This window comes from Nesoenas mayeri (genome assembly GCF_963082525.1).
Source record: "Nesoenas mayeri genome assembly, chromosome: 14".
In the NCBI taxonomy this organism is placed as follows: Eukaryota; Metazoa; Chordata; class Aves; order Columbiformes; family Columbidae; genus Nesoenas; species Nesoenas mayeri.
The window spans coordinates 5058232-5186892 of NC_137556.1; the positions used below are offsets into that span (position 1 = coordinate 5058232).

At 45.7% G+C, this 128661-nt stretch overlaps 6 protein-coding genes across 9 annotated transcripts; 3 read left to right on the forward strand and 3 right to left on the reverse strand.

The window, feature by feature from the left end:
* Positions 1-2140: 2140 nt before the first annotated feature.
* THG1L (tRNA-histidine guanylyltransferase 1 like) lies at positions 2141-7100 on the reverse strand (the record flags this gene model as incomplete). The annotated part of the gene is made up of 6 exons (XM_080353541.1): positions 2141-2302; positions 3239-3346; positions 3922-4010; positions 4726-4895; positions 5357-5533; positions 6928-7100. 6 exons carry the CDS (start codon positions 7098-7100, stop codon positions 2141-2143), a joined length of 879 nt encoding a protein of 292 aa, XP_080209667.1.
* A 26-nt stretch (positions 7101-7126) lies between these two features.
* On the forward strand, positions 7127-14754 carry SOX30 (SRY-box transcription factor 30; the record flags this gene model as incomplete). The annotated part of the gene is made up of 5 exons (XM_080353319.1): positions 7127-8063; positions 9298-9537; positions 10594-10773; positions 12377-12869; positions 14382-14754. 5 exons carry the CDS (start codon positions 7127-7129, stop codon positions 14752-14754), a joined length of 2223 nt encoding a protein of 740 aa, XP_080209445.1.
* Positions 14755-21383: 6629 nt separating this feature from the next.
* On the forward strand, positions 21384-53272 carry ADAM19 (ADAM metallopeptidase domain 19; the record flags this gene model as incomplete). The annotated part of the gene is made up of 23 exons (XM_080353117.1): positions 21384-21444; positions 21677-21762; positions 24413-24483; positions 34347-34425; positions 35749-35825; positions 37253-37445; positions 37912-37977; positions 39505-39576; positions 40419-40585; positions 41707-41791; positions 42037-42176; positions 43490-43667; positions 44348-44437; positions 45660-45855; positions 46110-46218; positions 46746-46950; positions 47487-47567; positions 48546-48654; positions 48756-48891; positions 49122-49188; positions 49729-49944; positions 52322-52468; positions 53198-53272. The coding sequence occupies 23 exons, from the start codon at positions 21384-21386 to the stop codon at positions 53270-53272; spliced, it is 2706 nt and encodes a 901-aa protein (XP_080209243.1).
* A 4411-nt stretch (positions 53273-57683) lies between these two features.
* On the reverse strand, positions 57684-65409 carry NIPAL4 (NIPA like domain containing 4; the record flags this gene model as incomplete). Its single annotated transcript, XM_080353211.1, has 6 exons — positions 57684-58288; positions 58389-58549; positions 59650-59740; positions 60759-60815; positions 63500-63748; positions 65373-65409. The coding sequence occupies 6 exons, from the start codon at positions 65407-65409 to the stop codon at positions 57684-57686; spliced, it is 1200 nt and encodes a 399-aa protein (XP_080209337.1).
* A 9679-nt stretch (positions 65410-75088) lies between these two features.
* CYFIP2 (cytoplasmic FMR1 interacting protein 2) lies at positions 75089-117497 on the reverse strand (the record flags this gene model as incomplete). Of its 4 annotated transcripts, XM_080353471.1 has the most annotated exons (30): positions 75089-75256; positions 75794-75941; positions 76429-76667; positions 80568-80662; positions 81172-81244; positions 84336-84466; positions 85147-85237; positions 86792-86935; positions 95168-95255; positions 95743-95942; positions 96623-96742; positions 97092-97200; positions 98178-98254; positions 98810-98906; positions 99587-99743; positions 100288-100441; positions 100771-100918; positions 101186-101352; positions 101608-101733; positions 102361-102480; positions 103337-103454; positions 106076-106167; positions 109233-109337; positions 110698-110826; positions 111484-111580; positions 111872-112053; positions 113277-113378; positions 115091-115168; positions 115247-115336; positions 117381-117497. In XM_080353471.1, 30 exons carry the CDS (start codon positions 117495-117497, stop codon positions 75089-75091), a joined length of 3762 nt encoding a protein of 1253 aa, XP_080209597.1. The 4 variants fall into 4 exon arrangements, with proteins under 4 accessions (XP_080209597.1, XP_080209599.1, XP_080209598.1 ...); XM_080353473.1 differs by lacking the exon at positions 115247-115336; XM_080353472.1 differs by lacking the exon at positions 115091-115168.
* On the forward strand, positions 93724-94386 carry FNDC9 (fibronectin type III domain containing 9; the record flags this gene model as incomplete). Its single annotated transcript, XM_080353381.1, has 1 exon — positions 93724-94386. One exon carries the CDS (start codon positions 93724-93726, stop codon positions 94384-94386), a length of 663 nt encoding a protein of 220 aa, XP_080209507.1.
* Positions 117498-128661: the final 11164 nt, after the last annotated feature.

The following is a 128661-nucleotide window of genomic DNA, read 5'->3' on the forward strand; positions in this document are numbered from 1 at the left end:
TCTACAGCTACGAAGTCATATATATGACTATATGCATGAGGGTACCACAGGGAGTTCCTTTCTCTAGCATTTATATTAATATAAATTAAAGGCCATGGCTGTACAGACAATCCACATCTTGGTTCCAAAGCCTGCATCCACAGGTAAAGAGATACGTTTACTTATTACATATTATTGTAAGGATAACTTAATTAGAAAACACTCTTAAGACCTACTACATACCCATTTTTTATACACAATGTACATACATTCTACAATATATTTATGTATCAGGTACTCATAACATATATGATAAAAAAACTACATACTTTCCATGCATGAATCATAGTTGCCAAAATAGTTTTTCATCTTTAGTCACACTGCAAAATCCGAACATTATCACCTCTGGAGCACGTGCTTTCTAAGTAAAGTCTGAAGTCAGACACCAGGTAGTTACATATGGCATAGCAAGTCAAGTTACATTTGTGTTACAAGACTAAAAAACCCCAGCTAGACGGATAGGAAGTTCTTAGCGGTAAATGACTGGTGCAGTAATTCATTCAGAATCGTCATCTCACAATCTCTCATATCCTCTTCCTGGGAATTACCCAACTCATTCTACAAACTAAAACTGATACATATTCTCTCATTGAACTGACTTAACTGCTCAGTATTTGCACACAGCAGCAGAGGGGAAGTCCTGTGCTATTTTAAATTCATAGAATCCTTGTTTATTCTCAGGAAGAAACTGCAAACTAGTGGTTTACATCAGTATCTGTTTAGGGGTTTGGTTTTTTTAAAAACACACACACAAAATGCACATTTCCTTAAATGTACAGGCTCTTTCTGTGCGGAGGTTGAAAGCAGCGAGTAGCCCGCTGTGTGAATTCACGGGAAACTAACTCAGTACTCATCTTCTTCAGTCAGATTTGATCTTCTTTCCATTTTGATGGCCAGTCCCAACTGCCGATTATCTATCCCTTAGCAACACCTTGCCAGCCAGATTACTGTTCTAACACCATGTTTTTGAAACTAGTATGGTTAAAAGCAGTAATAATATGCTTATAAACACCCATTATATCATTATAGTTGTATTTCTATACTGAAATAGGTTATTTCCCTCAAATTGCAGTTACATTGGGACAAGCTCCTTTACATTAGCAGAAATATTTCTGCTCTGAGAGCTTGTGCGATTTGACCGTTTTGACGAAGGGGTTTAACTGTTAAACCAGAACAAAGTTGTGCGTAGATCAGGCAACACACACGTCTCCCTTCCCTCTAACCAACACGTACTGTCAGGACCGCTACATCTGCATCATCCCCAGGAAAATCAGGGAACAGCAATGCAAGCTGGTGTCAGTTTATGTGTTGCCACCCTTCACTCCACTGGAGGAGACAAATGACTTCCCAAGCCATGGATGATGAGAGAATGTCTACCCACATCTTAAGAGAATCTGAGTCTGTACAGTATCTTTATTATTACCTTAACTGTTTGGAACCTTCACCAATTACTAGTAAAAGTCCCAGGAAAAAGAAAGGCCAAGTAATAAACACAGTGGGGAAGATCTTTTATTTCTTTTTTAAAAGCATAAAAATCCTGTACATCTGACAAAAGCTTGTAAAAATCAGTCATAGGAAACTGCTGGGCTACTGCCTGTCCTTTCTGTAAGAATCAGATAGTTTGTCACTAATCTGACCGAACACACTGGGATTAGAGTTTAATATCAAATGCCAATTGAAGTATTCTGGTCTGTCTCCGTTGAAACAAACAAAAAAGGAATTATTTTCTTATCTGCTTTTAACTGTTCAAATATACAAGCTTTTTTTTGTAGCTCAGCAGTTCAGTAAGATATCTCATGGTTTAAATGCTATAGAAATGTATGAAATTTCTATACTCTGTTTCTACAAATACACATGTAGAAAGGAGGAGCGGTCTTAATTTATGATGGGTTCTTAACATTCAAAATACAAGGATATGCCTATATGAAAAACTTATATTGTATGTCAGACAATATATGAGTGTCTTGTTTTCAGGCAACAACATTGCTAAAACCAATGTAGTTGCTGAAGAGGGTCACAGGTTCAACTGAACCAGCCACCAGTCATACTTGCCAACAATGCCAACAGAGCAGCACGTTATAGTCAGTTACACTCAGAGGCATCAACTATCCTCAGCCAGAATTTCAGGATATTCCTCCCAGAACTGGTCCCCGATAATGTCACAGTGCAGGGGAACGACTTTAGTCCTTGTCCGGGTCACTTCAACTTCCTTTTCTTCTGCTTCCTTTGGCAGTTTTATTTTCTTAGTCATGACTTCATTAATCTGAAGATACAGTTGACACATAAACAGACATATAAGGCTCCAGAGGGGATTCACAAATGGACAAGAAACAAAGCTACAACAAAAGCAACTATCAACACTATAGCATACTGCAGAATTTGAACACTGAATGTTTTTTAAGAGAATCTTCTCAGTTTAAAGACTGATACATGAGCAGTTGAAACTGCATGTCATCATCACATGGCTTGAAGAAATTACCTCCAAATTCATATAACTGATTGCAAGTATTCTTGAATAAAGCACAATATTTAATTTGGAGCTATATAAAGCAAACAGGAAACCGTGCAAATGTCTACAATTACCAAGGAAAAAACATGCATAAGGAACAAGTGCGGAAAAGGACCAAGCACACTATGAGCTGAGCTACCTTACTGAATGCCAATTCATAATTCCTTTGCAGTGGAAATACTTGGGAACTAATCCAGTGAAGGGCCTGGCACAAGCCTCAGTGATTACCATATCAAACTGACAACAGTCATTAAAATGCAATTTTTCAGGAAGCAAAATGCTTCCTCAATTTTCAAAGCTGCTAACAGTAAGAAACCAACTGTATGATTCATTAAACAAGAGAGATGTATCCTACAAATACATCAGGCTTGGGAAATTCTACATATACATTGTCATCTGTTGATACATGTTTTGTTTCAAGTCAATCTGTACCTAAACCAGAGTTCAGCAACTAGTTTTTGTACTATGCTCTGTATATGTACTATATGTACTATACAGATATCTCAAAACCACCTCCAAAACAATTAATCATCTTACACATCATTACATGGCAAATATGGTTAGTTTTAAATGTATGTCTATATATACATATACTTGAGATACCTCTGTTGATCTTACAGTGTAGCTTGTTTGACACAGTGTAGCTGTTTAAAACATACGCATGAAGCAAGTGGTAATATAGTTTTTTACCTTCTGCCATATTAAGACAGTTCCTTTTCTATACATCAAAGGTTCATTGTTGTAGTTGATGTTGAATTCAGAAAATAAGATTTCATTCTTATCTCCAGCCAAAGTTCCCTGCGAGGAAATGAAAAGAAAAAGTACTTTTACAGAAAACAAACAAACTGAATCTCTAGGGCAGAAGACAAGTGAATATTGGAAGAGTGACATTTATGCAGGTTTTTCACCTTTACATTAGGTGGCTTAATTACCTCTCACAACAGAGGAATTGTTTCCAACTGCCAAATGAAGATATTAAAGCAGAGAGGCTTTTGATTACATTTTCAAAACAAGCAAAAGAAAGTTAACAGACACCAGGAGAAAACAGAAATAATCTGCTCAAGTCTACATAACGAGACAAAACTCTATAGAAGGGACTGGGAATCAATTGTAGCTGAATCCTGCTATTGTACTTTGTGCTTATGGTTACTGGCTGTTTATATGATATTTTTAAGATTGCTGAAATTGTCAATTAGGAAATAAAAATCCTGCTAACACCTAACCACCACCAAATGATTTGCTAATCACATTAACATCTGTTGAATCTACAACAGCAAAATTATTACAGGAAGAACAGACGAGCCAGTCAGTGCTGCTGGGTAGACAAGACTCTTTGGAGCTAGGACAAAAAAAAGACCTCAAGACAGTCTTACCTGGAGTCTCTCCTGTGCTTGCATGGGTGTCAAACCACTTCGCTGTACAAGCATCCAAAACACTGTATTATAAAGGTTATTAATATGGCCTGCAGAGGAAGAGAAGAGAGAAAGAGTATTTACCAAATTTGAGTTACTACTCAAAAAGAACACTTTATTTCCAAAGTCATATCTAAGAAATAGCCAGGAATAAAGAGGAATTAATAATATCAGTTGCTTGAGAAGACACAATCTTTCTGATTCATTTTTAAGGTACTGCATACCATACAAATGATTAGAAGACAAATTCCATTATAAAATTCTGACAAGTGAGAACAGAGGGTGAAGGGTGTTTATGTGTAACGTAAACTACCTTCATTTAAGCAACACGGACTAGGTACTAACAAAAACCTAGAGAATAAATCCAACGGTCTGCTCTAATCTGGAATAAAGAGCAGTTTTGACTGCTACAGTTTTGCTACATGGCCTGAATTTGAACATTCATATCTCTTCAGTAAAGATTACTTGGCTAGACAAACTCAGAACATAAAAAATAATAAATAAATTAATAATTCTACTATTTCCTGGGCTGAACTCACTCCCAGGATGCAACAAATACAGTTGTAGCCTGAAGACTCAGAATTTCAGAGTATTTCTACATCCATACAAAGCCCCAAACAATTCTAATGTTGTTTATTTAAAACTGTGACCATAGCTGCTCTTCTTTCACTGATAACCTATATCTACACACTGGAAATAAAGGCATTCTATTCAGAGAAGAAGATAACTCAACTGCACAAATCTCCGTTTTCTAGAAACGCTTACAATCTGCTTGTCTCCAGCTGAGGTAGTCCTTCAAATTTTGGTTGCTTGGATACAACACAATTCGTCCATCAAATCCTGGTGGGTACAGAAGCTGCTGGTCCTTAAAGTAATCCTTCCAATAGAAAACGTAACTTGAGGCAAACTGGGAGACCACGTGAGTCATGAACTTGCTTGCAAACACAAAGCAAAAGGAAAAAGAAATAAATACATCAATATGATTATATGTATATAAATATCTGTGATTATCTGAGTATCAATAATTTGGTGGACAGCAGCTTTTCTTAAATAATGGCTCAACAGATCAGCAAGAGCGTAAGAGTCTTAAAAAACAGCAAGTACTGAGAATCAAGTAAAAGACGTCGGAAAAGGTAACATTTTGTTAGAAAAAAGTTTATTCCAACAATGTTCGTTTCTAATGTTGTTCTATGAAAACTTTTAAAACTCTGCATGACTAAACATATTTTCCTGCAAGATCACATGCAAAGAGTTCCCATGAAGAACCTGAACTAACTGTAGCGTCTATGCCCAAACACAGCCCTATTCCTCACCTTTGCGTGTAGGTGAAGGCAAATCTAAATTATAGAGTTAGAGACGTTAAACAAGTTCACTTCCATATCAAAACATCTGTTACCTTGCTCTTCTTTTAAACCATCTACTCTTCTTTTTGAAAACAAAACTATATTCGTCACTCTGTCCATAAGCAATAGCAATATCCTCCAATTCTTCCATCACTGTCTGGGCACACTTGGTCATCAGCTGAAGAGCACGGTCGTCATTTGGCTTTTTGAACTCGTGCTGCTCAGAAAACCTTCAAAGCAAAAACAGTTGAATAAGAATCCCTTAAACAGCTAAAGCATTCAGTTTCATATTTGCTTTCTGTGAATATTGATTTCCAGTATCCTGTCAATATGGACACAGAAATCCCTCCAGGTATGAAAAATAGTAACAAAAGGTCCTGTTATAATTCTGGATAACCCATTCTCTTTCCCATCAGTATCTCACCCTAACCAGTCCTTCAAAACAACTGGTGCTCCTAATTTTTTTGTAATAAGATGACAAATACTATGTTCTGCAAAATCCCTTTTTCCCAGGGTGTCTTTTAGTCCAACAAGGGCAATATCACCAGTAAAAGTGTCACAATATGAGGGCTTTACCAGGCCTGCATGTGACCGAACCAGAGTCCAAATCACCAGCAAGAACACATCACCTACCACTCAAGAGAACTGTGTTCTATTAATCCCGAAGAAAGGCAAATGTCACATACACACACTGACCCCAAACATCAATGGCCCCTGAAGACAAAACACCAGTAGTTCTCCTGTGCCCTGGAGAGGCCAAGTGAAGGGCAACAGTGCATCCTGGCAGCCGGACAGGCTGTGTCCTGGGTGCATCCAGCACAGCATTGCTGGCTGGGTGAGGGAGGGGATTGTCCCGCTCCACTCTGCCCTGGTGCAGCCTCACCTGAAGCACTGTGTGCAGGTTGGGGCACCACAGGATAAAAAGGATATAAAGCTACTGAAGAGTGTCCAGAGGAGGGACACGAAGTTGGTGAAGGGTTTGGAGAAGCTGTATGAGCAGCAGCTGAAGTCACTTGATTTGTTCAGCCTGGAGAAGAGGAGACTGTGGGGAGAGCTCATAGCAGTTACAGACTCGCCACAGGGGCAGGAAAAGAGGCAGGCACTGAGCTCTTCTCTCTGGCAACCAATGACAGAACCCAAGGGGATGGCAGATGTGCTGGGGAGGGTCAGGTTGGGCATGAGGAAAAGGTTCTTCATCCAGAGGCTGCTGGACACTGAACAGGCTCCCCAGGGAGGTGTCACAGCCCCAAGCCTGACAGTGTTCAAGAAGAGACTGGACAACGCCCTCAGACATATGATGTGAACTGTGGTGTGACCTGTGCAGGGACAGGAGTCAGACTCGATGACCCTCGTGGGTCTCTCCCAACTCAGGACATTCCAGGGTTCATCGGGATTAGGGAGGAAAAGGAGGATCTGTAACCCCCGCGCCTGCAGAATTCGCAGAGGCCGGCAGGGAACAGCCCAGGCCAACCCCACGGCACCCGCCCGGAGCCTCCTCCCGCCTCAGCACCCCCATGTGTTCCCCGCCGCACCACAACCCTCCCCCCCGAGCTCGCTGAGGCGTCGCCATAGCGACCACCCCGCTATAAGCGCCCCGGCCATTGGCTGCCCGCCCGGCCTTAACCTGTGGAAGTTGCGGCCGTCCAGCCGGACCACTATCCAGCAGTTGGGCAGGCACGTATCGTCCGCCTCAAAGTCTCGCACGTACTCGAACTTGCTCTTCGCCATGGAGACGTGGCGGCGGCCGCTGCCGCTCACCACAGCGATGGCTGATGCCGCCCACCGGCACCTCAGCATGGTCAGAGCGGAAGCGGAAGCGCCCTATGAGAGCGCGGCAACAAGCCCTTCTGGGCGACCAGGCGGACCTCTCCATGGTTTCAGCGGGTGGGCGGAGCGTGGCGAGGGGCGCACGGCCGGGCCCGGGGGCGGGGCCTCCGCCAGCGGTCTCCATGGCGACCGCACTGTGTGGCGGGAGGAGGGCTCGCTGCGCGCTCATTGGTGGGCGGTGGCGGCGCGAGGGCGCGGCGACCGTTGGCGCAACGGCCGCAGGGGATGAACGGCCGCGGCCGATGGAGCGGGGACAGCGGCAGCGGCGGCTCCGCCCCGGGGCTGCCCCGGAGCCGCCCCCGGGTCTCCGCCGACCCCCGCCGGAGGAGTCCAGGGGTCCCCCCAAGCTGCTTCACATCAAAGTCGAGGAGCCCGAGGCGGAGGAGGGAGATGGCCCGGCCTGCTGCGTGGACAGCAGAGGGTCAGCGGGCGAGTTCAGACGCTCCCCGTCTCCATGGTGGGGCAGAGAGGGGAGCCGCGTTGTCACCAAGAGAGAAAGGGACCACGAAAGGGGCAGTGGAGAAAACCAGAGTGAGGTGAAGGTGCTGGAGAACAGGGGCGATGGGAAGGAGCCCTGGAGAGCAGCTGCTGCCAAAGCAGAGCCGCCTCCCGCGGCCTTCGAGGTGAAGTTGGAGAAGGACGATGGCCCGGCCGGCTCCCCATGCGGCCCCGTTCAGCCCAGCCCCACTGACCGCAAGGCACAGCTGTGCCAGGGCTTCGGGATCCGCCCTGAAGATCTGAAGCTCCCGGTTGTGTTTCACCCCTTGCCTCCTGGAACCCGCATTCAGATCCAAGGGCCTCTGCCGCCGGAGCTCATCCATGTGACCAAAGTGCCGGTGAAACAAGTGCCGCTTAAAATGCAGTCTTTGCTGGAGCCTTCCGTAAAGATTGAAACTAAAAACGTTCCCCTCACAGTACTGCCCTCTGACTCAGGTATTCTATTAAGAAAGCTTGCCAGGGTTCAGTAAGAGGCACACAGCTAAGTTATCAGATAAGAGAACACAAGTAGGAATGTCGTGTTGGAGAACCATCCCTTTGAGTAGACTGGAGTTTGTGCAACCCTCTAGTGTAAGATGTTAACATATGGGAGCAGAGTTCTCTATCGGTTTATTAAAATCAATGCAGTTTTGTCCACTTGCTCCCTGACTACATTAAACCCCCTACAGGAGTGTTCAGAATCGCACCAAGTTGTGATTGCAAGTTTAAGGTCAGGAATCTGCTTGATTTTTAAAGCTATGAAACATTCGTACACCTCTTTGAGAAAATCTGGATCTGTTAAATCAGGAACATGTTGAAACATCTAGATTAGAAGCTTACTTTTTTTTGACAGATATCAAGGTTTTCAAAATTAACGACTTAAAGTGAGCGTTTAAATACTAGAAGTCTTTTGCCCTTTATTGATAATGTGAAAGAGTTCATTTCTAAGCCCTTTTCACAGAGGAAATTGCTTGCTCGGGGTTCAGTTGTGAGTGGTCTGGGGATTCATCATGTCACCAGCTCAGTTTAAATACAGTCCGTATTTAAAAAGCCAGTGCAGGGTGTCATGTAACAGCTGTTTGGTAACACAGGTTCCTACAGCAAAAAAGTGTCAAAATCTGAGAAAAGAGTGGAGGGAAAAATAAAACCCTCAACCAGAAGCCCAGAACAGCGACAACCTCAGCTGGGAAGCCAGAGGCTGCACCAATGTGGGACTGAACTGCTGCACCATCACTGGAGCTGGTCCCTGCATCATTAGAGCTTTGGAGACAGTTCTGGTGGTGAAGACAAATTTGCAGTGATATGGTCTATACTATACGATGTTTAGTTTATAAACTCATAAGTTTATTGATTAGTAAGAAAACCATCTAGTCAATTGAAATCCAAACCAGTGTGTTAGCGGTCCCATAGGCTTATTTTATCGTTTCTTTCCTTTTTTTTTAACATATAACAAAAGCCAGGTAAATGATTCCTTGTGCAGTGGTTCAGCAAAGGTTGCCAGAGGATGCTCCCTTAGCCTTAATTATTTTTCTAGGAACTGCTCTCCAAACGCCCATCAAGTTTCATGTGTTTCAAAGCTCTAGTGATTCTTTTGACTGTTGCCAAATATCCTCTTGATGTGCTATTGAACGTAACCTGTATTGCGTATATGGTCTGGAAGATGATCATCTTTCCTTGTTTCATTGCATAGGGATGCCAGATACTCCATTTAGCAAGGACAAAAGTGGCCATGTAAAGCGTCCAATGAACGCGTTTATGGTGTGGGCAAGGATTCATCGGCCTGCCTTAGCAAAAGCCAACCCAGCTGCCAATAATGCGGAAATCAGTGTTCAGCTTGGACTGGAGTGGAGCAAACTGACTGAAGAGCAGAAGCAGCCCTATTATGATGAAGCTCAGAAAATAAAACAAAGGCACAGAGAGGAATTTCCTGGTAAATACATATTTATTTACTTGAGTGCTTTAGAAGTGCAACACTTTTGAAAGATGGATCTCTTTCATTAGAGCAAATAATAGAGTTAGGAAAAAAAAAAGCACCAAAATTTCAAGCACACAGTCCTTCTGTCAGCTTTCTAGTGCCTGAAAGTATATGAATTTTTTAAAGCATCCAAAATGATGTTTCATAGGCTCTGATGTTTCTTATGGTCCTAAACTACTGCAGCTACAGCAGCTCTTCTGAATGCTTTATGGCGAGATACTGAGTTTAGTGTGAAGGGGGCCTGTTGCATCATTTTACATGCTCCAGAAACTGCTGCCCAGGTGGCCTGTGGTGACACATGCGTCCCTTCCTTAGAAGCAGGAAAGGGAAATGCCACAGCAAGCACGAACAGCACTGTGTTCTATGGGATTCAACATGGAGACTTGGGATTCTAAAATAACATCATGGAAGGTGTTTCTCAGCCTTTTGTCAAAAGATTTAAAAATTTGTACCCTTAACAAATTGCTTCTCCATAACAGTGCAGTTCAATAAAACAGATGATAATTACTTTGAACAGTCTTTTTAAAAGCTGTTGAGATACCAGGTGTCGTGATCCTTACTCTCTCTGTTGTCATAATCTTGCTGGTTCAGGATTATGGCTAATCCTGGTAGACAAGAACTGACAAATCTCTCATCAATAAGCAAAAGATAAGAGCAGCAATCTCTCTCCTACCCTCCTTGCACCATTAAAAAGAGAAAAGCTTCTTTAAAGTTTCATTAGGAGTTAATCTATGTTAACTCCTCCCTACTGTTCTGTATTTCCTTGTCTCACAAACAGTTACAATTTAGTAACATAAAAACAATGCCCAAATATGTCCATTTTGTTTCCACCTCTGATTAAATGCCCTATTTGCTAGCTCACTGAAACAAATGGAGTTTTGCTGTTTACTATAGGAGCAGGGTTTGGACTCATTTTTTAAGATACTTTAGAATTACGGATATCATGGCTTTACATAGTGAATGAGACCATCCCAAAAACTGGATGTCTGCATCTCTTTTCATCTCTGACAGGTTGGGTTTATCAACCACGACAGGGCAAAAGGAAGCGTTTCCCACTGCCTGTCTCTGCTGTGTTTGCCGGCGCTCCTCAGAGCATCATCACCACGAATCCAGCTGGCATTTATCCCTTCCAGCCGCCTGCTTACTCTGTTGTCATCCCCAATGTTAAGAACAGTATTGGACATCCAGTCTGTGAGTTTTCAGTAGTAAATGATTTTAAAAATTCAGAATTTACCTGTTGTAGTAACAGTTATACGTATGGCAGTGTAGATATAGTTGAAACAGTTTCTCAGTCTTTCTTGACACCACTGTTTCTATTAGTCCTGCCCTGCACTGAACCTCTGCACTGTTTCCTCAGCTTCCTAAATTCTTCCAGCTGCTTCTTCATTGCCCACAGATCTTTGTCTTTGTAGCTCCTTGTTACCTCCTGATACCTCTAAATCTTTTTTGATCTCTATTACTATTACAGCTTCAGCTGTTTCTTTTTCTTGTTCTGTCTCTGCCTCACATATATCTTACCTCACCAGAAGGGCAGTTTGCAGGGTGTTAGTAACACGTGTGCTGCAATATTAAAGTAGTCACTAAATCTGAAAAAGAAATGTTTCATTTGTGCATTTTCCATGAACAGTTACTTAGGTATCTGCACACCTGGAATAGTTCGATATGGGCAGTGTAATAGGTTGTAGCGTGAGAGCCCACAAGCAGCTACAATAGTTGCTGTGCAAATTTTGTGTTGGAAGAAGTTTATGCACAAATAGTGGATTTCAACAACAAATAGCTTAGATCCAGGCAATAGCGTTTTTCTCTAAGCATACTGACAAGGGCTGCTCTCCTTCTAATAAACCAAGAAAATGAAAATGCCTGTTTATGCTGTGTGGCAATATTCAGACATTTAAAAGAGAGCACTCAGCTTTGTTCTGGTGAAGTTCTGAGAGATGTGATCCTTTCCCAAATCCTTCTGTAAATTTGACTGAATAAAGTTTTGTGGGTTTTTTTTACCCCTAGTATATTTTGTAATGTTATATTGTCCTCAGATGCTACTGTATTTCTTTCCAGAGTTTACTATCCCATTGTGGTTGAAATGATTCTTAAATACAAACTATAAAAATGTAGACACATTTAAATCCTGTTGACTCAGAATTGAGAGTCTTAGAGTAGGTAGTGGGGGTTGAAATTACCAGTGCAATGTGTTTTGAAATCTTTCCCTATGAAGGCATCCCTGTGGATGTGCCACAATTTGGAAGTGTACATTCAAGTGTATATTCTGCAAAACGTTTCAAAGTGAAATGGGCCAGCTAGTGTGTTTGTTGGTGAAACAAGTAAGAAAACAGACTGGAGAGTGGAGTGTTTTAACTGTTGTTTCTGCTCTTCGCTGCTGCTTTGGTACCACACAGATTTGCTAACAATTTGGCTTACTCCAAATCAGCTAGTAGGTTTGGGAGGTCTTCTGAACTTCAGGTGCTAAATGCACAATCCAAGCCCATTGTGTGGCCATATCAGGACAAGACACAGCCCTCAGCAGCCTCACAGCCTCACAGCCTCACCACTCACTAGCCAATTCCTTTGTCTTTCACCGTTGGGTTTCTGTAGAAGGAAGCTTAGATGTGTGGGATCGCACCCCATCTGTCAGAACACATGTAGGTCAGGTGGTGTATGACTGTGAGTTGCAGGGAAGTAGTGCTAGAAAGTGGTTTAGGGGAAATGGTTCTGGCTCTGGCTGTGGTTTGCTACGTTACTGTTTATGAAATCTCTTCCTCTGTTCATGTCTGATAAATAACTGTTCTGTTTCCTAAAGGTGAAGCTTCTCCCGCGATCCGTCTGCCGGCTTCTTCCATCCAACATGCTGGTCCAATTACTCTTTTCCAGACTACTAGTGCAAGCACCACACCAGTGGCTGTTCCAGCTCCAACCCTGCCCCTGCGCCCTGTCATTTCACCACAGCACTTTGCTGAACCTGCTCAGACAGAAGCTCTTGATGTATCATCTGGGCTCAGTTGCCCTCCTAAGAGACCTACCCCAGTTTTCATTGAGAGCTTCAGCAGAAACCCAAGTAACGCAACCAACACCAATGGCAGATTTTCTGTCTCTAGTAGCGAGCCCCCAAAGGAGTACCCAGGGGTTTCTGTTTTCCCTAGAGGTGTTCCTCTTCCCCAGGCTACTCCTTTTCTTCACTCACATCTTTGTGAGTCTTTTCCCATCAGTCAGCCACCCAGTCTGTTTGGAGTGCCTCCTCGCTTTTCATTTTACCACCCTTACTTTGTACCTGGACCGCACTATTTCCCCTCAAGGTAATGAAACCCTTCTTTTCAATACCGGTAAGAGTAAATACTACACATTTAGTATCTCATAGGTATTTCCTAAGCTAAGCAGGCACAGAAAGGCCCAGTGCTCTCCCAGCAGCAGCTGTGCTGGTCAAACACAAGAAGTCTGGTAGCTGACTGATGTGCTCTCATTTCACAAACCCATGGCTATGCTTATTCTTCATGAGGCACCATTTTTCTTTCAGGACCATGCAAAATCAAATGTAACAAACTATTATGACTATTAGACTTAAATTCTGCCTGTTTATTATTCCTACTAATAGCAACAACCAGTATGTTCCTACAGCAATAAGACTAACTGGTCATGAATTAGGGCTGATAATGACCCATCAAACTCCAAAGAACTTAATGAGCTGATAAGTGCAATACAATATATTTCAATTTTTGAGGTCCCTTAAAGAAACACAGGGCACATATTCCCCAAATTGCTAAGGATGAACTTAGCTTAGCCCTTGGTCTGTGAAATTAGAGTTTTGTGAGGCCTTTGTGGGGGAGAGGAGTGTTCTTCTTCCATAAAAGACCATTCTGAGTTCTCACATTAATGGACTTCTGACAGCTGCCAGCTTTGCTAATGCCAGGATCTTTCTAATACAATGATTTATAAATTCACTTTCCTATAAAATCTTTTATTGCATACAAGAACCATCATTTCTAAGTAGCATTGACAGTGCAAAGACGTGTGCAGATTTATGCACTAAAATTTCAAATGTTAGACTGGAAAGCTGAATAGTCTCTTTGAAAGCTCAATAGACACTGTATCGATGTCTTTATAATGTCTGTACTGTAGAGCTCTGTTACTTCTTCACATACTTTGTTTTCTTAACAATGTAGTTCATTTCTGTAACTGTGTGTCATTCTGCATCGGAATGAAAATTCAGACTCCTGACACCAGAGGGATACAGTGACATTTGACACAGTAACTCCTGCAATCTACTGGAGAGTTGCTTTTGAAAGATTTATCACTGTACATTCTTTAAATAGTAACATTGTCAAGCACATGTTGGGCACAAGGATTCTCTCACAGTCTTCCTGTTTAATAACAACGTAACGGTGCAAGAGCTCCCTCTGAGAATGAATAAGAGCGTTTTACCCCAGCTCTGTCACAAATTTTGGCATACAGAAATAACACAAACTGACTTTTGATGCTTTGTTTTACTCTTCTATCAGTTAACATAACGCAGGCTTATCCGATGGTGGTTTATCCACATTATTTCATTGATAAATACAGGGGGTTTGCGTTTGTTCTCAAAGCAATGTCATGCATGTATCTAGCATGAAAAGGTGCGTGTATACAGATATGGAATCTGTGCACGACTGTTGTTATGGACCCAGTGTTTAGAATAGGCATGGCTTAAAAATATACATGTTTTTAATATTTCAACAGGATAAGCTGACTAGCAAAGAACATTAGTGTCGTTCTGGTTCTCTTAGCTGCAACCTGCATTACTGAAAGCCACCTTTCCATCTCTTTCATTGCAGCACATGCCCCTTCAGCCGACCTCCATTTGGCTGTGGGAATTTCTCCAGCTCAGTGCCTGAATGCCTTGGCTGTTATGAAGACAGGTACCAAAGAGCAGAGGTGATGTTTTCGGCTCTGGACGGAGACTATCCTTTCAAGGAATACCCAGAAGGAATCGTCCGTGAGGAGCCCCGCAGCTGTGAGAGCCTTGACGTGGTGTCCTGTCACAACAGTGGCAGCGAGGAGCAGTATTTAAGCCCCCTGCCACAGCTGGATGTTGGAGCGTTGGAGGAGGTTTTGTCAGCCACTCCATCTTCTCCTTCCAGCATCCACCTTATCAACGTAACTGACAGCGACGAGGAAGACGAAGTAAAGTTGTTGCAAGAATTGTAATTTTTAAAACCAATTTAATCCAGAGAAGTATCGTAGAATGGGAAATAAGTGTTTTCCTCAACGCTGCCTTTTCAACCAGCGTGTTCAGTGGAAAACCCATGTAGCTTGAGTGAGCTGTACAGGTCATTTTGAAGAGTCTGGTGACCTGTTTGTATTTTGAGAGGTCACACACAGATCTGGGGAGGAGAAAAGCCCCTGGAGTTTCACCTGCTCCATCAGGGAATTGTTTGGGCTCTGGCTCAAGAAAGCACTTACATAGGAATTCAGCTCTGTGATAATGTGTTTTCCTGAGGAGAGCTGTGTTTAAACACATCCTTTTAATGCCAAAATAAGCATTTTGCCATAATTTTGTAGGTATTACTTTAGGAACTTTAACAAGTGAAGTAATTCTGGTTTATGACTGTACTGTAATTCTTGCTGCAGTAAAAAACTAGAAAGCCTGGAGAGTGAAGTCAAGAATTATTCTACAATGCTTTATTTTTTTCCTTTGGTGAGACAGTTTTAAATGTATTTTGTTTAATTTTTGACTGTAGTTTGTATTTGTGGTACAACTGCTATGTAACACACTGAAAATGTACATCAGTTTCAGTAATACCTTGGTCTGCAACCGGTTCCTTTAATAAAAATGGGATTGTCCAGAAGCTGTGGTGAGTTATGGTAGCACATAGAGACAGAGGAAAATGGATGGAATCTGGCCCTGCGACCTACTCTAGTGGGCTGTGACTTGATTCCTGAACGTAGTTATTACTGTACAGAATTCTACAGAGAATACCAAATTCTCTGAAGAATATCAAAGGCTTTTAGCAGAGACGGTATCTGTGCTGAACTCAGTCATGAAATACAAAATCTTTTGGCCAAAATTTGTAATTTATGTTAATATTTTTTTCCTCCCTTGTTTTGTGGAATAGAATGTCACTTTCTTCCAGAAATCCTATTATTTTACTGTTGTTCCATTTGAATAAACTCACCTGAACAATGTACACCTGGTGCTTCATTTTAAGCCATGGACAATGAACGGAGTGGGAACAGATAAATAGTAATGTGTGGAACCCACAGACATACTGTGCCTGCAGTGATACTAGTATTGATAATTTATAATTTATTTATAATTATGTATTTATAATTATGTATTTATAATTATTTATAATTATGTAAATCCATCTACCAGAGAAATATGGGAAGAATTGAAAGCCATGGTCAGAGAAGCTCATCCATGCTGGGCTGCCAGAGAGTGCTAAGGAGCGATTCAGAGGGAGTTTGACCATCTCATACAGAACATCCTGTATTTTATGGGTTATCACACTGGATCTGTTGGACCTGAGTGTCCTGTCAAACCTGAGGCTTCGTCCCCCTTTATCCATAGGGTCTGCATTACTGATGAAGACAGGTACAAATGAAATTTCCATATGCCTCAGAAGTTAGTCCTAAGTCAGTGTAGAGTAGATATCTTCTGGCTTCTTTGCATTTTAAGTTTTTAGTTTTGTATCAACATTTTCATGCTTTTCTGCTTCTGTGGGGTCATAACTCCATTTTCCAAGTGCCCAAAATAACACCGCTCATTTGAGAACTACTGCATTTTGTAGTTAAAGAACACAAAAGCATGAAAAATCCTGGCTACCCTACACATTGCAACCATGTTGTAAGCAGCCTCCTGCCCCCCCTGCATCTGCAATGCAGATGAGTCATTAAGATTAAAGTCTTATAAATAGTAGAAAATGCCTGTTTGTTTCTAAATTGTCGTCTCACTGAAAGCTGATCTGGCTTCCAGGAATGCATGCGGACAAATGCACTAATTCCTACACAAGTACATTTAAGGGTATAAAACAGCTGTTTGTGGGATTATTCTCTAGGTCTAACTTCCCTCTTATCCTATTTTCTTTTTATACACTATGGTACAATATAAAACATATTGCAGTGCACCAGGATCTAGAATGGTTGCTTGCTATGGATAATACAAGTTTACTTGCTCCTGTCTGGGGGTGTCAGCACTGTTTGAAGGAAGGTGCCTCCAAGCTGATCACTTGTACCTGGTGCTTGTTGTGAACCTGGTGCTGATGGTTCTGAGTGAGCTTCAGTGGACTGAGGGATCCAACATTTGCTGCACAGCATCTGTCCGCTAATGAGAACTTCACTGTTTGTTTAGGAAAACACCGTGTTATACCCTCAAGTGGAAATCTGCTATGTTTAATACCACAAAGGCCAGAAGAAGAGAGAAGACTGAGGTTTAACACATCCTGGATACATCGATGTGAAACAAAATGTAGGGCTGATCTCTCCTTCCCTTCCCAGCGAGACCTGAAGTCCTGAATCTATCAGACGGGATCTGTGCCTGCAAGGCTGTGGCGTTGGACTCAGCCCCCAGCTGAGCTCCCTTGAAGACCATTGTGTCTTGTCCACAGCAGAAGTGAAAATCACATGAACAACCCATCCAAACCTGGCTTCCTCTGAGTCATTCCTTAGCATGCTCTGGCAGCCTCGTGTGGGGGAATTCTCTTGTGATCGAAGAGGTTTTTAGATCCCATTTTTAGGTAGTTTTCAGCCCACCTTTGAACTTCTCTCCTACATGCAGCCTCCTGAAGTGCCAAGTATCTGTGCTGTTCTTTCTCCCCTTGCAATGTGTGAAGCTGGTCACAGGGAGGGCCAGTCCCATGGTGACCGTGTGCTCTCCTGCTCCGTGATGGGCCAGAGGGTCCTTGAGACATGAGAAACATATTTTACTCTCTTCTAATGTTTTTTTTTTCCTTTTTCTCTGCCGTTTACCTTAATCTGAACTAGAAGTCACCTTGCATGCTTCTCAGCTTGAAAAACAAATCGGACGCGACTTTTCCAAAATTCGTTTTCCTCCTGCTGCTGTAAAGGTCTAAAGACATTCAGCAGTGCTGCATCGCTGCCTCTGGCTATCTGTTTGCAGAGATGAACTGCTTCTCCAAAGTTACTGTACAGTTTTATTGATCGGATGTTACTAAAAACCCTTGTGCCTTTACACTTGTTGCCCTTCTCTTATGAGAATTAACATTAGAGCATTGCATTAGAGAAATCTGCAGGCGGTGTGGCAAGGGCTACAGTGCTTTACATATACAAATATAGTTAAAAAGATGAAACGTGTCTGCATAGACAACCCTCTACCATTAAGCTCACTTGCTTGTAGGAATGAAGCAGAAGTAGCAGCAGCGACCCACCCCTTAATAAAAGCAGAGAGAGTGCTTTGATATTATTTTACTAACAGCACATCGGGACAAGCCCTTGCCTGGTACCTGATCATCTTACAGCACTGCTCCCTCTTTGGCAGGACAGCTGCTCCAAGGCTCTTCCAAGTGTTACCGCTGTCCTACATGGGTGGTGGAAAACCAAAGCTAAACAGAAGATTCTGGGTCAGCCAAAGCTGTTAAGACTCAGAACAATGAAGTCCACTGTTAAATCTCCAGTTCCTTAGTGGATTCACAGCCTTCCTCCTTTGATCATTTCAAGTGATCTGAAGGAGAAAAAATGTTCTGAAAAATGGGAGATTTCACATTCCACTGAAGTCAGCCGAAGACATAAAATTTCTTTAATCAGTGCATATGTCTGAAATGCAGAGGTCAGGCAGGACAAAAAGTCTTCTACCTTCTACTTCTTTGATTCTTGGTAACATTTTCTCTAGTGTCAGCAGGAGTCTTTTCAGAACAGTTCATTCAACAACCTTTCCCATTTCTGAAGAGAGAGTTCCAATGAAATATTACTGAGCCTTTAGTCTGATAGGCATTCGAGTCATTCTCTGCATGTCTGTTTCTTCAGCAGGTGTTCTCCTCTCTATGTCTATCTCTTTCCTTCTAGGTGGCTAACTCCTAATTTACCGTGAATATAATGAGAGAATCATCATATTTTGCTCCCCAGCTGACAAGAGCAGTGTTGGAACACCTTGCAAACTGTCCAGTAAGTGCAGAAACCCCACTGCAAAAGTATTCTCAGCAGCTTTGACCTCGGAGAGCTGAAACACCTAATTTTCAAACCTAGCGAAGGACCAACACTTGCTCTGGGTGCTGCATGGAGGCTGCAGTTAATATGTCCATCCCTTGATCATGGGGGATGCAATAGATAAGGGAACAGAGCTCAGACTTCCAAATTCCCAACTGATACCTTTAACGAGGCAATTGCAATCCTGGAGGAAATGGGTCTGAGTCTGTGTAATTTCTAGATAACCCAAAGCCTGACCCTGCTCTTTGAATCAGATGAATGTCCTATTTGCTTCGATAAGAGCTTTTTGAAGAGATGGGCACAGGCAGGATCTGACTCATCCTGTGCCAGAGGCAGGTAGCGTTACAGCCTCTGAGCATGGTTAATAGGGCTGGAATATCCCGAATCTTTCCATGCAAGGATGTCCCAGCAATGTAAGTGATATATCATATATCTATAGATAGATTAAACTATATATAACTGCACAATCTGTGGTTATATTTTTATAGAGGGAGTTTCTGGTGATTACAAATTAAGATACCAATTCTCATATTACCAAGATCCAAATATAAAAATATCGCTGTATAACAAATGCAAATATTGTCTGTAGTTCATTTTTATTAGGGAGGAATGCTGACAAAAATCACAATCAGATAGTTATTGGCCTAAGTATTTTAACAGTCTTTAAACAAGGCTCCTTTTATATAATTGTATGCCTTTATATATATATATATAATCTTCTTATAGAGAGCTATATGGAGCAGTCCCTGTGAAGATTTGTTGTACTGGGAAGATTTGTCACAGTCTTTCCATTCAAATATACACGTTCCTCACCAAAGTACTTTTCTTTCCTTTGGATAGACAGAAATTTTATGCAGAGATGAAAGCAGAATAGCTAGATTTGTGTCTAAATTTGGCTTGCATTTCTCCTTATTTATAGTAAAAGCACAAACAATAGTGCTGTTGTTTTCATCTATATTACAGGCAGCTATAAATAAATGGGAAAGTTCACAAAAATTCAATATTTCCCTTCAGGATACTCCATATGATTAGCAAACAGCTGACATATGGTCCCTGGATTTTTGCTCTGGGAAATAACTTGATTTAGTGGTGTGATGAAAATTTGTGACCTGTCTGTGGGTCAGCCAAAATATCATTTATAGCCCACTCACCCTCATGGTTCCCTCCAGGTGTCCCCAAGGTGTCCTAGCTTTCTTCTGCCAGGATGACATCAGGAATGAACTGGCCTTCGCAAGATCACAACTGTTCATCATGTGAAGTGCTGGGGTGTGGAGTGGACACATATGAAAGTCAGAAACCAAATGGGCATCTACAAATGGAAACAGTCACGTTTCTTTTGGGTACAGCACAGGAACCAGCAAAGACCTTCAGCAAAGGAGACCTCAGTGGTTTCAATAGCATAAATAAACCTCTGGACAAGAGACAAAATTACTATTATCTAGCAAACCTTTATTCTAAACAGAATATTAATTTCTTATCGGCCTGATTTACTGATACACTCTGAAACATAGCCAGGTGCAAATTCTCCCCATTTCTTAAGTTGATTTCCTACTGGTTCACTTACAGAGGCACTTCAAGGAAGAGATGAATGGAAAGGGTGTCAGACGATGACTGTCTGACGAGTATGACTAAGAGGTGATGCCTTTCCTTGCCATCAGTCCACCCTTGCGGCTTTGCTAGCATGGCTGTAGCTGAGCTGGCCAAGAACCACAGCAGAAATACAGTGACACAAGGGAAGTCAGGTGCTTTTCATGGGCTCAATGTGCGCAAGGAGCATCTACAGCACCATGGAGCTCAGATGTTTGCAGCTGGAAACCTCAGCATGACCCCACTAACTTGGAGTCTCCTCTCGGTGTGACTGTGACCCCACTGGGTCTGGTGAGCCCCTGGGTGCTCATCCCCGTGAAGGGCGGAGGACCAGCAAAGAGGTGATGTAGGGACTGCAGCTGCTGGCTCAGCCCTGAAGGATGCAGGAGAAGACAGGGATGCTCTTTTGGGAGCCTCATGGGAGAGAGTGGATATCCATGAAGGGCAGCACAGGGAATATGAGCAGTGGATTCTCCCAAGCCCTTCTCCAACCCCAGCCCATCCATGTGTCTTAAGGGAAGAGAGGCAGTGAACATCTTTTTGCTTCTTTTTGCACAACAAATTTCACCCTGTATCCCTTCAGCTGTCCAGGGGCAATACACCTCCCAGGAGCAGAGGGATTTAGAATGGCTCTGGAAACATGGGTTCAGCCAGGAATGATTTGATAAAATTACACATAAATAGAACAAACAAACAAACAAATAAACAAAGTCATAGCACAGCTCCTACAGAAGCCTCTTGACAACTGTTTGGCTGCTGCCCTCCACCAGCGTTCTCTGCTAGCTTTAGAGGGACAATGGATTTCCCTGCTGGTAAAAGAGCTGGGATGTGGTGGGGCGGGTTTGCAGGGGAGCCCCAGGGGGAAGTGCTCAAGCTTCCCCCTGCCCCGGGTACCGGCGGGCGGGACAGCTCAGCCCTGGAGGACAGAGCCGCGATTGCAGCCGGGGTGCATCCTCCAGGTGCTGCCCGGGGTGGGGTGGAGGAAGAAGAGGAGGAGACACCCCCACCCCCAGGCAGGGGGAGGAGAAAGCCGCGCCGGCGGTTTTATAGGCGAGGCGGCGGCGCAGCGGCGTGTCCTGCCCGGAGCCATGCGGGGCCGGGGGCTGCTCTGCGGCATCGCCCTCTCGCTGCTGCTGTGGGCGCCGCCCCGTGAGTGTGGGGAGGCTGCAACGGGCACCCCAACCCTGCTAAAGTGCCTCTGGCTGCACGAACCCGCGGGGAGGGTGGAAGGGAGGGCAGGGGGTGGTTTGGTGGGGGGATCCTTCTGCTGCCCCTCCGGCCAGCCCAGAGCTCTCCCCTCCCGCCCCGGCTTCGTGTTCTTTAACGCGTGGGGGTGCGGATGGGGTGGGGGTCCTGAGCGGCTCCTCTTTTGTCTCCCCAGCCGGAGGGGTCGCCGCCGGCGCGGAGCCGCAGCCCGGGGTGGTGGTGCCGCGCTGGGCAGCCCTGGGCACCCCCAGCAGCCACAAGGTAGGTCGCGCCCGGCGCTTTATTTATATTTTATTTTCAAGCCTCTGTCTCGTTTCCAGGGGAGGACCGATGTCGCGGTTAGCATAGGACCATGCGATGTGTGTTTTGTTGCAAGCTGAGCTCACTGACGAACCGCAGGGATGAGCCAGAAAGCCCATCTACAGCACTGGGGGCTGCGGCGGCTCCTCCAAATCCCAAGCAGGGCTGGGTGAGCTCGGGTAGTGAGTGTGAGGCCGTTTCCAGCTGCTTGCGTTCACCCCAAGCAAGACTTTGTGATGGTTTGTCCTCTGCCATGCCTTAAAGCCTAGATCAAGTCTACCTGATCTATATTTGTAGTAGTCAGTTGTATTTAGGGTGCAGCCTAGCATAGGTATCTGCTTTAGGAGGAGAAAAATCTCAGCTGTGTTTCGCAGAGAAAGGCCAACCAGCAGCTCAGATGTGTCTAACTGTGTCTAAGGCATGATATGTATTGATACAGATTGCATCCCCACTTATCTTACGTGGAGAGATGGTGTGCCTGTTATCTGCAGCCCTTCTGAGAACTGCAGGGCTGCCAGACTTCAACATCAACCACAAACCGCAGTTCAACTTCCCAGCCTTTGCATTGCCACAATCAAGAAGTTATCAGTTGCAAAATCGGATGAAAGAGGAAAATCCAGCTGGTGTTATTTACGTTGTGAACCAGAAATAGGGAAGCCACAGCATTATACTAAAGAAAAATCGTGGCATCTCACCAAGTGGTGTTGTTTTGGGGTTTATGTACTCTCCATATGATGAGACATTCTAAAACTTTTTGTTATGTCCTATATAAAAAAAAAAGTTACAATGACTCCCTCATGATCTTAATTCTCTGAAAAATGTTGTCGCAAAGGTGCCTGGTAGTTTTGATTCTGTCTGTTTTTGATAGTGATACAAATACATCTGGACAACATTTCCACTTATACAAAGTTACTGGGTCTCAGGGGTAGTACTTGGTTTGTTTCAGACAAATTCCTGTTGGCTCTAAAACCAACATTAGTAAAGCTTATGTACAGCTGGGATATTTCAGTTACACAACAATTGATGGACTTTTAAGTAGTGAGACTATTGAAGGAGAAGGGAAAGTGTTATTAGTAATAATGATGTTTGCACAACCTTTGCAAAGAGAGTTTTATGATGATGGGGACTCTCAGGCTCCCCCAGGTAACCTCCATTGCTTCCATGCTAGTTAGCAAAACAACAGACCTACCCTTGGATGTACTGAGCACCTGTGATTCAGTAAACTCAGCTCCTGGGAATTAGCCCTTGTTGCGTATACTAAATGTATTAACTTATTTTTCATCATCTGTGTGGGCCTGATGTGATATCCCAGAAACCAAAGGAAAGATGAGCAAAATTCAGACTATGAGCAGGGAGCTGATGAAAGGAGAAATTTGTAACTGAGCTTGGAATTGATGAAGTAGCACCCGAGCATTTCTTTGGGATGATGAATCTGTCAACAGAACATCCTGTTCAGTCAGCCTTGCTTTATTTTGCTTTCAGTTGATCTGTTCTGCAAAATCCCTTCCAATAATGAATTAGGAAATAGTATGGGTTGATCATCTCATCAGGTTTTTATTATTTTTCTTCTTCCAGCTGAATAGAGAAGTCTGTTCTTATCGCGCAGGTTATTTGTCTTCTAGGGAGTTTATTTGTCCATTTTCTTTATGCGAAAACACTTGGACTGAGAAATCTCCAGCTGACCTTAGCTAGTGGTCCTGCTTTGAGGGAAGTAAAACTGGAGACTTCCAGAGGCCCTTTATGTTGGGCCTATATTCTATACTTCTGGTCTCTTGAATTATTATTGTTATTTTTAATGTTAGTTTTAGTGTGTGCATTTGCCATTGCACTAAGAAATGAGGGTCCTTTCTGGGAACACCAGTAAGTCTTGGGGAGCCAGCTGTCTTGTGTCCTCATTCGGAGCTGCAGGCAGATTGCAGACCCGTGCTGTGATCATGTGCTTGAACACACTAGAAAGTTGCTGTCATGGTTTCCAGTCCCTTGACAGCCTGGGGCTCATCCAAGAGCAGCTGTGAAATACAGTCTGAACAATGGCTAGAGCCTGAAGACATCTAGGGAACCCTGCTGCATGCATCCTACCAGCATTTTCTGAGAGTGAGGGAATTCTGTGAAAATCTCTTTCAGAGGCGTGATTCCTTTTGTCCTGAATGAGGCTGCTAAATATGCCATTTTCTGCTGAGAAAACAAAGGAGTCTTTGGTTAACTAGCTGATATATTTGACTCTGGGGCAAGTTGGGGTGTCCCATGATGTGCTCCTGAGCACGGTGTACAGGGGAAGGAGTGCAGTGCACCCCTCCCACCCAGCCAGATCTCTAAGCACCCCAGCACCAGTACTTGCTGCCACGTCCGAGCTCATCCTTCCCCCCTGAGTCACCAGGGTCACCAGCTGGAGTATGGCATCCCATCCGTGTGCCCGTGCTGGGAGCCGCCACAGCCCGTCCCTTCCCTCCCCAGCACCCCGGGTCTGAAGGTTAAAGCTTTCCCCTGTGAAGGGAGGTGAGAAGTGGTTTAAGGTCAGCTGTAATTTCCAGGGGAACCATTTATGTTTCTGGATGTGTTCATAATTATGATTATATGTGAGTAACAGGCGCTGTTTCTCTTTGGCACGCAGCATCCATTCCGAGCTGAAGTTAAGCTAAAGGCAGAAGGCCAGGAGCTCACCTTGGAACTGGAGAAAAATGAGTAAGTGTGCTTCTGCCTTGCATTCTGACTTGTGGTCTCACTAAAATAATGAGTAAGGATTACAGTGAAGTCAACAGGAAAACCTCCACTGACTTCAACAGGGTTTTGAGAAAGACAGGATGAGGAAGTCCTTTTCTGGATATCCAGGTTATTCCAGGTCTGAGTCCCCACTGATGTTAATCAGCCAAGCAGAGCTGACTGTAACAGAGCTTTGTCAGCAAAAAGCAGACAGTGACCTGGCCCTTCCTTTATAAACTTATTTTTGCATCATAATTCTTACTACATTAAGTAGAAAATGTTGCTGATATGAAATGCACTATGTACCAAATGTCTCAATGCTTTAAAATCGGTGAAACCCCAAAGAGGACTTCATTTGCTGTGATCTGAAGAGGACCTTCTCTGTTTCCTAGGAGAAATGATCTGACAGTTTAAATTCTGTTAGTGCCATTCATGCTAAAGTAGACTGAGAAAATGCTTTTGCATTAACTGAAATGCAGCCTCCACTCAGGCATAATGCAGAAATGCTGTGGGATATCATAGGGCATGATGTGTATTGAATTCAGCTGAAGCTGCGGGAGATTAAGGTAGGTAGAAGGATTCTTGTCTGGAGGTTTGTTCCAGATGTTCTCTGCCCATTAGTTTCCAGTTGTGGAACAACAGCTGGCAATTTAGCTGCCAAGAAGTTTGTCTTTGCTAAGCAGTCCACTTGCACTGTTGGTATTCTATTTAGTTTTAAGTGAGTATGAAGATTTGTCTATGCAAACACAAGCAAATGTTTATCTACTAGAACCAGTAGGAATAAAAACCTTGGAATTATGACCGTGGTTATATTTTAAATATTATTCATTGGACATCCCAACCACAGAGCTTGGGGGCTCAGCTTTCCTCCTGAAAGAGTGAGGTGTCAGAAGATTGTATTAACTCTGATGACAGTGCATAAACCTTAATGATATTCAGCGCATTTTGGAGGAAAACCAGATTTTTCTTGGCACTGTTTGCAGTAAAGACTGAAATCTGATGAAAGGTGTGTGTGTCCTGTAATAGACCGCATAAGCTACTGGGGGTTTCAGAGCTGCAAAAGCTGGACACGTTTTCCAGGCAGTTGGGCACCTGTGTAGAGCTAAACAGAAACAGCTATAAATTCTGTGTGTTTTGGCACCTCTCCGCTGAGAAAATAGATAAGTGGTAGAGGAGACCAGGCAACATAAGCATGGCTGTGTCCTGACTAATGTGGGAAAAGTAGCTATTGCTGACACGAGCGGTCAGTATTGCCCATCTCTGAACTGAACTTGGAAGAGCAGACCTGCTGGAGCTGCTGGGGGGCTTCCTGGTGGAAAGACTGTTGGGTCTTGCATGTTCTGCAATTGTTATGCAAAAGTGGATTTATTTCTGGCACAGTAGAAGCTGGCAAGAGCACAGATCCTTGGTGAATTAATCCATTTGTGCTTCCAGCATGATGTAACCTCCAGGTGCCTCGTGGGAGATATTTCTAGTGCAGACAAACTCGTTGCTGGTGTTAGTAAACAGAATTGCAATAATAGAAGGTTTCTATTGTGTTTATTTCCTGAAATGTATTTTCATTCATTGAGACGTGTACACACAGGCTTAAGTGTGCACACACACTTCCACTGCAGGATGAATCACTTTACTAGGACTGATGAAATACAGCAAGTGATTTGGAGTTTCTTATTTTTATTTCTGTGGAAAATACAAATGATTCATAGATAGCCATGCTTCACCTGGGAGTCTTGCCAGGCCTCAAGTCCTTGTTCAAGAAAGGTGATGGCATGATCCCAAAATACAAGTCTGAACCTGATTAGATGAGAGGCTCTGGAGAGCCACCACTTTTCAGAGGCTTGTGAAGGTGCTGAAGTAGTTTAGAGAAGCTCAAATTAAAAGAGAAACGATGAAGCAAACAAACACATGAAGTCCTTGTGAGCCCTGTGGATGCTGTAATTGTTAGCATCCCTAGAGCACTTCTAAGCAGAGGCAAACCACTTCTCATTGACCAAGTGTGCAGCAAGGCAGAGTCCAGCCTGGCTCCTCAGGTCACCAGCCTGAGGTTGCTCCCCAGTGCCTAGGAGCTCACCACTGCAATTGCTTCTCTCGCAGGACAGCCTGAGGTCCCAGCTGAGGTTTGGGGTACTGAGTAGTTTCAGCATCAGAGACTTCTTATCTGAAGGGTTTGTTGGGCGCCCAGGCAGTGGGAGAGAAGATGAAATCCCCCAAGTGGGAAGCATCCCTTCAAAGCTGTGGGAAACCTGGCCGCTCCTGGTTTCGGGTTCATGTGAAAGTGCGTATTACAGAACTGCAACTTTAAGGAAGGTACTTAGGGCTTTTTAAATTAAAATGAACCCCAGAGTTCTGGGCCATTTAATTGATCCAGTTTAGAGGAGCCTCTGGAAACCAGCTTTGCTGCCAAGGTTGGAGCTCTGCTCCTACCCTGTCCCTGACCTCAGCATGGGGCTGGCAATGTATCCACATGGCTCCTGTTTTACTCTTGTATCCACATCCCAGAGTCCCACCACTCCAAGAAAGCCTGGAATGATTGGCATAATTCAGGTCTGGTTGGGATATCATTTACCCAATGGCCTCCAAAGCCAGAAAGGAGATATGCTGAGCTAGTGGAACTGTTGTGCGTGGTGTTCTTGGTGGACTGGGCAGCCTCATTACACATTTGCCACTCTCCTCATGGAGAGACAAAGCTGATGAGAATATGAGCTTACTTCGAAAGAGGGGTGGGGGGTAAATGGTCGTAATCCCTACAGCTTTGGTAGGGATGCACCAGCTTTGAAAGAAATGTGCCATTTTCAATATGCAGAAGAAATGTTCACACCAAACCTGTGATGTCATATTCCATAAGAAAAGGACATTGTGTTCATCCACAGAGGTGAAACACAGAAATTATTGCATCTCTTTCTTCAGAACTGTGCACAACTGTATTTTGTAATAAGCTCAGCACACATCTGAGTTTGGGCTTCATATATCTACAAATACAACTATTGCATTAGCTGTAAACATAATATTGCATTATTTCCTGTTTAGGAGTCTGATCAGAATGTGGAACCATACTGTAGTTCCAAACAGAGTTCACAGCGCTATTTAACATTCCTGAATAACTATAAAATTATATCCCCTGAATGACACTTGTTTTAAATGACTCAAACCCATGTCTTGCAGCTGCAGGGTTGGAAAGCTCAAAGCTGCACAAACAACAAATATATGGAGGATTGCCTGTAAAGCAGCTTTAAATTTGGCTGTGGTTTAGGAACGGAAGAATGTGAGTTGCAAACTTTGGATGAAAAGTGACTTTTAAAAGGCATCTGCATTTGTTAATAAAAAGCGGCTTTGAGCTAAGCAGGGAGGGGATGCTGAGATGCCCTGAATGTGTGTGGCATTGCTGCTTGGTGCAAGCCTTTTCTTCATAGCAATAGGGAGAGCTCATATTTGCACAGCAGAAACCTGCATGGAATTTGACTTCTCACCTGAGTTCACGAAAACTATCAACACGACTTAAATCCCTCTTATCCTCTTCCTCTTGTGTCTCTTCATAGGGAGACCAGACTTGGGAAGGCTCACTTGGCTGCAAGGGGCAGTGGAGGATTCTCCAGGAGAAGTCACCTTCTCCAGGGGATGTCCCTGCCTGTGAGTGTGTCTTGTGGGCAGTGTGAGGCACAGATGTGTGTTTTAGCAGCGTATTTTAGCTGCTGCCTGCCCACAGTAGCAGCAATAGCTTGGGGCACTGGGTGGCAGAGCCCAGGTGGAGATGTGCAGCAACTGGCTGAGGACACAGCAAAGAAAGTTTAAAGCTTATCCTGTTTGACCTTGGGAGCAATACAGAGAGCTGTTTTCAGCCAACTGTATCTAACAGGGAGCAGTATCATTTCCAATCTCTTCTCGCCCCACCTGTGTAGACAAGCACTCACCCTGTTCAATGCTCTCAGTGCTGCGATAAGAGATCTATATGTCACTTGTATTTTACCATTTCCTGCTTTTACTCATTTCTACCAAGTGAGAAAGAGGAGAAATTGCTGCTCACCTCCGAGCAGGAAGGATATATGAAATTTTTCCACTGATGGGCTATACATCATCAATGTCTGATGGGCTTCCTGCATAGGGAGGGGGTAAGGGGTATGTAAAGGAGGGAATTTGAGTGTATGCTGCTCTACTGGATCTTAAAGTCATCAGGAAAACAGGGTTGGGACCTGGAAAGCCATAGCTACTTTTCAGCCTCCTGATTCTCTTGGGATATTCAGTGATTTCTCTGTTTACGGCAGGAAGAGATGAGGAAGTGGAGTCCTTTAAATCTTTTGCTCCCTGACTCATTATCAGGCAGTTTCCCATTTGTTTTATTTCCTTTTTCCTCTCCAGGCAACTTTTATGGTTTCCATTGGTAAGCCAAGGGACTATGTGACAAATTTTGCTCTGGTCCTGTAACCTGATTTATACAATGAATGTCACAGATAATGTGGGTGGTAAAAGGGGATGGAGAGTCTTTAGCCTGTAATATTTTCCCAGGCATTACTAATAGCTAGTTTAGTTCTACCTCAATAGCTCGGAAACTACTTTTTCCTTCCAAACTGCTGCTGTTCACACAATAAACATGTTCTCAGATATATCAGCAAAGGCTCTTGAGGAAGGGAGCTTAAGAGCTCCAGGCTTCATTTGGATGAAACTCACCAAGAAGAAAAGCTTTGGATTTTGTTGATTTTCGTGGAGTGCCAGGTTTTGGTCAGAGGACTCCGGAGATGTGAAATCTGTGATTTCCCACTAGTGGTAGATAAGGAAAGCAGGCCTGCCTGCTCATGTTGTCATGGGTCATGTGTTGGTGGTGTCCAAGCCAGCGTCACCTCAGGTTTTAATGCTCAATTCTGACTTTAGGGAACATTGAAGTGACTGGGAGGTAAGGGGTCAAGTTCCCCTTCTTACCCTGCTTGGATCCTGTTAAGAGGCAATGGAGTGGGACCACAAGTTGTAGATGGAAATCTGATGTCTAAGCTTTCTTGGGAGAATCAACTCCCTCCACCCCCAGATCCTGGCAGCCTGGCCAGACAGATTCACTGTGATTTGAGGAAAGGGAGAAGGAAAGAGATGTAAGAGACTGCAGGCTTCACTTTTCTTGGTCCCATGACTAAAAATTCAGAGTTGATGTTTCTCACAAGAGCTTCAGGGACCATTTGGCTTTTGTTTTTTGGGAGGAAATAAAAAACAGTCTGTCTCCCAGATACTCATGGGTGTTTTTAAATTGGCAGCTGCCCATGCAGACTAGCCTCTTTGTAAAATGAACCCAAACAAAGTTGCTAATGGGGCTGAATTATAAAAAAGAGAAGACTTTCTTGCTCCAATTAGCAAGAGCACTAGTGTGTTGCCAGGGCCCTCCCAGTGCCCACGGGTGATCTCTGGCTGGTGGAGCCAGGCGTGTCCATGGTGGTCCTCTGGGGTGGGTGGCTTTGAGCCCCTCTGAGGCTTGTGCTAACAACTGATGTTTCACAGGCAGGAGAAAACTGCTCCCATTTATGAGGAAAATAGGAGTGAGGTCCTCTGGAGCAGCTGGGAAAAGTGCACTCCATCAAATGAACATGGTCATGCAAGAAATGCCTGAGCTTTCCTTCTGCTGTTTTTGGGAGCACTGGGTGTGCTGTGCAGCTCGTGTCCCCCAGCTGCTTCTCTGCTCCTCTGCAGTGGCTGGCTGAGCTGGAGGCCACATCCTTGCCCTGTCCCCAAGTGCCACAGGGGCAGCTGCTTGGCAGGAAACCTGGATTTTTTGCCCCACGCCCTCAGCCTGCCTCTGCCATTGAACACCATCGGCTCATGTGGGCAGTATGTCACCTCCGCAACACGGTGTCTCCATGTGGCAAAACAGAGCCATGCTGGCTGCCATGTCAGCTCTGTGTGGCAGGGCCCCGCCGGGGAGCAGCACAGCGGCGTGGGGAGGAGGGTTTTGTTTCAAACAATGATATCATTGACAGGCTGGAGTGGGACCAAGGTCGCTCCATGTCGGTCATCAGCAGAAACAGTCTCAAGCCATCTGTACATTATGGCACGGAGCCACGCTTCCTTCGTTTGGCCTCCTTGCCTGTATTTAACCCGGCTCCCAAGGCTTTCTGGGGAAACCCTGCCAAGAGCAGGCTATTCCACCCTGAGCTGCATGCTGAGCTGGATCCTGGGGAATGACTGATCTTGCCGAAAGCTGCTTGCTGTTGGAAAGGTGTGAGGTCTTCTCTAGAACATCCTGAGTGCTCATGTGTAGCTCACCTTGGCCCCACACAGCCCCATGTGGCTGCAGCTGTGATTGAGGTTTAGCAAAGGAAAGTGCTCCCACCCCAAAACAGCTTTTCCTCTGACTTCATCAATTCTTCATGCTGATAACTCCTCTAATGATGGACTCCATGCTGCCTTTTAGGAAGATGATGCACGCTAGCAATCTGCCAGCTGCCTGACCGTCTCAGAAGCCTTTAAATGGTATTATTTGGCATCCAAACTTCTGCAGCTTCATCTTGAGCTGCTGAAGAGATAGTCACTGAGACATACAATGTAATAGAAAACAAAGGATCACATCATGCTGTTTGTTTGCGGCTTTTCTCTTCCAGCAAGGAGGTGAGCTCTGTGCTCCTCTTGAAACAGTGGATCAGATCCATCAGCACTTTGCAGGGCTGAGCTCCCCTGGCATCAGCCCTTCAGCCTGGCAGTGACGCTATACAGAAATGATGGCAGATAAAGGCCACTGCTAAGGTTTTGGGGTACTTGTGTCTCACTGATCTCCCCTGTTTATACAGCAACTGCTACACGTGGAGAAGAGGGACAAGAGTGACTGATAAGTCTGGTACACTCTGAGATTTACAATTTGGTGGAAAGCTTGATGCTCGCTGAGGAAGTGAGCTGGGCTGGGAATGAACTTTCACAGGCTCTAAAGTGAGGATAGCACCCCAAGGGTGTTGCAAGATGTCCTGTTGTGTTTCCTCTTTCTTCACTGCCGTCCCCACCGCACACCGTGCAATGCACAGTGATTGCCCTTCTCAGCGGTGCTGCAAGGGCCCCCAGGCTCCTCTGCATTAAGGCAGGGGAGGGCCTTCAAAACACGACTGTTTCAAGCTCAAAATAAGAAACTGGTTTTTTTGTAGACAGCCTGCAATGTGGAATAGGAGTGAACTGGTGGAGAGAGGCTTCAAAGTTGTGACATGGCACCACTTGGCCAGATAATACATGCTTTGAGCTCAGCAGGTGCCTAAGTACCCCTAAAAATTCAGGCAGACATATCAGCTCCTTAATCCACCGTAGGAGGGGATAGAGCCTGAGTCTGCAGGTAGGAAGAGATGTGCTCACACTGCGTGTTGTGTGGCATCATCCTGTGCCCTGAAGCGTGGTATGCCGGGTTCTGGTGCTCAGCATGGCCCAGCTCAGCACTGGGGCTGGATGGCAGCACTGGGGCTGGGTGGCAGCACTGTGGGCTGGGCAAGAGTCAGAGCACTGAGGATTTTTATCTTGGGTGGTGGAGGAGAGATGAAATAGTTATTCATAGTGATTGCTTTCCAAGAATAAAGGAGCAGGAAGAAAACATAAGCAAGCTTGTTCGGAAATGAAACAAGTAGGCTATGCAAGCCTCAGCTACTGGAAATCCATGGACTGGTGCCTAATTCTGCCTTTAGTAGCACTGGGCAGATGCACATTGGTTTAGTGTCTACTCTCGAGATGACAGTCTCTAACACAGACCAGATACCTGCCAGAGCACGTTGCTCAAGGCAATTTCCTGCAAGTTAATGCAATCCGTTGATTAAACATTTGTTTCTTGCAGCCTCATGCTGAGCAAGCTACTACGGTCAGGGAGATGCAGTGAGTTATTTTTTGTGGGATGGTGCTTCTGTGCTTATCTTCAGTTTACAGACCCAAGGTAGCCGAAATGCAGTAATCTTGCCTTCTGATCACTGACAGGATCTGGTGATGAGACTTAACACATCAGAAAGAAACAAAATGAGCCTTTCTGGGCTACAGTGAACTTTGCAAGTGGAGATAAAAGCTGTTGTATTCCCGACATCAAATGCTGTGAATACCACAGTAACACACAGTTTTGGCCGACACAAAGCCATTGGTACTTGTTCAGGTGTCTGAGCCTCTGGATACCGGATGGGGGAAGCACTTTCAAACGCTGATAAAAGGTTGTGTTTCCTGTTGCTGTGGCCTAATTTAATTAGATATCACAAGCACTCAGTCCCTTATGCAGAGGCTTTTTGAGATAGATTAGACCTAACTGCCACATATCAAAAACTAAGACAGATGGAAAAATCTTTGGATTTGCTTTTGATACAGCTTTCTTCATCCAGCCTAAAGAAATCAAGCAAATAAAGGAAGAAAGCTTTTTTTCTTTCTTGCAGGCCATAGTTTAAAAAATCTGGTGCCTGAAATGCATTGAACAGGGCTACAGAAGGACTGACCTGCAGCCCTGCTGGCATCGCGCTGCTCAGGGTACACGTGGCATCCTCGTGACGTGGCAAACGTGATGCTTTGGTGGCCTGACAGCACCGCAGGGTTGCTGCAGAAGCATGTTTCATAGGCGGGGCATGTTCTGTGATCCTACTCCAAATTTTTGGAAGTGAGGCCACTGTTTAAAAAAAACCCAACTGTTTCAAACCTACATTTTCCTGCTGCTGAGATGGACACAGGATGTAACCTTCTTGGTTTGGCCCAGATTTTGACATGCTGTACTTTTTTACATCACTTTAGCAAATGCAGATGTTTAAAAAGAAAGGGAAGGCTGTTTCCTCTGGAACCAAATCAAAATGCTTACTATTCAGTGCACAGGAGTGCCTTTTGTAGACTTCTGGTCTGATTCTTGGCTGAAGACAGGGAGAATATTGTCTATATGAGAATGACATGAACAAATTCAAATGGGGATATCAGCATTTTCCTAGGGCAAAGATGTGAATTGGTTTCTGGGCAGAAGTTGAAAAGCAGATGCAAATTGATTTAGAATTGTGCTCAGTTTTGGGCACTAGAGTGGGTCTGGATTTGAGCTGAGAACTCACTCCAGTGCCCAAATGTATCCTGAAATGACCTTTTGTGTTCTTGCTACGCTGGTCTTGGCGTGCTGAACCTAATCCCAGCTTAACTGGGCCATAACTTTGCAGTAGTAACGGAAACTCCAGTCAGAGACTTGCACCCGCTAAGGGAGGATTATAATGTTGAGTTTCCAGGGCTGTTTTTAGGTTTTTAGTTACAAATTGAATTGTATACTTGCAGTTATTGGAACTGGATCTCGATGCCTAATCAAACTCAGGGACAGGCTCTATTTTATTATTTTAATTTAATCAATGTCTTGAAAGAGCACTTAGGAAGATTGCTCACTGCACTATTTCAGAGTGAGTGTACTCCATAAGAAGAAGTGCTCAGCTCTGGCCAGGGCAGCGGATAGATGGATGTGGCAAGGTCAGCTATGCTTCCACCTTCTGGCCCTCTGCCATTGCAGTGTGCTCTGCCCAGGCAAGCGCACCCTGCGGCACCGGTGCTGCAGCAGCTCCTGTGGCTTCAGGGCCACCAGGGACAGTTGTTAACAAGTGTCTCGCAGGCAGAAAGTGATGATCTGGAGCGGAGTGCAGAGATACAGCGTCCTGTCGGTTGGTGTCCCCCAAATCCCTGGCTCCTGCCTCTCTGTGCATTGCAATTGGTTTTGCACTGCAGGTAGCAAGCAGTGATCTCCTCAAGTCCACAGCAGTGGTTCACAGCAGCAAGAATATTTACATGGACTTCAGAAAGAGCTGCATCTAGTCAATTTTCTAATGCATGTGGGAAACAACAATCCAGGTCTAAAGAAAGGTTTTATTGTCTTTTTTTTTTTTCTTTCTTTTCTTTTACTCTCCCTATATCTGCAGAAACCTCTTTGCCCCAGGCTATACTGAGACACATTACAGCCCAACTGGACAAACCCAGACCACCTCTTTGACCCACACGGTGAGTGCACAGAGATCTTTCCCTTCTGTGGTGTGAAGGGGAGACCAGGCAGGGGGCCTGGAGAAGCTGGTGACCTTTTTTCTCTAGAGCCTTTTTTTGAGGCTGTGGGTCTGATTTAAGCTGAAGGGGGGTTGCAGTCTGATTCTCTGACCTGGGGTTTCCAGCACCAAAGCTTGCCCATCCCTCAGCAATGGTAGGACTTCTTACTGTTTTGCCTGAGCTCTGATACAAGAGCCCAGATCAGCCTCTGGCATCGCTCCCCTCTCTCTGGGTGGTGGGTAATTGCTTATTCCTCCCTCTGCTCATCCTCTTGCTTTTAGTTTTGCCACTGGGTACTCCATGCTGGGGATGTTCCCAGCCTTTGGGAAAACCAGCCTGTGTAAGCTGGCTCCTGTTCAGTAAAAATCCCATGAATTACGATCACACGCGGGCCTTGGCTGACTCTCTGCTGCAGTGGCACAAAGATGTGCATTGGTTGCGATGCAAAAAATAAGAGATGAAAACCCCATGAGATCATCTTTGCTGATGCTGCCCTGGAGCAAGGGGACATGATGAATACGTTGGTGTTCCTGCCCCAAAGCCTCCTTGTCCCTGCCAGAGGCTGCCTTTGTCTTTCTAGGAGCCCCCAGATGGGGACTTCCCCACTGTCCATGGCGTCACCCTCTCTGGGGATGAAGGCAGGTCCTTTGGGGCCTGACCCAGGGCCAGCTGCCATCGACAGGCAGCTCCCATTACAGGAAGAAAGCTTTGGTTCAGCCTTAATGCTGCAGCCATCTGTGTTGCTTCCTTGGGGATTCTAAGCTTAGTTTTTACTGGCAAAAAGGAGCCATTTGATCCACTCACCTAGGCCAGGCATGTCGGCTGAAAAGCCAAATTTCAATGCAGACTCAGAGATTTAGTTGTGACAGTCAACTACCAAATGCAGTGGAAAGAGAACAATTATGGGAGTATTGGTTGCACTCACATGGGTCTCAGTGATGCCTAAATATGGAATCATAAAGTCATTTCAGCTGGAAGAGATCCTTAGGATCATCGAGTCCAACCATAACCTAACCAAACTCTAGCACTAAACCATGTCCATAAGAACCTTGTCTAAACACCTTTTTAAACCCCTTCAGGGATGGTGGCTCCACCACTGCCCTGGGCAGCCTATTCAATGCCTGACAACCCTTTTCAGGAAGAATTTTTTTGTAATATCCAATCTAAACCTCCTCTGGCGCAACTTGAGGTCATTTCCTCTTGTCCTATCACTTGCGACTTGGGAGAAGAGCCTATGTCCATTCTGAAACTGCATTGCCAACTGTGCTCCCCTCTGCTTTCCAGGACCACTGCTTCTACCATGGGGTTGTGAGGGGCTGGGAGGGCTCCAGCGTCACACTCAGCACATGCCGAGGGCTGCGGTAAGTGCCGGGGGATGCTGAAGCTGCAGGAACACCTCAGCTCGGCTCCTCAGTGTGCTGTCATGCCAGCTCGGCTCCCCAGGAGCCTGGTTGCCTTATTTCTTCCTGAGCAGATAGACCTGTTCCCAAATACCACCCAGTCAAGCATCCTGACTCAGAGCTGCATCCCCTACACACATAGGGGCAGGACTCATCATGTCCCAGCCCAACACTCTACAGTAATGCAGAAACCACCTCCTTTCCCCAGTCTCTTACAAATGGCAAGTTTTTGTGTGTGTTTTGGGGCAAAGTCTTCAAGTCTGAACTTCCTCCTGGGTTGTCAGCCCAGCTCTCTGCTTTCTCCCTGGGTGGTGCTGAGGTTGTGTGTGTTATGCATTTAAAACCTTCGCTTTGGTAGTAATGGAGCCTTTGGCAGGAAAAGACGGTCTGTATCCTCAGCAGGAGTAAATGACATGGCTTGTTGCGACCAAGGAGCTGCATTCAGTTACACCAGCTCAGAGTTTGTTTCCAAAGCACCACATGGGCTTTATTGATATTAGTGGTCATCTGCTTTCAAGCACTGATTGGAAACTGTGCTGATGGGACTGATTCCAACCAGGAAACAGCCCGTGCCAAAGCAAACCCGAGACATCTCGAGCGAATGTAGCACAGGCCAATGAGCCCAGTGAGATAAACAGCACAGTGCAGCCACCTGTGGTTTCCAATAAATAAACCAAAAGCAGTCACAGGTGTGCCCTGCTTCTGTAAGCTGGTATTTTCCTAGGAGAGGAGATGGAGATGTCCCAGTGTGCACATGCAGTGGCCTTCCTGCTCCCCTGAGCTGGCAGCGTGTGCTGGCAACTCCTCAACATCATTTCTAATTGCCAGGAAGGCACAAGAGCTGAGCACACATGGCTGTTTTCACGTTGAGCCTACACAAGGAGGGGTGCTGCCTATTGAACCACACATCTTGCAGTGGGGATCAAGTCCAGGAGATTTCCAGGTCTTGTGGCTGTAAAAGGCTCATTGAGTAAACTAGAACCTTATGGCCACATGCAAGTCCCAGAGAGACCTGTGTTTTTTTCCGCTGACAAAGTCTTCCCATTTTTTAGGTCTGTTGTGTTAAAGACGAAAGCTTCCACTGCCCCTAAAGTAAAAGCTGTACTTAAAAAAATCAGTACTTCTCAGCTTAGCACTGTTGCAGCACATGCTACAATAGCCCCTTAATTGAACGTCTGAGGCCCATTGAATAGATTTTAATAAATGCAAGCTCAGGGATTCCCCGCTCTGAACTCAGAATAACCCCATCATTTTATTAATGAACTTAACGGCCTAGTGAGGATAAGTGCCTTGTCAGGGTCAAATGGGAACTCAGTAGCAGCAGAAGGATTTACCTCCGGTTGCTGCGATAGTAGTTAACTCCCTCTTATTGCTTCCCGTTTCAACAGAGGAATTATCGTATTGAGCAGCAATTCCAGCTATATCCTAGAGCCAGTTCCTGACAGCCCAAACCAGCACTTGATCTACAGGCTGGATGACCTGAGGCTGCAGAGAGGAGTCTGTGGCCACCAGGGCATGGGGGATGCAGCTGAAGACTGGCTCAGGGACTTCACAACTGGGATGAAACCACCTCGCCAGAGGGTGAGCAGGGCTTAAATCAGGTCCATGCATGGTGCTGCAAATTTCCCACCTGTTCCAAGCCCAAGAGCCTGTTGCTCTCTGGGAGCTCGGCTTGGGAAGTGGAAGGAAGGAAGATATTTAAGAGGGTTTGTAGCAAGCTGGTTGGCTCCAGCAGGGAGATAAATGAATGTTGGGACTATTGTGCAGTGTGACAAATTTGGGATGTAGCTGTTCCTGCATGGATTTGTGCATTCAATCCATGAACAAATTGGGGTGGGCTGAGGACAGGCACAGGGCCACTTGCTGTAGCTATATTGACTTGTGATACTTGTTGCTATAAGTCAATCTCATTTGGAGGTGCCTGTGTGTGGTGAGATGGTGTGAGTGGCCAGTGAGAAACAAACTGGGAAAAATGGTCTGTGCATATGTTTTGCAAAGTGTTTCTTGGGGGATATTGAGGAAATAACCCATGTTGCTGCTGCCACAGGTGAAACGGGAGACTCTGCAGGCTACAAAGTATGTGGAGCTTCTGCTCGTGGCTGATTATGCAGAGGTAAGAAAAAGGATCATGTATATACTAACTGAGCACTGGACCCAGAGCAAGCATCCCACCTGCAGCTTCTCCTGGGGTGGGGGTACAGCTGGGGCCCAACATGTTTCCTCTTGCCATCCTGATCCCCACCAACAAACAGGGAGAGCTGTGGCTTTGTCCCTTTTGTCCTAGCAGCCATGACCCCTCTGCCACCACTGTCAGCCACTGTTGGCCCTGGGAGATATGCAGGTTGTGATTTGGATGAAGGAACAGGGTTGTAGGTCAGTTCTGTGAAGTATTATTCTATAGTGTTTATGCAGTATTGTTTTATAGGAAATAGTTGCAGTAATATTGCAGTACTTTTTGTACGTAGTAGCGAACAGTGCTGAAATACTAGGGACCTGCCTTCTTATGGCTTGTCTTGCTCTGTGCCACATTGAGCAGGTTGCCCAGGGAGGCTGTGGAATCTCCATCCTTAAACTCCCAGGGTACCAGTGGTTGGCCGTGGTTCTTGATGGGAGAGATTGCCTTTAGCCAGCTGTGACGTGGGTCTTTCCAGGAATGATATGTTTTGTAACGCTGCAGTACACTTAATCTCTTGAGAAGATAACTGTGATTATCCTCTGCTCTGAGCTGGTAGCAGATACATAAATAGACATTTTTAAGTGTCCAGGTCATAGAATAGGGCAGAAAGAGACCCAGTGAAGTCAGCAAACACTCCTTGCTCCCCCAGCCTGGACGACGCGCCAGATGTACTTACTGAGAGTGCAGACTGTGCAGTGTTTAGCTGATCATTTAATCTCCAGCACAGACGGGAGTCAGGCTGGTCCTATTCATAATTTACAACTTGAAACTCCAATAGTAAAAGCCATGTAGTGCTCTGGGCTATAATTTATTCTGAACAAAACTAAAGAGGCAGAACCTATTTTGGTTTCTCTGTTAGCCACCAGGATGCCAGGGAAATGATGAGAAAACACATTATACACAGGAACTGCCATATGTTGTTCACCATTTGATGAGACAAGCTGGGGTCGAAACTCTTGCAGTGTCGTCATTGACTGCTATTACTTTACTGTCTCGTTTGCCAGAAGATAAGTCCCAGCTTTTGTTGTCAGTTAAACAAAAATCTAATAATTTTGCAACTTTAATTTCCTGAATCAAACAGTTTGCTAAAATTAACTTGTTAATTGGCCAGTGGTTTAAAGAGGCAACTTTGCTGGATGAGTGAGATGCATCCCCCATTCGTTGGATGAGTGAGATGTGATGAGTACTACGGTAGCCTTGACCTCAGACATGAAGCCATGTTACCATGTATTTCACCTGGCACATCTGTCAGTTCTTTGTCAGCCCCTGTCTCTGGGGGTTCTGATAAGTTTGCGTTGCTCCACTGTGTTACTATCACAGCTTGAATAACATCGCTGCGGTGGGATGCTAGGGATGAATTCTGAATATACATGTACAGGTGGGCTTATAGTGAGTGCCTTGTTTTAACACATTTCAGCTCTTTCTAGTTGCCTTTGCGCTGCCTGACATGTTCATTTTGTTCAGTTTCAGAAGCATCACTTCAACATTGAAGAAACAAGGCTTAAATTAGTGGAGGCTGCTAATTACGTAGATAAGGTGAGATCAGGTGTGCGTGAACTGAAGAAAGCCAAGTCCAAATCATGAATTACGCAAATTAATTGTGGCAGAGGAAGACGGCCTTCTTGGGAGAGAAAATAATGTTTCAACAGTTCTTTGCAGTGACCTGGGGAGCGGAGACCATCTGACAAACAATTCTGTTGTTGGACACCAGGGGCAGGGTGGGGGAATCTCCATTCCTTATGTTGGAGCCATGATGAGCACCTCTGTGTTTTAATACATCTCCGCATTAACGGTGTTAGCTAAATACTGCTTTTTGACTAGGGGCTAAGGTATTGGCTTCAACTTGTAGAAATCTTAGCAAGTAGAAGTGGAAGAAGCCTTCAGAGCTCATCCTTGCAGTGGTTCCCTGTGCTGCTGAAGTAAATGTCACAACCTTTCAGATCTATTCCCTTCATACTCCTCTTCTCCCCTTAAGCTCCTTGTACTGCTCCCTTTACCCCCCAGCCCATGGAGGGTTACCCTGTTTGTACTTGACGTGAGCAGCAGATTATTTCCTTCCTCTTTTCAGGAATTTTGACGTATCTAAAGATAAACATGATCTCCGTCTAGAGTCCTTTTTTTTTTTTCATAGATAATCTTTCTGTCATCCTTTTAAAAATGAAAGTTCAACATCTCTGGTTCAATTGAGTTTAGGTTTGTAGGTAGTGCACATTTCTTTCTGCAGAGCCATGGCACTAACTTGCAATGTGTTTCCAGATAGAGCATCTTCTCTGGATTTGTGTATCTGTAGTAGGATTTAGCAGGGTGTATATACAAGAATTAAATGTCAGTGAAATAAATTAGCAGTGCTCATTTCGTCATCCTTTTCTGTATCTTAGTTTTACAGATCCCTGAATATCCGGATTGCCTTGGTAGGGCTGGAGATCTGGAGTAACCGGAATAAATGCGATGTAACTGAGAACCCCTATGCCACCCTGAAGTCCTTTCTGGCCTGGAGTAGCAAGGAGCGGGTGCACAGAAAACATGATAATGCCCAACTAATCACGTAGGTTTGTTTTTATCCTGAATCAATCTGTTTCTGATGAGGGGGTTGGGTGGATGAGAAATCTGTGTGTGAGACTGTATTGCTCTAAGATTCAGGGTGGCAGCTGTATAGAGTGGTCACTCAGCCAGCTTTAAGCTCTGGCACCGTGAACACAACCACTGTAGGGAAAGTGGAGGTCCCAGACTGTGCAGCAGTTGCAATACACAAGCAGCAAATTGCATCAGCTTCATTGGGTTGTGCGTATCGTAGGTGCTGCTGTGATCTGTCTCAGCCACATGTACAATGTCAAGAAAATCTGAACAAGAAGTAGACCTGTAAAAGGGAGTTAAGCCCTTTGTGGAAGGTATTCATCCTGAATTCTTCCCTCTGAGACACAGGGGACACGGTGCTTGGAGCGAGCTGATCTGTGACTCATCCTACTGATCTCATTAGGGCCAGTAGCTATGGCCAGCAATGCAGATGTCATTGGAAGAAAAATTTGCAGCAACTCTAAGACTTCCTTACCTCTCCCATGGTAATTCATCCACCAGTAAATAGTGATGAGTCAGAGGAGAAACCTGTAGGACAGAAATGTGGAGATGCAATGCCTTTTCTGTTTTTTTGTTTGTTTTGTTTTTCCCCTTTAACACCATTGAATTCCACCTTTGCCTAGTCATGCCCTAAGCACAATTTCCAAGGCTCCCATTTCAGACATGCCAGCACAGATGGTGCAGAATTCCAGCTCACCAGGCAGGGCCCGACCATGGATGCACCTCAAAGGTGTCAACTAGTAATCTGTCAAGCCCCTGCATCTCAAACTTGCAAATAACAGGCTTAAGGTAAAATAAGCATTTGAAGCAGTACCCAATTAAGTATCCAGAAATAGTCTCTTCCAGAAATAGTCTCTTCCAGAAATAGGATTGGCTGGTTGGCCCATAAAACAAGTTATTAGTCCAAGAAAAATAGGTCTTAAGGCTTTGTAACTCTGCCACAATGTCCTCTACTTGAAGATGTTACTAAAGAAAATGTGTTCACCTGGCATTGTGCATATGTATAAAGCTGTAGGCTGCAGGATGTATTTCTCTGCTTTGCCTCCTCAAGTGCCTTGGTACCATTTCATGGTCTTTCTGGGTTGATTTTAGGGGTGTGCCCTTCCAAGGTACCACAGTAGGCTTGGCTCCCGTGATGGCCATGTGCTCTGATTTCCAGTCAGGTGGAGTGAACATGGTAAGTAATTGCTAATACCTAATACAATGTTTCTTGCCAGCAGTGAATAGATAGATGCCTCCTAAAGCACAGGAAGAAAGTATTTCCTGTGGAGGCCTCTAGCTCACCTGCTCATAGGCAGGAATACCTTCAGTAGATGTTTTCTGCATGTAGTAAAGAGAATTGCGGCTTAACCCGTTGACTTAGAGTGCACAGGACAGGCACAGACAGGGAAAATGCTGACGTGCCCATTTAACCTTGCACAGGATCACTCTGATAATGCCATTGGTGTTGCTGCTACCATTGCCCATGAGATGGGACACAATTTTGGCATGAATCATGATTCACCTGGCTGCTGTACTACCCCTGCAGAAGATGGAGGCTGCATCATGGCTTCTGCAACTGGGTGAGTTTGTCTTGGTCTCATGGAGAAACACAATGGGCTTCGTTACAAGAGACTTGGTAGAGTAAGAGCTAGAAATGCAGACCAAATGTCTGGCTGTTGCTGTCTGTTGGAGTCAATGTGTTTATAGAGAACATGCTGCTGGGCAAAGCTTGGCTCATGTTTCAGTAGCAGTTTGCTAAATTCCAAGTGAGCTTATTCCTGCCTGAGATTGGCCTTAGGTAATGTAGGGACCTGGCAGCATTTAGAAGTGGAGTTCTAAGCTGTCTGGTAAAAAGGAAAATTTTCCTATCTTCTGTCCTGAGAGACCATTTCAAGACCCCTCTGACCCCTTGTCTCCAAGATTGTGCTTCTTGCTGTGTCCTACCAAATGATCCATCACCCCAAAGAAAGTTCAATGTGTATACACACACATCCTTCTGCAAAACCTGGACTGCCTGTTGCCAGCAAGTACAGAACAACAAGGGGTGACCAGAACACGCATGAGCTTGGCGTGTAGAGGTTTACGTGGGTTTCATTTCCGTGGTGCCCCGAGATGTGTAGATAGATAGTTGATAAGATTTCTAAAGTATTTCGTGCAACAGTTAATGTGTGTTATAATGTGGTAATGAGAAGAAAAAGGATTGCTTCAGGAAAGAACTGATTTTTATTAAAAGGCACGGTGATAGGGCTATATTTCTAGGTCAGAAGACACAAAACCAAATTGACTGTGTGTATTCTTAAGAACACTGCTTGGTTTCAGTGAGCCGCAGAAATCCTATGCTTAAAAGGGAAGAAATAGATGGCTTTGAGAGAAAGCAGAAGCAAGAGTGACTCTGGAAACCCACAGGGATTCCAGAGCTCATTTTGCATGAGGAACCACAACAGCTTCCATATTTCAGTCATGTAAAAACATCAGCCAAACCCATTAGCTTAAAGCTTCATTCCCTGTTTCCTCAAGCCTTCCTCGTTGGGTTTTAGCAGGTTTTAACAACATTTTCTCTATAGATGTTGTCTTTTACATGCATGATTCCCTCCAAATAAGGAAAAACATTTAGGTGAGAAGTGAAGACATAGTGGCATGCAAGTAAAACATGCAACGTGAACACAAACATGCATGGTCATATATAGAGTGCACAGGTTTTGGCGTTTTAACAACAGATAATAATTCATGTAACAGAAAATATTCACATCTTTTGCAATGAGGCAGTAGTTAGGAAAAACAAAATATTATTTTTATCCATTGAATTCACAGTTTGAGTGCTCGATTTTCAGTCTTGTTCAAGCAGAGTTAGGAATAAGCCTAATAGATGTTCATCTACACTGTCCATATTCAGGCACCCATTCCCCAAGGTGTTCAACCAGTGCAATAGAAAAGAGCTGGAGAAGTATCTGCGGTCTGGTGGAGGGATGTGTCTCTCCAATATGCCGGATACCAAGAACATGTATGGTGGGAAGAAATGTGGAAATGGCTACTTGGAAGAGGGGGAGGAGTGTGACTGTGGAGAGATGGAGGTAACAATTGCTCAGATTCAGCCCTTTGGGGTTTAGTGGGACACAGTGATTTTATAATGTACTTCACAAATTCAGTTATGTGATACGTAAAGAGCTTTTGTTTGTGCAGGAGATATGCGTACCTTCCCTGTATGTAAATGTATATGCGATGTAAATCACGGTTGTAAAGTATCATGTCTAACTAAATTTATAGTGCATAGTACAATGAATCCCAGAAATCATGGATGGTGTAATCCATGGTTGAACCAAAGTGATGAAAACTTCCTTTAAAAAAGAAAAGTGCTCTTAGATGTTGCGGTTCCATATATAAGTTCACTTCACCTACAGCTCCATTCTTGATAAAGATGGAGCTTCTCTTAGTACTGTATTTACATCTCCAAATTCATACTCTGACTAATAAGACAAAAAGGAGCTGGAATAAGCAGCCCAGATTCATCAGGTGTAATGAGCACAACCTATAGTATTCAGTCAGTCCGACAGACGATACGATTATGCAGCACTGTAATTCAGCACATGCTGGGTATCATGAACATATTGTGGGAGGAAAGCTGTTACCTAGTTTGCACGTAATTCATTGTGCATGAGAGCAGATTAGTGTCAGCCTCACACTTTGATGCTCTGGCACATTCTTGTCCTGAACATCTGCCTTGTAAACTCTGCTGCATCTCGCTGTCTTCCAGGAATGCAATAACCCCTGCTGTGACGCCAGCACCTGCTCCCTGAAGCTGGGTGCCGAATGTGCCCATGGCAGCTGCTGTCATCAGTGCAAGGTGGGTTCACTGGGTTTTCCTAAGAGAGGAGAGAGAACAATGGTGGTGGAAGTGTGAGGCTGAAAGATGGAGAAGGGGGGGCAAACACAACCAAACACGGAGTTCAGCTCCTTACCTGCAAGAAGCTAGGGGTGCAACCAAACTAGTGGGGTCCTTCTAGCTGACTAATTTAATTGACTCTTTTAGTAAATTAAGATGAGCTGCTGGAATGAAGTCAGTCACACTGCATCTCTGAAACACTTAGTGATGAGATGAATCAGAATTAATATTTCTCTCCTTTGGCTCTGGAAGAAATCTGGACAGAGCTCTTAGAGTAAACGCTTCCCCCAGGGATTATGCTGGATGCTATCTTTGCTCCAAACCCTCTTTTCTGGGATACTGTTGAATTCCTTTAGCCCCAGTGCTTGCTGAAGAAACACTAGCAAAGAGGATTGTTTACATGTGATTGCTATAATTTATAATTTTAAATCTCAGCTTTCCTTACAGAGGCTGAGTAAAATGTGTTTCTTCTTCTGGAGCCAAAGACCTCAAGCTTTGACAACAAATTAACTAAAAAAAATGAACATTTCTCCTAAGCTCATTTTTGTGTTTGTACATTGGCTGCATGCTCTTACTGACTTATCCTGAGCATGTGGAATATAATTTTCCAGGAATCCCCCTGGACTCACTCCTTTCACAAGAGACTTGGAAAATCCTACTTGATGTAACCGTGTGTGCCCTTCTGTTCCCCATGTCCATGGTGGACAGGATAAGAATGAACTGGGTAAACTTGTAAGCAAGGGAGACTTAAGTTAGACATTAGGAAAATGTCTCAAGCAGAAGTGTCAGACAAACACTGAAACAAACTTCCCAAACAGGGAGGGTTTAGAGAATAGATTACACAAATCTCTGTAAAAAATGGTTTAGATAAGTCAGATCCTACCTTAGGGTAGAGGGAGATGGATCTGTGTCCTCTTGAGGTCTGGCAGCTTTATTTTCCATGCATGATCTCATTGCTACCTAGGGAAGGGAAGCAGTCATTAATTTGATTGTACAAAACTCACCCAGTTAATAAAGTTACAGAGTCATTTGGATCACTGCTGACCTCAAAAAGCCTAAGGCAGGGTGGATGAAGAGATGTATGCAAATTTTTTTTCTTATCTACAGGGAGATATTGTGCAGACGTGAAACCACAAAGGAGCCAAGCAATAATTAATTTTATTTTTCATTTGTATCTTTCTAGCTGATGTCTCCGGGAACTCCCTGCAGGGAAAGATCAGGACTCTGTGACCTCCCTGAATACTGCACTGGCGAGTCACCGTTTTGCCCCCCCAACTCTTACCAAATTGATGGGGCTTCCTGCGATGGAGGGAAGGCCTATTGCTACAGTGGCATGTGTCTCACCTATAAAGACCAGTGCTTGCAGCTGTGGGGGCCTGGTAAGGACACTACTGGCAGCTAAATATGTTGCCCTGCTATAATATTCACCCTGCGTAAGGCAGTAGTGCCTTCCATGACCGTTATCAGTGGCAAAGTCTGAGGAGCCTTTTCTCCTTCCTCACTTGCTTGGAGGAAAGAGCAAAAATTTCCCATGTTCCAACCATCCCAGAAAAAGAACCACGGCATGGTTGGCCTGGGCTGAGGTGGATGCCAGGCTCCACAAGAATCGGCCACGTGAGTCTCTTCCACACAGGAGCCAGGCCAGCACCAGATGCCTGCTTCGAGAAGGTTAATGCTGCTGGAGACATCTACGGGAACTGTGGGAAGGACATCTATGGCAACTACAGGAAGTGTGAGATGAGGTAGAAAGCGAAGTGGCAGCCAAGATTTGCTCATTGGAGAGGTTTTTATATATTATAAGTTATGGGCCAACAGATAAAACTGATCCATGCTCTGGTTTCACTCCCTCCCTCTGCCTCCTGGGAAACCAGCTGCATCCTTGTCAGACTTAGAGTCCTTACGACTGAAGCTTTGAGTTTACCTTTTTCCCTGCCTTTTGCATTTAAAACATCTAGTTGATATTTTTTTCAAAGCAACAGAAGAGGGCATTTTAAAATCTGTAAATTAAATGTAGCTTTTTAAATGGAGACGTAAACTTCTTAATCTTATCTGTGATTTTGCTGAGGCTGGCTTACTCACGGGGACAGTAAAATGGTACCATGAGTACCCATCAGAGACACTCTTGCTTGGGCTAGCTCTTGGGATCTGCTTGCTGTTTTGCCGTTGAACAATGACTCAACACTACTGCTTTAATTTACATGTAGAGCTGATGCCTGCAAAAGATTCAGCAAGCCAGAAATAATCACTTTAGCCTTTCTTTTGAAATTAGAGATGCTAAATGTGGGAAGATCCAGTGTCAGAGCTCTGCTTCCAAACCCCTGCAGTCCAATGCGGTGGCCATAGACACAACTATCCGAATACAGAGGACAGAGCTGAGGTGCCGAGGGACCCACGTGTACAGATCTGAGAGTGAAGAAAAGGAGATGCTGGATCCTGGCTTGGTGTTGACAGGAACAAAATGTGGGAGCCATCATGTAGGTACAGTCCTGCCTGTAATGGCTTGGGGGAGGTTCAGGGTATCTCTTTTCCATCTGGAAAGCGATTTGTGATTATCAAGCCATCAGTTTCTTACGTCTAACACCTTTCTAGGGGATATTCATGTTTTTTAGAAAAATAATTTCTTAGAGGCTTCTGAGGAGCAATGGAAGAATACTCACCAAAGGCCATACTGTAAGGCTTTCCAGATGAAGTCCAGGCCCAGTGCTAAATTGGGGATTTGCTAGTTGATTGAGGTGGTTTTGTTGAGAGGTGAGACACACAATAACAAATCAAGACATCTGAGAGCTCTTCCAGGGACTCTCCACAGGGGCATGGTCCAGCCATCAGCTTCCGAGCTCCCACTCCTCTCTGATGCATGTTAGCTGAGATTTGGGGTAGTGATTAAATGTTTGCCTGGGAAACAGGTTAACTTCACAGCCTGTTGTTCTGCTCAGGGTATTACTTGTGTTGACAAGGCAGTAATATGGTACACCGAGTTCTAACTCTGAGTTTTTGGATCCTGTCTCTGCAGGCTTGCTTTGAGGGACGCTGCCAGAACACATCCATCATCTTTGAGTCTGACAGCTGTAGCAAGAAGTGCCATGGGCATGGAGTAGGTGTCTTCCTTTTCGTCTCCATTTCAGACTGAAGCAAGATGGGTTGCTGTTCATCTGTGGTTGGTTGTTCAGCTCAGTTCTGATACCACACTTAGGTTCACTTCGGACTTCTGCTCCTTGATTATTAATTTGCACATTCCTTTAATGTTTGATGCATTTTCTGGTCTGTGAGTGTCCCTTTGATGTAGAACTGAAGGAGGTCTACAGGAGGGATAGGAATTGCAATGAATTAAAAACAAGAAGGGGTAATCTTATAGAAAAATCTTCTGGAACCAGTTTAGACTGGAAAAAATGTTTCTGGCACAAAACATCAGCATCTCTCCATCCTCATGGTCCAGTTAGGCAATGGGGAGGAGTGATGAATACAGCAGTGTGCAGCAGTGTGTGCCGCCCTGAGCAGCCTGGGAGGCACCATGAGGGACCCAATGAGGAGAGGGACACATTCCGCTCTTTCATTCCCAGTCTGCTTCGTTTCTTAAAACCCATGAAGCTGTAGGAAGTGATTGTCTGCTATGCCACAGGATTAAATTAAATGCTACGATTAGCACAGAACATGCCTAGTCAGAGGGGTCAGCCCCTCTTCCAGGGATTGCCTAGATGATAAAAAAATAGCAACGGGCCAAGCAATAAACCTAAACAGTAAGAAGTCTTCAATGGATGGAAGGGAAGACTTTTTTCCTTTAGTTTTGATATAAGAACAAGAAAAGGGCATTTCTAAATGCTGCTTTTCTACTGAATCCAGGTCAGTGGCCTTTCAGCTGAAGAACCCTTGTCTTTTGGAGAAGGGGAGAATTTCTGATGAAATAAAAGACTCTTTCACACCCTGAAAAGAAAACATTTCCAGGCACTTTATTCCATATTTATGCCAATAAGAGTTTCTTCTGTAGTGTTTTATCCAGCAATGGCTTAATTTTTTTTTAGTTTGCAGATTCTTTAGGACCTGGCACTAAAATCTCTGAGTCTTCCTGTTCCAGGTCTGCAATAACAACAAGAACTGCCACTGCAACCAGGGCTGGGCCCCCCCATTCTGCAACAAGCAGGGGAGGGGAGGAAGCTTGGACAGTGGTCCCCCCATGCCCGAAGGTGAGTGGAACCAACTCTCAACTATGGTGGCACTTCAGGACTTGAGTTAGATAGGGACCAGAGAGTTTTCTACTTAACTAATGCTACTTTCTTTCCCTCAGGCCCTTCTGCAGTTGTGATAACTCTCGCAATCCTGGCTCCTATTCTCCTTCTCATTGGAATCATGTTTTTGTTCTATTATCTGAAATGTTGGAATAAATTTGCCATCTGTTCTCTAAAGAAGACCCCGCAGTTCAGGTAAATTGTCAGTGCTGTGCCTTGTCTGCTTACATCCATACCTTTTCAGTGTCAGGACAGAAAAGAAATTGCAAAGGCTATGAGGAACATAACTAAGTCAGTTTGTTGGTATAGCCAGTATATGCTTCTCATTTTTCTTTCCTTCAGTTAAGATATAATGGAAAATACAGCAAAGAAAAAGGAGAAAATGTATAAAGGAAATAACACGCTGTTCTTTCTGTCATTGCCAGTGACTCCTCTGGAAATGGGCACGCAAACCCTGCCTTCAAGCTGAAAACCCCTCAGGAGCAGAGGAAGGTAGGGGCCAGGTCACCTTCCACTCCCCAGGGAGAGATGCAGCTGCCCTGAGATGTGGGATGTGGTTCCCTCTCACACTGCAATTAGGGAGTGGATTTGTCAAAGGGTGGGAAAAACAGACAGATATCCCCCATGGCTGAAAGTCAGTGGGAGCTGAATGTAGTATTTCTTTCTAGCCATTTCCTTAAAGGTAGGCGCTGGGATTTGACGAGGCTTGTGTGGCTGCTTGTGTCTCCTGATAGATCCTCATTTGTCACATCCCCTTTCAAAACTAGAAATCACAAGCATTGCAGTTTTTTCCAAGTGTCACTGAGTTACATTTTTCTCTTGATTCCCGCTTCTGCCTCATGATCCCAAATTGTCCCAGTCTATCTAATCAATGCCTACTAAACACGTACAACACATACCGGTGTTGCAGGCAATCTTTTCTACTGTGTGGCTCAAACACCTCATGCGGATCCTCAAATGTGCAGCAGAGAGTAACAAGGTGGTTTGAAGTAGAAGTACCTAACTCCCAGGATTTGTGGATCTTCTGCACAGGTGATTGGCTTCCCTCAAATCCCATCGAAACCTCCTCCCCAGCAAGCTCCAGGGCTCCGAATGAACACACAGCAGCCGTCTGCCTTCTCCACTGGCTATAGTTATGGTGTGGGGCACCTTGCCAGGCCAGCATCCCCAGCACCTGCAAAGGACATTCCCCGACGGACACCCCCGAGCAGACCAGCACCTCCCGCTCCCAAACCCCCTGTCTCTCAGGTACGGAGTTATGACATTGTCCTGCAGATGCTGTTTGATGGGAGGTTTGTTCAGAGTGGGGCTGGTGAAGCCTCTCTAACCCTGGTGGTGGTGTAGGAATTACAGCCCTCACTGGTGTGTGCTCCATCTCGCCACAGGACAATTACTGGTGGTCTCCTTGCTTCGTAGTGTAGCTGAAAAGGGCTGTGCTGGACACTAGCATACACAATTACTCTTCATTCAGGTCCCCCAATACCTCTGATCTGAACTTAGAGTCAGGTAGCTTGGATCACCAAGGTCATCTAAACAATTATTTTGCTGCAAATCAGATGGATAATTTGCCAGAAATGAAAAGGCTGTAGGTATTTTTCACTAAACATGCCTAGCAAAGCTCCTCTTCCCATTTTCACATATTTTTGTCTCCTGGAAACAAGCCCCTCTGAGATTACCATTCATCAATACGTCTGAGGTTCAGTGTTGAGTACAGGATCCCTTTCCTTGGGATGAGCCCCCAGGTAGATTGCATTTGGCCATTCCTGGACTAAAACCTTGGGAAGACAAATTTTGATGTGGAGCAGAAATGGGACTGTTAACATGTTGTAAAGGAAATGTTAGACTTAACCCAGACTGACTTCATCTTATGGGAACGTCCTAGCCATGAGGTTGTCTTGAGGGTTATAAGAAAAGACTGTTAATGTAGTTCTCTTGCTGACAATTTTGTTCTAAGCTTAGTACAGATCCAGACCTCACATTCTTATGGAAAAGATGGCAAGTCACTTTGGCTTAAACCCATTTTACCAAAATCCTCTCCTACTAGCTTTATTAGGTTAAGGCCAGCAAAGAAGCAAAGGGCTCAGTTACAGGGGATAGCAGAGGCTGGCTCCCAGGCAGTCTCTCTCCGATGGATACAGAGGAAAACAAAACCACAAAGGTTTAGTGGATGGGATTTGTCTCAGCCCCATTGTTCCTGTGAACAGCCAGCACTTCAGCAGGAAAGAAAACCAAAACAAAAGCAGGAAGATGACTGCAGTCAATAAGGAATAGGTATCCTTCCCCCAGCTGGTTGTTGACAAGTTCTCCACAATCTCCATTGTGTTCCCCCCCAGTGCATCCAATCTCTTTACATCAGTCAGACCTACTAGATGGGACACTTTTCCTAGGATTTCCAAAAGAAACCTTGCCCTTTCTGGCTTGGAGGAGAACCACAAAATGTAGAAGTTACAGGGGAAGTCATTAATTTCACTGTTTGTTAGTGTCAGTGTCCTTCCTAGATATTTGCAGTATCTGCCAGATTTGGTCTCTTGCTATTCCTATAGGAGCTCTTTGGACCCAGTGGGATTTAGTCTGCCTTGTCCTTCCTGCAGTCACAGGGCGAGGTCCTTGGAGAGCAATATATCCCCAGGCATCATATTTATGCATAGTCTAAGGAGACTGCAGGGTTTTGGGTGCTGTCCAAGTTGTGAGTGCAGCTGTGTTTATTAAATCAACACCTGTAAGCCAGCGACTTTGCATAGAGACTAAGAAACAACAGGCGGTTAGTTCTTGTGTGGGTAACTTCTCCCCAGGGGCATGCTTTACACTGAAATTCATTAGACAAATGGAAAATATAATGCTCTGAGTATCCTGCTAGGGACAGCTGTGTGGACAAAGTAATAACTGATGGGTGGTGGGTGCAGGGCTGCGTGTGTTTGTATGGGCACATGTATACAGGGTTTACAGGCATTATACGGGCAATCATATAGTGAGTGTATGTGTGTGAAACTTGCTTCCAACCTTAAATACATCAATAATGTGGCTAATTAAAAGGGTCTGAAACATAGTTTCCCTATTGCTTCTAAAATTCAAGGCTTAAAACTTCTGGATCGTCTAGTAGCCAGAACATGACATGCTTGCAGCCCACAGCTCCATTTAGGAGGCAGAACAAGGCACCCTTGTCACCTGGTTTGGTTGTCCTCAGTTTGAAGCCCCCTGCCCAGCAGCCTAAGGCCACCTGCTCTTCATGAAGCTTGAAAGGTGAAAAAACTCGTACACGTTGAAAACCGTAGTATGATAAGCCATAGCGGCAGCCACCTGCGCTCCCACCTTTCTTCAGAGACAGGGAGGTCTTGCTTGTACAAGGTTTGCTTGTACCCCATCAGTCCTTTGTCTCAGGCAGGGATGCCACAGGCTGAGTTGTGATGGGGACTCCTGCCCAGTCTATAAGGTTTCTCCTGTTTTTCATCATGCAGCCATTAGATTTTAATATCCCTGGGGCTAACTCCAAACCAGAGACATCAAGTGTGCAGCTGCAAACCCAAGCTGCTGCTTCAGACTTACCAAAAATTGAAAAAATGATCTCTGGTTTCAGGCCAGGCATCTCTTCAGGCTGAGAATTGAAAACTGTTTCTTTCTTGCATAGGATATTTCTAGGCCTCGGCCACCCCAAAGAGCTTTGCCGGCTAATCCCGTCCCAGCCAGACCCAGAGCCGGGCTGGGGAACAGCCCTGTCATCTCGCTGCCTCCTGCGCACCCCAGAACCCCAGGACGACTCCAGCCTGCAGCAGAGGTAAGCAATGAGTGCGGTGACGGGAAAGCAGCGTCCCCTCATTACCGGGGGATAAAACTTCTGTGAAAGGAGTAACCTTGCTGTCATATGGCAAAACACCTTAATGCACAGCCCCAATGGGTGGAAACATTAAGGTTATTATGTTGGTTGCCTCTAGTTTTACCTGTTCTTCATTAAACATTTACTGGGTTAAGCAAAACAGTTAATTCAGTCCTCAGCATCCCTGAGCGCTTTCTCAGATAAAACATTTGTGTGACTGGCGCTGAGCAATGAGGGAATGTGTGACTCAGAATGCTTAGTGAAGAGCAGCAAAACAGGGAGTTGAGGACCCCAATAAGGAAGAGAAACCCTCTCCAGCCTCTCTAGCCGTGGCTGAGATGCTTTCTCTGCAGGGAGTGTTTCCCAAAGGTGTCATTAATAAGGACAGTCGCTGAGCTCAGCTCCCTGCAAGCTGGACCCCTTCACACAAAACACCTCCACTCCACACACCACAGGTGCTGCCTCCAGCCAACAACATACTTGAGGTCACCTGTAAAGGATGGAAAAAACTGCATGAACTTCATTGTGCTACAGACGTGAGAGTTTCCTGTACTGGGGTGTGAATGCATGTGAAGGGAGACAGGCTTCCTGGCCCACTGTAACACCAGCTCTGGGATGGGGAGTGGGAAGCATTTGCTCTTTCATCAGTGCTCACCCTTCTCTCTTTTTGCCATTTTCCATCTCACCCAGAATGCTGGTGTCGGGACAACTGGAGCAGCAAATATCTTGAAAGTGGGACAGCTGGGCTCCCGTGGACACTCATGAAGCAGTCTGTTCCCAGCTGGTTCTGACCTTTCCGTGGAACTGGGTGGACTTCATCACCCGAAAAAACAGCCACAGACAGTGTCTCAGTTCCTTTCCTCTACCCTCACCTGTTTCTTATGTGACTCAACAAGCTGCCATCAGGTTTGGCAGCAGTGTCCCCAGGAACTGCACCGGTACATGCCAAACTGAACTCAATCCTCTCTGCTGATAGCCTTTTCCATATAGGGACGACTTGTTTATACGGTATTTAAATATTGTTGTGCAATATCCAATGCAAGGATGGGGTGATGAGGGTTTCATGTGTTTTTAATCAGTTATTTAACTGTTACCAGGAAGAACAAACTGTGAGTGCAGGTGCTGGCCCTGATGGGCTTTCATGTAAGACCCAGCCCTGTTGGCTTCCTCAGCCCATCCACGCAGCTGCAGGAGCATACGTTGGTGCTATACAGAAACCACTGCCTCTTGGGAGAGCAGAAGGCAGCCTTTGATGTTCTTCAGCTTATTCTGAGTTTACAGTGGATGGCAATTGGGGCCATGACAGGGAGCAAACCATGGAAATATTCCTGGTTAAAATAATTTGTGGGTCACTGTAGATTTTTATTAGCCTTAATAGAGGGGATTAATTATTTTTCCCATGTAACCATCTTCAATAAGATCATTCCAACCTGTCTGTCCTCCAGCACTCGCTTGCCTTGCCTCAGTGCTGTAAGACCCAACAGCATCCTCAGCGTGGCCCGTGCTCTCTCATCCATGTCATTGGGACACAGTCAAGGTACAACAGGAAAATTCTCTGGCCAAGATGCAGAGCGATGGCCAGAAGGAAGCTCAGCCAAAGTCAGTGCTGAAACCTCCTCTCCGGCATATGGTACTGCGCATAATCAGTAGATACTTTTGCAGTTGTCTCTTCAGTCTTCGGTCTGTGCTGAGCAGTAATCCAGCATGGGCTGTCTGCTCCCCATACCAGTGAGAAACCTACCTGAAAATTGCCCAAGTGGTAAAGCAGCGGAAATATTCATGTGATACATGGTGCTTTTGTAGGGCAGCTCATTTACTCAAGAGTTTTTCCTCCATGACATGGATGGAAAGAGCTGTCTGTGTGCACTTTAAGCAGCTGATGGTTCTGACCCCGAGGACCTTCCCTTATGATTTTTTTTTTCTCATAGTGGTTTGGGCTTTTGTACATTTTTTCTCAGGATTTTAGATGACAAGCTTCTGTTACGCCAATTTTTTGTTGTTGTTGTTTTTCCCTTGAATTGAAATGATTTCCTAAGAGAACACAGGGAATTCTGGAGCTATGGTTACAACAATTCTGTTGTGTCTGATTTATTATGGACAAATCCTAAGGGTGATTGCTGCTGCACATGTGAGAAACTATATTATTGGCATAAAGAAAAAGACTTGTCTGATAGTCCTCTTTCCCTAAGCTCTGCTGATTGAAAAACAACAACAACAACAACAAATAGATAAACCCTAAGTGCTCATTAAATTTGCAGTGATATATAGTAGTGTATACATAGGATGACGTAAGCCACTCCAGTTTTTGCAACTTTACTACCTCTTTCTCCACAAGGAAACAGTACACAGGGTGTGTCTTGAATTTCTGGTTGATTATTCCTTATCTTGATCATTTAGGGCCTTTTCTTATCTTCTATGTGCCTGGAAATCAAACCAACCCTAAAAAACTTCTCTCCGAAATAAGAGATGCAAAGTGAAAGACATCAGCTTCCTAATCTTTCTATGTCTTTTTCTATAGCTGATTTATATTACATATAAATAATGTATATTCAAACAACCCCCAGATCTGTTGTTTCTTGGGGTAATGGTGTATTTTACTGCTCACAGGTGGAGCAGTGAGCTGGGCACATACTGTACATACAGGCAGTGCAGATTCAACCACAAGAAGCTGATCTTGTACCTGAGCCCTTGCTGAAGACAGCAGCAAACTTCTGCTACAGCCCCTGATCTTTATCAAACTGCCACCAAAAATCACTAGGGATATTTTCACTGCATTTCTTGTGAACATGGCATCGAGCTTTTAAAAAGCTTCCCCAGACACCAAAAGCTCAGAGAACAACTGGGACTGCCTGGGCTCTAATGACAAACTCAATTGCTGGAATATCATAAGGTAGTTATAAGTCCTTTACATTTTTTTATATGCGTGCAAATTGAGTGAATAAGAATATGGGAACTGCAGGAGGAGTAAAAGATGGTAAAAACTTCTTGTTTTTTTGAAGATAATGTTACTTGGGAGAACACATACCAAAATACATCTCACTTTCTCCCGTGTCCACGTATTAATGGTTTACAATAATGCTCTCTGTGCACCTATGCAAATACTTGAATAATGCAATTCATTGTGCCTTTTGCTTAGTTTTAATAAATTTATCAGTTGTCATTGACAATTATTCTGTCACTGTGTGCTATTTTGTTACCTTGATTAAAATCTTCATTTTATATAATATGTGTGTTTGTCCAGAGCTGGCAGGATAGCTGGAGAAATGACTTTTATGAAATGCAGTTCTAGGCAGTGAGGAAAGATGAGTCCTGTTTACATCCTTTTCTAAAAGAAAATGCATAAAACATTACACCAATTCTGATGCCAAAAATGAAACTAGAGCAAATTACTTGGATTATTTTCTGCTACCAAAGGAGGGCGCTGCTGTTTTACGCTCTGCCCCAAATGCTCTTTCTGCTGCACTCAGCCAACCCTCAGCCTGTTTAGTGCTACACCTGTAAGGGTAGAGAAATCATTAGATCCACCTGAAAGGTTTGTTTTTGGGTTATGTTTAGAAATATCTTTTATTTCCCTTTCCACGTTCCCAAAAAAAGCCCCAAATACAACCCTGAAATGTTATTAAAATAAGAGATTGCATATTCCTCTCCCTCCCAACCCCAAACTTCTTACGCTCAGACCCAGGTATAACTGGCTCAGCATCTCGGACAGCATCAGCGTGTGCTCTGGTCCAGGGCTAACCCAGCCAGAGCTGCCTCCAGTCCAAGCCAGCCTGGCAAAGCCAGCTCAGGCTTTGCTGCACCCTGTTTGGGATTTGCTGTGAGCAAACAGGCTCTAGTTTCCATGTGCTGTAAGACCCAGTGGCAAGATGGGAGAAAGTTTTAGCTGCTGTAATACCTTCCTTTTTCACCTTCCAGCCCAAAACGTCACATCTCTCATCCATTCGTTCTCACCACTGATACAAATCCAAGGGGGTTTTGAAGGTGAGACACAAGCAGAGTCCAGATAGTACCCATACTATATTGAGAGACGGAGGGGAGTGAGCAGGACTGCTCTGCGATAAACTGCATTCCTACAGCTCTGCAGAGCATCACACGCAGCTCACACCTCCCTCTAAATGACAATAAAAAAGCTTTGGGGCTTAAATGACGGCAGGAGAGGTCATGGGGCTCAAAGAGTTGGGAAGCTCTCCAAGGTCTAGACGTTTGCTAAAAAAGCCCCATGAACCAACCTTAAAACTTACAGTCACTCACTCTTTCAGGCTGAAAAGATTTTCACAGACCACAAAAAGTGTTGAAGACAGTGGTGGTGTTTCTCCTGACATGGGGTTTAGGTTGTCAGAGCTCCCCAGCCTGAGCCAGGGCTGCTGCTTGCTCAGGGGACGCCTAGATCAGACCCAGTGGCTTCACCGACCACACTAACATGGCCTGGGCACCACAGCTGCTAAGGAAAAAACACCCCAAACAAACAAAACAAAAAAACCAAAACAACAACAAAGCAAAAACCAAAAGCTGAAAAATATTTCTCTGCCACGGTCCTATAAAAACACTTCATGCTTGAATTCTGCCACTGAGCCTCAGTGAGCACCTGTTCCAGAATTTGCCATGTTTTGCCCATATTCACCAATATTCTTGTCCCATATTTGCAGAACAAGTAATTAAACATGGATAAGCGGAGTCTGAGTAGCAGGCGTGCCCCATTCAGTCCTTGTCTCTCACCTCCATTTGGTACTTGTGTGTATTTTAGAGTTCACGCAAGTGTCTGGAAAGGAAAAAAGACAAAAACCACTGATCAATGACTCAATCAAGGCCTGGAAATAAACATGTTAATAGTCACCTCAAAGAAGGAATGCAAGAGTAAACATTAGCCCTGCCAAGAATAAGAGGTGGAAAGAGGCCTCAGAGAAAAGCTATGTCACAGGTCTATCATATTTTGAGAGGGTTTTCATTTTCAGTGGCTGTGTGTATTAAAGCCCAGTGAGGATTAAACATACCCCTTGCTGCCACCCCATGACAAAGATCCAATCCAAAAGAACAGGGAAAGATTTGGCTTGACTCTACCAAGCTCTGGATAAAATACTGTTGATTTTCTGCTTTTCCTTTTAAAAATTGCTCACTAGCATCTAGAATATTGACACCAACCCATTCCTCCACCCTCCAAACCCTCAAATAGAATGCATTAGGTGTAGATTGTGAATACTTTGGGTTTATCCTCTGGGGCGATGCTGGAGTTGTCCACCTCTATCAGGATGTTCTTGTCGTCTCGGGTAACTGGTCCTTGCTGTTCATTCTGGAGGACTTGTGGTAGATTTCCTAAACTGACGTCCATGTCTTTGAAGGCGTGGAGTAAAAACACCCCCAAAATGATGGTGAGGAAGCCACAAACTGTCCCAATTATGTCCACTACAGTCATGGTGACCCACTCCTTAAAGAGAATGATGGAAGTTGTGATGACGATGGTGGTGAACAGCACGTAGTAGATGGGAAACACCAAAGAGGTGTTGAAAATGTCTAGAGATTTATTGAGGTAGTTAATTTGTGTAGTGATGGATGCCACCAGCGTGATGACCAGGATCCATGTCAATGGGTGCTGCAGCACAGGTCGTCCAGCAAAGAAGCCCTTGATGGCAATACCCAGGCCCTTGACTGAGGACACAGAGAAGGCACCAATAACGGAGCAGATGGTGAGGTAGATGAGGATGTTTCTCTGGCCATAGCGGGGGGCGAGGTAGAAGATCAAGAGGAAGCAAAGAGCCAAAAGGATCGCGGCATAAGCGAGGAAACCTGAAAGAGAGAGAGAAATAACTTAAAACTGAGCAGCAGGCACAGGGAACAGAACAGTACACACCGCCCAGCCCCAGGAGGGAAAACACGACCTGTGTACCTGGCTCTTTCAGCTTAGACAACATCTCATCCAGGGTGGTGACCTCCTCATCCTCTGGGGCATGTATCACCATCACCGTGCTGCCCACCAGGCTCAGCATGCAGCCCAGCTTTCCCAGCAGGTTGAGCCGTTCTCCAAGCAAATATGAAGACAGGATGGCACTGCATGGGACAGAAAAAACACCGTCAGTTGGTGCTTTGAAGTCCTTTGAAGAAGGAACAGCAGCTAAAATGAGGTAAAGAATGCCTTCATGTGATAGAAGGACACAAATTTGGAGTAGATTTGTTGGAATCTAATGTGTTAATGCGTAATCACATTACATCTACTGACAGCTGAACCTGCAAAGATGCAGGTGTGATCTGTAGATCACAGCTCATGTATTAGCAAAGTTAAAAAGTGCTGAATGTGTTAGCACAACCTCAGAAATATTATCAGGGTCTCCAGATTCATTCATGACCCAGTGGACATTATGAAGCCTCTAGTGCCCAAGGAAACTACTTCAAGGACCAGCATAACAGAGAGAAAAATCTCAGCCTAACAGCAGAAGAGTCATGTTAATTTTAAATCATCAGAACTATCAAGCCCCAGAGAAACTCTGAAAGCGGCGGGGCTATAGATATATCTGCAAGAATATCTGGTTTTCCATAAAAATTTTGGGCAAGACACCAGAGCAGTCCCAACACTCAGTTTACTTACGCACTTCACACTAACACTCCTATAAAATTTTCAGTACCTGGAGCCACATATGAATGAATTCCATTGAATTTCCTTGTTAAATATATATAAAAAAATAAAGCAGAATTTCAGCCCTTTTGGCCACAAACAAAAATATAAACGCACAACATGAGAGCACCCTAAAAGCCTAGAAAAAAAAGGCAAACAAAAGACAGTTTACAAACACGCCTGATATTTTTGACCTTTTTGATTTTTAGGCTGTTCACTACAAAACCAAACCAAAACAATACCACCCAACCTTGAATAAGGACGGAAGCAACACTGATATTTTCACTAATTTAACCTGAAGTGTATGCAGGTGCTATCCACATCCAGCAATTCCAGAAGGGCATGCTACTTAATTCAGCAGTTTCCAAATGATCCCCTCAAAGGACAACAACTGTTAACATGTTTTTTAGAAAACACTGAGATATATTCTTCCTTCCAGCAGAATAAATCATATCAGCACCCCTTCAAGTCTTTCTATCTTACAAGATGAACAGACAAATAAAAAAAGGCAAATAGTAAATTATAGACCATAAATCACCTTATGAGCACGCTCAGAGCCCCCAGAGGCGTGACAATAGTTGCAGGAGCAAAGGCATAGGCGGCAAAGTTGGCAGCTTCCCCTCCACCCACTAAACAAACACAAGAAAAACAAATACCAGTGAGTTACAGCTTACTTTTTCTGTTTTCTCTTGTGGGTTTGCAAAGCAGTAAGATGTCAGACAATGGGTTTTATTACAGGGCTTTCATGCTGCTTCTGGACAGAGCCAGATAGCAGGTGAAAATCTCTCGTACAAATTAACGTAAGCAGAGAAGCACCCCTGGAGCCTGCAGCCCCAGGGAGAACGGCTAGGGGTGCCAGGGGTCAGCTGTGCCACAGCTGGTCCATATCAACTCATTAAGCCCCCATAGCCCAGCCAAGCAGCTGCAGCACATCTGGGTAATTAGTGAGGGGGTGGGCAGTTGTGGGAGCTGCTGGGAGGTTGCTCCTCACCTACAAAAGTGTCTCCTTGGGGGTGTGGTGTCACCTTCTGCCTGAGCTTTTCCTGTCCCCTAAGCAGCAAGTGTTGTGTGCTTGCTTATGGCTTGTGTGGTGGTGTTTGTGCAGCAGGAGCTGCAAGGGCAGAGCAAGGAGGGGGCACCTTGAGCTGCTGCAGCACTAAGAGCCAGAAAAGACTGCTCTGAAAAACCCTCTGCTGCTCTTTGCCTGGCTGTGACTCCAATTGGAGAAGATGAAAAGGAGGATTTAAGGCTTGCTCAAAGGTAAAGCAAGTTTTGCTCAAGAAGGGATCTGCTACCAACATCTCCTTGCTATTTTCCTTGTGCTGCAGCAGTAACCTTTCCTGGAGCTTCCAGGCATGCATGGGAGGCTGTTTTCCCTGTGCCTAGTACCCAGAACAGCCAGCTGCCTTATTAAAACCTGGCTTTTTATGCACTTCATTGGGTAAAACTGAACTAGCAAGTCCTACCAGCTCTGCAGGAGGATGGTGAAGGAGATTCTGTGTGGCTTGCTGCCTCTACTCTCCTTGAGGTACTTCTGTGCACCATAAAAAAGGATTTAAGCCACCACATGCTGGGCTTGTTCCACACCTGATTCACAAGGACAGACCCTGGATAAACTGCAAACCCTGGGAAACAGCTTCTACTTACTGGTTAACAAGCCAGCCCACCAGAGCCAGTCCTTTAAGTAGCCATGGCCTCCATCTCCTGGGGAAGCAAAGGACAGAGGAATGCAGGAGTTAACAACCATGCTCTTCAGAGTAAGAGATGAGAAATGTCCCTTTGGAGAGGGATGAACTGAAAGGGGAAGAATGTGACAAAGAAAACATCTTGGAAGGACAGACTATGTGGGCATGCTATCCTATGTGGAAATGGAGTCAGGGTATTAGCAGAAGCTGGAACTCAGGGCTGGACAACACAAATACAGTAAAAGCAGTTGTTTAATCCTGGGTAGCAATGAGAATGGCACCCACACAGGTTATTGTCCTGGGGTGCAGCTTGCCCTGCTGCAGCATGGACCTTGGGGCTGCCCGTTAGCCCTGGGAGCTGTGGTCATCCCTGCTGGTTCATCAGGGTGCATCAGCCCCCAAACCCAGCAATAAACACCCTAGCTTGAGCTCTCATGGACCCATCATGTTTTGTCTTGCATGTTCTACTTGCCTGTTCACTATGGAGCACTCCTGGAGCAGAGGGACGATGCTCTGTGCTGGGTGCCCCCCACCCACAGCTGCTCCCTGGAACGCTGGCACCTGCATCCTGCCCATGGGGATCCTGCGCTCCACCTCGCATTGCATCAGCTTGTTGGGAAGTCTCACATGTGGGTACTAAGGTAAGGCAATGAGTTTTTCCAAACCCAGCTCAAGTGGGGATTATAGCTATGAAGTGGGCTAAAACCGGTCGGTTGCTCTGTGCTGGCATGTGCTGCCATAGTTCATGTTGCTATCTGGTCGTGGTGAAGGCTCCCTGCGTCGTGTCCCTGCTATCTGCTGGTTTTGTATGTTGCTTTGTGTCATGTAATAGTTGTCTTATAAGGTCTCAGCCTGAACTGTCAGAAATCCTGATGTTACTTTAATGTGGAGTGTTTTGTGACTGAGCGTTTCTGATGAAAAATGATTTGTGGCATTGGAACAGCGCAATGAAAGAAATGTGCATATAAATGAGGAAGAATGGACATACTGTGTTGGGAACTAATCCAGCTCTTGGTTTAACACACAAGCTGCTAGATGTAAGGAGCTTGAGTTTGCTGAGATTGTGCACCCTGATTTTACTGGGTCAGAGAGAGCCTGTGTTTTCGATAAGTGTGACATGACCAGAGCTGTCAGTGACAGCAGCGTTTGGCCTGCCTTGGAGAAGAGCGACATGCTCAGATAGCTGGGGTGAAATGTGTGGACTGAGAGATTGAAGAGTAAGACTGGGAAAGGGGGAATGAGGAGGTGGACAGGAATTTGCTTGAATTCAACATTCCTAAAGTATGCAAATGCTAAGTTCAAATGCTATGCTTTGGTGTTCCTTAGAAACTGCTAGGTGGGGGTGGTGTTTGGTTGTTTTGTTGGTTTTGTTTGGTTTTTTTTCCTCTCAAGAACTCTTTGTCAGGTGCAGTTTTGTGTCATTGATCATGAATTCCTGGTTATACACCCTGAAAAATAGGGAGGGGTTTGCTCTTGCTTTGCTCACTTGGGTCTGAAGTGAGAGAAGCTTGTGGAGGGAAGGAGGAGAGACCTCTTCTACAATCGAAACAATACTGATATTTCATTGTGAAAATGTAAGGCTGAAAAGCAAACCCATGTGAATTCAGCAGCTGCATGCAGCAAACGTAATGGCAGGAGATGGAGTCAGACTCAAGACTGGTCCGTGGCCCAGGTGCTGTTGGCAGCTTTGCTCGTTGACTCTGGACAGTCACTTCGTTCCATTCCTCTGTGTCACCATATGGGGACATTAAAATGGGGACAGTGACACTGACTTTCTTTGTAAAATGTTTCAAGAATTGTTCCTAGGCCAGAACTGGGAAGCAGTATTATTTTAATTATAATTATTTTGTTCTGTAGTTATGCAAGTAGGTCAGCTGCCAGATAGGAGTTGCGCTGCTGCTAGAGTGCATGACTGTGATGCTGATGGGATGCATCCAATTCCACAGTGCAATCCCACTGTAGGCAGTGCTCCTCCACCACTTCCCATGCAAATATGTGTGCACATAAACATGCACCTCACCCTAAGAGCTAGAGGAAAGTTATCTACACATTGTTGAGCAACACACCTTAGTAGTATCCTTTCTGAAAACCACAAGCAGAGTTCACACAGACAGCTGGCGTACAGTCTCGCATTGACAAATGGCTCTTGCTAGTGCAATTAAACCACATGGGGCCACATTCTTGTCTCAGTGACTTGGTGGCAAAAATGCCTAGTGCACCAATAAGAGCAAGAGCGGGGTCATGGGGCTGTGCTGTTCTGCTCCAGTCTGTGGCATGGGGATGACTTGCACCTTTGTGCAAAGGGGCACGTTTCAGAGAGCTTTCAACACTCCGCTTCCTCCCAGCCTTGCACTTTCCCACATAAAAGCTGTGATGGGCATGCATTGTTCTCCTGGTGGGTGCACATCTGATCACACTGCACATGTGCGTTGCTATTTATGGTGCAAAGCAGGGGAATGCTGTTTTTAGCTGGGCCTTCCAATGTAGGGCTCTGTAAATTAGTTCCTCTGCTCCAGTACAGCACTGTTTTCTGAGTCTCACACACAAACATACATGCAGAAAAGGTTTATCTTACATTGCTGATGGAAGGCTCACTTGTACCCAGAGGTATTCCCTTGCCATACGAGTGCTGGAGTTTGGCTGATGCATGTGTTTCTGGGAACAGGGGGGCCTCCTCCTTCCTGTCCCCCACAAAAGCCTTACCTGCCCTGGTGCCTCCCTTCTCCACCAGCCGTAGCAGCCCCTTCTTCTTGAGGATGACGCTGCTTCCAATGAGGAAGCTGGAGAAGACAGCCAAGCCTAGGCCAATGTAGAATCCATAACTGCTTTCCAGACAAGTTACCCAGAAGTTATCTGAAGTCCCATTGTCCTGGACAGCGTCATCTGGCTCAGCATTGCCGATCACTTGGCACACAACCCGATGGGAAATGCAGGAAAGGGTGACAAGAGACCCTGTGAGACCACCATGGAGATAAAACAGCAAATTACTGACATGGCTATCAACTCTGCTTTTTGGACTGATCCAGATGTCCCTCTGAACAGCCACCTGTGCTGTCACCCTAACAGCACATACCAACCAGCTCTCAAAAATTCAGGATATGTCTTTACTCAGATATGGAAATGGCAAGGTGTTGAGTGATGGATTTATGGTGTGCAGTTCAAGCAGCTCATTGACTCTGTGTCTGCTGGTCCACACTCTGAACTGGATGGCCACAAGGACCACTATAGTAATGTAATTTGAATTTCCAAACATCCACGTCAGAGTCTCTCTACCAAACTCCAGTGTTATGAGTTTGAACTATGTCTTATCAATACTCAGCCTCATTGATTCAAAGGCTTTGGTGTTTTCCAGCCACCCGATCCTTGCATCTGCCAGTTTGTCTGCAGCTTATTGCTTTGGGTCTACCATGGAGTGATGCCAGTACTTTGTAACAGTGCTTCTGTCCCGGCTCTGTGTACTGAGCAGTGTCATGGGATTGCTCATATGACAACAACAGGCTCATCCTTGACCAAAGTTTCACCTCTGTGTTGCCTCTACTGCCTAATGGTTTTATTCTACCTATTTGCAGAGCGCCCAAGTGCTTGTAAATCACATCAAGTCCTGCCAGTGTAGAAGGACTAAAAACGGGCATGGTTTTCCACTGTTAATATCAAAAGCACTAAGTCCTTGTGCCTCTAGCCAAGGTGTGTTACTGTGTGTGGGTGGCAAAATTGCTGAGTTTCTTCCTACCCTCACACTCCTACCACACCCAGCACTTCTTTCTATCATAGTTTTCACTCTGAGTGTAGTAAAGACAGCATGACTGTGACCGTGGGGAACAGAGCACCCAACTGGAGTGTCACAAAAGTCCCTTTGTAGTAAAAGATTTTAATATTTTTGCCTGAACTCATGTAGAAAGTATGGAGCAAGTATTTGTCTCTACAGGCAGGGGTATGCAATGGTTAAACTGACCCCCTGGGCATGGGTCTCACCTTTTTTTAAACCAAAAAACTGGCTTAGATCTTTTGCAGCTGCACCCCTGCCCCTGGCACATGTAGCTGAGGATTTGCATCTGAACATTTTCTAATGGAAAAAAACCCAGTGACTTTCTAAGATGAGTTTCCAAAGGTTCCCTAGTAGGTTTATTTTCTTGTGGAAAAACACCCTTGATTGTAGAAATATATCCTGGGGAACAGAGGGACATCTTGCCTCTTCGGCTAGGTAAAAGTCTCTGCAATGTGCTGCTGGGCACAGTTGTAAAGCAGCGGGATGGGGTGATCACAAACCGGCTTAGGTAATCTTTAAAGGAAGGAAAAAAACCAAACCAACTAGCTTCTCTGTAAGGCTGGCAGAGCGCAGAGCTTGCTGCCGGCAGAGCAGGCTGTGTGCCTTGCGGATAAAGTGAGTTTTCCCACTCGTATCGAAAAACAAACAAAAAGCCCCAACAATAACAAACCTGAAACCCAGAAAAGCAGAGCAGTGTCAGGGAGCAGACCCAAAGCTGGGTGGGGGTAGAAGGCTGGGGTTGCAGCGGCCTCACCCCCCTCCCCGAGACCCTCCCGCCAGGCTTGTCCCGCTCCCCCGGGCTGCACCCACCGTTGCTGCAGCTGCTGTTCGCATCCAGCGGCTCCATCTCCTTCGTCCTCCAGCCGGCTCAGGGCATCCTGGTGATGAGGGTTGAACCGGCGGGACTGGGCAGGGCTGGGCCGAGCTGCCAGCTCACCTGCCCGGCCGGCTCCTCCTCCGGGACGGGGCTGGGCTCGGTGCAGCGGCAGCAGATACCTGTGCAAGCCCCGGCAGCCCCGTTGCTGCCCTGGCCCCTGGGGGTTGGGACTGGAGTGGGACAGGAGGGTATGGTGGCAGCAGCAGGTGGGTTCAACAGCCCTTGCACAAATCCAGACAGAGATCTCTGCTCTCGAATGGGTTTTCTTGTTGGGAGCAGGTGGGAAGGGAGAAGGTGTTGAAGCAGGAGGCTGCACTCGGGGTGAGGTGGTGTGTGAACCTGGCTGCAGTGGCCGAGCTGCGGGTGTACGCTGAGCAGGTTGTACATGCTGCAAAGCTGTGGACTTTGTGCATGTGCATAGTGGAACAGACAATAAAAGTAAACAAGAAACTAAATCCCCAATGGTGTTTGTGGTCCTGAAAAGATTTCATCTTACTAAAATCCATAACTGCAGTTCATAAAGCAAGGAAGCATTTCAGAAAGTGTCTTACTGCTTCAAGCGTTGGTGTTTATTATTCTCAGCTTAGTACTACAGCTGTGTGCGGTAGGTTGTAGGACTGAAGGACAAGGTTGAGGGGCCAAGAAACACATAGGTGTCAAGGGAAGATGGATATATCCTAAATGGAATTGTGGGGTTCCATGCACCGTGTATTTGTTCCCTGCTGAAGGTTGTGCAAAATTTCCCTAATGATCCTTCCTGACTTTTGAATTATAGTGGGAAAGGATTGGCTCCCAACAAAGGTGTGTTTGAAAAAGAAATATTAACAAAAGATGAGTGTGTAATGACCAGGGCACTCTTGTGCTGTAAATTGTCATGGAGCACAAGACCAGAAGAAGTACAGGACACAATTTTGCCATCAACAGCTGTGATTTAAGACTTAGCTGCCTCCATACTGAATTCCAGTGCTGAGAAAGTCAGTTCCAGCCCATGGCCTCCTCCATCACTTAACCTTATTTTACACCCTTCTATTTTGTGACTGTTTAGTTGGCAGGCCTCATCATGGCCATGTGTTTCAGCCCTTTCTATGGATCGTGAGCTATGACTCCCCTGTCAACTCCCAGTCCAGCTGCAGCCAAAGCCTCTCCTGCTAATAGTAGTGTGTGAATGCTTTGGATTGTGCTGCACACCTGTATTTTGCCTTCACCCCCACCCTCCTCTACCGACATCCTCCCCTTGTGTGTGCACAGTGATCATGTGTACACAGAAACCTACTGCTGATAAAAAGGCCCTTTCATTGCAGCAGGAGACATTAGACACATTTTGCTGTAGGTCAGCGGAGTCAAGCAAAAACAATAGTAAAACCAACAACTTTACTTGGTCATGCCCACGTTTATAGGTAGAAATGGTATCTGTCGTAAGGCAATGTAAAGATGTAAGATCTGCAGGATCTGAACATATCTGGTATTTTTTTTTCTTCCATAAAATATGTAACCTGCTACTACAGAAATTGCATTTGGACTATGAAACTAGCATTTCCAGCACTGTGTGGCTCCTCTGCTCAGCACCTTGATCCTATCTCTGTACAACTCTTTTCTCCAGCAAATGTAACATTCGGGTGTTTTGTGAGTCATTTGATTTTAATTGGGTCTGTTTGTTGGTGACAGATCTCTGGGTCACTGGTTGGGAGACACTGTGCCAGCCAAGCCCTATGTCCTCCCCTTTGTCACAGAAGCCCTTGATAATTGATCCAAAATGTGTGGCAGCAGTTTCAATGTAGGAAATGAAATTTGTGCTGTTTTATCAGTGATCTGTGAGCAGCTCCTCCTGTAGATAGTATGCAGGTAAAAGGCACCCTGGGCAAGACAGTGATGAGTGAGGATTTAGCCTTTATTTAGTAAATTTACTTGCAGGTGCTGGTTAGGTGCAATTTGTGCAATGTGTGAGTCTGAGGCTGACTGTAGAAACCGAGGTGATGGCTGAGTGGGATGGGTGTTGCTGTGTTTGTAGCGCTGACTGCCTGCATCTGGCTGGGGGAATTGCTGTCCCCTCCCAGGCTGTTCCACATGGGTGCTCAGGGGCACTCTGAGGTCTTGCTGGTAGTTGTGGAGTTCTAATGGTGATGTGGTGATGGACAGTTAAACTGCATCCAAAATAATTTCCAAGCATTTGTGGATCAGTGTTGTCATCAGTGCAGAGCGCAGTTTGTTGCTACACAGAGAGGTGTTGGGGAGGCAAGCAACTTCTGCTCAGATTCTGGGCAATTGCTAAAAAGTGCTTATGCTTATGCAGGAAAAATGCCCCATATGGCCTGTGTCCACAACTGCATTTCCAGGAGCAAGCTTAGAAGCTGTGGAGGCACCTCTAGAAAGTGACTCTTGTGTTGATCTAAATCTGAGCTCCAAAAAGATCTGGTACTCAAGCGTACCTGTGTGATGAATGTGGGAAGAGTTTATGGGGAAAAAAATAATTACACATTTTGTTTTCATCATTGTTATAAGTATGTTATAAGCAATGAATGGACTCTAATAGCAGAGAGGTGTTGGGGAGGAAGCAAATTTTTATGGAAGGGACATTGTGTTAAAATAATCTTTTTGGTCATGGTGCAACCTCATAAATGATTGCCACAGCAAAAGGGGTGGTGCTGTCAAAAGCAAAAGGCACACTGGGCTACAGCTTTACTTTCCCCTGTCACCTTGATTTCCTAAAGGAAAGGGCACACATAGATTTTTGTTTATGTACCCCACTTCATTCCAAAGATATTTGGCCCCATAGGCCACTTTTGCCAAATTTGACAAGAGAAGCTGTTCTCAGTTCTGGGGAGAGAAGAGACATGGCAGGGAAGAGGTCCCAAAGGGAGGGGACACTGCAGTGTGAGCTGTCAGACATCAGGGAAAGAGTGTACCCACTTGTCGCCACCGTGGGAAAAGCTTCAGTCAGGTCTTGCTATCAAACCAAGGGTACAAGTGTGTCATGTATTTCTTTCTCTCTGGCGCAGGGCCTGTGAGGGTGTGGTATATAAAATCTCTAAGTCACAGGAGTTACGTTTGATGGATTTAACAAGGCTGTGTATGGCAATATGGGAGTTAAAAGCCAGGTAGGATTGGCATGGAACTGGCTTAGTTAAGGGCAAGTTGAGACTGATAGCAATAAAGCAGGGATGCAACCAATGCCTCTTTAATTGCTTCACATCCTCATTTTAATGGGAAGGCTGTAATTAGGGAAATTCAGCTCCAAGCTATGACCTCACTGGCTGATACTCTCATCAGATGTTTCCTTAAAAATAATTCATTAGAAATCAGGGAGTCTTCCTTGGCAGCTCACCTTCTAACAATGCAGTTCCTCCTGAAATACTGGTTTCCAGACCAAAAGCCTTGACTGGAATCCAGGGGCAGAGCAAGACGGCTTTGCATGCAAATAACCTCTTTAGCAACATCAAAAGGCTTTTCTTTCCCCTGCTCTTCTCTGCTCATCTGTTTTGGTCTGGAAAAAATGATGGAAAAACACCAGCCGTCTGTTGCCCTGTGTTTCAAATAATGATGGAAGTATCCTGCTAACAGGTGATGGAAACTTTTGCCCTCAGATGTCTGCTAGATGTTTCTGTGCAAACTTTCAGAACAGGGTTGCGGTCTGCTGCCGTGGCTTTGTAGAGTTTGAGGGCTCCATGGAACCATTTGCTGCTTCAAAGAGAGGGTAAATCCTTCTCTTTCTAATGATGCCCTGACTGTGTAGGGGTTAAGGGAATTGCCTGGTGTTCAGATGATTGCAGCACTACATGAAAGGATGCTCAAAAGCTTGAAAAACTGGACTTTGTTGAGCAGGCAGCTTTTAATTCAGCCTGTCTCAAGGTAACCGTGTCTGCAGTCGCTGAGGCTGTCGTTTCATGCTGCAAGAGTTTAGATAACGCACACAGAATTCCCAAGCCCATCACACCCATGGTGGGTTCCCACCCCTGCTCTGCCCTCTAGTGCCAGTGCACCTACTGGTGGATCTGTGCTGTGGAACAGCTGAGTGATCCAGGGTCATTAGACCATAGAACACATCCTAATGCATTTCTCCCAGGGTTGCTAAATTTCTTTCTCCAGATCGGTTCCATATTCTAGGTCACTGTGGCCCTATAAACCATGTATGTTTGCAGGAGTGGTGGGCTGGTGATGGATAGGTGGATATTCTGCAAGCACTGGAGGCCTTAAGGCATCAGAGCAGCAGTGGGTGTCGCAAGGTGAAGTGACACGTAATCAGCAGGTTGTTTATTTGCAGACCTCTTACCTGCCAGATGTTTGCATAAGAACACTAAATCAAGCAAAATCAGACATGAAAGGCACTCCTGGCTTGCAGGATGGATCACAGAAAGGGTTGTTTTGTTACGCTTTTGAAAGAATATAACAATAATTAATGAACTGTTCTTTCCATTGGTGAAGTGCCTTTAATCCGAAGATATAAATATATTTAGAAACACTAGGAAAAAGAAGGGTGTGGGCATGTATCTTTGGTGCTGGTCCCTTAGGGTCGATTATCCAAAATTCAGAGTTTTGGAGCCTGACACTCAAAGCAAGTATTGCCTCTGGCTCCAGGTGAGACCATGCAGCCTGGGAGGTGTTGGCATTTCTTGGGGCTGGTGTTAGTACTGGGGTGTCCATGTGACAGCAGGTAAAGTTAGTAAAAGAAAATAATTAAAAAAACCCCAGCTTGATGGAGGAAAGGATGAAAACTAAACCACCTGCCTAGTACTAGTGGCTGAGTCAGGAGGGAAGTCCTGCTCTCCTCTCTGCTGCTTCCCATTGCAGAATCATGTTGGAATCAGTAAACATTGGGCAACTTCCAGCCATCTGGAAAATCCTCCTCCTCAGCAGTGTGCTACACAGAAAGCTGCAGGCACCTCGTATGTCCCGTGACTTACAGCACATCGGAAAGATCAACAGAGCTGCTGGTCATGGTGTAAAGTTCACTTCCAATTGTAGGTGAGGAATCACTGCATTTTTATTCCTCTTAAGCTCAGAAGCTGCTCCCATGGGGGAACCTTGGGAAGAAGCTACGAAAGGGAACATTAGTGACAGCGTTTTGTCTACAGCAAATGAAGCACAGGTGCTGCCCCTCCCACAGACCCACATCAGTTTTTTCACCCCAATTCCTCAGTGCCCAGAACGTCTTTTCCTTTCAGTTCCCATTGCTCCTTCTGCAAGTCAACAGCCACAGCTGCTCTGCTCCTTGGGTGCTTTTAACACAAACCCCTGAATGGTTTCAAATTGAAATATGGAAAAAAGTAGTAAGGACAGTCTCTTGGAATAAAAAGGACCCTGTTGGGTTGAAAAGGTTGTGGTGACAAGAGGAAATTAACTCCTTGGTTTTGAGCAGGGCCTGTCAAATTCTATTTAAAAAATTATATAGTTACCCCTCCCCTAGCCCTTTTATACTAAAATATGTTTTCAAATGATAATGTAAGGATTTTTTTTGAAAGTAATCAACTTTTTCATATGAAAGTTTGTTTGCTTGTTTTGGTGTTTGGTTTTGACAAAAGCTTGACATTTTTATCACCACAATGCTGCCGTTATTCCTCTGAGCTCTTTCTTTGTGCCACGTGCAACTGGAGGCTCTCCACAAACAATGACAGCACAAAATCAAGTCTGCCCATTTCATGAATGAGCCCAATTTTTATTTCTCTTCATCACAAAAGTCATCCCACATTTGTTGTACACACTGTTGGTTGCTGTGTTACGGGACATATCACCATGTACCAGATGCTTTACTCTTGCAGAAGCATTTCTAATGGCGATGGCAGCTTCTGTTGGCTGAATTTTAGAACAACAGCAAAAAATAATACTACAAAACCAAAATATCATCTTCAGCTGCATAGCAAATATGGATCAAAAATTTAACACCGTTATCAGATCACAAGCGTAAATATACCTCACCATAAATAAAATTAATTGTACAAAATAACTCAAGCAGCTTTTCATACAAATATGGTACATTTGACAAGAGTTTTTAAGAATATTTTCCTGTTTTTTTTTTTATTTTACACCTTCAATTCTTTTTTCTTTTGTTCTCAAAGACACATGAACCTACTGGGCTGGAGTAGTGCAGGAGAAAAAAGACTAACATGTTGTTCAACTCTAATAAGTGCTGTCAAGAGTTTAAAAGGAAAACTATTGAAGTGCTGAGCCTGAACTAGTTTGCTTCCCCTTTCTATTTTATCATCGAACATCAAGTGTAGCATCATTCAAGTAAGGCGTGTGCACCGCCAATACTCGTATTTTATAATGTCAAAGCCAGAGGGAACATTAAAATAATCTAGTCTGACTTAATTTGTGACACAGGCCATCCTTTCTCCCCCCTGTAATTCCTGTATGGAGCCAACAATTTGTCTTTGCAGTAGACATTCCAAGTGGTGGCTGGTAAATCCTGGGGAGTTTGCAGACTACTTCGGAGTAAGCAGGAAAATGTAGGTAAAAAAGCAAACCCATAGTCAGTGGACTTAAAAGTAATCAGACAGGGGTCCACATTTCCCTAGGAAAAAAAAGAATAGGTGTCTGCAGACTGCAAAAGGCTGAAAATTATAGGATTAGAGCATATTTGCAAGGAAGACACCCAAACTTGGTAGAATGTCTACAAGTGTGGAAAATATGACTGACCTTCTGCCATTCAGTTAGTTTAGCCCTAATGTTACAAATTTGCCTCCTATTTTCATTAACAATTGTGACATTAAAAAAGGATAGGAGAAAAAAATTCCATTTTCATGGAGTTCTTTAAAGACCTAAGACTGGACCTCTTTCTCGTATACACTCAAGGAGGGTTACAGAACTGAAGCTAAAGACTATCTGCATCCTTTAAATAATAAAAGGACAACAATGTCAAACCTCAGAAATGAAGATAAGATTATTCCTAGCTGATATCTCATACTACTTGAGCAACAAGGCAAAACATCTGCATACACTCTACAGTCGAAAACACTTCACATTTTGTTCATGCACTTTGGACTTTTTGCTCAAAACATTTCAGCCCTCACAATCTGAAGGGATTTTGCGTTTTTGCTAGCAAATGTGAGGGCAGCAAACAGATATAATCTACCTGTTCTTTCAAGTACATGCAACTGTGTTTTGCAGAGTTTCAGAGAATTATTATGGGTAAAACTTCAGCAAAAGAATGCAAAGCGATATTCATGTTTAGGTAAGATATCTTTTGACTCACTCCAGACCTAAACAGATGAAAACAGGTATTTAAATTCACCTTAGTATATCCTATTTTGTCTAGGTAGCTGAGACTGAGCTGTGTGGTACTGTTCATCCTTCTGTATTAACTTCTTGCTCTTGCTGGTTTCTGAGAAGGCTCCAACATCCCATAACATGTCAGACGCAGTAGGACATTTAATTTGTGCTGTGCCCAAAGGAGGCTCTGGGAGCCAAACAGGGACTTGTGCCACCTTTTCAGCAACACTTTCGTACCAAAATAACAAGCACTTGCTATTTAGGTCAGGAAAAACAGGATCTCAGTTGCATCTATTTTCCTTGTATCTTGTTTTCCATAAAAAATAAAGTGCTCGATTCTCCTCTTCCTTTTAAAAATATATATCTGTAGATACCCTCACTCCAGTAGGCTACAAGTGTTTGAATGTGATGGAAAACCAAAATTGACATCCTTAGTGGAACAGTAAATAGAGAGCAAGAGCCCTGCAGTGTCATCGAGTCCCAGATGCTCTTCTGCTCCTTGTCACAACAGAGAGGAAACAAGTCCCCTTGCTGGGCTGGTCCTTCCCTGCCACTCAAACACTTCAGCCAGACTTCTTAAGTTTCCATTCTACTTTCAGATTAGTGTGCCACACAATTTCCTCCCTGCAGTTTAAATGTCTGTCTCGGTAATTAAAGGAAACTTGCGATGTGAAAATGTCCAGCACTTTTCACATGTGGGGTATTTCTTGATTATCAAGGGAGAAAGTGGTGAGTGTCTGTGAGAAGAAATTCATCCCACGCAGCAAGATCTCCTCTTGCTAATAGTAGTGTGCTGGCTGTTGTTTCCTAAGACAAAATGCTCCAGCTGGGACATTTCTGCTAATTAATTGTATGTTCCCTCAGAGAGAATAAATGCCCAGGCTCTGCCTTTTTAACATCTGTAATAGCATGCAGTTTACAAGGCATGATGACATGCATGAAAGGAATACATATTATCACATCTGTATGCTGTAACAGCAATTATCTGCTGTTACCTGTCTAAAGCTGAGAAATCAAAATATTGCCAGTGGTAAGGCTAGCATCATTTTTTCTTGGGGTATGTGGTTTGATTTCCTTTAACTTTAAGCACAAGCTTTTGTATCACTTCAATGACATTACTGCGGGGAAAGCAAGGAGGACCATGAGTTATGAAATCCTCCTTGAAGTTCCTACTGAATCTGTTCTCAATATCCAGGAATCTTAGATTGGCTGAGTAGGAAGAGGAAACAGACCTCAGTGCTTCCTCTGAACACTTTTAAACCTGGAAAATTCTGGGTATTTTTTAATGCTTATCCTATATTTTACCACTTCCAAACCACCGTATCTTTTCTGAGTGACGGGAAGTTCCCTAAGCCCTGCTGATAGTCACCATTCTCTGAAGAAAGATACTTGGTCTCTGTGCCACTAGGAATTTGTCTAAAACAAGGGAAAACAGCATCCCAGAACATACACAAATGACACACCTCAGCTCTCATCCTTGGCAGAAGATGAAAGATCGTATATGTTCAAGGTAACTACGCCTACCTCCTGTCAGGACCAGAGATTATTTCCACCCAAATTAATATGTTCACAAACACATTCACATGAACACAGCCTCTTCTGTAGTCCTTAAGAAATCTTGTTTAGTCCAGGGAAGATGTGTCTACAGGGGAGAACCCTTTGCATCAAAATAAGTGGATGTCCCATAGCAGGGAAAAAGCCAGGCCAGGTTCTCTTTGCCCAGCTCACTGAAGTGCTGAGGAGTTACTTGGCGACTACATCATTGCTATTCTGAAACCCACGTGCAAAAACTCTCTTTAACAGATGCTAGAAAGGCCAACGATGTGGCAGAGGACACAAAGCTAGCCCCAGCCTGGGACACGCAGCCATCCAAGACCAGCATGGCACAGCTCCTCTGTGCCCATCACTTGATCCTCAGGGTGCTGCCACAGATGACATCCTGCCTTCATCCCTTCTTCTCCCCAAGGAGTGAACCAGGGGCTTGTCTTCAGACCCTCCTGCTCCATGGCTGGTGGCACATGTCATCGGGGATGTTGATTTGCCCCATTGCTTCTGTGGTGGGAGTGGGCTCCTGGCACTGTGGAAGCACAGAGCTCTTCCACCAGGAGCACCGCATTTGGGGCTGCAGTATGGCTTCAGAGTGATGTGTTCGATTGGATGAACCGCAAGGAAAAACCGGACCGCTTCATCATGGAAAAAAAGCACATTTTGCCCGCCCACCCCCACCTATCCCCAAGTCTGAAAGCTACAAGTAAAACTGATCACAGGGATGGGACAGAAGAACATGCACTCAAACAGGGCTGGATGGGAAGATGCGTCCTCGTGTGTAGTAGGCATACCCAGTCTTACTTTGTTGCCAGATCTCACACCATTGAGATTACCCCTCCCAGCTGTTCCGGGCTCAGTCTCTTCTCCCTTCCCAGCCTGCGCAGGGTCAGTGTCCACACTAGCAGGTGGTGGCCAGCGACTGGTGGATTGGGGGCTGGAAGCAGCGCACGTGCTCCACCGTGGAACTGTCTGTTTCCACTGACTTCATGTACTTGTTCAAGATGGCAAAAATCTCATTGTTCAGGATCTGATACTTCCTGATCCTGTCAGCCATCTTCTTCAAGGGCTGGAGGGATGATGAGGGAGAAAAAGAGCAGATGAAGAAAGTCATCTGGCCAGCTAGAAACTACCAGTACCTCTGCCCCGCTGCTGAGAAACCTCTGCTAAAGCAAAGCAGCTATAACACGTGTTACAGTTCCACTTAGCACCTCCCAGGGACCAGTGACCCACTTCATTATAGGGTTTGAAGAGTCAAGACAGCATTAACAAGGTCAGTGAGGGGTCCTAAGTTTACTGATCTGAAGTCTAGACTCCCAGCTCCTTATTGATAAAGCCACTGAGATCACAGTATGGTTGCTGGAAATAGCAGCTTCTCTGCTCCAGCTTCCCAATCCCAGGAAGAAGGGAAAAGCTTTGGGAGAAAACAAAGATTTGATTGTTAAGCCAATTAAAACCTTGACCTCTCTGCTGAAGCTGCAGATGGAAATCTCACAGTGAGCGTGTCCAGTTTGAATAAAGTTAACACGGGGCATGGTTGTAATTTATGAGTTTGAACAAGGCAAGACAGAAAGCAGAGAGGGAGAAGTGTGCTGATTCAACTTACCACGTTTTTTATGATTTCATCCTTCCCGTCCTGCCTCTGCACCTTCAGCAGGTGGTAGCAGAAGTCAAAGAGGTCAAAGCGCCGTTGTTGTCCAAGGAGAACAATGATAGAGCAACCTGCCCAGTTCAGACCATCTCCAAAGCACTGCCTGGAAGGAACACAGGGTAATGGAGTGGGGAGAGATGACAGGATAGAGTTAGGTAAGAGAAGTCCTACTGTGGCACCAGGAACTTTCCTTGGTGAATTCCTGGGGAATTCAGATTCAGTCCTACGCCTAGAATGTGGGTATAAACCTAGAGAAAACAAACTGGGAAGGAGATATGCAGAATTAACACCAGGGCCAGGCTGCGCAGGGCACATCACAGGGTACGATGGAAGAGGACCTAGCCCCTGACTTGGGTTGTTTGCCCATCTACTCGTCTCCTTCTGCATGTCGCCTTGGCTATGTCCCATTGCTCTTTTCCACAGCTGTTCAGATAAAAAGCATTCTGGGCAACTCTTTATGTCCATGCATGACAAAGTCCTTTCATCGAGGACCCCCGTTCTCCTTCCATCTCTAGCCTGGCTGAGAGCATCCCAGCATCCCGCTACCTCATGAACAGCACGGAGGGCAGAGCCAGCTGAGGGACACTCACTCTGCAGTGAACTCGTTGGTGCCCACAGGGATGCAGTACACAAACTGCATAGCACTCCAGAGCCGGTGGAACTCCACGCACTCGTCCACGTGCATGACCCCGTTCGTCGGGGGTGGCCCGCGCCAGATGGGGTCCTGCAGGTAGCTCCTAATCCGTGTCAGGATCACCTCGAACATGGACAGCCCACAGCATAACCGCTCCTTGGTCAGCAAGTCACCCTCCCGGGCGATGGCTATTTGCTGGGGAGGAGGAGAGCCAAAGAAACAGAAGTGACAATGTAATACGGACGTTCTCGCTGGACTTAACGCTTCCTGGTGTCCCCGGCTCTTTCAAAGTCAACGCACATCCCGTGTAGGGTCCAACCTTACCTCTGATGGCTGCTCCCATGGCACTCCCCACCAGAGAATACTCATCCCTCAAATGGAAGACTTAATATTGTCCTCAATTAGATTCCACTAAGCTAAGTATCTTTTGAAATAACTATGTACGTCAGAAAACACAAGTTGAAGGCAAAGCTCTGACCAGAAATACTGATCCTTAATTCTTCTAGCACACTATTCTGTTATGTTAGTGATACTCAGCGTTGCTGGATTTAATTTCATGATTTCTGCAGATTATGAAGATAAAACAGGAGAGAACAGGGATATTTTGCTTCCCAGGATATTGCCACCATCTCTTTAAAATGTAGATAGCCTGTAGCTTTCTTGATTTCTTTCTTAGTTAGGATTTAAAAGCTCTGAGGAAGATGAGAAGCCACTGGAACCTTAATACTGGAAAACCTGTGGTTCATAAGAAACTCAATATTTTTTTACATATGTGGAAGCTTTACATGTGTGGAGGATTTCTGTGACATCCCCACTGAGATTTACTTGTAAAACTCTGAAATGGCTCCACTGGATGGAGTTCATTTGGCTTTTACACTATCAGAAAATTAAAAGAGAATTGACTTCATTTCAGCCCCGTTGCTCTCCCTGAGGAAAGAAAAAAGGGGATTTTAAATAAGCTGGGTCTCCCCCCAGTATGGGAGCACTGACTGCGGCTGGGCTGCAAGTGCGGAGTTCGCTCGCTGCCTGATATCCTTGTAGCTGCCCCTTTTCTTCCCATTTCCAGCAGCATTGCTGACTTCTCTTTGCAGCACTGCCAAAAATAACATGGGAAATGGGAGACAAGTGCTATCGGTGGTGCCCGTGGCTGGGGGAGGCTCCGGCTCTGCCACACTCATCCCCATAGATGAGCGGCTGCCCTGGCACACTGGTCCCACAGGCAGAGGGACATTGTAGCCCTCACCACTTTGGCAGAGGCACGCAGAGCGCACATGGCAATTACCGACCCCCTGCCTATCCCAGAGGACCTCCTGGAGCTTTAAGTAGTTTTTAAGCATTTGCTCCATTTCCAGCTGTCCCTATAAAGCCTATAAAAACGTCATGCCGAGCAGAATCACAGTGTGGGCTCGGAGCATTTGGCACAACAGGCAGGCACGTGTCCTGGCCAGACATTTAAGAAGATGAATTATGCTCGGTTTACTTGGGTGATCTTTATTCCACTCTAAAAAACATGCATGTGCCTGCCAATCCCCTTTCCCGACTATTAGTTTATGCTGGCAGTAACCTAAAGCATTTTCAGTTTGGTGGCTATTGAGATTGGAGGCGTTACAATTCCTGCTTGTGCCACAATTTCAAGGACGTTCTGGGAACCTCTGATCAATTAATGTTCAACTAATAGCAAATATCAAGGGAAAGCTGTATTGCTGTGCAGAGGCCAGATTGGGTCTGGGATCTTTTGATTTCTTAAACACAGGAATGATATCAGCAGTTTCATGGCACGCACTTGCATATGTTTGCTTAGCAAGTAAAGATTTATTTTACCCAGCTTATTTTTACAGTGAAAGGCTGTGTACTTTCATCATCAGCTCCAAACTCTTATGGGTACAGAGTAGTATCTGCATAATCTATGATGGCAAAATGGGGATAGAGAAGAAGTAAAGCCATTTCATATACAAATTAGGTGTTAGCATTACTGTTTGCTAAGATATAGAGACGGAACAGGTACTTTTGAGAACACACTGGTCCAATTATCTCAGTATACTGTTTCTGGAGAAATCTTAATCTAGAAAGGGACATACCTGGCTTTCAAAGGATGTAGTGCCACTCAGTTACACACATTCACAGGCAGAATTTGGTTCTAAAATTCATCACCCTAAGACCACTCTCTGATACAGGACTACTACTGTTGGGTAGATATCTGACATGCTGAAGGCAGTTGGAGAGGTATTAAGCTTGTGGCCACATCTGCCTTACAGTCTGGGGTCCCACCGACCTCTAAGATCAGGATAAAAAGGGTGCTCTCAAGATAAACTGTCAAACGATGCCACTGCACTGGCTCAACTATTCCTTCTGTCTTCAAAAGGAAAGGCTCCTATTACTTCCAATGAAAAAATGAAACTAATCAAGCCCTTTTGAAAATCCCTTACTAAATATCCATATGATCAGCCTTAAAAGGGAGAGGATTCCTTTAACAAACCACTTTGGCCTCCCTGGTTCTTTATGAACCACCTATCAAACAGCTGCCTGTGGATTCATACTGCACACTGATTATTTACAATAATCACTGACAGTTTTCCTGCTATTGCGCTATACCTCTTTGGCAGCTTGTTAACTAGCAAGCCTGCAAGAAGGGTACCCAAAGCCTGCAAAGATCCCCACCAACTACTGCAGCCTCTGTCTAAGCCCCTTCACAGCATGTAATTATATGAAATGCATAGGGCCACATTTTGGGAGAGGCATCTAGCAGGCAACTTCTGCTCAGATTCTGGACAATTGCTAAAAAGTGCTTATGCTTATGCAGGAAAAACCCCGTATGGCCTGTGTCCACAACTGCATTTCCAGGAGCAAGCTTAGAAGCTATGGAGGCACCTCTAGAAAGTTACTCTTGTGTTGATCTAAATCTGAGCTCCAAAAAGATCTGGTACTCAAGTGTACCTGTGTGATGAATGTGGGAAGAGTTTACGGAAAAAAAAGTAATTTTTAGCAGGACAAGAAATACATTTTGTTTTCATCATCATTAAAAGTAGGTCAGGGATAAGCAACGAGTGGACTCTAATAGCAGATTTCAATGATGATTTTGCATGGAAAGGAGGAGAGATAGAAAGACCAAGACAAAGACACAAAAACACAGAGGCGAATTCTTTTTCTCGAGTGTCTCCTTTAAAAGGAAGCCGATGGGAAGTGAGAGAAGTGTCTAGGAGGTAAGACAAAACCCTCAGTTATCCAGCCAGTTTATTTGTTTCATATAATTTCCAATGAAACCAAGTTCAAAACGTCCTTGATTCATCAGAAAAACAGGAAAAAAATGAACAACTTCCCGCCTGCCATAGATCTGTCACCTCATACAATGGAGTGTTCGTTCCATTCCCTTGGCAGGACATGATAGCAAAAGGTGTTGATTCATTTAATATTTTGCATGATTTTTATCCTATTGATCCCACTAAGTAGGCAGTGGAAGTTTAGTAATTGATACCAATGAAGCTCGAATTTTGCCCATTACATTGATCAATCTATGGAGATATTTTAATGGTATTCAATTTAGGCACAAATGAGATCTTTTCCAAGCTGAGACCCACCTCAAGAAGACACTTAAGTGGAGCTGTAATTTTAAGCATGTGCTGAAGCTCTAAGCATGTGCTAGGAGGGAAACCATTCTCAGATGTATTCCTTGACAGGGATGAGCTTAAAAAACAGACCACACTGCAGCCCTAAAATGAGATCCCCAAAAGTGATGGCAATTGATTAAGCCAGGGACAGCCCTGCAATGTTCCCCCTCAAACCACCCCAGCAATTCTCCATCTTTTTAAAAACAGGGAGGAAAGAGTTTGAATCAGAGGTGTTTGTATTCAGAGCTGGCTTCTAGCACACTTGCCTTACAGCTCCCTGCCCGAAGGCAGCAACACACCATCTCTGGACCTGTTCACAAATTTCCATTCAAGGAGTCTACTAGGGCAAGGATTCTGATTTTCTAGTCCGAATGATGTTTTGGAAAAAAACAAGGAAAAAGAAAAATTAGATCACTTTCCTGAGGCCAAACAGGCCATCTGAGGACTGCTATGAATTTTCAACAGCCATCCCTTTCAATGAAATCCTTACCTGCGGAGTGCCCAGCCTCTCTATTAAGGGAACCAGGTGAAGTGGGGCATACTTGGCTTCGAGACGCTTCATGCGCACCTCCAAGCGTTCTCCTTCTGTTAAGCGAGCAGCAAACAGTGAAATGAGAGGAGGAAGTGGAGACCCGCAATTTCCGACGAGTTTGCTCAGAGCTGCCCCCCAGCAACCATCCAACGAGCCTTTGGATCAGTGAGCCAAACCGACAGCAAATGAGGGAACCAGTGATGCAGAGGAGGGATGTGCGATTGCAGTCTCAGCAGCAGCTTAATCACACATGTCCAAAAGCGTGTCCCTATTACTGACTGCTCCTGGTGAGATGGACATTTCATGCTGTCATTCTCCAAAGAGGCTGTGAAATGGCTTTAAAACCTTAAGGGAATCCCCAGGCTGACTAAGGTTTCATTCTGTAACTAGGCTACAGAAAATGCACCCCTGGCATTTGTTTCCACTTGACTTTTGGCTGTATCCACTCATCTATTTTGAGGGGGAAGCAGGGCCAGAACTACTCCTCAACAGAAAAGGGAGAGAAACAGCTCCTGGGCAGAGACCCCTGAGTCTGTCCACTGCTTCTCTCTCAGCTTCTTACCTTTGATGTAGACCCTGGGCAAAATATTTTGGAAGGGAGCAGCATGCAGCAAATCACAAACTTCTTCCTGGGACTGAGGCAGGAAGAAAGAAAGATAAAGTAAGTTAAAAAATACCTATAGGGGTTGAGTGTATGGCTCAGGGGCCTGGGCAACACCACAATTCATGTCTACAGCACCTATTCAAATCCAACCCAGCTCAGTAGTAACCCTGGTGGTTTCAACCTAAATGAACTAAAACCACAAGAAATACCTCTCAACTTAAGCCAGGAAGTTTCCTTAACTCAAATAAGTTACTTTCTGCCAGTACAAGGCCAGAGCTTTGTATTTATTTTCTGTCCCACTTACTAGTGCTGCAAGTAAGAGGCAATAAAGAACATGGAGATTTCAGTTCCATCTTCACCTGATGACTTCCTGCTGTTTAGTTTTACAGAGAGTGCCCAGGTGGAAATAACGCTTTGGCTTACTTATTTTAGGGTGTGTCTGTGTAAAATATACTGATGCATGGCTCTACTGCAAATAGATACAGAATACGTTGGTCAGAAATTATTTGGCTGTTCATATGGTGTTCTCAGTCAGGGCTACCAGACCAGAATCCCAGTGGTGTAGGCACTGGGGAGATTAAAACAGAAGTCCAGAGAGGAATAACATCATGAGATGCCACCTGAGAGAATGCATGCCGATGCACTTGAGAAAAAATAATCCCAAACACAGATGCACAAGGAGAAGAAACCTAGAAATAGGCAGGTGGAGACTGAGGAGCGATGGCTGACAATACATTGTATACAAGTCTGCAATGGGAAACAGCAGCAAGGAAACCAAAGCTGTTCAACACAGAGGCATTGCGTCACAACAAGGCATTCGTTTGCTCCTACAAAAGTCTAGTTCTAGGGCATGCTTTCAGTTCTGAGCTTATCATAGAGATTTAGACATACTCGAAAGCAGGTCATGACAGTGCAGCAAAAGATATTTGGGGGCCAGATGGAATGGCTCGGCTGGGTCTGTTTGGGATGCACAGATGGACAGCCCACCTTCCAGCCAAGAGGGAGGGGACAGCGTAGCATGGAGCTGCAGGAGGCTGTACCGGCACATGGATGCTGGGATGAGAGCGAGTTTGTGGGAGTGCAGTTTGTGACACAGTGCTGAAGTGACAGGAACAGCCCAGGGTCCCTCCATGTACAGAGAGATGCTGATGCTGACAGAGTGTGCCTGTCACCTTGGTTATTTTGTTTGCAAAACACTATTCGTCCCTAGATGAACGTTTTTTCACTGCTGTTTCCCTCTGATAAAGAGAATATTTTCACCATTTGCAGCCTGCGGTCACCTGACATCTGTCCCAAAATTAGTCGTGTTATTAACAGATTTCCTTCCCAAGGCTCATTACCTGACAGTACGAATTCTGCTTAGAAATTTAGTCCCAAGCAACCCCCCTCTCCTCAAATTTAAACAATAAAAAGGGAGCAGAATGGAGCAGACTGCTCGTCTTCACTAGAACAGTGTCTGCCAGCAAATACCACCAGCCTTAGTTCATTCTGACAGCTCTGAATATAACTGCACCATAAAAGCAAATGCTCCTGCTGCATAAGAGCTCCATTAGAGGGAAAATCATCTTATGTGATGGCTCTTCAAATCTGACATCTTCCAGCGAGCGAGAATTAGTGCCTGCTGCATGTAAAATGGCTTGATAGTCTGAAATCTATTTCTGTGTAGAAAACCAGGGGATCAGAGAGGGAGAGACTTTGGCTGGCATGGAAACTGGGCAGACGTGGACTTGGATGGGCAGCCTTCCTAAAGGGACCTCCACATTCTCACCATGTTCTTTTGTTTGATTTTCTGCTATTCTAAAATGCCAGTATACGGCTGATGTACAGCTCCTGAGACTGAAGGAGCATTTTTGCACTGAAATGAAGGATTTCTAAAAGAAACCACTCTATGTCCCTTAAGTGTCCACTTAAAGATGGGACAGAAAAGGCAAATGCAGTACATCCAGCATAAAATCCAACAACGAGAACAGCAGAGAGCAGTGACAAAGCCATAAAATGAACAGAAACTGCCAGGATATAGTTGGCAACTCTGGTCATTCTACAAAATAAAGCCAAGCTGCTAGGTAATACACGTCTTTAGTTTTCCTAATCTTAAGCAACTACTACTCATTGAATGTGTTTTATACATCCTATTAGGAACTAAAAGTATCTCTATGTGGGGTTAAGATGCAAAGGTAAGGGCAGAAATAACCATTTTGAGGATATGCCGAGATTTTTAGTCTTCCCTGTGCTCCATGGTTGGATAAAACTTAAAAATCTTTGAACTTTCTTGTGCTTTTGCTCTGAACAAAACTTCTTGGATTTGCTTGGAAATCCCATTGCTGGAAAAAACAGATACAACCCTGCCAAAACCATTATGATATGGAATATGCATTTTTAATGTAAAATTGTGTTGTCGAACACTCCTCAGTTGGCTCTGGGCCAAACTGCGAGATAAATTCACTACAAAGTAAATTTATTGTGTGAAAAACTAGACGGTAAGAAGATGTATGGCTCTTGGCCATAATCTTTGCCCTGTACCAGAAAGGGCATTACATGAGCTGAGGGACTTATGCGTGTGCAAAACACTCATGCAGGGTGTAATACCAAGTCATCGCTCCGGCTAAGTTTTTGGTGAAGATAAATCACAGGAAATATATGGACGAGCTCTTCTGAGATCTTCCTGATGGATTGCTTTATCCTTATCACCATTAGAACCAATCAGTATTTCATTGCACTGGCACCCCCAAAAAAGCAAAGGGCTCAAATCTGCTTCTCACTGTGCAAATATGTATATAGAAAAGTAAGGATCCCTGCCCCAAAGAGCTTACAATCTAGAAATAAGCCTCAGTTGGTTTTATTGCTGAGAAGGACAAATTACGAGGTAGCTTTGGGACCAAGAATTAAATCTAGATCTTCCAGTATTCAGATTCTCCTCCAGCAATCCCAGATACCAGTGACCAAATGCCAATGCACATCATCTCCCACGGACCCCAATAACACAGCCTCATAGAGACCCGGAGTATACAAGAAGCAGGAAAGTAACATTTGCCAAATGCTTCTGCTGGAGAACCCACTTCCACTTATGCTCTTGAGCAGGTAATTTCAAGTACGATCTGTTTGTGCAGGGGGTTTTGCCTTACCAAAGCCTGCTCGATAAGGAGGCAGAAGAGAACAGCATTGCCCACTTCTCTGAGGCTCTGGAACACATCGGTCTTCAGCTCCGCGTACTCAATGATGTCCTTCAGCTGATGGTGGAAAAACTCCAGGATTCCTTAAAAGACAAGGCAGGGCAGTCAGAAAAGCGAGAGCAGAATCACCCTCTGACAACGTGGATAAAACGACAATCAGTGCCCGATATTTCCTTAATCACAAACTGCAAGTTGTAACTGCTAAATGGATGGATGGAGACTGACCCTGGGGAGAACCAGCATGCAGTGTCTTAGCCTGCTTTCAGTAACCCTTGGGAAGTAGGGAGTAATTCACATGAAGTCCTTAGATTTCCTAATCAGAGGAAAAAAGAGATTCAAGACAATGGATGCCCTGGTGCTGGCTAATGTGCTTCCCCATCCAGCTCAACGGCAGACTTCAGTCATGCTGCAAAAAATCTTTGCATCAACTAAGAAGATCTTTTGAAAAATATCAGTGAACCCACAATAACAAAAACTTACAAAATCTTGAAAACAAAACATAAGCTACCAGAAGACGTTCCCTTATCAGTCATCTGCGTGTTCAAAGGGAAATTTCTAAAAGATTTCCTGGAAAAGTTTCCTATCCATGTTCCAGTGTCAACAGCAAAGAAGCCGAAAGTCGCAGTAGGCTTGGGTTGCATTCTGCACTGGCACGTCAGGTGCCAAACCTTGTTTAATTACTAGTGTGTGCCCGAATAAACACTATACAAACATGTGGGCGCTCTCTTGCTCAAACCATTGTGCATCTTTCTGTAGCACCCACCTGGAGAGCCATATTCATGTCTTGGCAAGCGGCATATCTTGGGCATTACTTCAATCAGAGTCTTCACATACTGTAGGATGGTGCCTTGTAGCTGTTGGAGACAAAGGCTCGTTAAACTGGAATGATGACTTCTCCTGGCGTTGGTTTTGAAAGAGGGCTGCTTGCAGACAAGTTCACATCTGACAGCACAGGATGAAACTTCAGCTGGAGTCTAAGAAGAACTTGCTTAATTTGGATTTCACCCAAATATAAAATTCAGGCCGAGTACATGGAGTTAGGAGTGATTTTACAGCTTCCTCCCAAATAATAAATCACAGCTGCGTGGATTTTCAACTTCAAAATACAGCTTGCAGTGTTTGCATTTTTGCAGCTGAAATCCAAACAGGGCTCAGTCTTAGATCCAGCTGGACTTGTGCTTCTAACCCAAAAAGCATTTCACCAGAGCTGCTAAAGGGGTCATTCCCCAGCACAGGAAATGCTCCTTCCACCTGAGGAATGATCACTACATTTAGAGTTTTTTAAAAAAAATTACATAAATGTAGAACAAGCTTCTGCAGATCTGATTTTTTAAACTAACATGGACAAGAGCAAAGTATATTTCTTAGTTAAAAGTGTTTGCTGTCATTCGGAGTTATACACCTGCATCCTGTAGATACATTATCCAGGATTATGCACTAAACACCGTTTAGCCCAACATAGGATCTTTGTGTTGAATGCTGTCTGATCTTGCACACCAGCTACAATATTTTCAACTAAGTGACACAAATTAGATCTTCAGTAACTGTGGTGCTTTACAGTAGGGAAACTGGGTATATGCTTGAGATTCTCAGTTTTATATTGCTTTGTTAGACAAGTTCAAAATTACGTCACTGCAGTCAAAACAGAATTTAAATATTTATAATGAATGAAAATCATCTTTCCAGTAAAACAAGTGTTTTAGTAGAAAAGCATGACCTGAAAAATTATACATTTTTGCGCACTCCCTCCTCTCAATGCTCAGTATTGTTAGTATGCTTACGGAGGACATGGGATCATTTCCATGCAGATATCACATTTCTCTTCTGAAGAAGACAGAACTAGAAAGCAGGCAGGGCTACTGGCACCCTGGCTTCTGAATATCTGATGGAAATGGACAGTATTGTTTCAATAAGGACTCATGTATAGCAGGAATTTTCTTATAAAGACTGGGGAAACTGGTATCATCACTTTTACTGCCTGCCCTGTACATTCCTGCAGTTCTCCAGGGGTATCAGAAGGTGGTGAGACACATTGCTCCTGTGCTATTGCTGAGCACCAGCACAGGTCTTGAAGGTCCCCCAGACTGTGTGAGTGCCACATCCCACACCATCGCTTCTTGGTGGCTTTTAGCAAAGCAGCCTACCAACTCTCCCCACCTCAGATGTAGGTGTCTGATCACAGTTAACACTTCAAGATGGTGGAAACACTCCATCATCCCACAGGAATCACGGGAATTCCTCAGCAACAGTGAAAATCACACCAGTAATACAAGTGTTTCAGTGTGGATCAAGGGACACAAAGGTGCAAAGATGTGAACACACTAAACCCAAAGCCCAAGCTGACTATCCAACTTGCACCTCTCAAAGCATCGAGGTTTCTGCATTGCCAGGGTCAGCCTCAGAATTACCAGGCTCTTGACGATCTTCAACAGCTCTTCCATGACCACTGCGATCCCTTGATAGCCAAGAAGCCTGCAGATCGTCTTGAAATGAGGTGGCCCCACAAAATTGCGGTAGGAGCTATAGATGTGACTGTAGGCAATGTTGAGAGGCTGAGAAATTAGAAGCACAATGACAATTAGACAGGAGTATTTGCCAGACCTGTAAGTAGCTCTCTTATTGTGGTGTTATGTTCCATCACTTCAAATAATTTTTAAGAAAGAAGGAGAAATAATAATGCCCATGACAAGTCCCATTTCTTCTACTTGTTGTGGCAAAGAGGAGATGGCTTTTCTTCCTACATAGTCATATTCTAGTCATGTTCCTATGTGGGCATATTCTAATCTCAACACACTGTCATGTCACAAGGTTTATTATCCTGCTATGTAGCAACACCACTTTCATTTCCAAGGTAATTTACTTTCCCATACATTCCTGGTCAAGGATTTCCATTCACTAGCTCTTTGCCTCTTCAAACTCAAATTCTTCTCTACTAATCTACTAAAACAAAAAGCTTTATATACAGGTAACCAGACAGATTTTTCTTTTCTATGGGCACTTGCTTTAAATGAGGCTTATTAAGAAAAGTAGGAACTGCAGCATCTGAGCCTAAGGGCAGCTGGAAGAGACACAGAAAATATCTTTCTTTGCATCCTGCAAAGCTCTACATCTGCCTCTGTACTTAGAGACATCCCTACGGGACTGTGAAAAGGGCAAGAATCTAATCCTGGTCCAGGGAGAATAGTACCCAGGGCTCTGGCCTCCCAAAATTTATAGCAGCAGAAAAAGTGATTTCAAGGAATGTACTCTATCGGTGTAATCTTGGAAATGTGGAAATTGTTGCAATGTTTTATCACTGGAATATTTATCGGATCCATCTAGTGTGAGGGAAACAGAAGCAGGGGTATTAATTCACTTGTGTGATCTGCAAAAAAGAAATACTGAAAATCAGATTTAGCTGAGACACCAGATGCTTGGCTTAGGCTCTGCAATAGAAGTGTTGGCATCATGACTCAGCCCAGCAGAGAAGGGCTGCGGTCTCCCCCCATGACATCTAGAACCACAGCCTCAGTAACCACCAAAAAAGCACATTCTTGAACAGATTCTGGCACGTAGTGCCCCTTCTAGCAAAACACAGATAAACCCCTGGCTTGTGCTTAATAAAAGACCTTTCTTAAACAAAGGTAAGAAAACAAATTAAACTGTAACCCGAATGCACCGTGCGATGCTGACTTTGCTTCTCGTGTGAATGCTGCATCCCCGAGAGCTGCTGCGTCCTCGTGGAGCACGGAGCTTGCTGCCTGCAGGTACCGCACACCCCGCGGTACCAGGATTCCCTTCCCTGCCAGGAACGGAGCCGAGGGAGCAGGGGGACCATTGCAGAGCTCAGAGTGAAAGCAAGCAGGTGCTGAAGCAGTAGAACAGGACAAAATGTTGTCTATCCTCCAACAACGCAACTCCCAGCAACTGCAATGCAGCCAGCTGAAGGTTTCAGCTGTCCTCCAATTCTGACTCACTTCTCGAGATCTACTCTAACACTTTGAGTTGCTAATGACTTACAAAGTGAAGTCATTTGCTAAGAATCAGAAAAACATTTTCTTTTGCTCTCAGATATAGAATTTCAGTGGACTGATATACTGATCGCGCTTCCATAGACTTGTCTGTTGCTTTAATCAATTAATTAGTTTTCCCTCATTTTGTTAGAGCCCTGCTCTGGTCCAGCAGCTTATTGCCTACTATAATCCCTAGGTGTTCTTTGAAAGAGCTAGCAGAAAGAAGATACTTAGAAAGTCCCCTACTTTCAGTGAAATATAATTTAGCCTCCTGATCCTGATACATGAAAAAAACCCCTTTAATACTATTATGTACAGAAGAGCCACCTTGCAGGCTCTGTAGTGCATTAATTCACAGCGAGCATGAACTTTCTGTCCCATCAAAATTAACGAAAGGGCCCTGAGTATGGGCCAGATTTTAAAAATTATTTAGGCAGACAGATGCCTACTTTCACATCTCCTTGGATGCCAGCTCCTGTTACGAGAATGGTGTTTGAGCATCCTGCTCAGGCTTCTATCTGCATCTTTAGACAGCCAAGTCTTTAAAAATCTGTTTGTCAGAGACTGATCCAAAGCCACTAGATACACACTGACACATGTGAAAAACAGCAACAGTTTATGCTTTGAAAAGTGTGTCTGTTTAAACACCAGGTAATGCCCACCCTGGAGCATTTAACAAGTGGCCAACACGATCACATGCACATGCAATGGTCCCCTGAGACAGTTGTGGAGCAACTGGTCAGATTTTCCCCATAACAGGGCTGATGTTTCATTGTATGGGCTCAGCCGCCCACCTTGTAGCACTCCTTCGCCTCTCAGTGGGATAATGGGGCTGGAGAGCAGCTTTCAAGTAGGCTTTTCCCTCAAGTGGGGGTCTCAGCAATAAGCCTGATTGCAAGATTTTAGGATATGCATTGGCTGCAGGCGAGCAGGATGATTCATCCCTGCCTGCCTGCAAGATGAGGTAGGTTCATCGAGCTCGCCTCAGAGCGCACTAGCAGCAGGCTTGTGTCCAATAATAATATTCTGCCAGCAATTAAAAATATAACTCCATTTAAGGGTGAGATACACAGCTTGGGGTAAAGACTGTAGGATGTAAAAAATGACACCAGTGGGTATTTTAAAACAAAGCAGCTGAAGGTGCAAGCTGGCTGCAAAGCACAGCTCGCTCCCCGGCCTGAGGCAGCCGCTGCCACCCACTCCGAGAGTTGGAGCAAAGCTCCTGGTCTCACCTCCTCTTGGGAGCAGCAGCTGCCTGAGACACTGCAGAGGTTTGCCCCGCCTTTGGTTTGGGGCCAAACAGGCAGGTTTTGGGGCTGGGAGCATAGGCAGATTGGGATTTGCAGCACGGGGCAGAGTTCCCGGTGTCCCACCTTGCGCCCAGATCTCAGGGAGAAGCCACCCATACTTGGGAGCTTTGGGAGCTCAGGAGGTTACTAGGGATGCTCTGGAGTGGATTCAGCAGCAAATTAAGCAAGACAAAGCCCCATTGTCATTTCCATGTCTTAGAGCATGTTGTTGGCCATCACCCAGAACTGTCTGAGCTCACCTGAGGAAAGGCTCGGAGGGTTTTATCTAATAAAACAGATCAGAAAGAGATAATAGACAGATAATGCTGCCTATGCGGGAACTTCCTTGAAAAAAAGAGCTAACAGAAGGGGAATAGAGACAAAAAAGGACTTGCACACAGCCAAGACTAGTCCAGGCTCCCAGCCAGCCCAACTTCAGTGTGACAGCTGAGATGGTGTATAAGAAAGTGAAAAATAACTGACCAGAATTGTCAGAGAAAGGTCTCTAAGTCAAACAGCCTGAATATGGCCATGGCTTGGTTCCTTCCCCTGCCACAATCAATGTTCACTCTCCCTATAAAGCTTTTACCATATTTAGCTGTATTACCCACTCTGTATTATCACCAGACTTTCATGCAAAGAAAATACATATCCCCCAGCTGGGGTGAACAGGACATGTACAATGCAGCAGGCACCTTATACACAGTGTTGAGGCTGTGTCTGGGTGTATTCTGTGTATAGAGGCCATGTCAGTATCTCTCGTCTGTGTCTCAGCATAACGCCTCGCTATACCAGCTAGTGATTTTGAGAGACTGAAAATCACTGCTGTGATTTACAACAAGCTGATGGCCATGGTGGGCCAGGTAGTGCAGCCCAAGCCATGGGGTGGAGGGGATCAGCAGCCCCCACTGCCAACACCTCCTGTAGCAACCACAGCTCCTTAACATCTTTGTGCTGCTGCTGCAGACACGGCAGCAGAAAATAGAGCTGCTCCATCCCATTCACATGCAATAACTATTTTTACAAGCGCCGGCAGCATGCACTGTCCTTCAGGTTACATCTGTCTGCGAGCTCATTAAAAATGGAGGGGGGGGGGGGGCGCAAATTCAACGAGGGGAGGGAAGCAGGGATTTCCAGCAAGTTTGGTGTAACCCTCGGTCCAGAAGTGCCAAGAAAAAGAGAAGCACTCAGGAAAATACATAAATGAAGCCTAATCTAAAGCATTTACAGAGCTAAGAAGTGGTTAACGAGCAGTAAGTAGTGGGCTGCTGGTAATTTTGCAGCTTCTTTGTCAGACACTTGGCAACCTGCTGTGTCGTGTAAGTGGCTGAATGACAGAAAATGGCTCAGTTTCTGTGGCCACTGGAGCGTGCCCGTGGTTTGTGTCCCATGGTGAGGAGAGAGGTCCCAGGCAGGGCTGCAACTGGGTCCACCTCCAGATATGGGGAACACCAGTGCTGGAGCAGTCCTGGCACTGGCATGGTTTTGGCCTCCTCATCCTGGCGAATGAGAAGTTCAAGCTTGATTTTGGGAGCAGGTAATACCAACACCACTGACAGCTTTGCTGTGGTTCCCTTGGAGCTAGCAGAACTCATGTCTGCATGGAGAAAGGGCAGCAGGACACTGTGTGATTCTATGATTTGTTAGCCTAATCCAGCTATTCCCATTTTCCTCAGTTTCCTCTCCTCCTGCTAACACATCTTATTTGTGAACAACTGAAATTTAATTTCAAAACAACCGGATACACTGATAAACTCAACAACCCAAACACCATAATAAAGCAGTTTCCTCATGAAAACATTACCACCTTGCGTAATCCACCTTTCTGAAGCACAGTTTTGTACCCTCAGCTCTCTCCCTCCAGGCAAGGATGTACTTTACTCACAGCATGGAGCCAGCTAAGAGCTCTCTATCCCCCTGCTCTTGTAAGCAGGACCGAGCCATGTAAATGGCAGGATGCCACCTGGGAGCACTTTGATTTCCATCCCTGTTCATAATTATTTTCATCTCTGCTCCCAGTTTTCAGTTTGCTGGCAGCCGCAGCTCATCAAGGAGACAGAAGGGAATACAGATCTTGGAAGACAAAACCAAAACATCCAGAACTGCAACACATAAATCAAAAGCAAAAGTCACACACACTCTTCAGGCTTGTAACAGCCTCTCCTGATGCAGTTTGCATCATCTCAACACTGTTGATATTTAGAAGACCTTCAAAATGTTGCAAGCACCTTCCCAGGAATGACATGAAATGAGTAATTCCAAACCCAGAACCAACAGTTCTTCTGGAAAAGTTCCTCTCTTGAACACATTTTGGCTTCAGAGAGCAGTGAGTCACTTGTTTGGAGCCTCTCCTTACCAAGCCCCTTGCCACATCTGGCCCCTCATGGCCACAGACAGGGGACATCCCCAAGCCACCTGCAAAGTGGAGGCATTCAAAGAAGAGCCTGTTGTGACCCCACAGGAGCTCAGCAGGAGGTTGAGGTCATTGAAAATCCAGTTCCTGCTTCCATCACATGGCTTACAAAATATTTAAAAGCTCATGGACACTGCTGCAGCATCAGGGATAGAAATCTACTGCTCACTGGCTTTGGCTTAAATCAGTAGTTTAAATGTGCAAGCAATCATAGAATGAAAGACAATGCCTCTGTGCACTGCAGGCCAGGATCCTGGATTTCGTACCATGTGCCAACGTGTCTGTAAGCCCAGACCCTGCTGGAGGGGCAGCGATGGTCCTACTGGGGGACTGTGGACAGGGGAAAAAAAGAAAACCCCAAACAAGGCAGTAAACAAAACTACCCGGCTTGTTTCATCTGCCTGGGAGACATGTAGGTCTCCCAGGCAGAAGCTTTTAGGAATAACATTCCCGAATCACTCGAAAGATGCCGGCCCATCCTTTCTTATTGGTTGCTATGGTGAGAGATGACGGAGCCCCAGACGGGTATAATACAAGGCAGCATGCGGGGAAGGGATTTAGCAGAGGCAGGAGGGAGGCAAGCAGCGGCAAGAGGGGAAGGCGCTGCCGGCCCGTGGCCACGCCGCTTGCCAGCACCGACGGGCCCCATGGACCTGCTGGGGAGGTAAGGGCTGCCCGCGGCTCCGGGAGGGCTCAGCAACGGGTGCATGGGCTGTTCTGCTCTTCATGTAAGAATGGTTAAAACTGTCGTTAGGATGAGCTGCTGCTTGAGTGAATTAAAGGAAAGTTAGTTATATTAAAAGTGATAGGAAGAATTAAAAAAAGAAACTGGTCGTGTTGCGTGCAGCTCCTGCTTAGAGCACTCAGCCAGTTGGGAGAGAGAACCCTGTGCTCAGAGAGCACTTTGGGGATCCAAAGGAGTGATGTACTGAAGTGATCTCTGGCTGTTCCTAAACAGTAGTTTGTTAGTCGTCATTATCTTTTATTTGAGGGAGAGTTTTGTACTTATTATGCATATATTTGTACTTTTCTAAAGGTACTGATTCTATATTTCACCGGCCTTCAGATTTCACGTTTAAGATCCTGATATTACAGTGTGAGATGCTGTAGGAACAGAAGGAGTTTATAAAGCAACAAGTTAGGTACAGGAAATGCAGCAAAAGCTTAAACCAGTAAATTAATCATTATTCAGGTTTTAAAACAGCATTTTAACAGGTGTGCAAAATCAAAATATCTATTGGAAGGTCTGCAAGGCAATGATCAGTTTATGTTAGCCACACTTACATTATCCTTTTTATTCCATGGGAAACAAAAAAACCTAAAAAAGCTCCCTATAAAGAGAACCAATCAAAAACAAGAGTTGGTTTTTTAATCTATCTAGAGCATAACGTATGCTCTGTGTCCCAGTTGGGTTTTTTTGGTCATGAAATAGGATGACACAGTAGTCTGGGCACCCACCGGATTCATCTTCTGTAATTTCAGTCATCTAAGACCTAGCATCTAATCTAAGCTAGCCAGGCATAGTCCTGAGTTCAATCTAAGGACCAGTAAAGCTGGTGGAAAAACTTCAGTGGTGTCAGTGGCCTTTCAGCCTGTGCATGAATTGGGAAACTCAGCCTCTCCGCGCATCTGTTTTCAGGGGCACGATGAACATTGAAGTGCACAACATCACTCACACCAGTGCCACCATCTCCTGGGCCATGAACAACCCCTGTCCAGAGAACTACTACCATGTCATGTACCGCCCCAACTGGAACAGCATCTTCGCTGGCTATTTACGCCAAAACTTCCACCGTGAGGAACGAGTTCCTCACCCCCTCAGCTCCCTCATCCTCCATCAACTCACACCATCCACCATCTACGTCCTCTGCATCACGTGCAAGAACTCTTACCCCTCTGGCAACCACTGCACCACATTCCACACTCTGGACAAAACCCCCCGGGTTTTTGGCGGCTCTAAGCATGAACCTACCACCTCCATGTGGATGGTGAGCAGCCTGCTGCTCCTCTGCTTCATAGCTCTCCTGGCCTACGGCTGCCTGCAGTTCTGGTCCGCCCGCTGCCACTGGGCTGCGATGCTGAAGCATCCCAACATCAGCCCTGAAGAAGTGGATGAAGGCAGCAGCTCGCCAGAGGGGCTATCAAATGATGGACTGAGAGAGGAGCTTCTGGAAGTCCCCATGACCACTGTGCTAATGAGGAGCTCCAGTTTCATAAGGGAGAGTCCATATAGCTCCCCTCACTGTTTTTTTTCCTATAAGAATAGTGATGAAAAAAGGGCCATCTTGCCACAACATAGCCTTCAATGACAGCAAAATAAAGGGAGACTCTGTCTGGAAGTTTGTTTCATGCTGTTCTTTCCCAACTCTTGCCAACAGGACTGTCTGTCCGTCCACAGGGTCTGTTTGTCCCAGGGTAGAACATGAGGCAGGGACATTGGTTGCAGGGAGACAGATTTTTGTCACTCACGTGCTGAGGATGTTCTTAAAAGAAACCAAGTCAGCTCTCTGGGTATGGCCACGGCTGACTGCAGTGTCATTAGCTAATCCGCATCACCGCTGTAGGTTCACTTCAGAGTCATCAGTGTGCACAAGAAATAAACTCCACTCAAGCAGTTTCACACTTGACTGATCCTCCACTAGCATCACACCCCAAGCCCTCAGAATGCCTGTATACACAGTCACAGTGTTGTCAGTCTCAAGTAGTCTACGCTTGCACAAACAAGTATATTAGTAATTCCCATTCTGAGCTACAAATGGCGTTTCTCGGGGAGAAGCACTACTTTGAAGCTCCAACTCACTCTCCTCTCTGTGCATTTTCATATATGTGACTTGGTCTCAGTGCCACCACCAGGCACAGAGCAGTCTCAGCATCCCCTAACACAGGCATGTTATGGAGAAGAATACAGGAAAGCAATAGCAAAAGCACACTGAATCTACTTCTTGCATGGCTTTTTGGTTTCACATGGCAACACGACCCTGCACATCTGCACCCTCCATTCTGTTAATGAATTAGTTCTTGCGTTTCTTTCTTCCTCAATAAATATTTCCAACATTCACCCTTTGGGGCTGTTGTGGCTCATTTACTGACCTTAGATCCGTAGAGGTAATATGGCTGAACGTTGGCTGGTTTATCCCGCTGGGGTTCCTGCGTGAATGGGATTGCTGTCCTCACAAACCTGTGGTGGGCACGGGAGAGGGCAGGAGAGCAGTCAGAGCTCAGTTAACCTTGTTGAGTACAGATATGGCAGGGTCTGGCATCAACTGCAGTTGCAGACTAGCTACGTGAACTAGAACGCAAACTCCTGCCCCAGTCCATTGATGGTGTAAAACATCAGTTTAACCTACCAAAGGTGAGGGTTCTTCTTATTTAAGGCAAGCAAAAAACCTATATATGAGCAGCTACCACAGCTCTGCTGTTCAGTAAACCAAACCCCCAAAGCAAACTACCTCAGTTGCTTGCAATCACTGTCTAATGTTGTTACCTGAATTTGTAACTAACATTTTCAAGGCCAAGGGGAGCTGGTGGCCTTTAACTTCATTTTAAATGTAAATGTTGCATCCCATAGGGAATGAAAACCCCACTGCAATGCATGTGGCAGGTTTGTCATTTTGTGAAAAAAAGCAGGGTCTCCAGGTTCCCTGGGCCTTGCTTTTCCTCCTCACCTGTTGGTGGATCCATTGTAGCAGTAGTTGGGTAGAAAGTCAAAGTTGAGCTCCCAGAAGACGTGGAGGGTGATGCGCCCATAGGGCGCAGAGACGTTGTGGTTGGCCTCCCGGAACATGGCATCGAAGCTGTCCAACGTCATGTGCTTGCACAGCAACCTGTGAGTCAGGCGATTGATTTCCAAGAGCCACTCCAGCTCCTGCAGCACATAAAGCAGCAGCAAATGCAATATATTACCAGGATGACAATAGAAACAGCTGATTTAATTGCCACAGGAATTATTTTATATCCACACCCATGCAGAACTTTGCAGGTGAGAATGTTGCAAATGCTAAAACATCATTTTAACTCAGAGGCTGAGGCCAATAGCACTTTACTCAAGGGGTCCTGGTCCAGTATCTCCTAAATCTGCAGGAAGCAAAATTAATTTGTTCCCCACTGAGCACTGGCTGGTTTTCACATCAGAATCCTTCAAAGGTGGAAACTGGTAATTTTACACTACTTGACTCTGATGCTCCTGTAACACAGCAAAGGCAGCAAATCTGTACACACAAAAATGATGTCTCAGCCACCTTTATCCAACAAGGGGAATTCAAGTCAAGATTTCCTTCTCCCAGATCACAGGAGTCTCTTATATGAGCTCTGCAAAATCTAACTGCTGACTGTCACCTTATGATAAACGCAGATGCTTAATGGTCCAATAATAATGCAATTAAAGCTGCATAAATAGAAACAGTAGAGACCAAGCAGCATAAAGGAGGATACATGGCTGGCTGAAACCTAGTGTAGGTGGGACTGGAAGCAGAAGACAGTTGACTGTGTATCCATGGCAGTGCATTAGTCTCTCTATTCATATTCTCGATCAATAACAGTTCTTACCACTATGGATGTCAGGTCCTCGCTCTCAAAGCGGCTAATGGCCTGGTCTAATGATTTGTACATCGCTGCTGAGATACGCTGGGTAATGAGCCTGTTCAGGTCAATTGATCTACCCAGCAGCTGGGAAGAGAAGATATTTGCAGGTTATATACAGATGGAAAACAGATAATTTATTTTTTTTTTCCAACACAAATTAAACCCAAATATCCAAGTCTGCTTCAGTGTTAAAGTGGTGATGCAAAGATTTTGCTTGAGTTTACCATCACTTAAAGAGGGAAGGAGGGGAATATGGAGCATTCCTCATTTTCCCCTCAGGCCCCATGCCCTGAGTGTGGCGTGTCAGAAACAGCTTCAACCCTTCTCATTCCAACACTGACCTTGATTGAGCCCAGCACTAGGATACCAGCCACCAACAAAAGGGTAGTAGACCAAGAGCTATGAGTACTGGAGTCTACTGCTTGCACTGTACCTGGACATGCCTCTGCTTGAGCAGCGTTTCATAGCGGTTGGATGGTGGGTATGGAATAATCACCCCATAGTTCTTACATTCAGCCCGGAAACGTTTGTCCAACAAAACACTGAAAAAGGGAAAGAGTGTCAGGAAAATAAACATCTTCCCTCTGGATCTTTTCCAGAGTTGTTTTCGTCCATTTTTTTTTTTCCATCTTGCTCTGAATACCAAGAAATTTCCACACAACAGTAACTCTGCTTTCACTACTAAGTCACAGAGCAGTGTTTGTTATATGAGGACTGCAATGCTGTTGTCCATCATTCCTGGCTTTTATGTCTAAAACATTTCAAAACATAGAAGACTGTGCTGAAAGATATCACCAGTGCCAGGTACTGGTGTGCTCCCTTCTTTGAAGATCTGCTGTTGGAACATTTGGTTGGTGACAGTGACTGCTCTCCTTCTCTAAAGGCCAAATGTCACCTAGAGACAAAACTCCTTGCAGAGTTACACTGAAGACTTGCTTCACCTTTGGGGACATGGGAGGAGGACTCCCATTAGAATTCATCCTTGTTCTTTAAATGGTTAGAAGGAAATGCCACAAAGGGCCTGTCTCCCCACAACAGAGCAAGTGACTCTGCAGAAGTCCTCCAGTCAGTTGGTCTGATGTGTGACCTACAATACTGAGTACCCTTCTGGCCACTACAAGTCCAGCTGCTTTACTACGGTGAGGACAAGTGCACGTTCCTGTGTCTTAGAGGTGTGAGGCTTCCACTCCTTATCTGCCTGGTACACAAACAGAAGTCAAGCAAGGACATGTCTTCAATAGGCTTGGTTTGCTTTTCTGCTGTTCTTCACAAATTGTACTCAGACAGCTACTTAGGATGTCAATTATTATTTTTTAATTTTTAACCATGTCTCCTTGCTACCATTAATTCATTTTCTCCATCTACACTGGTCTGACATGGACAGCCAGCTCTGTGGGATGGGGATGATCTATTTTGTTATGTCTACCTGCAGTGGCTGCTCCCTGACGGGAACCTTTGGTTAAGAGCAATTTGGATGCAATGATATCATCGCTCAGCAGCAGCAGCCAGGTTCTCCTACCTGCCAGCCATTGCTTTATAATAGGCAAAGATCTGATCTGCCAGCTTGTACACAAATTGATCAAAGCACAAATTCACCTAGGGGAGAAAAAACAAGACATCGTGAGGGTGTCACCAGCACACAGCAGCTCCTTCCTATGCATGCAAGATCAATACCACTCAGACAGCTCTAATTTAATATATACCTGTATGTCACACTATTGAAAAACCACACTGGAGTTCTCATATGCTAAAGACAAGCAGAAAACTGCAGGTACATTTCTCTCTTACAGTTTCTGCATGTTCTTACAGATCCTAGTTCCCCATCCTCAATCATCCTTCCCTGTCAGGGATCTCTGGTTTCTCATTTTCTACGGATGTCTCATCACCCTCTGCCCAGACAGCCTCTTCCATGCCTCCAGTGTCTGAAATCCTTTGGCTTCCTCTGTTCCCCTTGGGTACAACTGAGGTGAAGCCCTTAATCAGCAGAGCCTGCAAACCCTCTGGAAACACTGACCTTTTTAAACCTTCTCAATCTGATGTAGTACCAGGAGATAGCTATAACAAATTCACTGAACTGCTGGTGGGGCTGTCAAACAGGGCAATGTGACCCCAGTGAGCTCTTTCCATACAATAAAGATGAAGAGAACTTACTTCAGCTTCAATTTCATCGTATAGGAACTGCTTTTTGAACTTGGTCAACGCATAGTACGCGCTGTCATTATAGAGGTCCAAGGGGTACAGTACGTACCTGAGGGCAAGAAGACAGATTATGTCTTAAATCAACTTTGGAGCATATCGGCATAAACAGCAGCCAGTGCACGTGCCCTGCTCAGGGCAAAAAATGGCTTTTCTCTGGCTTCATTGCTATCACCTCCCCTCACTCCAGCCCGTCAAATACTCCCTCTTTCTCCTTGTGTCTTACTGGGAAAAGTTAGAACGGATCTGGATTTGAGCTAACTAAATCAAACCTTTCTTGTCTGCTGTTAAAAAAGCTTTCATCCTGCCCTCACTCCACAGAGTGCTCAGACAATGGCCGTAAAATGGAAAACAAAGTTTTCATAATGAACATGATTATACTTGCGTAACAGCAATTCATCTCATAATTTATCATGTATATACATAAAGAAGTGTTTCAAGGGCCCATCCCTTTGGTTGCACATGTTCTCTGACTGCTGCATGCAGTGCCCACATCCAAACAGAGCAGTTGCCAGCTCCTGGTTTATGATGCGTAAGCGCAGTGCACGAACAGCCTGTGTGCATTTGCTCACGAGGTATTTGTACAGTGCACATTCATGTGACAGCAAGTCAAGAAACATTTATTTTACCTCCCACCTCAAACAGACTGTTCATCACCAGCCTACCCTACTCCACAACAAAATCCCAACCCCCAGCGCATGCACAGTCCCAACGCAGCCCATCGGCTCTTACTCCATCATGGAGGGTTCTTTGGTTTCCAGAATATGGTCCGTGAGGATCCAGGGCATGGACATTTCGATGGGGAACTGGATGCGGCGGCCCATGGTCAGCTCCAGGAAGAACTCCCGAAACCAGAGCTGGGACAGGTCACAGCACTGCTGCAGCGCTTCTGAAATGCAGAGGAGATCCCCCCAGCGGGAGGGCACCCATGTTACCTCCATGGGGATGGCAGTGAGGGAAGGGCACAAGAGGTGGCTGCTGCAGCCTCATGTTGGACAGGTTTTGGGTGGGGAACATTTTTCTGGGATGTCTCTGTTTTTAAACCTGGACCATGTCCACACTGTCTGAGCACTTCGTAATGGAAGAACAAAGAAAGGATGATTTCTTTTGCTCTAGATCTCTAGGGAGAACATTTCAATGGCTCAGAGTCATTCTGGAACATTTTTTCTGTGCCCAGTGGCTCAGAAGTTTGTCCAGGATGGAGAGAAAACTCCAGCTACAAGCTACCACTTGTAACTATTTACTATTGCTAACTCATTGCTGTTCACATAATGATTACTACCCAGAAAACACCTGTACCAGGCAGAACTAGAATATTTGGGAAAAATCAAGGAAAATCTTCTGCATCACTCAATGAGGAGCAAAGATGATCTACCTTTGCCTGTCTGAGCATGCAAGAGTTGGATTCAAGTCTCCTCCTGCCATAATCTCACCACTGATGTTGAGAAGGTGGGTGAAGAAGAAGGACTGCTTGTGGAACTCCTCAATGGCCAAGACTATTGGCCCATCCAAACTGCTCCTCAGAGTCTTCTTTGAGCCACTCTTGTCTGCTATGAGGGATTCCAGCATGGTCCGCACCATGTAAAGCTTCGGAAGAAAGTTAACGCACCGTTACCACTCTCCAGTGAGACACCATCAGGCACAGCCATGGTGTTCTGCAATGAAAAATAACACTTCTCCCAGGTGGCTACTACTCTCTGCACCCACAAGCCACCATCATTCTGAGCTAGAAATAATCACATCCCTAAAAAAGGAGGCTTTGGGAACTACACAACTAAGCACCGAAGCAACATTTAACACAGCTTGAAGCCTTTGTGGAAGACACCACGGTAACAGCTGCTAATCCACTGGATGCAAGACTCCTACATGGCTGTAAAGCCATTAATTCCCTACACAGGAGATGGAGATTCATGTACCTGTGTACTTGATGGTCCTACTGCTCGTCGTGGGACTTTAATATCAAATCCACCTTTAGGATCCTTCTCACCTCTCAGGCAAGGATCATTTGGAGGCTCTCGACCTCCCTCCCAGTCACAGATTGTCTTCCGAATTGCCTGAAGGACACTGGAGGAGGTGGGAGAGGGAAAAAACTCCTTAAGCTTAATTCTACCTCAAAATGAAAATATGCACTGCTGTGCACATACAGCAGGAACCGTATCTGAGGTGGGGACATACGCTGGGGGAGTTACACCTGAAAGTTACCTTGGAAAAAGTTGCTGGCCAAGCTATGTTGGCTGGTTGCATACCATGAGGTATATGCAGGGCCACGTGCTTATACGTGCTACACAAATAAATACATGGGCTTTGCATTACATTGAAGGACATACTGACCTGATCAGAACATTCTTCTTCTTCCTGACCGCCTGCCTAAGTGGCTCTCGCAGGGTCACCTGGGCAAAGTCCTGCAGGGCTGCATAGATAGTGTTGCGGATGGCTTGGTTGAAGACGCTCTCCATCCGGCCCATCAGCACTTGCAGACCTTTAATCATGGCAATTACCTGAAGCAAAAATGAAAAACACATGTACTTGCTATTTTTCCATTGTATGAAGAGGTCCATAAATCCAACATTAAGAAAATTTGGGACTAAATTAATTCTACTCAGGTAACTTAGGTCCAGTAATTAGGTGGCTAATTTTTTGATGTTAGCTGCTTTAGAGATCACAACAAGCTGAGGAGAACATTTATACAAACACTTTCTTGTAAATGGCCCCTTACTCTTGCTGGTTCTTATTCTCATGCAGTTGGCACCTACCTCCACAAAGGCAAACTTCTCTTCACTGGTGTAGTTGTAACGGGTGGCTCTTTCATACTCTTCTGCTGTTCCTGGGCAATCCTTGTTACAGAACTTATCTGTGGGATGAACCAGCTTCCAAGAGTACTGGAAGATGGAAAGAGATACTGTCAACATTGCAATGAGTAAGAAGCAGAGCTAGAGGGACTGAAGAGGGCCCTATACCAGGAAAATGCTCCCTGGACATTACTACTGTTGTTTGACGTTCCTTTGGGAGCGGAATTTGTGCTTCTTCCCAGCTTTATTATCAGTGAACTAAATATATTTTTGTTTATTTGGGGGCTTGCCAGTCATGTTATGCTTTTGACATCCACGGACTGTGTAGACACATGGTTGAAATTCTCCAAGTTAAGAATTTCCATCATCATTTGAACTACAGTTTTAGTTGCTCAAGACCCAGACTCATCCCAATCAGTTTTCAGTGGTTAACTGAGATGTTCAGGTAAGGAGAACAGTCACCCAGGCTCCCTCCAACATCGATGGGGACACCCCAGCACATGTAAAGGGTGGTTCAGGTCCAGGGTGAGATGATCAAGCCCTTTCTCCATTTGGTACAGAGGGTGTTCAGTGTCATTAGCTGCCTGGTCTTAGCATGTGTCTTAATGGCTTTAAGTCAGGTGGCATGAAAGCAATCTCACCTTTCCACAGTCTTTGTTACATGCCATGTTAAAATGTCCACGCTCACCTGGCATGAGGAGGACCTTACACACTCACCACTTCCATGACATGGGCACTCCACTTGGACAGCAGCTGCAGTCCCCGTAAAGCGAGATCGAAGAGCTCCCTGTACTCTTCATCTGATTTCTGGCTGTCCAGTCCTGAGCCAGTGACCACCTGAAGAACATCATACCATGTCAAGGCCAAACTCAGTAACTTGCTACAGAGGCTCCAGAGCTGAATAACAGCCATAGATCTCTCTCTCAAATGCCAGCTGAAATGAATTCCTCATGACCTTATGATCAAGTTAAAAGGGTGCAGTGCATATACTGTCTCCTAGGAAAATAGGTATAACTTGGCAAAGCTCTTTTTAACCAGGCAGTCAATTTATTTCCTAAAGAAAAATGAGTCTGACCTGTCACCTCAGAGCAAAAAACCTGACTATTCTTATTCTACTTTCTCATTCCTTCATGATGGTCCAATACTACTGAAATCCTTGAGAATCCTTTCCTGATTTGAAGTTCAAATAAGCACTTACAAATGCCAAAAATAAAAGAGCTGAGAATGCTAACAATTAATTAAACTAATGGTGATAAAGGAGGATCACACACTTGCAAAAAACAGTCACAATCAGATCAGAGAGGGCTCTGACATTCAGTAATGAAAAGAGCAGATGCCCTTGTGAACTTTCTTTGAAACCCTGACCAATAGCTCTGTGTAACAGAACAGACCCATTTGCAAGACATGGCTGTTTGCCACCTGGCTGGCAATTAACATTTAGTTGCAAAAATTTTTCTACTTCTTATTTTAACTGAGCTGTGGCCAAAGAGCAGAAGCTTTTGCAGTAGATATTCCAGTGCAGGGACTTTTCATAACTTGCTTTTTTATTGCTGGATCAAGAAGTGGTTTGTTCCACTTGTGTCCTTCCCTCCTCACTGTATGTTCCTGCCAGACCATACTCTTGCCACACTTGTCTTCTCCCAGCCTTGTCTGTCTCACAAGCCTGATGATGCTGGCTGCCCACTGAACTTACCTCGCTGTTGCTGTAGCGAGCGAGCTCTGAGATGAAGCGGATGTGGTCATCTCGGATCTGGACCATCTGCTCACAGATGTTGTACTGGGGACTTATGCTGCTCTGAGTGCACGTCCACCTGGGCAAAAAAAGCAAAGGTTTCAAGGACAGGACAGGCTCCTCTCAGACACACCTGTGGACAAAGCCTTGTGCTCAACTGCTCTCTTTAACATGTTCAACACATGGCACCTTCAGGGCATGTCCCCTGGGTCTGTGAGGTGTTCCAAAGGTGATCTCACACCTGGATATCTCTGCTCCATCCACCCTGAAGGCTGCTCTCCATGTTGGGCTCACCTACACCCATGGTCTGAGGTGGCTATTTCCCAGGCCACTGCTGGGCAAGCTTTCAGAGAAGGATGAACTGCAGAGCCACAGCATCGTTTGCATCCTTTCTGCTAAACTTAAGGATAATCACGCCCTCAGAGGCATCCCTCCAGGTCTGAGAGTGCTGGGTCATGCTGCCATCTCCTGCAAGGAAAGATCCTGAAGAGGCCAGTAAGGAAATATCCCTCCCACTCTGGTTTTGGTTCTGGCTGACACTATATAACGACACATAAATGATGAGCAGAATATGATTAGATGAACTAGATTATCATTTGCATTTAGCCACATGTACCATGTAACAGTGCAATGGGGTCCTACAAGAAGGCAGCACTCCCCTTCCAAAGGCGCAATCATACAAAGAAATGGTGCAAATCAGGTCTGTTTAATTCAAGATCTCATTTTTCCCCATTCTGTATGAGCCACAGATGTAGAACCAGAAGGGCTCCACCAAAATGCCTTGTGCAAGCAAAAGTCTGTCAGTGAGACTCTCGTGTCTTTGTCATCACAATGTAAATGTTTAGATCTTGTTTTGGTTTGTGTTTTTTTATTTTCCCCTAAATAATTGTACATTTAAAGATAGACAGTCATCTTCTCCAATCTAGATTGGCCATACAAAAGGAAGGTGAGAAACTTGCCTCTGATGAGGACACAGACATGAAGACATATTCCTATAGTTAACTGCAAGGCACTTGTTGCCAGTAATTGTGGTGGTAGAAGGTCCTGGAAGTGCTGGACCATGTAATCCCTTGTGAAATCCATCCTCCCACAGTCCCATCACTCAACTCTTACCCGTTCCAATGTCCTGTGCTCCCCACGGGACAATCGGCAGGTTGGCAGGAATGGCCAGGGCTGCACCAGCCCTCCCTGCCACACATAGCCTAGTCCACAGTGCAGAAATAAAGCGCCATGCAGGAAAAACACCAATTAATTCCACTTTCATGGAGACAGGGAGGGAAAGAAAGTGACAAAAACAATATTAGTCATGGAAACACCTTGGCACAGTTAGTGTTGGGAGTCCCATGCAATTTGCTGGGAAAGCAAGTGAGTGAGGAAGAAATGTTGGTTAGTAAGGTACGGCACACAGACCTGGGGAGACAGATTTCAAGACAGACATTAAAATTGTGCACAGGTAAACAGCCCATGAGCTACCTTGGTTTGGAGATGAGAAAACAAATACAGCTGACACATGTTTTGTTGAAATGTGCTTTCTGAATGATTCGGGATAAAAAGGTGCAAAGTTTTAGATAACTTTTCCCTTTTAAATTGGGTTTTCAGAAATATTCTTTAAAACTACAGTTTGTAGATTTTTTTTTTTTTTTCAATTTTAATTGAAAACCTTTTGCTCAGGAAGTTTTCCCACATTGTTTTCAAATTGCTCGTGAACAATTAATTGGCACTTTTCAACCAGCCTTCAGGAGGGCAAGGGAGGGCCAGAAAAGCCAGACCCTCCAGGGTGGAAGGGGACGAGCAAACAGAAGCTGGGAGATGAGACTGCAGGTTAGTCCCTGTCCTGCTGAAGATACAGCTCGGCTGGGTTGCTTCTCACACGCACCAGAGAAATTTGACTTCCACACAATATGGTCCCAGGGTGAAGGGCCACTCAGTGGTGAAAGCTGGGTTGCACCAGCGATTACAGCCAGACACAGCTCAGAGGGGCTTTGCTGAGATGTGATAGCAAACGCTCTTCCAAGGATATCCAAACCTAACACCGATTCTTCTAGCAATAGCTGAGCACAATGCAAAGCTACAAAGAGAAGCGTGACCTTCCATACGCCTGGTGTGATCTGAAACGCCGCCTGCAAATTCATGTGATGGGAGCAACAAACTGCCTGTGAAGCCAGGCTGGGAAGCGGTGCCTTACACTCCTGAGTACTGCTGTAAAGACTCCATTTCTCCCACAATATCCATTTCCAGCGCACCTGACCCCCTGCTTCAACCTGCATTCCTGCTGCCCTTCTTCACAAAACCTGCCTGGGCTAGAGGAGCCACCCTGGCTAACTGCAAAGAGATCCACTGCTGTGTTCACGCTCTGGAGGATTTTGTCCCTGAGGTGAAAAATGTGGATTAAAATCTCTCCAGAGCAGGGACACGCTGCTCACACTCACACACCTCCGGGCGCGCACACCTCGCAAGCACTCAGCGGCATCCCCAATCCGTGCACATGGGGGTGCGGTACACGTAGGTTCAGGGGCCGGCGGGGACATCTTCCCATGCAGGGACAGGGAGGCAGACACAGAGCTGGCACGCCGGGACTCACACCTCACAAGGACACACACGGGTACCCGCGCACAGACCTCACACACGCCAGGGAGTCGCAGCTCCCGTGGCTTTTTGGGACACACACAGAAGCCAAGAGACATTATGGCAGGCACTCACTTGGATTTGTTCTCCTCATAGTGAGCACTGGTCTTAATGTATCTGGCCAGTTCTATCTGCATATCGCCGAATAAAGGAACCACCTGCAGCTGCTGGAAAAGAAAACAAAAGATGGTTTAAATACGGCGGAGAGTGAGAGCCCGTTGGCCCCAGTGCAACACAAGGGACTAGAAAACAGCATCCTGTGCCTCCAAAGCTATGGTAAAGTGTCAGGCTGTTTAAAGCAAGGTGCAAACCTGGACCCAGGGTCACTTTGCACCTAGAAAGCGACTGATAATGATCACAAGGCCTTTTGTGTGAGGAAAATCGCCCCGTGTAAGTGCTCTGGAGTCCTGGTCTTACCGATGCCAGGCTGGTTATGACCAGAATGGTTCAGGGCTGTAACCAGCCAGAGGAAAGGCACTTTTTACAACAAAAAGAGAAAAGTGTATCCCTGAGCAGGGCTTATTGCCTCCCATCTTAATCCTCCAAGAGAAAAGAGGGATGAAAAGCCAGAACATTGGAATTTTGGCAGCAAGTCACTGTGGCTTCCTTCAGAGAGGAGCTGTAGGCTGCTTTGCTGCCTGGACTCCCAGGCACGTGGCGTCTTTCCCCAGGGACTCAGACTGTACTTTGGCACTGCAGCTGCCTGTGATGTGTCATCAGACTTCTCTACAAAGTGAAAGACACAGGCACTATAACATGGTATATCTCACTCTTTACATCTCAGGAGGATTTGGATGGGAAATAAATTCAAAGTGCACTAAATGTACCTCAAGCTCAGACAGATCTTTGCTTCACTAAGCTTTCAGCTGCAAACAAAATTCAACCAAGAGCTACTGACATTTCTTCAATAAAATACGAAGCTTCAATTTCACCCAACTACAAAAGCCTTGCTCCAAAATTCAGGGAAGATGGTGGCAAATTCTGTGTCTTATCACATGCTTCTCTTCTCAGGCTGACTCGTGCAGCAGATGTGTAATGCTCTCACCAGGGATTCCCGGTGGCACTTTCATAAAAGGTTTAAATGAAGGGATAGTTCATTTTCACTACTCAAATTCCCAGTCAATCCACTAGAAATCTAATCAGAACGCAATAAGCAGATGTTTTAAGAGAAGTAGTTGGCCTTTTCTTATTGAGATCTGATAGTCTGGAGTGGTACTTAACTGATTAGGTGAGACCACAGCAGATATTGGAGAAAAGTTAATGGAAAAAAATCTGGAAAGGAGAAAGTTATTCCATGCAAAGGAAGATATTTTATCTGATTATCTGATGGCCCACAGCACTTTTCAATGAACAGCAAACCTGTTTGAATGCACCAAGATGACCAAACTCTACAGATGACACTGAGGGCTTGATTTAGACTGAGAATCAGTTAAATTAGCAAAGCTGATAGGGAAAACTTGGAAGACTCCGAGGGATGGCACGATAAATCACCTTTGCAGAGCTGCAGTCCTCAGCAGTCTCCCCAGTGACTGAAGGGTATTCTAATCTCCCATAATCACCCGGTCATGAGGTCATGGTGTCTGTCTGTAGTTCCCTATGCAGGCATTTGAGCCCTGATCTCAGGGCTTTCTCCAGGACATGATGCAAATTGAGGCAAATAAGTCCCCACTTGCTCAGGGTGAGGATGTGGCAGCTGGTACACCAGCCTTTCATGAAACCAGCTATCTGGGCTCGACTGTTCCCTCCTCTTGCACAGCCCCAGCACATCATCTATAAACTGCAAGCTGGAGCAAAAGCAAGGAGGCATCCTCTGTCATCACAACCAACCTCTTCTTTCAGGCTTCTCAGCAACTCTCTGGGTAAAGCAGCAGGGAGAATCCACTCTGCTGAAAGACTGATGGAGAAGAACCACTCTGTGGTCCCCCCTAGAAATAATCATCTCATTTTCCCTTATGTGGAATAAATGTCGGTAACAAAAACTGATCTTTCCATCTCAGGGGAAAGATAAATACAGTGGAGACAACAGGACTCTGGAAGGACTGCTCAAGTCCAGTACATCTAAAAGAAAACTAATTGCTCCATCTGGGAAGTTATTCTGCTGTACCCCTGCTATACTGTTATTCTTTGTTGCCAATACATTTGTCCGTTGCCAAATCCCACCATGCCTCCTAGAGCTGACCTGCCCCAAACCTGAAATGCCTCCTAGACCCAGCCTGTGTGCAGAAGATGACAAGGAGAGGTCATTTCCCCCATAAATGCCACAGTCGGTGCAGTGCGGGCTCTCAGCTGCCCTCTCCTTCTGCCACACACCAGACTTTGGGGAGAAGCAGACAGGGTTATCCCAAACCTTTCTCGTGATGAGTGGCCCCAGGGCAATGCAGCCTGGTCTCCAGCTGTGGATCAGTTCAGGGCTGGACACAGCTGCACATGTGCATGGGCAGGCTGCTTCCCACCCTGTCACTGGGAGTATTCAGTGCTCATGGGCCTTTGCCCAAAACTCAGATCTCAGATAAGACAAAAATGGTTCATCAAACCACTGGGTGAGCCCTTTGAGAAACTCATTTAGTACCCTGAAGTCCCAGCTGACACAAGAAGCTTTTTCTGTCCCACAGGGAGCACAGTTTATGCATGAACTAAGACTGCCAGATCACATGTTGGCTGGCCAGCTGTGTCCTCTGTTCCTCAGCTCAGCAGCTTGCTGAAAAGGGGAGTGCAATCATCACCAGCACAGACCTCAGCAAACCAGCCAGCTTTGCCAGTGGCTGGAAACCCTGGTGCTCCTCAGCAGACTGCAAACCTGCCTCAAAAATCTGCAAAGAGGTAAAAGTGATGTCAGTCGGGCACACCCTTCCCGCATCCACACAACAGACCTCTCATGTGCCAGCCCTGTCCTTCACCCCTCAGAAGCAGACAGAGGCACAGCAACAGCTGCTGCCCAACAGGATGTGCAAGGTCCTCAGTCCCACCAGCTCCCCACCTCCAGCATCAGCACCGCTCCCACATCCACAGCCCTGCTGGCTCCAGGGGCCGGCATTGCTCATCTGTGCCCGTGCACATTCACAGCAATCCATTCCTCATCCTTCAGCCTAGATAATTTCTTGAACCTTTGTGTTTTTTTGGAGCTGTAAATGGTTCCTGTGGTTTGCTCTTTGCTGGCAGCATGTGCAGCAGTCCAGGTTGCTAATTCATTGGTCTGCAATAAACTCCAGTCTCACCCAGACAGGTCACTGACCTTGAAGAACTTGTCTATTTTGCTAAGGTTGATTCTCTTCTTGGCATCCAACTTGTAAATGTTGCTGACATTCCCATCCATGAGATACAGGCCAAACCCCATCACCTGGAGAAGACGGAAAGACAAGGTTTCATTAGCGTGAAGTTAGCAGCACAAGTCAAAACCAGTTCTTCATTGCTTAGCACGAGGAAAGACCATTTCAGGCTCCTGTACCACCTGACACTCATGAGAAGACTCTATAACACACACACACATCTGCAAGGATGTACATGGCAGATAGAGGACACATGGCTGATCGCTTCTCTTTCTTGTGCAAAAACACATGATGTTCACTCCAGTAATTTGTTCCTACTCTCTCCCACATAACAGTAACCCAAAACTCTTCTCCACCCAAAAGCAAACATTTACTTCCAGAGAAGAATTGAAAGCATTTAAAATATGCTCCTGGATTGATTTTTTTGCCTTTAATTCAGGACAAATCATTATAGATTTTCAAACTACCCATATTATCCTTCAAAGAACATTGGTTGACTCACACTGTGGTAATTAAGTTCTTATGGTAGTAGTGACTGCAATTACTGTAATAACTGACTTACAGTAAGGACAAATACACAAAACAAGCAGATACTTTGGCATGTTCATATTGAGGGATCTTTCAAGTCAGGAAAGCAAACCTGGAAGGGTCTGCACTCTGCTCGGAATTATTGCTGGGAATGGGCATCAAGAAGAAAATTCAGGGTTGCAAAGTCGGTAGTGATTTTGGCATGTCCTATACAGTTACCCAGGTCAAGCCCATGATATCACACATCCATGAACAACAGAAAAACCCCTTCTAGGTCTGGAGAGCACAGGGCACCCACCAGTGCTCACATCCACCAGCTGCAGAACACAACCACGCACGAAGCAGGGAGAGCTTCTTGGGAAGGACTGGGGGAAAAGACAGAGATGGAGATGGGGAAGAACAGAGGAAAGGGAAGGAGGAAGGAAGATTTTTATCTGGGAATATGGGAGAAGGCCAGAAAGCAGAGAAATGATGGGAGAAGGTCCAAGTTAAGAGGCAGCTCATGGCACTGCCTGACAGAGGTGACACTTCAGAGCACTGGGGTAGGACATCTCCGACCCACGATCACATCCGGTCTGTTCAGCTACGAAGAAGAGGTGAAAGAGGAGAAAATGGGAGGATTGAGGTATTGCAGCAGAACACACAAAGTAACAGAGGTCAGAAGGGAAGCAGAAAGAGGAGGAAGGCAGCTTAGCTGCTGCATGCAGAGAGCCTTCCCATCTCACAGCTACTCGTGCGGCCAGAGGGTGCTGGCCCTTCAGAGAAGGGATGCATGTAGACCCAAAGGAGGAAAAAAAGACAGAAAAGTAAGAGAAACATTGTCCCAAGAGGGCATTTTCATTTTACTAAAACAAAAGTGAAATTACACAAACACCCAGCCCCATAAGCATAGCCGAATCTCACCTTTAAGAGCATGTGTTTCTCACTGGGAGTAAGATACATCTTGTTTTCATAGTAATCCACACAGATGTTGACAATATCAGCCAGCAATTCCTCATAGCCAGGGATAACCTCCAGTTGTTGGTGCAGACACTGAAACATCAACATCCACACAGTCAGAGGAACAGCAGGAACCAGGGGAGAAACATATTTGAAAGATTAAGAGTAGAACGATAAGAGGTTTCTTAAAACCTCATCTGTGCACTTTTCTTAAGTTACAGAGAGCAGACTGACCCCACGGTACCACCGGTAAGGAACAACCTTCCTTCTGCAGGACAGGTCTCCCCTTCAGACTGATCACAACAGCCAAATGTCAGACAGTAGAGATGCAAAGAAAGGGTCTCCCTCAGAAGCAGAGTTTCTGACTCCTGCCTCTGTGCAATATTTTATCTAATTAGCAGAAGCTATAAAGCCTGTGGAGTGTGGAGGGCCATGGGGTCTGATCTGCAGACCCAAGTAGTTGCAGAGACAGACTGGATGGATTTACTGTGGAAAACAGAAGAGTTTCTGGCAGAATCTCCTCACGATAGCTCTTACTTTATCTTTTGAACCTTAAGCCTTGTCTTGATATAAATAGACCTCCGAATCCACCCAGAATGACTTGTGAGAAGGAGATACTGCTCGAATTATACATCCTGACCCAAGGACCATCAACAAACAAGGCAGCTATTGCCACAGTGCCGTCAGCCTCGGTGAGATCACTGCCTCCACCTACGGAGAAGTTAACCAGTTCAGAGGAAGGAGACATGCCTGTGTGATGCGGTTGTGGTTTGCCAAGAACATGGAGAGGTTCTGGGACTCCTGGATAGACTGTGGGTCTGCCATCTTCCGCAGGAACTGGGCAGCTCTGGAAGGGAGAAATCCGGCATTACCAAGGATCACTCACCCAACGTGTGACTCTCACCCATCTTCCCTGTTTCACCTGCAGCTGCAATGCAGCAGCCTCAGACCTTCTGCACTACAGCTCTGCTCTTTCCTCCTTCAACCAAGAGGGAACCAAAACACAGTGAGGCTCACAGATTTGCCTAAACCCACACAAGAGAGCCTACAAGAGCACAGAAACCCAGCCACCTGGCCTCAGTGCTGGGCAGCCCAGGCACCATCCTGTCCCTGCTCCCGCTGCTTCACCTCCTCTCACCTTTTGTAGGCAGAGTGGTCGTTTTTGACGCTGCACTTCATGTTCTTCAGCTCATCCAGGACAGCAAACATGTTAATGAACTTGCCCAGTGTAAGGAGATAGGCCTCAGAGACGAAGTCTTTCCTCCGCTCAGCATGGCACAGGCGTTTCACCTCGCTGCAGAACCGCTCAATGGCCTTGCGCTGCAACGCAGTGGGACATGGTCATCCCAGCAGCAGGTCCTGTGCATCACCAAGCCACCAATGGGACCCTCATCTGCCCACCCACCACCTCCTTCCTTTAACAAATCATTTTTCTGATGGGGATGGAGGCTCCCAGGTCCCTCTCCACTGTTGCCATGGAGTGAAGCAGTGTTACAAACCAGTGCAGACAAATGTTCTCAGTGCCGGAGGCAAGGATGGCGTCTCAAAGCCTCTTAATTGCACCTGCACGGAGTTCTGTAAAATCAGGCTTCAGTTTTTCAGGTGGGGCACAAAGGCATCACAGGACATACAACATAAACACATAAGTGAAACCCAGCTGCAGCCAGTTATAAAGGCAGGTGGTGATGGGGGGAGGTTCCTGGAGCACACAACAGCTCTGTGTTTGCCACATGCTCCTCTGCTGGGATCTAAGCGTATTATTTTGTCAAGTGCCTCAAGCATAGTAACTGCTAAATTTAAGCTCTGGTGCTCTTTGCCATTTGACTCATGAGTTTAGGCGGCTGTGAGCATATCCCTGTTCCTGTGGGCACAGGAGGGTGTCCAGCAGCGTGGCTGGATCCAGCCCTGGGCACCAGCTGCACCACCAGCCCTCAGCTCTTCCTGGCTTTGCTTCACAGGGAAGAGCAGAAGAATGAGCTGAGCAGATGCTGGTGGAGAAACAGCTCTGCACATCCACCAGCCAGAATCCCAGAAAAAAACGAGCCTGTGGCACTCATTAGCTCCATGTAATGAAGGTGTGCTCATTCCCAACCTGTGCATGAGATTTCAGGGCTGAAAAAGGGACACATGGCACAGATTTTGCTTTGGACAGGTCTCTCGTATAGAATCATAGAATCATTTCAGTTGGAAGAGACTCTCAGGATCATCAAATCCAAGCATAACCTAATCTAACTCTAGTACTAAACCATGTCCCTAAGAACCTCGTCTAAATGCCTTTTAAACTCCTCCAGGGATGGTGACTCCACCACTTCCCTGGGCACCCTGTTCCCATGCCTGACAACCCCTTCCAGGAAGAACTTTTTCCTAATATCCAATCTAAACCTCCCCTGGAGCAACTCAAGCCCATCTGCTGTTGGCTGCAAGGAAGAGACCTACCAGGGAGCTTGGGGGCTCTCCAGGCAGGCAAGGACAGCACAGCCCTGCTTAAGATATGTTAAGACCAACGTAATAAATTATTTTTGCCTTTCTCCTTGACCACCTACCTGAAAATACATGAACTTCATAAGCTTTGTGACTTCTGGCTCCAGGACTTCCACTGTCTTCTCATAAATCTCCACTCGGTTTGGCTGTTCATTACATTTCACCTGCATCACAAAGACAAATTATCCTTGTCAGCATCAGAGTTTCTAACAGAGCTGTGGCCTGCAATGCCCACCACAATGAATCTTGTCCCCATCTGAGGACAACGGAGAGACCCAAGAGGGAGCTTGTTCTCAAGGAAACAGGTGACAGCAGAAGGGACTGTTTCTCAGATACAAAATTCCTCCCATGCGTTATAAACAGGCACAATCCTGACTCTGAGAAATGACAGTCCTCTAATGCATTTGTCTGGGGTAGAACCCATGCAATATGGAGCCTGGACTTGTTACACAATGCGAGAATGTTATATCACAAAGTTATCTGAGACTTTGTGTTGCGAAGTCCCATGGACACATAAGGCAGCAGGCTATGGCTCTGCTAGTCTTGCTGAGATAATTTTGGTTCTGTTGCTTACCTGCTAAAAATCACTGGGCTTGTATGTGGCTATTAGCAATGAAGTGAGTCACCTTCATCGGAATCCTAGGAAGCTAAATTAAGGGCTTATTCAACTGTCATGCATTTCATTTCCAAACAGTTACCTGGAGTCATTACCAGACTTTTAGAGAAAACCACAGCTGCACAAGGCAGTGCATCCTGCTGCCCTCCTCTGGTTTTATCTCCAGTTGTTGCTGACCCAGGACTGTCATGGGGCTGTGAGCTCTGGTGCAAATTTCTTAGCTTAGCAGCTGATCCACAGGATGCAAGGGGACAAATGAGCCAGTTTTACATGTGGGAAGATGCAAAAGTAGTGTTGCCCTCTCTGTAGTGGGGAATCTAATGTCCCAGCCCTGGTTTTTCATGGTGCAGTTAAGCAGTATTGATGGCCATGAGGATGCAGCTCGCAGTAGGGAGGAGTGGTGCACGTTTGGTCACCTGTAAAACCACTGTCCCTGATGCAGCACAGGGAGGTGGACACGACCAAGCAGCCATACTGGGGGGCTGAGAATAGGACCCTCTGGCTGCAGACATGTACCCCATGGAAAGCACAGGGGACACTGCAAGATCAAATCTGGTGAATGTGTAAATGAATGTTTTGCTGTGGTGGTGTCTGGTCCCTCCATCACTTGTGGCATTGCCTGCAGGCCCGGGGAGCAGGATGGGACAGAGTAGGGACCTCACAAGCTGCACTTGGAGAGGTACAAACGTTGTGGGGACACCCAGGATGGGATGACACTGAAACACCAAAACAGGTGATCTGTAGCACTGTCTTGCCCAAGACCCAAGTGACAAAACACAGCACTATCCCAAGAACCGTGCTGGAGCAGAGCTGTGTTCAGCTGGGTCCTGTTAGCAGCTGTAGGACTAACAAACTGGTCCTGTGGGGATGAAATCATTTCAGGTGCAATTGCTCTGGGGAGTAGGGGAGGGACTGGAATGTATAGAAGGCAGTTGGCTTGTGTTGAGTGTGACTGAGCTGAGAGATACTGCTGGAGGTGTCAGGGATGGACCCTGCACACACATGAGAGTGTAGAGGAGATGCCCTTTGCTAGAGCAGCAGTATAGATCTGTTTCTGAAATGGCTACCAGCTGCTGAGATCTGTAGATGAGACTTTGGTGAGAAGAAGACAATTTGAAGACTCTGTGGTTTCTCCTTTCAGTCTGCTTTAGTCTTCTCTGCTTTTTTTGTTCTTCTGTCTCTGGTCCAAACTAACCCACGCTGAAGACAAAACCAACTGGGTGCTCTGGGAACATCTCTGCCTAGGAAGGGCTTGAGTACCTGGGGGATGGCTCGTGAGCAGCTCCTCCATGTGTAAAGCATCACAGCATACTCATGGCCTTCTTCCAGCATTTCATTCTGAAAGAGAGAGGCGTTGCTGGGGCAGGGCACGTACCGCAGGCTCAGCATCGCTAGGGCAGTGCCTGCGGGACTCACCATACTGGAGTGCACCGTTGCCTGCTCGATGTACCTGGCAATGCCAGTCACAAAGGCATTTCTGTCTTCAAAGTTTGTGTCAAAATTAGCCTATGGATGAAATGGAGAGATGGGGGTTAAAATACAGCTGTTTATTTGCTCCCCTGATACAGTTCAGCATGGAATGTGTTGGCACGGCTCCTGGGGCACAGGAGCAGCTTATGAACAATTTGAGATTCTGCACCTCAAGATCTGAAATAGATTCATATGTGCAGCCTGAGATGCTTCTGAACCACACATGTTCATTAGAGAAAATCCGGCAGATTATATGTGTGAAAATATGGCAGTCAAGACTGACAAACCCTTGTGAAATCAAGCCAAACCAGGTGGGGATCAGTTACAAGGAATTGTAGCCACACCAGAGAGCAAACCTACAGCAATTATTTTAAGGATTTTAGCTTCGTAACTCAAAGACAGATGCAGCCTCACTAATTTCTATTTGTGGCCTGGCTGCTAGGGGAAGACCACATCCTGTCAGCAGGAATTGCAAAGAATAAACACACAGAAAGGACAGGGAATGTGATGTCTGGAAAACATAAATACAAAAGTCGGCACTCATCTAGACACTATTATCAGCATTAGTCTTGCTCTTGCAAGCAGATGCTTCAGGAGGAACAGTTGTTTAGGAAGCTGAGCTACTGCGTTGGGTCAAGACAGGGGAATAAGAAAGTGCAGAGCAAGGGGGGGATGAAAAAAGCAGCTCCACAGCCTCTCTGCACCAAGTGCCCATCCACATGCTCTTCACTTGGGTCATCTCCTCTGCGAAGGCTGGCTGACTGTACCTGCTGCAGGGCAGAGAGTACAGAAGTCCGAGGCACCCAGAGCCGCTCGCTCCTTGCAGTACCATTAGCATCACAGTGACCACGCTCACCTCAATAACTGGTTTCCTGAGTAGGAAGCTGGGAGCACAAACCTATGGCCACAGAACAACTCTTCTCAGTGCCTCCAGGACATCATATGTGACTAATGTGACACCAAAAGCTGAGGCTGCATATGCATTTCTGGCTAGCAGGAGAGAGGGCTACACACAAACCAGGTATGATGAGGAAATAGGCTTGGCCAGTACCTCTAGATGCAGTTTAGAGAGGGTTTTTAGGCCCAGCTGTGTGCACACACTTGTGGCCCTGACAGGAGGCTGCACCCTGATCCCTTCACAGAATACAAGACAGGAAAGAATAAAAAGGTTTCAAAGAAGCGACATGCAAAAAGGATATCAAGATTTTTCCAGGGAGAGCTGAAATCTGAGCAGCCCAGAACTGCCTTTGGGTCTGATAACCTGTAGAGATACCAATGCTACTGAACGTGCCCACAGCCTGACCTGCTGAAAGAGATACTGTAATTTCAGACCCCTGTGTACATGGCGTGGCAATCACTGTATGGGTGTATTTATACATTGCCATGGGTAAGTCGGCAATTCAGGAGCGGCAGGATGGAGAAAGTAACCCACATTATATTTAACCCTGGGTGTGTGCTATAGGGCAGGGTGTGGTGGCCAAGCAGCTGAGGCATCCTGCTGCGGATCCAAAAGCAGGAGGTTGAGCCTTGCCCTGGGCTTATGCCAAGCTTTGCTTGGTCAATGCAGCTGCAGCTAAATCTGTGGTTATTCAAGGCAGAGAAGCAACGGTAGCGACTGCCCTCCCTTGCATGCCATCAGCTCCCCAGACCAGCAGCTCCAGCTGTGTGAGCAGCACAGACCGGCCAAAGTCAGGCAGAACTTTCATTTTGATCTGTTTAGCTGCACACACTACTATAAAAAGGAAGCACAGGAATATGTGCACAACAAAACATCGCTGAGAACTTTCTGCTGTTATCACAAATCTTATATCCTGCTTCTTACCCATTCATGCACTCTGGTCCTCATTTTTAACTTCCCTATGTCTTGCTCAGCCTTAAAGATCCCTTTCAGTAATCTCTAGCACTTTCCTTTTAAAACCTTTGGGAATAGATTTGTGGCTAGATCTGTTCTCAACATTTCCTGAAAGATGGTGAACCCACGATGTTTTCAGCTGCTTCTCACAGCACCATGTGCCCCTGTGCTTTGCATGAGCTACCAGAACAAGCCCCCTGCCCCACCACCTCTGGGAGCTGACGGTACCTGGTACATGATGGAGGATGGAGGTGGTTCGATGCATGGCTGCTGGTCTGGCAGAGGCAGCTCCTCCAGCAAGTCCACATTGGACAAGGCATCCTCCAGCGTGACGTGAGTGGTCATGGTTCTGGATGTTCAGTTTCCACACCTAAATCCAAAGGAAAAGAGAGGGTGATAGACAGACAGACAGCAGCCAGAAGACTGAGGGAGAAAGAGCTGAAAGACAAAACCGAAACCACGACTAGCTGGTTCTGTAGGAGACATGATCCCGGTTTATCTTGTTTTCTTGTGTATTTAACCTACACCTCCATGTCATCTCTCCTTCTGTGATTCAGCAGGAGAGTAGAAATGCAGAATAAGAAGAACACAACTACCCACCCTCTGCTTAACTCTATGCAAAACTGCTCAAGACAGAGCACAGCTGGGTGCTGCATCGCAGCTTTAGCAGCGCCAAGTAAAAGTGTGTGCGCTCTGAAATGCAAAGCGGCACTATCAAAAATATCTCTTGAAACAGCACGATTAGAAACGTATGACTGGTGCTGGCACTCACATGCTCTCCTTCTCACACACATGAACAGCGCTGGAAACTGTAAACAACAAATTGCATTCTCAAAGTTGACCCGGAAAGGATCGAGCGCTGCGCAGGCAGACTGGGGCACCACGAGCAGCAAATAAAGAACTTGCTGTTAAAAAAATTTCCCCTGTTTTTGTCACACATGTGGTGTCCCCTGCCCAGTCCTGGCCTGCCATGGAGCTGCCAATGGTGCCAGCTGCACATAAGATAAAAAGCAAAGGGGAATGTTTCTGAACACTCAGTGGCACTTACCTAACGGCAACCCCAGGACAAACCTCTCTGTCCTTCAGCTCCTTGGCCACTGACCTTTGCTGCAGGAGCACGAGCATGGAGGGACGGCTGCTGTCACCCAGGCTGAGCGCCGGTACAACCACAGCCACGAGGCTTCCCCAGTTAATACCTAATCCATGTGCAACAGCTGCGGCTGACCTAGAGCTTCTGTCTCCTAGAAAAACACCCTGCTGCGTTTAAATATTTGCAGAGAGAGAACTCGCTTTAAATACTGACATGTCATTCGATTAGCAAATCAGCCCCCTCAGTGCTTTCTTCCCCACTCAGAGCTTGTCTAGTTTCAAATGTGAGCCATCGAGTTTTACCCTCTAATCTGCAAGACAGGAGAACTCTCTGTTACCAAAGTTCTTGTGAAGATCCTCTGCCATTTCAGTAAAACACCCTGCCACCTCTGCTTTGGCTCAGGCAAGTGGACGAAGCTCTTGGCCTGACTCATTATAGAGAATAATTTCCAATCCTTTAATCACCTCTTTGGCTTTTCTCCAAGCTTGATCCAATTTTGCACCTTTTTGCCAAAGCAGGGACACTGTAGCTGGACACAGGGCTCCAGCAGCATCTGCACAAGTGCCAGACAGGTACAACAGCAATGCAGGTTCCCTCTTTGCATTGTCACACCAGTTCCTTTGGTCGCAAGAGCAGCTCCAGAGGTGCTCATATTCAGCCGATTATCTGCTACAAATCCCTCAGGTCCCTTTTTTTTTTTAAATTGAGTCAGTGTTTCCAAGAACATGAGTTTGCTTTAACCCTTCCAGCACCGGGAGCATGGAAGGACAATCGCTTCAGGATGTGCACAGATAAGACATGGATGCACCCAGCAAGGCCCACGGCCAAGGGGGCTGCACACTGTGCAGCCCTGGGGCAGCTTCGTGTTGAGTGATGACAGGGATGAGTCTGCTCCTGTGCCTTTTATCATCGTTGCTGCACGCACACATGGGCTCCAAAGATACGTATGAGCCTGGTAAAATGCATTCCACCTCCACAAATGCCTCTCCAAGGTACCAGGGAGCTGCGAAACAGGCTTGGTGATACCTGCAGCTGAAGCACCATGAAAAAAGTGTCTGGAGAAAAACAATCTCAAGCAGCCTCTTCTTTATATGCTTGAATTTCTGTTTCCTGCTTTACCTCTTTTTGCTAAAATGGTTTCCTGTTACAAATTGTAGCAACTGTCAAAACCAGACATTACATGCCAGCAGCCGCAGGCAGAAGCAGCTTCCTCCCCACCCGTGAGCACCGGGTGCTGTGTGAGTGGCTCAACTCGCCCAGCCCCACAGAATGTCTGCAGCTGCCCAGCTCTCCACCATCCTCCAGTGCCGCAAGGCTCCCCTCTGGACCCCAGCACAACATCCCTGGCACTCACACATGCTTCATTACAAACTTCAGGCTTGGGAAGACAAAAGCCTTCCATTTCACAGCTTTAAGGACTGTGGCTATTTATCTGGACTCACTTCTCATCTTTCTGTACGTCAGACTATGTGGCCATTTGTGCAAGGTGCTGGCAGTCTGCTGTAATCAAAGACATTTCCCCAATAACCCTGTGACACCCAAAGCGCTCAGCAACTCAAGGGAAAAAATTATTGCTGCTGTTCGTCCATACCAGGAGACGTTTGTTCAGCTCTGAAGTGGTCAGGCAGTTGGACTAGATGATCATTGTAGGTCCCTTCCAACTGAAAATATTCTATTCTATTCTATTCTATTCTATTCTATTCTATTCTGTCACAAATACAGCATCAGGGTACTGCTGTGCCAGGGAGCACACAAATAAGAGTTACTGCCCCAAAGATCTTGCACTCAAATAGAGGAAGAGAGGTAGACTGTAAAAATATATTAACAGAAAAGGAAGCATCAAGCAATAGTTAGCAAGCAGTACAATCAGCTGTCAGCCCACCCCAAGATTTGCCATCGCTGAGCAGAGCGTGAGAATCTGGATGCAGATGGAAAAACTTCACAGACTTTATAGGTTTAACAGAGGAGTCTTTATAGGGACTCCCAGTTTCAAGTCTATGCCTTCTTAAGCCCAAGAGCAAAACCAGTGGAGGCTACAGAGAAAACCATGGTTTGCCAGGACTTCTCCTGGCTCTCATGCCTGTAGCACACTGCGACAGACAGCAACCTCACAGCCAGAGTGCGCGATGGAGCCGTCACTGGTCCAGGGCTGGCAGACGTGGATCCTCAACCCAGACCATCCATGGAGGAGCAGCCTTGAGCAATCCCCCACCTGCCTGTGCCTTGGCCCCTTGCCTGCTCATTGAGGTGGCTGTAGGGCTGGCGGGGACCCTGCTCTTAGTTGGGGTCACCACTAGTGGTAAGCATCTACCAGCCAGAGGTGTTGTGTGCTGGTAAAAGGCTGGGGAAGGCTCTGAAGGCATCAGTGATTGCTTGGCCCAGACCATGGGGTGCTGTGTGAGGTCTGCCCACCATGGGGATTGCCCAGGAGAGCAGAAAGGGGAAGTTCCGCTGCCACAGACCCACGCTGCCCTCCCTCACCTTCCCACAACAAGGTTTCTAACACAAACGTGCTGGGGCTGCTCAGGAGGGGGGGCAGCTGTCAGGTAACGTGGCAGTGACCAAGCGGCTCCAGCTCAGGGAAGACAGGCATCCCTGAGGACACTCATCAAGAAGTCCTCATTAAGCCTTAACCACCATCCACCACCTGGGCCTCTGGGCAGAGGCAGCTTCACCGGGAAGCGGAGAGTCAGCCCATGTCGCTGTTTTGCTGACGGTGTTTGGGGGCATGTGGCCATGAGGCTGGGGGCTGCTCCGCCGGGGAGCAGCACAGCAGCCTGCCCAGGAATGGGGCTATTTTGCTGCAGTAACATGTGCACAGCAGGGCAGGGCTTCCCCTCGCACACAGGAAGCATATCCTGCCTGTGTGGACGCGAACGCAGCCGCGCTGGCTGCTGGGAGCCATCTCACAAAACTGCTTTCTTCTCCATATCCCACTGCGGGTCAGAGAAGCCAAAGTCCCTCTGGTCCTACGTGTTTTGACAAAACTGAACATAAGCCTGGCAGGAGCCAACCCCACCCCAGTGAAACCCCAGAGAGCTGACTACCTATTCCGCTAATGAGCATTAGTGCTAACAAGTGCTGCCCACACTTCCTACCCATCTGCTGCAGAAACTTCCTCTCCCCATCCCACATCTCAATCGCAACCCCTCTGGACATCCCTTATATCTTCTAAAGCCAAATGACCACACTTCTCCACCAACCCAAGGTAGATATTAAAGAGTTCTCAAAATGGTGATTCTGCTGTGGCAGCATCCTGGGAGCCACATTTAACAGAGAGCATAGGAAAGCTTTGAGGACTGAGGATGGACTTTCTAGATGTCTGCACTTGCAGGGTAGGTCCTACCTTCCCCACCTAAATGCTTGCCCAGAAGTATCAGTGCAATATCATCCTCTTTGCAGCAAGAGGAACAAAGACGGCTTTATTGTTAGAGCAGCTTGGGGGAACAAAGGAAGACTTTTAAAAGCGGGGCCATAATGAATATGTTGCATGCATGTGCGCTTGGTTTCGAAGCTGCACAGCTCATAGCTCTGGGGAAGTGGCATGGACTGTTTGGGTTTTTCAGCTTGCCTGCTCCTACAGCAGACGTTCATGTTGGAGCTGCAGTGGCTACCAAGAGCAGGAAAGGAGGCAAGAAAAAAAGGGAATTGCCCAGGAGATTGGCAGCAGGACAGGATTCAAGCACTGGAAGCCTGGGGTGAGACAAGCAGCAAAATGACTTTTGCTGGGGAAATGGCAATGTGGAGAAGGACAAACTTCTGCTGGTCGCTTCCTGATGATCTGGGATTCTCCTCCAGCTCTGCTGCCCAATCCTTGGGTAACCTGGGAAAGTCAGCTTATTTTTGTCCTGTGATAGTGCTTCTCCCTCTTAATCCAAAATAGCATCTAACCTGTGGTCAGGAACCATCCTGGCCCAACAAGTACCCCAGCAGACTGACATCTCAGGTGCATAAAAGCAAAGCATTTCTGGTACCCACTGCCTCACAGTGATAGGAGGATAAATGCTCCTGGCCATCGATGTATTTTTAGTCAAGAAGAATAACTTCACGGCACAAAAACTTAATTTGACTGTTGCCTAAAATGTAAGGGATTAAAGTCCCCTGTGTTTTAGCATTCGTGTCATCAACTCCTTCTCACATGCTATAAGAATTACTTGTAATTGCAACCACCACCACAGTCAGAAGGTTCTTTGCAGGAGCAAATAGACACAGCCAGGAGAAGTGAGCCTGGCAGAGCTGAGCTCCTGTCCTACACCGACACAGATGTTAATTACCATGAAATTACCCCTCCCATTAAAAAAGGAAGCCAAACTGTACAACTCCTGAAGCTGTTTTTCTGTATCTATGTTTTCTGCCATTCCATTAGGGCTGAGTTGCAGGCATTTACACCGTCCTTGTCTCTCAGCAACATAATTGTTTGAAATGTATTTCTCTTAGAATAACTTTATCTTTGTGGTTTTGTTTGTTTGGTTTTTGTTTTGTGGTGGTTTGTTTGTTTGGTTTGGCTTTTGTTTTGTTTTCGTTCCTTGGTTTTTATTTGTTTGGTTTTTTGTTTGGGTTATTTTCTGGTGCCAAAGAAAGGCACAAGGAAGGAGGCAGGTATAGGAAGCCACATCTCCCATATAGTTGAGAAATTTAGTGCAAGTTCACAAGCAACCCCATTGCTGACAGTTGAAGCGCTTCTTGGGAAATTAAATCATATAGGATAGCATTGTTAATAGTTGGCTAATTACTGATCTTCCAAAAACAATCTTCCTGTTTTTCATGCAAATATGATAACTGTTAATAAAACCCTTATCATGAAATCAGCATAGCCTGCTTTGCTCAAGAGACCCTGGTTAGAAAATGGAAGATTTTTCCATATTCCTCAGGCTTAACTGTACAGAGAAAATAATTATCCTTTGCAAGGAATTATCCTAGAATTATACAGCTGTGGCAGACACTAAAATACCGGGCTAGTCACCCATCTCAGTGACTAACCCTAGACAACTGTCATCATGCAAAACATGAGGGTGCTTTTTCTTTTGGTGTCTGTGCAGGGCAGGAGGAATGCAGAGGGTTTAGCGACTCAGCCTGATTCTACGAAACCTTTGTGATCCAAACCCCACAGTCAGGAACCCCCCATGGAAAGCGGCAGATGGCGAAGGGGGACAAGCTCTGCTGCTGGCAGTGTCCTCTGACAGCACACACAACCCTCACCCTTCCCCCTTCTCCAAAACAACCCTGAGCAGGCAGGCAGGTTTTAGTACGCGCCTTTTTCTCCTTTCCTCATTCCTTCCTGGTCCTTCTGACCCACGGAAATTTCCTGCAGAATCCATCCACTGCTCCCCAGGTGGGATGTGGCTGGCACCACGCATTTCCAGCATCCTCGGGTGGAAAGTTCAATACAAAGAAACCCTGCCCGGGGCGCCCCTTGCTCCCGAATGGGCTCAAGCAGCGCAAACCCCGCGGTTCTGGAAGGGAAGGGTTTCGCCAGCTCCAACCGACGCCAAAGCACGAACCCGCGGGCGCAGCTCCAGCCCACCGCTCCCAACCCCGGCACAGACTCCGGCGCGTTCCCCTTGTCCCCAGGGACATCATTTTTTCGCGTTACGGGTGATCCGGGCGCTGGCCGCGACTCCCCGCCGAGGCCACCTCCAGCCCCCGGCCCGGCGCTGCCGCTCCTCCATATCCTCCATCCCCATCCTCCCCATCCTCCCTGCGCCAAGCATCGCCGCGACCCTTGGCGCTGCCCTTGCTGCCCGCGGCACGGCCTGCAGCACCCGCCGGGCACGGGGCTCGGCTCCTGTTCCCTCCTGGGGGCGCGGAGCCGGGATGCAAGGGGGAGAAGGGGATTTGCGTTATTTCCACCCCCCCCCCCCCCGCACCGGCGCCTTGCAGTGGCTGCGGAGAGGCTGAATGCTGCAGGTAGCTCTAAGCATTGTGGGATACATCCCCGCACATCCCGGCCCAGCCGGGCCTCCCGCCTTCCCTCTGCCCCGGAGCGGCAGCACCTGCCCCGCCGCTGCCCCCCGCCATCCCCCCTGCACCCGCCCGGAGCGGCCCAGGGGGCACCGGGCTCGGCGGCGGCGGGCGCAGCCCCGGGGAGGGGATGAGGGAGGCGGGTGAGGCCACGCAGCCCCCGCGCCCACCCCCGCCCCGCTCACCTGGCGCTCCGCGGGGTGCGATGCTCCGCGCCGCGGGATGCTCCGCGCCGCCCGCACAAAGAGCAGGAAATGGCTGCAGCAAGTGCACTTCCGCGGCTCTCCGCCGGCCCCTCCGCACGGCGGCGGGGGGAGCCCCGGCCCCCGCCGCGGGAAGGGGCTGGAGCCGTGCGGGCGGCTCCTCCCCCGGGCAGAGCGGGGGATGCGCAGCGGGGCCGGGGGCCGCATCCCCCCGCGGCGGAGCTGGGGGCTGCAGGCTGCGGTTGCTCTGCTGGGGCAGGCGGGGGTGGCCGCGGTGCGGAGCCGGCGGGCTCCCCGGGGGAAAGGGGGAAGGTCACCGTTCCCCCCCGGTTGCACCGAGGGGACAGGGTCGGGGGCGACTGCCGCAGCCCCCCGGAGACCCGACGCTAGGTTAGCACGTTTGGGTCCCTGAGAAGGCAAGGACCTGGCGGGATTTCCCATCTCACTGCTGCTGAATCTCATCTATTCAGCCTTTCTTCCCCTCTGACGACCTGTATCATCGTTAGGTTTTACCTACCATTTTAACAAAAACCCTGTTTATAGGATACATATGAAGCTTTGGATCACTGAGCATGTAAGGAAGCAAAACCAGAAGGCAATGGCTTTGCTCAGAGCTCCAAGCCTCTTCTGACTCAGCATCATATCCAAAAGATCTTCCTTTCGGCATCTGGCGTTTCTTCAGGCACGCGTTTCCAGTCCTTCTGCTCATGCTTCTTTTTAAAGCTCCAATACAGCTCTTCAGATCTGCTGTGAAATCCAAACTGGATGGACTTCTTACAGCTTTCACAGGACCATCACCTCACAGTGAGGTGATAGAAACCCTGTGCAGGGCCTTCGTTCATTTTTCTGCAGTTTTTTTTTTATATGCATTGATGGATAGCCGAGGACTGTTGAAAGTCTAGATATAGGTCTAGATAAATTTCCTTGGTGGCCCTAGCTGTGTCACTTTCCTGAGCACCAGCCTATGCTAAAAATGCACTGCCATCCATCCTGTCCTGGATTAGTGACCACTCCTGATTCCTTCAAGACTTCTGCTCTGTTGTCCATGCCAGTGTGGGGCTGAGCTTGCTCCCCACGGTTGTATATTGGCTCAGCAGGGAAGCTTTGACACTAGCTTTACACCATAGTGCTCCTACTATAGGTTGAATGGTTGCCATGGGCTGAGAGCATCAGGGTCTGCAAACCACAAAACCAGCAAGACAGACTTAGAAAAAAATCTTTGTTTTAATAAACGGAGCCGCACCTGAAAAGAATACATTGATAGCATCACTCAGAGTAGCCTCTTTCTTCCTTCCCCTGCATGGCATTTCTTCTCTCTCACCTTTGATTGGAACATTTTGTAGCCATCATTCCTCTTTTTACTATTGCTTGTCAGAAAAAATCAGTAAGTAAGCATCATTACTGCAGGTCCAAAAGATTTAGCAGCTAATATTGCTATGAGGCTCTGGGTGAAACAAGGTCAGTTCAAGAAAAATGTGACAGTAAAACCTGCTGTGGACTTCTTTTTTTGTGTGTGTGTGTAGTTTAACCTGCTCCCATTATCAGCCAGGCTCAGGGCAGTGTGAATTCCATGAATGTTATGATATTATTTTTATTTTCTAGACGGTATTGTCTTCAGTTGTAGAATAATAGAATGAGTTTCTCTGCATTTGTCCTGCAGATCTCTTTGCAGGCTAGGAAGAACGGCAGCATGGGCAGGAGTGTGTGCACCAGCTGGTTATGTGTGGAGGGGAGAGATAACTTGATGGTGAGCTGGTCTGAACAGAAGAATACACACAAATCTGAAGTGGCTGCCAAGTGAGGTTTAGTGAGCCATTCACCTGAATCCTGCCAGGCTGACAAGCACAGCATTCAGAAAGGGCAAAGCCAAACATCATCTAGAAACACGTTCATTAAAAAGTGTTTCAGGAAATTCTAGATATTTTCAGTCCTGATTTTAAGGTAATTATCCACTGGAACAAGCACCCACAACTGCCAAGGTGACCAGCACATGCCCAAGAAAGAGCTTTTCATGGCTAACACTGCTGCACTCCAGCCCTTGGTCTCCACTGAAAAGTATCAGCTGCTCTTTCTAGATGGGGCTGCTGCTTGGCTGCCTTTCCTATCTGGAACACCAGCCTGGCTGTGCCAGTGTTTGGCCACCCCGGCAGCAGGTCAGGGACATGCTGGGACAGTGCTCTGGGCCTCGCCCCTGGCCAGATGTGCAATGCAGGCAGAGCTGTGCACCCACCGCCTCTGATAACCAGCAAGGAAAGGTAGGGACAAGCATAAACTCCCACCCTACTACAGATCAGCTAAGCAAAAAGCATAAAATTGGCAAAGGTGGAATGGTTTAAACATTCGGCACATTGCAAATACTTTCCAAGGAGACAGGGAAGGGGTATTCAGAGAAGGGTCATTCATTTTGCAGCAAGAGGCAGCTGACGTTCTCACCTCTACTTTGTGGAGAACATCTACAGTTAAGCCACATTAAGGGCACAAGCCAAAACTTGCCATAGAAACTGCTAAGGTGGGAGAATACTGTGTTACAGTGGGTTAATATCATGACATTATCACAGCATGGCACTGCCCTTTTGAGATTCATGAAGTCTCCTGCAAATAGTAGTGGGAAAACACTCTTTGGGAGCACTCGTATGTCATTACCCCCATTTCATGAAGATTCAGAGAATTTAGTGCCACCACAATGCATGTTTAGAAGTAGAAATTTATGTGTCCCTATAGCAAATTACCCAATTTGCAGAGATTATGAATACTTCCTACCCCCAATAAACCCAGCACATAGTCTAATATCTGGGAATGGACATATTTCAGAAAGCCAGAGGAAATCTTTTTTGTTCTTGGTGGGGAGGATTTGGAGGAAGAGCAAGCTGAATGATTACAAGAGTATGAGGATGGCTTTTGCATTTTTGCTAACATATAGTGAAACCCACAGTTGGGACTCAGCAATTTTATTGTTTGTAAAAATACGTATTGTGTACATAGAAATACTGCAAAAGAAAACTGAACATAAAACATCACAATATTATTTTGTGCAACACTCTATAACTAATAAATATTACACTTATCCAAATATAAATATAATCTCAGAAACATTACCTAGCAGAGCAATACTGCTGCTACTTAATAGCAACCTCCTCAAGCTTGATAGAGCCCTGGTTCCTCCCAGGCTGGAGGGACAGCAAGCCAGAAGCTGAACTTTGTGAGCCTGCAGATATCCCTGCCATAGCGTCTGTGCTCGTGGAAGAATTGTTTCAGAGTATCCTGTGGTTATAAGGATTGTCTAAGTGCAATTGAGAGGGGGAGAAAATAGGGTTATGGCCAGATGTCCTCAAATTTAGCTGTAGATGTGCAGTCTAACATGGTTTGGGCTACTGAAAACTTCACTGCCTAAATGCCCAATTCAGCATCACCAGCATGTGACAACAGGCTAACGCAGAGTAAAGGGTGAGAAGGACGAAGAGAAACTTAGCCTTGCCGATAATCATATACCTGAAAATATATTCTGGCTCCTAAAAGCTACTCTAGAACCATGAGTCTGAAAAATACCAAAAATTAAGCGTCCTTCTACAAAGAAATAGTTTGACACAGGATATGTGAGATCATGGGATTACATTATTTCCTTGTTCCATTTTTGTTGGCAAACATATTTGAACCTGACTTCTATAATGAAGGGAAGTTCGCACATCAGAGTTTTTGTAAACTGCTGTCACATCAGGTTTACCTGTGTTCTCACCTGGCCAAACAGAGAAGCATCAAAAAACCACTGCATATATGCACATATCATCTGTGAGTCCTCTGACTTCTCTGGTTATTGTTAATGCTAAGCAGAAAGTCCTGATCTTATTTACAAATTCTGCAGGACACTAACACCCACACTTTTGGTTTTGAGGCCAGTAATGTCAAAACAATGTCTGTCTTGCAGTGAAAAAGCAGATATTGACTCAAGTACCAGGAGATGGATGTTGTTTGTACCTTCTTCTGCTGTTACCACATAGTGTGGAACTCCTTGTGGAGTAAATACCCAGGGAGTCCATTAGCATAGGACGTTTTCTTTGATCAGTCCCTGGAGGATTCACCAGTTTGTTCACAGAAGAGGTGGAAAAGTCTTTACTTGTGATGATTCAGTTACTCTTTGAAGCAGGAGAAAACTCTTTTAAGTATCACTGGTGCACTGAGTACATACTCTGCATGTTTTCTCCTCATATGTACTCTCCTGAGCCCTCCGGCTCCTTCCTTCCAAACACATGAGTTCAGG